At 41.7% G+C, this 140,828-nt stretch overlaps 4 protein-coding genes and 1 long non-coding RNA gene across 9 annotated transcripts in view; 1 reads left to right on the top strand and 4 right to left on the bottom strand.

Annotated features, from left to right (window-relative positions):
• paqr5b (progestin and adipoQ receptor family member Vb) overlaps positions 1–5,302 on the bottom strand; it is a 16,152-nt gene extending 10,850 nt beyond the window's left edge. For 2 of the 3 annotated variants that reach the window (XM_058382313.1, XM_058382314.1), the window contains exons 1-2: positions 5,147–5,302; positions 3,318–3,445 (exon numbers count right to left, since the gene is read on the bottom strand). In XM_058382313.1, the coding sequence (XP_058238296.1) occupies positions 3,318–3,445; positions 5,147–5,200 (182 nt within the window). In that variant the 5' untranslated portion in view covers positions 5,201–5,302. The remainder of the gene's footprint in view (positions 1–3,317; positions 3,446–5,146) is intronic. The other variant, XM_058382315.1, reaches the window with a different exon arrangement.
• A 14,050-nt stretch (positions 5,303–19,352) lies between these two features.
• On the bottom strand, positions 19,353–103,336 carry glceb (glucuronic acid epimerase b). Its single transcript, XM_058381910.1, has 5 exons — positions 103,089–103,336; positions 47,283–47,398; positions 33,949–34,460; positions 25,219–25,458; positions 19,353–23,672 (listed from the first exon to the last, which is right to left on the bottom strand). The coding sequence occupies exons 3-5, from the start codon at positions 34,442–34,444 to the stop codon at positions 22,648–22,650; spliced, it is 1,761 nt and encodes a 586-aa protein (XP_058237893.1). The 5' UTR covers positions 34,445–34,460; positions 47,283–47,398; positions 103,089–103,336; the 3' UTR covers positions 19,353–22,647.
• A 24,239-nt stretch (positions 103,337–127,575) lies between these two features.
• Positions 127,576–130,942, bottom strand: LOC131347469 (uncharacterized). Its single transcript, XR_009203773.1, has 3 exons — positions 129,008–130,942; positions 128,468–128,677; positions 127,576–128,379 (listed from the first exon to the last, which is right to left on the bottom strand). It is a non-coding gene; the product is annotated as an uncharacterized LOC131347469 (long non-coding RNA).
• A 140-nt stretch (positions 130,943–131,082) lies between these two features.
• Positions 131,083–136,653, top strand: anp32a (acidic (leucine-rich) nuclear phosphoprotein 32 family, member A). Its single transcript, XM_058381530.1, has 7 exons — positions 131,083–131,240; positions 133,634–133,783; positions 133,885–134,007; positions 134,532–134,730; positions 134,840–134,958; positions 135,085–135,139; positions 135,629–136,653. Exons 1-7 carry the CDS (start codon positions 131,187–131,189, stop codon positions 135,691–135,693), a joined length of 765 nt encoding a protein of 254 aa, XP_058237513.1. The 5' UTR covers positions 131,083–131,186; the 3' UTR covers positions 135,694–136,653.
• A 234-nt stretch (positions 136,654–136,887) lies between these two features.
• Positions 136,888–140,828, bottom strand: part of coro2ba (coronin, actin binding protein, 2Ba) — a 52,154-nt gene continuing 48,213 nt past the window's right edge. For all 3 annotated transcript variants that reach the window (XM_058381527.1, XM_058381529.1, XM_058381528.1), the window contains exon 12: positions 136,888–140,828. This exon is cut by the window's right edge and continues 35 nt beyond it. In XM_058381527.1, coding sequence (XP_058237510.1) covers positions 140,693–140,828 — 136 coding nt within the window. In that variant the 3' untranslated portion in view covers positions 136,888–140,692.

Below are 140,828 nucleotides of genomic sequence, written 5' to 3'. Positions count from 1 at the left end.
AAAAAGTGATGTTTGGGACACGTGACCTTCTCTTACATTTTTGTTTCATATCTAGTGTGTGACTTTAGAGCTTGTTCATTTGAGTACTTTAAAAAAAATCTAGACCTATACAGCATTATACTGCTATTACAGCATTAGAGCAGTGTATACAGCTAGCATTACAGTTACAGTCTCCTCCTCATTCTCTACAGTTATTCCTACTAACGTTTGGCTTGTAGCTAATTTACACATCACATAAGCACTGAATTAAGAAAGAGAGTATTTCCTTACACTTCAGTATTATGGACACAGGAAATTTTCCCACTAATACAACAGTAACAAATAGGATTAATTCCACTTGCCAGGTTATGTCTTCAATATCAACTAATAATAACTAATATTATCTTTATTTATTTTTTGTTTCATCAAAATGACATGTCACATCATCCACAGTGTGATTTAAACTAGATTAAAATCTCATGACATGAAAATAGATGGAGGGCGGAGTAGGGGTGGGGTAGCGAAACTATTTTGGCTAATTAAGTCACATCTTTTAACGCTTCTCATGACTTTAAATGGGAGGAAATGTGTCTTTTATATAGAGAGAACAATATACCGTAGTATACTATAATAACACGTAGTGTAATATCAAATAAATCTGAAAATATTTGTCATTTCACTTAGCATCATTTCGGCTGTCTCTGAAATGTACTAGCTATCTTTATTATCTGACTGAATCAGTAATTAACTAATAGTATAATAACATAATAACCGCTGCCATGAGCCAGGTTGTTTAGCGGGTAAAAAATCATACTTAAAGCTAATTAAAGTTATTAATTTATTGCACGTTCGCCTCACACCTCCAGCGTCCTGGGTTCCAGTCTCGCTCCCGCTCACTGTGTGTGTGAAGTTTGCATGTTCTCCCCATGCTTGGTGGGTTTCCTCCGGGTGCTCTGGTTTCCTCCCACAGTCCAAAAACATGCTACTAGGCTGATTGGAGTCTCTAAATTGCCCGTAGTGTGTGATTGCGTGAGTGAATGAGTGTGTGTGTGTGCCCAGCGATGGGTTGCATAATAAAAACTGTTTCTGAACTAATCATCAGCTGCCAAAAATGGTGGACCAGTTTGACCAGTTCGGTCTCTGTTTTGGGCACTGGCCAGCTCAAGCAGGTCAAACTAGCACAGTATCTCTGGATTTTTCTGAAATGTATCAACGTTGTAACGTCTGAAATGTATCTGGCTAACGTTACTCTAACTTCTTTCAAGAAATAATAATAAAAATCATATTCATACTCATAGGTTTACGGCAGGCTAACAATTATTTTGTGTAAACAAGTAGCTTAGTTTGCTAGCAAAGTTAGTTAATATTAGAAATGGTTTGAATTAATGAATTAATTCTTTATGTTGCTGCTAGGTGCACATAAGCCCTAAGAAATATTCGGTATTCTGTTTTGTTGACTATGTGAAATGCACCTAAATAAAACTATAATGCTAATCTTTTTCATCTCTTGAACATAGGGCTTTGTTTAATCATCATTCAGTGATGACATAAAAATGTCACATAAAAGTCAAAATTGGGTGATGTGATCTTACAGGAACGTCATGTTTGAAACAGAATGTTTTGGTATGTTAGCGTGCCTCTAGTGTTAGATAGATAGATACGAGGAAGTAAAAAGAACACTTTCTTGCTTCGCTTAGCACTTGCGATTTTTCTGTTTGATTATGTTAAACTGAATTAAAGTTTAACAGGACGTTTAAAATGTTGTAACCGAGCTAGTACATACTCTATACTGTATATACATATTACAGTTTTTATTTTTGAATTAAATATGATGCACACTTTGTGTTAGAGTCAGTGAGTTTAGATTTATCAAGACAATATATCTGTATATTGATTGGAAAGCAGCATTAGCTTAAGTTAGAAAAGAGTTGTGTCATGGCATGTGAAAAGACATGGTGCTGTTACTGTCGCTCATTTACATTTTCTATTCAAATAAAGAAATAATAATGTTGCACAATAAGCATGTTCATTTGGTTTAAATTTAATGATGAAAAAAGAAGCAAATTGTAATTGAGAACCATCCATCCATCCATCGGTCCATCCATTTGACCATTCATTTTGTCCATCCACCTGTCCATCTAGCCATTCACCTAACCATTTGTCTATCCGTCCACCCATCTATTTGTCCACCTATCCAAAATCCCACCCACCCATCCATCCATCCATCCTTTTATCCATCCACCCATTTATCCTTTTATCCATCCATCCTTCCATCCATCCGTCCATCCACCCACCTGTCTGTCCATCCATTCAACCATCCATTTGTCCATCCACCTGTCCATCTAGCCACACACCTAACCATTTGTCTATCCATCCACCCACCCATCCATCCATTCATCCGACCATTCACTGTGGCGCTTACCCTATAAAGGGTCACATGCAACCTGGCGTCTATCCCAGAGGACTTGGGGCAGAAGGCAGGGGACAACCTGGCCAGGGTGCCAATCCATCTCAGGGTACAATCACAGACACACCATGGATAAATTAGAATGGAGGGGTTGGGGGGTGGGGGTGGAGTGGACTGAAGTCTTGCATGTACAAGGACAACATGCAAACTGTGTGCAAGGGTGAAGGCAGGAATCAAATTCTCCAAAGCCACTCTAACCCCAATTATTACTTATATACAATTAACCAGTCAATCAATCAATCACTTTATACAGACTGTAAACCTGCATTCAAGCTCAGTTACATTAACATCATTTACCTCTGTATATATTTGCTAAAGGCCAAGAAACCAAACAATACCCTAATACTTATCCACCGTAAACACTGGCACAGAACAGGGAAGTGAAGCTGGCTGGGCCGTGGTAAAGCTTTATTACTCCCGGACCCTGAAGGATGAGATGCGACAGAAGCCGCTGGCTCTCTGACATGTTTACTGCAGCTGGAAGACCTGGAGGAATGCAATGCTGCGAGCCCATTAGCACACAGGAGACGTGTGCATGTCTTCAGGATGGCTGAGACTCTCAGGAAACTCTCAGAACAAATGAGGCACTACTCCTCTCTCACTGTTTATTCACTGTCTCTTCAAACTTAGTCTCTAGCTAACAAACATGACAACTGTCACTCACACTGATCCGGTCTGTGGGATTAAAGGCGCGCGTGTATGTGTGTGTGGGGCAGAATGCTGATTATTATATAATCAGCTGGATTATAAATGTTAATTAACTATACAGTTTCTTAGACTGATTACAAAGTGGAGAATTATTGAAATGAAAGGATAAGCAAACAATGTCTATTTGTGTGTGTGTGTGTTGTGTGTGTGTTTAGCTTTTTACCAGGTGGGTAAAAAATGTGTCCAGACATTGAGAGTCTCGTTGGTGAGCTGAAACAGGCTGAGGAGGCAGTCAGTAGCAGAGCTGCGAGGGTGACGATACCCAGAGATAATACTGTCCTCCTGGAAAGCCTGCAAAACACACACACACACACAGAGGCTCAGGCCTCACTTTACACTTAACAGCCTCAATTCTTCATGTAATGGAATCGACAAAGTGAAAGATTCCTTTGAGATTCTGGTCCACGTTGACATCACTGCAGATTTTTCAGGTACACTTTCATGGGTCCATGAAATTCATGTTGGGTTCATGGATTGATGCTGGTGGTGCTGCTGCTAAAATCTGACCCTGTCATCAGTTTGCCTCAGCAAACTGCAGTCTTCTGCTGTCCAGTTTGGGTGAGCCTTTTCCCACTGCAGCATCAGCTTTCCGTTCTTGTCTGACAGAAGTAAAACCTGACATGGTCTTCTGCTGCTGTAGCTCATCTGCCTCGAGACTCGATGCGTTTCACGTCCTGAGATGCTCACCACATTTGCACTGAATGTTTATCTGAGTTACTGAAGCCTGTCTATCAGCTCAAACCAGTCCGGCAATTCTCTATCGATCTCTTTCACCAAGAAGGCATTTCTGTCCTCAGAACCGCCGATGTTTTCATCTATTTTTTAATTGCACCATTCTAAAGAAACTCTAGACACTGTTGTGTGTGAAATTCCCAGGGGATCAGCAGATATAGAAATTCTCAATCCAGTCTGTCTGGAACCATCAATCATGCCACAGTTGGATCCCATCACTGAGATCTCAATTTTGATGTCGATGTAAACATTACTCGAGGGTGTTGGCTGTGTATCTGCATGGCTTTACACACTGAGCCGCTGCCACATGATTCGCTGTTTAGATAATGGCATGAATAGGTATAGGTGTGCAGGTGTTCCTAATAAAGTGCCTGTTGGTGTATTTACATTGGACTATTATATTCATTCAATTTACATCCATCATATATACATTTTATATATATATATATATATATATATATATATACACACACTTCTCTTTTTACTTTATTCAATCACAGCTATTCCCTGGTTGGATTTTCAAATTGTCCATCATTTTAGACACTTTTTCTGGACAGTGTATATGCTTCTAGAATAAAGCATTAATATAAATTATTAATTTAGAGGAAATCTTTCCACAATATAATGTGCGGTAGAATATTTCTTCAGACACTGTGACTGAATTTACATTTAAATGAAAATAAATAAATAAAAATCAATAAATCTGAAGATGTATATCTTCAATGTCCATGATCATGCAAATTCAAATAGAAAACATTTTAAATACTTGTTGAGGCTTTTTTATAATATATATATATATATATATATATATATATATATATATATATATATATATATATATATATATATATATATATATATATATATAAAATGACATTTCCTACAAGGAAATCTTGAGGACCCATGGATGAGTCTATGTTTCCTGTGTGATGGGGTACACTGTAACACCTTATGACCTTAGACCTGACCGAGCCTCACTGTAAATCATGCACACGGCTACAGTGACCTAAACCTTAACAGAGTTAATGTTAAACACTTCAATCTGAAATCTTCATCGTTCTCAGGTCTATGTTTAAACAGTCACTCACATCTAAACCGAAGGTTAGTTTTCTGCACGGAAAAAAATACACTATACCATTTGTCCATGGAAGGTCACGCAGATTATTTTTTATTACAGTGTACAGATTTATGCGCCAAAATGAAATCTAATATCTCGCTCAGTTTCAGTGTCCACAGTGTTGATATGTGCAATGAACTTACTTTAGGCACTTGGTGTACGTTGAAGACGGGAGGCAGCTTGATCAGACTGAACATGTTCTACAGGTTCCAGACTGCTGGTGTGACTTCCACAGAATACTGAGTAGAAATGTGCACAGGAAACCCAGGACTGGAAAGCCAAGTACAGCCAAGGCCTGCCTTCTAACCCCGCCCATGTGACAGTACACACCTTTCCACACACACACACACACACACACACACACTCATTCAGTAAACTATCTTGTAATCAGACTTGGCAGGTAAAGCTGTCTAATTAGTGTGCACACACACACACAGAAAAATAACAGATACAAACACATGCCTTGGGTCATCTACAGTAATGCTGTTCCTGTATTAATAATCGTATAGGTTTTGTGATCTGTTGATACTGATACTGATATTTTTATGCTGACACAAGCCACCATCATACCTCAGATGGTTTTCATAACTTTTCCACAGAAACCTGACTGGTTTCTTCCAGAAGTTGAATGCAGGCTGTGAGGATATACTGTAGATAGGATAAATATCACATGCTGTCTGATAGAGCTCTGATATTGTTGCTGTGAGGATGTATATAGGATAAATATGGTGTGATGGCTGATACTTGCAGCTCTGATATAGCTACTGTATTGAAACTAATACAGTGCTGTGGCATGACTATCGATCAGAGTACAAATCCTAAGCACTGCCACTGCAGGGCCCCGGAGCAAGGCCTTTAACCTTAACTACTCAGCTGTATATATAACTAAAAGAAATAAATGCATCTTATTTATGACCAAATGCCCTAAATACAGTAATAAAGAAATCTCCATTTTTGCTGTTATAGGAAGTGCACTGTAAGTACTTACCACTTATATTTTTGTACATATAAAATAACAACCTTAAAACTCTAATAAATCTAGGCACCAAATCTTATTGTATTGCTAAAAAGAAATGGGTCATAGGACTAAGAATAAAGTTGCAGGAGCTTGTGGTTTTCCTCTCACTGGGGCATTAGAACAGGATGAAACTAACGGGACAATTAAAGCTCACTTTCATTAACATACAAATGTAGTGAGTGCTTGTGTGGTGGGAAATGCGTACCTTCTCAGTATCTGCTTTCTCCTTGTCAGGGTTACTGCTTATATTTTAGAAAATATAGAAACTAAAAAATAGAAAATATAGAAACTAGAAAAAAGTGGTATTTAAAAAACTTATTTTATATATATATTTAATAAATATATATATATTTATTTAAGTTTTTTAAATACCACTTTTTTATATATAAATTAAAAATTTAAATTAAAATAAAAATAAAAATCTGATTTTTCTATAAATAAACACAAAATAAATGGCCATGAGCAATCTTGTGAAATATTTTTTAAATCTTATGTTATGTGGATTCTGTTTTCATTTTTTCTCCCCATCACTGTGATGCATCTAGTGGCTTGCCCTTAAACATTCCTTAATTTTCAGTAATTGCTTTATTCTGGTCTGGATCCGGAGCTCATTTTAGGACACCATGCGCGCACACACACACACACACACACACACACACACACACACACACACACACACACACCCTCACTCACACCTAGAGTACCACATCCCAGCATGTTTTAGAGGGCTGTGGCCTTATCAGTTTCACTCAACCCACAGAGAGTGACGAATGAATAGAGGGTGTGAATATGTAGGAAATGAATGACAGTTAAAAAGTAAACAAATCTTTTTCTCTTCTAATCACACTCTCTCTCCCTCTCTCTCTCTCTCACTCACACACACACACTCATTTCATATGGCATGTGCACACTGATTTGCACCCCGGGACCGCAACACATGTATCATGTTGCTATAGAGATGTGTTATCTTGTGCATACTCTAGGTCCTTGAAAGCAAACCATGTTAACGTGTAACTCACAAAAGCTTTTGTTCATGAAAAGTTCTTGTTTGTTGCAACTTATTCTCTATCCTAATACACAACACATCTAGTACACTGAGATGAAAATGTAAAATGTGTGGCAAAGTACCGATAGCGCTAGAGCACTTTGTTACATAAGAACAGAGTAACAATATTAAGGTGTTAAATGGAGTCTCGACTAAATCCAAAATCACAAGATTTTTTTTTACCCTAAAGAGACCGAGATATTTGCTTATATTATGCCTATTTGTAATAAATTCAATTTATACACCTTGTTTCGTAACAAGTGTACAGCATCACACTTTTAAGTGCGCCTTTTTATTATTCATAGTCCTGTGCTATTTTTTCTCTTCAACTTTCTTTTTCTCTGCTCTGATTTCTTAGCGCCTCATTTGCACTTCTTTGCCTGACAAAACAACCAGTGCATCTAAGTAAAAAAAACAAACAAACTGTGAATATAATTTGGTCGTAGACAATGAAATAAAAACCTCTTACAGATAAACAAACACCTGGATGCGGCTTCAGTGATAAAGTGGTGTAAATGTACAGTGGATGCAAACAGGTGGAGGAGAACAGGTGGAAGAACAGGTGCAGATTCCTCCTGTAACAAGCAAAGCATCCACACGATGGCAGTGTTCACAAACTCAACCCTCTATTACGACATACCGTGTCTAATCTCGGCATTGGGTTTCTTTCTGCTCTGTTCTGTCATGGATCTGTAATATCAAGGAGTAACCTTTACTCACTCACATACCTTTAGTTTACCAAAGTGCTATAGATGATGTTTTTATCAGCTTTCTCGGAGCTTCCTCTCATTATGCCGTCCTGCCCTGTTTCAGTACAGAAGGGCAGTAAGATATGCTGTCAGTGTCCACTTGCAATAGACTTAACTGTCACGATTCATTTCATTTCAATATACTACTCAATTTTGTTCATTCGTTTGACCCCGAGAGAGAGAGAGAGAGATTATTAGTTATGCTTATTATCATGTAATGGTTGAAATGTTAAGGAGACTGTAGATTGTGTGCAGAGTGCAAGCAGGGACACCAGGAAGACTTCCTATGACAGCATCACTAAAATGAAGAACCAGAAGGTGACTCAGACATGAAGGATTCCTGGGACATAAAGCAATGGATTGAGAGATGGTGGTTAGGTTGTATAACTGAGGGCAACATCACCAAACCTTCCAGTTCAACAAAAACACTCTATGCCTATGAACCCTCCAGATCTCCTCCTTTAACTACAAAGAAAAAAAAAGACTAAGTTAAACAAATATGACATTATATATGACCTGACATGACATATAATATATGACATGACATGACATATGACATGATATATGACATGATATGACGTGAATTGACATATGACATGATATGACACATTATATATGATGACACGACACATGAAATGACATGACATGGCATGGCATGACATATGACATGATATGATATATATATGACATGACATGACATGGTATGATATGACATGACGACATGAGACATGACGTGACATATTATATGACATACATGACATGACACATGACATGATATATGACATGACATGACATGATGTATGACATGACATGAGACATGATATATGACATGAGACATGATATATGACATGACATGATATATGACATGAGACATGATATATGACATGAGACATGATATATGACATAATATATGACATGACATGATAAAACTAGAACTCTGTAGTATTCTGCTGTTGTAATCCATCCACTTTAAATTTCAATGTTTTGTGCACACTGAGATGCTTTTCTGTTCACCAAAGCTGTAAAGCGTGATTATATAAATTAATATATCTTTCCTGGCAGCTCGAATCAATCTGGCCATTTTCCTCTGTACTTAATGCACACAAATGTGAATGCATCCTGATTTCACACCAGAATGTTCAAGTATACATGGTTATTTAAACATTTAAAACAATTATTCATACTTATTTAGTGTACTTATTGTTTAGTTTGTGTATGCAGTAACACTATCCTATTGTAGATCAAATGAAATTAATCTCTTAGAACAGAAATCTATATACACTATATTGCCAAAAGTATTCGCTCACCCATCCAAATAATCAGAATCAGGTGTTCCAATCACTTCCATGGCCACAGGTGTATAAAATCAAGCACCTAGGCATGCAGACTGTTTTTACAAACATTTGTGAAAGAATGGGTCGCTCTCAGGAGCTCAGTGAATTCCAGTGTGGAACTGTGATAGGATGCCACCTGTGCAACAAATCCAGTCGTGAAATTTCCTCGCTCCTAAATATTCCACAGTCAACTGTCAGCTGTATTATAAGAACGTGGAAGTGTTTGGGAACGACAGCAACTCAGCCACGAAGTGGTAGGCCACGTAAACTGACGGAGCGGGGTCAGAGGATGCTGAGGCGCATAGTGCGAAGAGGTCGCCAACTTTCTGCAGAGTCAATCGCTACAGACCTCCAAACTTCATGTGGCCTTCAGATTAGCTCAAGAACAGTGCGCAGAGAGCTTCATGGAATGGGTTTCCATGGCCGAGCAGCTGCATCCAAGCCATACATCACCAAGTGCAATGCAAAGTGTCGGATGCAGTGGTGTAAAGCACGCCGCCACTGGACTCTAGAGCAGTGGAGACGCGTTCTCTGGAGTGACGAATCACGCTTCTCCATCTGGCAATCTGATGGACGAGTCTGGGTTTGGCGGTTGCCAGGAGAACGGTACTTGTCTGACTGCATTGTGCCAAGTGTAAAGTTTGGTGGAGGGGGGATTATGGTGTGGGGTTGTTTTTCAGGAGCTGGGCTTGGCCCCTTAGTTCCAGTGAAAGGAACTCTGAATGCTTCAGCATACCAAAACATTTTGGACAATTCCATGCTCCCAACTTTGTGGGAACAGTTTGGAGCTGGCCCCTTCCTCTTCCAACATGACTGTGCACCAGTGCACAAAGCAAGGTCCATAAAGACATGGATGACAGAGTCTGGTGTGGATGAACTTGACTGGCCTGCACAGAGTCCTGACCTCAACCCGATAGAACACCTTTGGGATGAATTAGAGCGGAGACTGAGAGCCAGGCCTTCTTGTCCAACATCAGTGTCTGACCTCACAAATGCGCTTCTGGAAGAATGGTCAAAAATTCCCATAAACACACTCCTAAACCTTGTGGACAGCCTTCCCAGAAGAGTTGAAGCTGTTATAGCTGCAAAGGGTGGACCGACGTCATATTGAACCTTATGGATTAGGAATGGGATGTCACTTCATGTTCATATGCGAGTCAAGGCAGGTGAGCGAATACTTTTGGCAATATAGTGTATCACATATTCATGATAGCAGATCTGTGATAAATAACACATAAGGTGAATAATCTCTGTTCTTATGTGGTTGGATAGAATTAGTGTTTCCTCATGTCTGAAATCCCAAACAACAGGTTATTTATTCCAAAGAAATTGAATAAACTCATAGTGGGCTTTGCTTGTATTTTGAGTATGCATACTTTTTAAAACATTTTCCAAGTATTACTTGCTTTCAAACTAGTTTTTCTAAAATTTTCATAGTTCAGTTCTGTATGTATGCATATATATATATATATATATATATATATATATATATATATATATATATATATATATATATATATATTTCAGGTGACTTGTATCGCCTCCACATGGCACCTGTTAGTGGCAACAGTTTGTTGTGTATGGGACTGCATAGCCACAGACCAGTCTGGGCGTCCATGCTGAACCCTGTTCATCCCCCGAAAGTGCCAATAATGGGCAGGTGAACATCAGAACTGGACCACGGAGCAATGGAAGAAGGTGGCCTGGTCTGATAAATCAGGTTTTCTTTTACATCACGTGGATGGCCGGGTGCATGTGAGTCACTTACCTTGGGAACACATGGCACCAGGATGCAATATGGGAAGAAAGCAAGCCCTCGGAGGCAGTGTCATGCTTTGGGCAATGTTCTACTGGGAAACCTTGGGTCCTGCCATAAATATGGATGTTACTTTGACACATACCGCCTACCTAAGCAATGTTGCAGACTGTGGCCTCTTTCACCAGGATAATGCGCTATGCCACAAAGCAACAATAGTTCAGGAATGGTTTGATGAGCACAAGAAGTTTAAGGTGTTGACTTAGCCTCCAGATCTTAATCCAATCAAGCATCTGTGGGATGTTCTGGACAAACAAATCCGATCCATGGAGGCCCCACCTCGCAACTTAAAGAATCTGCTGCTTACATCTTGGTGCCAGATACCACAGCACACCTTCAGGGATCTAATGGAGTCCATGCCTCAACGGGTCAGGGCTGATATTACTTAATGACGAAGTATAAGTTGATAGGACAATTGTGGGCAGCAGATTACCTTAATTATCTTCTGTGCTGGTCAAGTTTTTTTAGGGGTTCTGCTGTTGTGGTTTGATCCTGAACTCGGGTTAGTATGAGGGTTTCCTATGGGTTTTCCAGTTTGAACAGTTATCTGTGAATAAACAAGTTAATCTCTCTTTGTTTGCTGTCTGGCTGTTTGGCACAAAGTACCAAAAAGTGGCAGCTTGGTGGTCCTGGGATTTGAGCTTACAGCCTTCTGATCAGTAGTCTACAGTCATAACCACTGAGCTACCTCTGCTCAAACTTTCTATACCTACTTTATTCCTAATTAGTGTCACGGGGATCTGCTGGAGCCTATCATGTTACCACTCCATTATTTATATATACACCGACCAGGCATAACATTATGACCACCTGCCTAATATTGTGTTGGTCCACCTTTTGCTGCCAAAACAGCCCTGACCCGTCATGCACTGTGTATTCTGATACCTTTCAGAACCAGCATTAACGTCTTCAGCAATTTGAGCAACAGTAGCTCGTCTGTTGGATCGGATCACACGGGCCAGCCTTCACTCCCTACGTGCATCAATTAGCCTTGTCCGTCCATGACCCTGTCACCGGTTCACTACTGTTCCTTCCTTGGAACACTTTTGATCGATACTGACCACTGCAGACCGGGAGAGCTGCAGAGAAAACCTCATACAGATTAAAAAATAAAATCATACTAACTTGAAGCCTGCATATTATTTGCATTTCCATTTATTTAATTTTACTTATATGCATACTCTTACATTATTCATACATATTGTTATTTATGTCTCTTCTGCTTTAATCTTTAACTACAGTCTGAGTGAACTGGGCAAACTGGGGCAGTTCATTAATATTTTAATTAAAAATTAATTAGGTAAGTTATTAAAACATTAGCCATATTCAGTCAATGGTCCCACTATGACTATGAGACTGGATTTAGAAAAGAATCCTACAGGACTTTGCTTGTAGATTTATTTATTTTATATTACAGCATGCATGCATTTTTATTATTGTGTATTAACATTTCAAGTATGCATGATTATTTCACATAAGAGTTCATTAGGCTGTGTTTTCTAACAGGACCAGTCCCCTAAAGCTGACCGATATGCGATACAGTGTACTTACCAAGCTGACCACATGATGGCATTGACTTCAAATGAACCACCGTGTCCAAGGCAAGCGTTCAACTTTCTTTTCTTTTATTTCGTCTTTAAAAATAATTTGTGGGATTTTTTTTACCCCTCCAAAACCATTTGCCTAACTTTTTAAACTCAGTCCTACACACACAGACAAAGCAGGCATGATGATTCTCTTTGAGTGTATCTTAAAATAATGACCTTCTAGTTCAAGTGCTCCTTGAGCAAATATTTCAGTGAAAGGTGGGCCTCACTGTAAATCTCTAAAGCCATAAAACAGTCGGAATAATGTGTGTGCAGCAGCCAGAAACTTTCTAACCGGAATAAAGCAGGGAGGAGCGGGGATTCAGAAATAGTTTAATGTCAGTGATACATTGAATTCTCTCTCTCTGTCTCTCTCTCACACACACATGCAGAGAGAGAGAGAGAGAGAGAGAGAGAAAGAGGGAGGGAGGGAGGGAGGGAGGAAGGGAAAGGGACACAAAGACAGACACAGAGATGGAGACAGACACAGACTCAAAGATGGAGACAGACACGGAGACAGAGACAGACACGGAAACAGACGGAGACGAAGACAGACACAGAGACGGAGACGGACTCAGAGATGGAGACAGATACAGAGACAGACACGGAAACAGACGGAGACAGAGATACACAGAGACAGACTCAGAGATGGAGACACAGAGATGGAGAAAGACACAGAGACAGTAAGACAGACACACACACCCCCTCCATGGAGCAGCCTGAACTGAGTGGTGTGGTGTGTTTGGGAAAAGCCAGGTCTGTCCTTCTCACAGATATACATATTATAGTGCTACATAACTGCGGTCATTCAAATCAAACAGACGTGATGTCAAGTAGCTGCCTTACTGCTGCTCTCTCTCCCCACGCAGACAGCAGAAAGATAGACAGATAGTCTATGGACAAAATACAAACAAGTGCTGCGATGAGACACTTACTATCCGAGCATCTATAGAGTTCTGTTACAAGTGTAACCTGCTTCATCTCTGCCATATGTGCGTCTCCTAGTTATGTTTCCTAATTTAAAACTTCTTTCTATAAAACATTTGCCCGAAATACGCAAAAATGGCGTTAACAACAATACAATTTCAAGCTCGAACGCTTAGAAATCTTAGATTTGTTGTCGTAACGCTCCCTGTATCTGAATCGTGGAAGTTAATATTCTTACTCACACCCTCATGCGGGAGGTCAGTTCAGACTCACTCTAGATCCCACTGTTTACCTTAAGATCTACTTGAAAGCCCCTTGAGCACATTTTTGGCTTTTTCAACAAGTTACCATGTGAAAACAAGCAACTCTATAGAGGTTTAAAAAGCAGAAATCGTTCCTCAAATAAAAAAAGATGAGCATGTGAAAGGTCTAACAATTACGCTGCAGGCACATGCTATTGCAGAGAGCAATGAAGTTGAACAAATGTGCCATGAGCCGGAAAAAAGGCTAAAAACCCTGAGCTGTAGTGCGCTGACTTCAAACTGAGAGAGCAAGCAATCCTGCCTCTCTCTCTCTCTCACACACACACACACAAATACTTTGAAGGTAAAGATCAACAATTTTTCAAAATTCCATTAAGTTGTCACTCCAGAATGGAGGCATGAAGTTTATGACTGGGAATTGGAGCTGTAGTGGGAGTCAATCGACTCGTGTCAGATCTATCAGGAAGTCTGCTTAGTGCATTTCCTCCCTCTGCACTCACACTGTGTCCTTGCCTACAGTGTTTAGTCTGCTCTCTGGAGTGTGTGTTTACTGCATATGCTGCAAGGTGAGAACGCTCAGGCTGTGTGAGTGTGATAGCATGCGAGTGTGAGAGTGTGTGTGTGTGTTTGGCTTGGTGAGGTCTCAGCCTGATGCATAATTAAGCAGCAGCAGTTTGGAGGCCAGACGCAGACGAGTCAAAGGCACCGAGTTGTACAGAGGGCACAGCCTGCCTGAAACACACACTCCACACATCACACACACACACATCACATATACAGCCTCTCACGCACAATATGGTACACGTCGCTGCCAGCGCCACCTTTTCCCAATTCCTCAGTCTTGAACAGCTCTGCTTCTAGCATCCAGATTAAGAAGGGGAAAAAAAAGATAATACAGAAGGAGAGAAAAATGAAACAAACAAACTTAACGCTGTTCTGAGAAGAGAGAAAGGAGAGAAATCAGTGAGGAACAGAACAAGAACAACATATGCCCTGAAATCTTTAGATGCAATCTTGGGAAAGGTCTTTGTAGAATTATTGGCATCCTTTAGAAAAAAAAATAAAATTTTATAAAATAAACAAATAGCAAATACTTCTCTTATAGAGAGAAGTATTATATTTTTATATTCAGGTGGAGACAAAAAATAAAAGAAATCTGGACCTGAGAACAGGTCACAAGGGACATAAAATAGATGTATTTTTCCCCCAAAAGATTTGATGGCAAAAGAACACTGGTAAAGAATTGGTAAATAAAATTATTGGGGAAATTAAAGAGAATATAGAATTAAAGAAAATAAGAATAAATGGAAAATAGATCACAACAAAATAGAATATATAGAAATAAAGAAAATAGAATACAAAGAAGGAAACAAAAGCCTGAAATTATTTCCAAAAATATTTTTTTTATATTCCAGAAATATTTTTTTTTAATATATTTAAAATATTTTTCAAAATATTCAAAATAAAAATGCACCCAAAGGCAAAAGATATATATAAAAAAAAATAGTAAAGTAAAAGAAATTATTTGGGAAAAAAACATTTTAAATTTAAATATTTTTCAAAAATTCTTGAAAAAACATTTTTTAATTTTTTAAATTATTTCAAATTTAAAATACTGTTTAAGACTTTATTTTATTTTTTTTTAAAAAATGATTTCCTCTGTGATATACAGTGAGGGATCACTGCTTCATTTTTTTTTTTTTTTTAAATCAATATCTGCTTGCCTTTTCTAAGAGGTTCAAACTTGACCATAGGTGCATCTCCCTGACACTGACCCCAAACATCCGGACTATCAGCCACCCACAAGCATCTACAGCTCTCCAAACCTGCTTCACTACAGATCTCCGAGCCTCTGACTCCGAACCCTGCTGAATTAAATATACAACATCCACAAGAGCAAACTGTAGAATATAAAGGAGTTGGAAATGTTCTTCTCGCTGGATTGAAGAATCCTCTACAAGCATCTCCAAATGTTCTCTTCACTACACGTAGAGGCTCAGCCCTGTTTATTTATTTATTATAAAAAGTTTTTTATAACATTAATGCTAGGAGTCCTGATCCAATTTGAAGCCAAGGCAAGAAAACAAACTTGTGGATATATTTAACAAAAAAAATAATAATAAAATAAAATCTAAAACTAAAAAGCATCCCCAAATGTTTAAAGCACAAGACATGAGAGTTTCCATGTATTATTCATTTCTGCTCATTTCCATGAAGACTTACAAAAATAGTTACAAAACCACGATGAAATGTTAGACTCGGAGCTTTTTCCGTCGTCTAATGCATCTAATGTGCTATCAAACGATCCGTTTAAAGTAAAATGAACTTCAGAACTCTTCGAGAAGCAGCGTGTGGAATGTGGAGGTCAGGATTTTACTGTGTTTTGCCTGAATCTTGTAAAGCGCTGCAGTCCTGACGAAGTGAGGTGTGATAAATCCACTTAGCACGCTACATGCACACAACCTCATCTCCTTGATCCCTCACTGTCTGATGCCTGCTCCCTGCGACTGACGCACACATACACATGCGCACACGCACACACACGATGTTGGGGCTAGGCAGGTGATAATCTGATCAGTAAGTCATTAAGCCGAGTCTCATGGGCTCAGTTCAGCTACAGAGAGAAGAGGAGCGGCGCCATGAACTACACCAACATCCTGAAATAGAAGAAACAGACAGACAGAAGGAAAGTGGGAGATGAGCCCAGAGCTGATCGAGGTGGAGAGCAAAACTGTCATGGATTGATAAAGGAGATGGAGGGCAGAAAGGGAGAAGAGTGAATGTCAGAGAGGCAGACAAAAAGATAGACAGATAGATAGAGAGACAGAGGAAGAGTGCAGTTTAAGATGAGGAGATGAAAGTGAAGAGAGGGGAGGTTATGGCCAAGAGATGGCAGGTTAAGAGGAGGGGAGGGCAGGTTAAGGTGTAGAGACTGCTTTTGAGGTGAGGAGAGGGCAGGATAAAGTGGGGAGAGGGCAGTTTAAGGTGAGGAGAGGACAGGTTAAAATGAGGGGAGGGCAATTTAAGGTAAAGAGGGCCACTGAAGTGAGAAGTGGGCAGGTTAAGGTAAGGTGAGTTTATGGTGACAAGAGGGTCATTGGGGTAAGGAGAGAGGGCAGTTTAAGGTGAGGAGAGGACAGGTTAAGGAGAAGAGAGGGCAGGTGAGGTGAGCAGAGGGCAGGTTAAGATAAAGACAGGGCTATTGAGGTGAGAAGAGGACAGGTTAGGTGAGGAGAGGGCAGGTTAAGGTGAGAAGAGGGCAGGGTAAGGTGAAGACAGGACAGCCGAGGTGAGCAGAGGGCAGGTTAAGATAAAGATAGGGCTGTTGAGGTGAGGAGAGGGCAGGTTAGGTGAGGGGAGGGAAGGTAAGGAGAGGGGGCAGGTTAGGTGAGGGGAGGGAAGGTGAGGGAAGGTAAGGAGAGGGGGCAGGTTAGGTGAGGGGAGGGAAGGTGAGGAGAGGGGGCAGGTTAGGTGAGGGCAGGGAAGGTGAGGAGAGGAGAGGGGTCAGGTTAGGTGAGGGCAGGGAAGGTGAGGAGAGGAGAGGGGGCAGGTTAGGTGAGGGGATGGAAGGTGAGGAGAGGAGAGGGGGCAGGTTAGATGAGGGAAGGGAAGGTGAGGAGAGGAGAGGGGGCAGGTTAGGTGAGGGGATGGAAGGTGAGGAGAGGAGAGGGGGCAGGTTAGATGAGGGAAGGGAAGGTGAGGAGAGGAGAGGGGGCAGGTTAGATGAGGGAAGGGAAGGTGAGGAGAGGAGAGGGGGCAGGTTAGGTGAGGGGAGGGGGCAGGTTAGGTGAGGGGAGGGAAGGTGAGGAGAGAGGGCAGGTTAGGTGAGGGGAGGGAAGGTGAGGAGAGGGGGCAGGTTAGATGAGGGAAGGGAAGGTGAGGAGAGGAGAAGGGGCAGGTTAGGTGAGGGGAGGGTGAGGTGAAGAGAGGGCAGGTTAGGGTGAGGTGAGTTAAAGAGAGGGCAGACCTTCAGTATTAAAGGGTATAAAGTGTGAGGTGTTTAGAGGAAGTTATCGGAGAGTAGAACAGGACGTCTCTGACAGCTAACAGCACAAACAAGAACCCCCACTGTTCACTCCTTCCTCATCTGCTCAACCACCACTAAGCGAGAAAACAGACACGGCACATTTAACATAGGGGAGAACATTTTACCAAAAAAAATGCCTTTATTTTACAACTTTTAAAAAGCAATTTAAAGCACAAAGATTGAACTTTCTTTTTTTTTTTTTAATATAAACTTTTTTTTTTCCTGCATAAAAATGGTGGCGTGTGCACGTTGTGCTTGCATTGCAAACTGTGTCCAGCCTCTCGGGGCTCTCGCCGTCTCGCCTTTTTATTGCATATGTCACACGTGACTGACTCCTCGTTGGGTCTGCTTCCAGTTCAGGGCTGTGCAGAAGAGAAGGAAGAGGAGGAAGAGGAGGAGATGAAGAAACAAAGAGGAGAGGGGAAAAAAAGAAAAGAAAAAGAAAAGACAGAAAACAAAAACAAATGCACGCAGTGAAGACAGTAGCAGCTCTCTGAAGAAGGTCTTGCACATTGTCCAGAGGGGTGGGTGGGTGGGTGGGGGGGGTAACAAAACAACGATAATTATAGAACAAAGCATGATTGGAATAAATTAACAGAGTTGTGCTTTAATGCTGTTTACACCAAAAAAAAAAGCGCTATTCCTAACTAGAAACACAAAGCAACTCAGGATATGAAACAGATTCCTGTGACGGATACGCTGTCCCAGGTTTTAAATTATTTAGCGCATAAATTCTAGCTGAACAGTTGCACACATCCCCATAGACAGCTGTGATTATTATATTGTCTCCTCTGTATCTCTCTCTCTCTCTCTACTCCATAGAATCTACTCTTACAAAACTAAACAGCATTAAAAGGCATTTCCCCCTTATAAAGGAAGGCAGATTCACGCTTCTATTTATATCACCGCCATACATCACACAGCAATTTACAAAGGAAAAAAAAAACAAAAAACCTCAACCATTAAAGACTTTGGTATGAACGAAATAAGATTTTCAGATCCTCCCTAGCAAGATAAGATTATTTCCCCTTTAAAGAACCGAGTCCCGTTATAACGCTAAGTATGAAATGTGCATAGAAATATATTCAAGAGATGAACGCTCATGCCAGGACACTGATAGAAAATTGAGGAGAAGACACTCATTAAAAAAAAAAAAAGAAGATAAATCTGTCATGAGGCGTCTCATCCGCAAAAATCCGCCTAACAAGCAGCGTGTAAAACCATCCAACAGTCTGCTCTGAGCTTCCGTATAACTGATAAACAGTTCAAGTGGTGGTATGTGCTGAGTAACTTGGCCGAAGGCAGAAAACTCTACTGTGTCTTGGCTGAGACTGGGGGACGAGAATGTTCTGCTACTGAGCTCGAGACATCTGTACTTCTGAGGACGGCGAGACGATCGGGTCAATCCCTCGCCCTGGAAAAAGTCTCGATTCTTAAAGCCAGGAGCTATGCCGCACTCACGAAAGGCTTCCGCACACTTTAATTTATTTTATTACACTAGCTTGAGCTAATTATTTATCTATAGATGAGAAATAATTTTAATGATATCTTTCTGATACCAAGACTTAAACTACATTCTCGGCCATTTATTTATTTATTTATTTATTTAAATAATAGTTTTGCTCTTTAAAAAAATAATTGCTCTCATGAATTATTGAAAATATTACATTTTCTCTTAAGAAAAAGACAAAACAAAAAACCTTTGGTAACAATATTTTCCAGTGAACAGGGCTAGATAAAACCTACATAAAGCCTATTAAACAAAAAAAAAAAATTAGACGCATCCTAAAATCTTAAAATAAAAACATCTGTCAGCGACTGCTTCGGATTCATTTCGGTGTCAAGACGACATGGCGATTCGTTCGACTTTTACGGACATGGAGTTGTTCTGAAGATGACTTTTATTCATCATTCATTCGTACCTTGTAGCCCAGAGTACTTCTGCTATGTCAGTGTTATAAAACGCTGTAGTGAAGTCAGGGTAATTATACATAACTGTCAATTATGGTGTTGCAAGATTTATAGCAATCTCATAAATTGTGAAAAAAACTTAAAATAAAATAATAATAATTAAAAAAAAAAAAGAAGAGTCATGTCAGTGCTATGGCATTCCCAGAAGGATGAATAAAAATCTAATAAAAATGTAGAATTGTACTCTGAGCTGCAAAGTCAACGTCAGTGCTTATGAAGATGTAACTTGAACTCAACAAAAATGTGCTACGTGACACTCCACCTGTTTGTTAGATCTTTAAGTAGGTTTATGAAGGCTTTATGTAGGTGTCGATCAGCCCTATATTCACTGCCTTTAAGTAAAGTTACCAAAACTGGAATAGTATAGCTTATGAGAATTCTCCTCTGCTCCAATGAACCGATTCAGTGCAGCCTGCGGTGTGATGTACACACAACATACTTCACATATACATGAAGTATGGAGTCAAGCCAGATGTTCTTGCCAATCTGTATTCCCGAGGGTATTCATTCGGCTCATGTCTTTGAGACAAGCTAATGGTTTAAAGAAAGTGGGCAAAAAAATAAAAATAAAAAGGGAAATGGGTCAAGATTACAATGCTGCAATCAATAATCCATACAATTTGGCATTACACGTCCAATTCAAACCTAGTGTTATGAGAGGGCTGAGCAGAAACTAAATAAATAGTTGAAATTGTTTCAAGACCACAGACACATGTGAAATGCCCAGTTTACACAAAAGGAACATAATGATGCGGTCACTCCTAGGATGCGAGTGTTCAGACTGTTGGGATTTGGATCGGTTTTTATGAAGACGTTTTGTCCTACAGCTTTTAGCGTTTGGTTAGGATGCTGGGGAATGACAGCAAATGGTCGATCATGCTACTGAAATGTTTCTGCAGAACTGCGGAGTCGACAGTAAACTGTTCTCAGTCCCCCCCTGCCCCGGAGGAGCGCTGGGAAATTCATTGGCTCACGTTGCTGCTACATGCGGTTCACAATCAACCAAAACTGTCGTGGATTTAAGACTCAATCAAGTTCAACATTCAGAAGATTATGCCTGGCTAGTACTAAGAAACATATATGGACTTGTTTACAATTTCTAAAAATCATTTTATGTCGTTTTTGTTAGAAGGCCAGCATTAACTATTTCTCTGGCCTAATACATGTTCTCCATTAAGGCTTCATATTGGTTCCTGTCTGCCTTTTGGCAAGCTTCCGAAAAAGGCAGGTTTGATTGTTGTGCACTTCATAATCCATTCTAACTTCTTACCTATGATTTATACTTTATACCAAATACAAAAGATTTCTTGTATTTGGATGACACAGAAAGTAATCTCCGAAATTCGGACACTTCCGTTTCGCTGCCAGACGTAGCGGTCAATGTAGCCTACAAGGAAATAAACATGAACTCTCCTCTTCCTGATGCACACAACTGATATAAAAATATTCTAGTGTTAACGATCAGACAATGTCTTATTAAAGTATTCGTATGAAATTGAATCAAATCCCATCACATTGTCCCTAACTTTTTGTATTTGGCAAAGTTCTCATTAGACAAATATACACTATATGGCCAAAGGTTCATGAACATCTGACCATGACACCCATAGGTGAGTCTTCCCTGAACTGCTACCACAAATTCTGAAGCACATTATTGTATAATTACTATTTCTCTTGACTGGAATGAAGAGGCCAGAACCTGTTCCCCTGAGCACAAAGAACTCAAGTGTCCTGCATGGAGCTCTGACCTCAACTCCACCGAACACCTTTGGGATGAATTGTTACCCTGCACCCCAGACCTTCTCAGCCAGAATCTCAGTGCCTGAGCTCACAAATCCCCACCGCCACGCTCCAAAATATAGTAGGATGTTCAGTAGGCACATACGAGTGTGATAGTTCAGGTGTCCACATACATTTGGCCATATAGCATATCGCAGACTGCATTATTTCGGAAATTCAACTGTTGAGTGTCTTTGTTCAGACAAATCAATACTTTATCATATTACTGGTGCCTTGTCAGCCTAAATAGTATAATAATTCTCAACAGGTTGCATGAGACTAAGAACCCATGAGACTCACTTGGCCTGGCTCTAGGATCAATCCTTGAGTATCTTTATATTACTTGAATAAGCTCTGCCATTCCAAATACACCAACATTTCAGAAGCATTCAGCCCAAACCCAAATTTTTTGAGAACGTAAATGTAGTGACAAGGTTTTCCCCATCTTTACCAAACACCCCAAGAGTAGTGGAACACTCTGGTAGGGTTGGAAGGACACTAATTTAACTGTGGGGCCTGAGGAGGTCTGTTACTGAGCTAAGAACTATGTCTCTTGTCAGAGCTTAGCTCATATCGCAGAGACGACAAACTGTTGGAAGCATTTCCCAGGTTATCTTTCCTTTCGACCAAAAAGACTTTAATTACTTATAGTGAGGATGCCTGATGAGGCATGGAGGTTGTATTTTCCCCAATTATTATTATTATTATTATTATTATTATTATTAAGATTGACGTCTAGACAAGTATCGAGTGAATTTTGGAAGAAAGTTGTGATAATCACCGTGATATCCCCACGTCCACGTGTGTGCGAGCATATCTAATCGTGCTGGATACCTCAACGGCAGATTTAAGTCAAGCAAATCCCCACCCCAATTCAACCATACACGCTTTTGCCATAAACATTGCATTTGTACTTAATTAGAGCCTCCAGCACAGATTAGTTTCAAGCCCCCAAAAAAACCCGAGAGGTTAGCCATGGCTAATGGCTGGAAACTGCAGCAGGATTCAGCTAGACCACTCTGGGCTTTACCCTCAGTTCTTACTCCATGGGCTAACACAGCTTCCCCTCAGGGAGTGAGGTGTTGTATGCCAAGTGACGGCGGGTATTTGTCCTCCATTGCCTGCAGCTCTAGTTGTGCTTAGCTCGTCCTCCTTTCATGTAGCTTTTCCAGCGCTTGGCGACGTCCCTGAAGATCGGTGAATCATCGATGGAAGCCAAGAGCTGCAACTGATTGATGTGCGTAGTGTGGTAGTCCCATCGTGCCAGGTTGGGTGCTGTGCCTAGCATGAAATGGCGTAGATCATAAATGGTGCCCGAACCAGTGTCATAAAGTGGCACCATGGCCTTAAGCGATTCCATGCCCTTGGCATATAGTCTTGCTGCTTCACGTCCGTCCCTTTCACTTGCTGTCTGTGCCAGGTCATAGAGCCCGATTAGAGAGTAGATAAAGCCGTTGAGGACAAATGAACTTGGTGTGGTTGGATACTCTTCGTACCAATCATACTTGTTCATGAAGACGGCTTTGACACCATGTTTCTCGGATGGCACCTTATAAGGACCTGTGGCACGCAGAGCTGCTTTCAGGTATGTCTCATCCTTGGTGAGTAGATACGCCCTTACCAGGGTAGACATGGCCTGGCCTTGTGCCATTGCTGAGTACCAGCCAGGCTCTAAGGGTCGAAAGCCTTCACCCAGCTTGCGGGTGACCATAATAGGCCAGCCGCCGCGTTCATCTTGGTTCTTCACCAGCCAATCACTGGCAGCGAAGAAGGCAGCCATGTGGGCCGTAGTGGAGATAGACACGTTGTCGATGGCACCTCGACCATGCAAAACCATTTTGACCACGCGCCGCGGCATGGTCTTGGTTGCTTTGACGGCCTTGGTGTTGGATAGGCCAATGCCTTTGCGCAGATCGGTGAGGAGGTCCCGAGTCACTGTGGTCCAGGCTGAACGAGGCCCGATGCCATAGGTGATGGTGCGGTCTTTAAAGGCAATGAGCTGACTGGTAGTGATGTAGTGGATCACAAACGGAGGCCCCTTCTCTGTCGTTTCCAGTACGACAGACACGCTGCCATTGGAGGCGAATTTCAGGTCAAAAGAGATGATGAAATCCTTTGTGTTGCCAAGAGACAGAGAGATGCCCTCAGAGTTCTCTGTAGAATCAAAGAGTAAAGCAAAGATGTTAATGAATTCTGCCTTTATTTTAAAGTCAGTTTCTAGCTTATTTTGTGGAAAAAAGGATACAAATAGGTAAATGTGTGCACACACTCCTGCACTTTAATTGTATCGGAATGAAGTGCTGATGGTGCAGGGTTCACATGTGTCATTGCTCCAAGTAGCTAATTAGACAGAGAGGCAGAACCGAGAGTGAAAAAGAAGACTTGGCCAAGATCCTAATATGACAGGGGAAAAAAATTACTCTGCGGGAAAACACTACTGGTACAGGAGATTCTCGTTGGCCAAGCCTCAATCAGTCTGTGCCATCTCTCCTTAACTGGCCTGAAGAATTGCACATTCAAAACTTTGTCCAAAAATTCATCTCTCTCTATTAAGCATGATTTAGACTAAAGCATCTGTTCTTGCCCGCTGTTTCTTTCTCCCGTAACGGGCAATGAATATTTAAAAAGAAAGACGAGGATTAGACTTTCTTGAGATAGGCAGGGGAGCCGATAAGAGACAGAAACAGAGTACGAAAAAATAACCTGGAAAGACCAAGAGAAATAAAACTTCAGGGAGAAACTGGACAATCAGCCTCACAGTGTTTATTTGTGTTGCACTCATATGGCCATTACTTAAGGCAATAAATAGAGTAAATGGATCTGTACCACTCTCGTCTGATTAGCTCCTAGTCAATAATAGATGAGTGGAGACTACAGACAGTGGCAGAGTAAATAAGTGAGGAGAGTGCAGGTGATGTGAGGGACTCAAAAGAAAGTGCAAGAGTCACTAAAACAAACAAAGAGTGAGCAGAAAATAAGTGAAAAAGCAAAGACAAAGGATAAATATCTAATGCTAGGGTGCTAGAGCCAGTGCATCCCAGTAGGCTTTGCACAAATCAATGCTCTAGGTGATGACACCAATTACAGGCCGCCTGCGCAATAGCCTGGCTAATTCTAACGGCTATTGATTGCGCCAGTGCTAAAAAGCCACACTGTATTATTAACAACAAAATACATATTGCTGGCCAGAGGGCTGCTGCCTCCAGAGGTTCTGCCTGGTGGCTAGCTTTGTGTGTGCTTGCCTTAATAGGGTACAGATATTGATTTTGTGGAAAAGACTGTGTGATGCAATGCAAAGCTGCTGATTGGAGAATTAAATGAGGACAAGAATGAAAGAGGATCAGCATGAGGAATTAGAAACAGGAAGAGGAAGATAGGATGATGAGAGGATGAGCACTGAGTTTATGGAAGACTGGAGGCTTGGGCTGGATGATAATGGTTATAATGAAACTCACAATTAGGCTCAAATAAATACGGCATCATGGTATGCAACAAACAGATGGTTTCAAATATGGGGGGGAAAAAAGTATTTTTTTCTTAATTAAGTGAATGCGGAATTCTCCTTCATAATTAGGATAGATGGTTTGTGGAAATGAAAAGGAAACAGAATGAGGAGAATCTGACAAGCATTGTGGTTTTCAGGCAAGAGGAAAGAAAAGGTGGAAATCTAAAGAAAAAGGAAGGTCCCCTGTGTCAGTACCTGGAGCGTTAAACAGGCGGACGGTGGAGGCACGGGTCTTGTCGTAGCTTGTGGTGAGAGTGCAGCCCTTGGGGACGCTCCATGCGTTGGGCTTGCTGTTGTGCTCCTCAGCCGTGTCATACACCTCCACGTGGGGTGCTCGCTCCGTCAGGTTCTTACTGAAGTGACTCAGACCATACTGCGCTATCTGAATGGCATAGAAATAACCCTGAGGTCCCCATTGTGTTGAGAGAGGCACTCCTGGAGAACAGGGAGAGAGAGAGAGAGAGAGAGAACAGGGACAAAGTTATAGATTCCGCTACAACTGCAAAATGCTGTTACAAATGCTGTTATAAGGGTGTTGGTAGCTCAAGGCTCTGGGCTGTTGATTAAGCCCCAGAACCACCAAGCTGCCTTCGTTGGGCCCTTGAGCAAGGCCCTCAACCCCCTTGCTTCAGGGGCACTGCATCATGGCTGACCCTGTGCTCTGGATGCGCTCCAAGGATGGGATATGCGAAGAAAGAATTTCACTCTGCAGTTATGACTTGCTTATTTAAAATAGTACAGACCTACGGGTTTTAATCTTACAACAACTTAGTCACTCCACAGCCACTAACAATGACATGCACAATAGTCACAACATACACTTGTTACCATCAGGTTTTTGGAACAGGTTCCACCCCTGGTCCTGGAGAGACTCTTATTATGCCAATTTTTGTGTTTTCCTGCTACCAACACACCTGATTCGGCTAATCAGCTCTCCCTAAGCTGAAGTGCACATGCAGTTTGAGACTTATCCAAAAATAAATAAATAAATTAAATACTGTAACCTGGTACAAGACACGCACATACACCAATCAGACATAACTTTATGACCACCTGCCTAATATCGTGTTGGTCCCCTTTTTGCTGCCAAAACAGCCCTGACCCATCATGCATGTGTATTCTGACACCTTTCTATTAGAACCAGCATTAACTTCTTCAGCAATTTGAGCAACAGTAGCTCGTCTGTTGGATCGGATCACACGGGCCAGCCTTCGCTCCTCACGTGCATCAATGAGCCTTGGCCGTCCATGACCCTGTCGCTGGTTCACCACTGTTCCTTACTTGGACCACTTTTGATAGACACTGACCACTGACCGGGAACACCCCACAAGAGCTGTAGTTTTGGAGATGCTCTGATCCAGTCGTCTAGCCATCACAATTTGGCCCTTCATTCAAATCCTTACGCTTGCCCATTTTTCCTGCTTCTAACACATCAACTTTGAGGACAAAATGTTCACATGCTGCCTAATATATCCCACACACTAACAGGTGCCATGATGAGGAGATAATCAGTGTTATTCATGTCACCTGCTCATAATGTTATGGCTGATCAGTGGATATATTATATGGCTACACCTTGCTATAACACTATGATGCGCTTTCTGAGAAACTCATTCCAGATTTAATTCTCCACTCCTCTTCTCAACAGATTTTCAAACTTTTCAACACCAAGGTCAGTGCAAATCAAGTTCTTCCACTCTAACCTTGACCTTCCACTCAAACCATGTGTCCATGTACCCTGCTTTTGTGCACAGGGGCATTATGCTTAGATCCCTTAATTCCAGTGGAAGGAAACTAGAGCAGGATACAGAGACTTACAGTCAACATCTGACATTGTGGCAACAGAAGATCCATGTACTGTATGGGCGTACTGGATGGTCAGAGGTCCACAAAGGTCATCTCTTTCATCAATATTTAAAAGCACTTAAGGTGGTTGCAATGTGAACTAACTTTGACTCTATGTTTGTACAGTTTTGTAACTTTTTTTTCTTACCAGGAGAGAAACTGTATTTGAAATTCGACTACAGTCTCTTTTCTAGCGGTATATGCCTTACCACTAAGCGAGGCACAATGATGAGGGTTGAAAGGTCATTGTCAATAACGGATGGATTCTTCTCCTAGCGTTAGAGGTCTGTTCTACAGCCACGGCTGCCAAAATGTGCAGCTCAATAACTAACCAAAGGCAAGACACAGCTGCTTACGCCTCTACAGTATAACTGTTTCAGGCATGTTCACACACACACACACACACACCCCATACTATCTGTGTGAGGACTTTCCATTGACACGGACATTATTAATTAAAACCTGACCTTGCTTTTAACTTTAATAGTTTAAATAAAAGCTCCAGGTTTGTACATGATATCCACCCATAAACTAATATAGTTTCATTCTCCTGTTCTTTTGGAGACATTTGGTTTCCACTAACACGCATGCCTACACACACACACACACACACACACACACACACAGCAGAGGAGAGGGACGGAGATAAATAGATCAAACCACAAGAAAACACAAATGCCCTAATGAGATCCACTGCATTCCTCTAGGCCATTTTCCAAGGAGTGTACACACACACACACACACACACTTGTAAGTGGGACCCGCATTAGGAGTTAAATGGAGGCCTCAGAAACAGTGTCTGGCCTAGATTCTATTCAGAGCCCAGAGTTTGTCTGGAGCAGAGGAGGAGAATCAGAATCTCTCTCATATGCTTTTATACAGTACATCCTGCTTTTCTCTCTCTCTCTCTCTCTCTCTCTCTCTCTCTTTTCCATATTATTCTCATTATCCACCCCTCCTTTCCCTCCATTCGGCTTCTCCTGCTCATTTAGCACAGCCTGGAGTGTGTGTCCTGTCCTGCATCAGCGCTGCAGCACAGGAATACTTGTTATTAGCTCTACATGAAGAAGAGTAACACCCATCATGTAGGAAATAACAGCTGGAACATCTCCATGCAGAGGTCACTGAGACCAATCAACACATGAATGTATACACACACACACAGTCCTTATCCTTTTTTCTCATCTCCCATTTCATACACACCCACGCACACTCCCTGTCTTCTTTTCTCTTGTCTTCTGTTTCATACAAACCCCACTGTATGCACACACACACACACCCCCTGTGTCTCTCAAATTTCAAAAGAAAAACCTGCCCACACCCTGCTCTATTTTTTCCTCGACTTTCTGCTCCCAACTTCCATAAAAGCGTTAGTTAGGCAAAATAAATACTAAACCACTGAATTCCTTCATTTTCTTCGCTTGAATCAGTTGAAGTGAAGTGCCGATGACACGTACCTCCGTTCCTCTTCACATCCAATGCATATGCTCTGAGAACGTACTTCTCTAAACAGTCTCTTCACAGAGGAGAGGAAAATCGTGAGGAACAGTTCGCAACCTTGAACAAGCCCCTCAAGGCCCTCCTCCTGCTCCCCAGTGCAGTAATTAATAAGGCAGAGCTCCTTAAAACTCACAGCAGATCCATGAGGGGTTCCTGGAGCCCACAGCCTCGCCTGTGAGTAATGGACAGGGGCTGGGTGGTACGGGAAAACATGCCGACGTCCTCGCAGAACCGGCCAGGGACGAAATGAGAGCGGTGAAGTAATTCACACTCCATCAGTTTCACCCTGCCGTCGGATTTATCTCCATTTAGAGACGACCCAATTTCTCTATTGAACACAAAAGATTACACTACAGTCCTGCCCCTTCAATATAGCGGTGTGAAGAGGAGAAAGCTTAGCCATTTACCATTCTGAATGCACCAATGGAAATTTGCTGACAGAAATGTGAATGAATAATAGTCGGACGGCTCGAAAATGGTTTCATTGTGAATTGCAGATGAATGACAAAGTGAACGCTGCCAAAAAACGCGCCCCATTTCAGCAATTTTCCCTCCAACACTGCGGTATGAATATCACACCTTCAAGCTATAAGCGGTTTTTATTTGCCTCGTCCACTGGTTCTCCATTCCAGTCTCGGAGTCTCGCTGCCCCGAAGAGGTTCACATCTTCTCTAATCCCAGCACACCTGAAGCTCTAGAACGGTCAGAAATACTAAAATGATTTCACATACAAATGTATTTCAATGCAAATCAGGTTATAAGCAGCCTATAACGAGTCAGCCACAGTTATTACATCGCCAAACTGAATTGTATTAATGTAGATGATCAGATTTTACATTATTACAGAAGTGTTATGCTTCCATCATAACCATATAACAGTCAACAGAATATTTTGTGTTTACATTTACAGCATTTGGCAGACATCTTTATCTAATGAGATCTCATTTTATACAACTGAGCAATTGAGGATTAAGGGCCTTGCTCAAAGGCCCAACAGTGGCAACTCGGTGGACCTCACAACCTTCTGATCCGTAGTCCAACACCTTACATATGTTGGGAAAATAACTATATATTGCCAAAGGTTTTGGGATGTCTGCCTTTACATACACAGGAATGTAATATGGAGTTGGCCCGCCCTTTACAGCTATAACAGCTTCAACAAGCTTTCCACAAGGTTTAGGAGTGTGTTAATGGGAATTTCTGACCATTCCTCTAGAAGCGCATTTGTGAGGTCAGGCACTGATGTTGGACGAGAAGGCCTGGCTCACAGTCTCCGCTCTAATTCATCCAAAAGGTGTTCTATCGGGTTGAGGTCAGGACTCTGTGCAGGCCAGTCAAGTTCCTTCACACCAAACTCACTCATCCATGTCTTTATGGACCTTGCTTTGTGCACTGGTGTGCAGTCATGTTGGAACAGGAAGGGGTCATCCCCAAACTGTTCCCACAAAGATGGGAGCATAAAATTGTCCAAAATGTCTTGGTATGCTGAAGATTTAAGAGTTCATTTCACTGGAACTAAGGGGCCAAGCGCAACCCCTGAATTCAATGATTTGGAGGGGTGTCCCAAAACTTTTGGCAGTATAGTGTAGCTTCTCATTTTTTTTTTATATTAATTTGGAAAACTAACACACACACTTTCGTGATGGACTGTTGTTTGTTCATATGCACATCAATCAGAAATAAAATTTTAACTTCCCCCAAAAGTCCTAAAGACATACTAACTGTAGCGCTAGAGCATCATGGAGTATCTGATTGCAAACAGAACTGATTACGCTGATTGATTCATTACACTGCCACAGCTATGCAAGAACATTATCAAACTGTGTGCCCCCCCAAGACTGGGCATGCCGGTCTAGACGAAATTAAAAATTAAATAAAGACATTTCTACGTATTTCGGTGAAATCTGTTTCTTTAGAGGTGTCACAGGCAGAAAAGTAGAATTTTTCCACTCAAAAAGCTACTGTTGGGTTTGAGTTAGTGTGACTCACTGGAAAGCTGAGCGTATTATTGCCTGATCATTTTTATTTATTTCTTTCCTTGGCAATAAAGCGTGATTAGCTTGTAGCTACAAACGCGAACCTGAATATGATGCCGTTTAATGACAATATTTTAGAGGAATAGCGTACGGCGTGGAGAGACGCCAGCATTAAAGGATAATGGATTAGTTAGCATTTTTGACAGCAACATAAACAGAAAGAGAAATCATTTTGAGTAGCTCTCAAGTAATTACTGTGCCAACAGCTCATCCACAGTAAAACAGGCTTCTGGAAAGCTGTAAATATTACAGCTGGTAGTCTGTGTGCTGCCCTGAAATACGGAAATGGGAGGAACGCAGTCGGGAAGCGGTCCGAACTGTACTCTGGCTTTAGGTTAGCTCTTTCTGCTTTCATCTGTAGGTGCATGTGGGTTGCGTGTACTGGGACTCAAGCTCCTGCAAACTGTAACAGGAAGGAGTAGGAGGCAGATGTGCCAGAGTGAAGGACAAAGCAGGAGTCAAACAGAGCTGCTCCTCCTCTTATTTGGCAACAATTCTGTACCTGTGTAAAAGAGGGAACAGTGTGCATGCAGAGAGAGAGAGAGAGAGAGAGAGAGAGAGAGAGAGAGAGAGAGAGAGAGAGAGAGAGAGAGAGAGAGAGAGAAAGAAAGAAAGAAAGAAAGAAAGAAAGAAAGAAAGAAAGAAAGAAACCCAAGGAAAATGGGAGAGAAAAAGTCTGAAAGCAAGAGAGAGAGACAGAGAGAGGCAGACAGACAGACTGTGAAAGAGAGAAAGTGTGCAAGTGAGAGAGAGAGGCAGACAGACAGATAGTGAAAGAGAAAAAGCATGAAAGAAAGAAAGAAAGAAAGAAAGAAAGAAGGACTAAAAAAGAGAGAAAGGAAACAGTGAGAATGAGAGAGAAAAAGAAAAAGAGTGACAGAGGGAGACAGACAGAGAGAGAAAGAGAGATTGTGAGAGACAGATCAAGAGAGAGAAAGAAAGAAAGAAAGAAAGAAAGAAAGACAAACACAGTGAGAGAACGAGAGACAATGAGAGAGAGACAATGAGAGAGAGACAGAGAGAAAGAGGGAAAAAAGAGAGCGAGAGACAGAGAGAGAGAGAGAGAGAGAGAGAGAGAGAGAGAGAGAGGAAAAGAGAGAAAAAGTGAGAGAGAGGGACAGAGAAAGAGAGAGAAAGAGAGAGATGTCCTAAAGAGTTGGCAGGAGATAAATGGAAGGGGAACTTCACTCTCAGAGCTCATTGACAGTGATGGAGCACAGTGACTGAGATGTCTGATTACACCACAGACGATGCCAAGGAGAAAAATGTGTTTCTTGGACAGAGTGATAGCCATGCCAAAGGACACGACTGAAGCAGCAAAGCAGACCAGCCGCTCTTCCTCTTCCCTCGACCCGACTCACCGCAGTGAAATGGAAGATGCATGTTCGTACAAGCACAAAAAGGTTCTCCATTAAGTTTGGGGTCACCACAATCAACTCCTGTAATCTAGTTGGATCAATCTCAGTTTAATTTGCTTAATGTGAGTCCATTGATGGTCCATTACTCATGAGAGGCTAGGGGTGGATTTACTTAAGCCTGCCTTCCCGGAAAACTCTTACCAAAGCTCTAGGGCTAAATGACTATTTATAGCCCACCAGCAACCTCGGGCCAGCTTTTCTCTTTATCCCTCTATCTCTACTTTTCTCACCTACACACCAGAATTAAGTGACACATCCATGGCTGGGGGAGATCTCATTCGCAGTCTTATACACAGAAACTAACAAACATGCACAAAGGATACGAAACTAAACAGAGGGAAAAGAAAATACAGGATGCTTCCAATGATTCATTTTCTACTCTCTTATAAATATATAAACGGTGCTTAACTTGATTAAACCAGACTGCTCTTGCAATGGCTTGATGTCTTTCATCGCGTTTCCTTGCACTTGCTCTTTTTAAAAGCTGGGCCTCGTGAGAGGAAACTAATACTTTTAGCCAGCAAGCATCTCTGGATCTCAGGTCAAAAACCTTCAATTTGATAGTTTCTTTGTTTCCCCGTCAGGATTTCAGTCACTCACCCACACAACGCTCTGGTTCTGGCTTTGTACGCTCCCTGAGAATATAGTATGAAATATTTTAAACCTTCGTATGTTATCAAACCTGAGTGTTATATTAACCCTCCATCCAAGCGTGTGTTAAAATAAGACGAGACAGAAATGTCCTGTGGAACAAGCTTTGTGATTGGAGGCAGTAGACGCTACAAAAGCTTGAACTAAGAATAGAACCGCCTACTTTACCATGAAAGGTGAGAAATTCTGGCACTGTAAATGTAGATATGGGAAAGACAGCAATTATTTATTACTTCTGTAGTAGAGGTGTGTGGGAGAGTTGTTTTCATTCCTGTAGGAATCCAGCCTAATTCTGTCTGCACCTGCAGTTAGCTTTGTTAGCATCCACTCCTAATATTTTCTAGTTTACATCGATCAGGCATAATATTATGACCATCTACCTAATATTGTGTCGGTCCCCCTTTTGCTGACAAAACCAGCCCTGACCCGTCATGCACTGTGTTCTATCAGAACCAGCATGAACTTCTTTAGCAATTTGAGCAACAGTAGCTCGTCTGTTGGATCGGATCACACGGCCCAGCCTTCGCTCCCCATGTGCATCCATGAGCCTTGGCCACCCATGAACCTGTCACCAGTTCACCACTGTCCCTTCCTTGGACCACTGTTGATAGATACTGACCAATGCAGACCAGGAACACCCCACAAGAGCTGCAGTTTTGGCTCTGATCCAGTCGTCTAGCCACCACAATTTGGCCCTTCATCAAACTCGCTCAAATCCTTACGCTTGGCCATTTTTCCTGCTTCTAACACATCAACTTTGAGGACAAAATGTTCACTTGCTGACTAATATATCCCACCCAGTAACAGGTGCCATGATGAGGAGATAAGTGTTATTCACTTCACCTCTCAGTGCTCATAATGTTATGCCTGATCGTTGTATATTATACAAGATATAAAGAAATAAGTCATTTGAAAGTGAAGCTACCCTAACCAGGATAAAGCAAGACACTGAAGATGAATCACAATATATGCACCCATGTGGTTTTAAGTGACTTCACTCAAGCACCAGATTCTTTTTTTAAAATTTTTTTTTTGGTCTAACTTGATATCCTAGTCTGCACATTTCTAGTTTGTAGTCCATTAGTCTGTTTTCAAGTACATTAGTCCACAAGAAAGGAAAGCAATCAGAGATTGAGTTTCCTGAGGCTTTATTTGAAAGCTCCTCAAAATAATAAGATTACTGCAGAAACTGTTCTCTGGTCTTCGTTTCAGGTGTTAATGGCATAAACCCAGAAGAAAATCTAAGTTAAAATAGTGGAATTAAATAGCTGTTTAAAGCAACACCAATATATTTGACTAACTAGCTGTTGATGAGGACATGGATGATGATCAAACCGCATGTAATATAACATGTTCTTCCTGTTGTTCATTGTGCACAGATCTTGTACTGATAACCTTCAAACTTTCTGCTCAGAGAGCAATGCTTCGGAAAATATGGCAGGCTATTTGAAAAAGCAATTAACACAATAACACACCTTCCACGCCACTGATGCACTTCACTCTGTCACGGACTTCCACATTGTACCCTTCGAAGGACATGAAGACTCCGCTGGGACGGTAAGCCTCCCTCTGGGCGTACACTTTGGAATAGCTGTGCGAGAACTCGAAGCGGTCATAGCCGTCATACTGGACCACTTTGCCGTACACCTCGAAGTATTTCTCCATCCAGCTGAAGGGCATGTAGACCTCGGTGCCCTCGCGCCTCCCTTTAATAGTGACCTCATCGTTGATGAGGCAGTCGATCTCCTCGTATCGGACTCCGCCTCCTACCACTGGCGGAGCCTCAGGGGGCTGGGCCTGCTGTTGAAGTCCGGCCACCCCGGGACTGGGCGGGGCTAAAGGGGGCCGGGGCAAGGAATGCAACACCTTCTCATTGGTGCACCTGTTCCACAGCACCACGGTGACGAGAGTGAGCAGGGCGCAGATCACGATCAGGGTCTTGTAGTGGACCCGGGAGGCCAGAAAACGCATTCTCACTCCTCCTCACCTAAAGAAAAAAAAAACACATACATTAAATAACAGCTAAAATCCATGAAAAGACACGTGATGGGTTTATCATCCGTCTCTTAAACATCTGAAAAGGTCCAGGATGGGTACATGTCAAAATTTGAAACTATAGAATACTCTGTAAGGTGTATTTGACTACAATGTTGGGAAAACATATTTCTTGAAAGTGCCTGGAATGATTGTAAAATGTAGAACCTGAATTTTTAGTGAAATTTGTTCTAAAAACCTTTAACTTCTTGTTCAGCCAGTTAGATAAGCACATTTAAAGTGTTCCAATAAGTGGACATAATTCATTCAATATTATGTAAATCACATTTACATAATATTAATGGTTTCAAACTAAATAAAACCTCCGCATTTGAATGTTTAAAAGGCATGTATTTTTAGTTCAGACTATTGATTTTTATTTCTGGCCAGGCAAATGAAATTCCACCGAGATAAAGGGAGGGAAAAAGCCTCCTTCTGCTGACTGGCACTGCTTGCTTAATCTTTATTGGTGCAAACACAGACTACATCTTTGTTTTACTGAAAAACACCAAAGTAGACCGAGCTCTGTAAACTGGCCATGGCAGTGCCACTCTTGATGTGTACATGTTATTTAAAATGCATTTCAGAATCTTAAAAATAATAATAATAATAATAATAATAATAATAATAATACTAATAAATAGCATGTTTTTAAAATAGTCCAACATCCACACACACTGGCAATCAGGAATTTGGACAGACAATATGATATATATCTACATCATATTAAGCATAGTTTAAAAAGGTCTAATCAATATCAGTCTTTGCTGCATAAATACTCAATGAATGAGCCCTGAGAGGAAAAAAAAAATTCAATATCTGCCCACCATCTTAGCATACGCCTCCAGAGCGCCGAGCTCCCGACAGCATACTGAGCAGTTTACCTTGTCTGAGTGTGGAGCAGCCGCCAGCGATGGGGAGTTATTATTCTGTTTGCTAAAATGTCTTTTGCGAAAGAGCAATCTGTTGCACCAAAAGCAGACTGCAGCATCAGACACTAGTGGCGTCTCACCAGAGACCAAATTATAGTGGCTGGATATACACCAGGTCAAAGTCACCTAAGGGTGTCCTGCAGCTCTCGCACGCGTCACTGAGAGACGGGTCTAAATGGCGAGACAAACAGCACAGCAGATGCAATTCCAGTTGCTCCATATTCATCGGCTTTTTCATGCTGACAGACCGCAGCTCTTGTTCTGATTTGAGCGTGGCCTGTTATTCGAACCAAGCGGCAAACAATGCCAATCAGCAGAGGCGGATTTTCCCGCCCATCATCTCCATGGCATTTCGTTTGCCTGGCTAGGAATAAAAATCAATGGCCTGAACTCCCACCACTGCTAATTACTGAGCTTGCTCCGGCAGAGCAGACACACCGGCAACAAAGGCATGACCGTGAAAATCGTTATGACACTGCACCTGTGTGTGGGCTAAATCAAGCCTAAGGTGAGGAGCCAAGGAACGAGCATCAATCACAAAACCGGCTCGATCCATCTAGCCAAACAACGTGCTCTGTACACACTAAATTAAACTGATTGACCTGGGAGGCTTAGCAAAGGACTGACTGAGGATTAACTGAGTGTAGAACAACAACAAGAAAGCATGGTCAGGGTTCGAGTTGTTGCACAGCACTGAATCTTTTAGAAATTCACAAGGGATTCGTACCCTGCTTCAAAACCACATCCTAAATGCACTCTGAACAGGTCTGTGCTCTACCAGCAGCCTGTCAGAGCTTAAAAACCATAAAATATTGCCTCATAAAAAAGGATCTCTCATATTTGGCAAAAAGACATTGCATATAGGGAAAATGAAAGATCAGTGCAGACAGAGCGATCCTTCACTCTCATTTCCACTCGGATTCTCTCCCCTCTCTCTAACCGCTGCTGAGGCTGCAAAGAAGCAGCCGAGCAAAAGCAAAAAGATAAGCAGCTCGTCTTCTTTCTGAAGAACTATAAATAATTTGATCTTTTCACAGCTTCCTCGGGAAAAGAGACAGAGTTCAGACTCCACCACTTTCACAAGCGGTAGGGGGGAGCCACTGCAAGTCATAGAGCGGCGGTGTGATGTCAGGCCAGGTCTTGATCACGAGGCCCTGTGGATGACATGGTCTCGACCGAATGGACGCAGATGTGCCCGGCGAAGGGAATCATTTGTATTCAGCCCTGCTAATATGCGAGGTATGGCTGAGCCCTGTGTAATCCACAGATCAGAAGCTACAGCGGTGTTACGTAGATGTAATCCCCTATTTGAACAAGCTGCATTGTGGAGAACAAACTAGAAAAGTTTCATACACTGAAACATGGAGTGAAGGGTCTTATTTAGGAATTATAGGTAATTAAAAGAGCGGAAAAGATCAAATAAATAAATAAAAATAAAATGGGTCAATATCTGTACAGTGGAAACAGATTCCTAAAATAGAATCCATTACATTGCAGGAAAGTTAGTAATATTTGGAATAGACCTAAGCTATATGAAAATATGGTCCTTTAATTTAAAAAATGTTATGCAAGGCATTACCTGAGAATCTAAAACCTACTTGTATATGAAGAAGCCATCTGCTATTTTTCCTGTAGTATCTTGACAAATATGTGATTTTACCTCCTTTACTTGTTCCTAACTGTTGCAAACCTATTGACAAAAAGCTCATTGGGTAACGATGTTTAGAAGCAAGTCTTCTTGTCAAGAACTGGTGCAGGATACAGGAAAACACAACCAACCAATCAAATCTCAACAATTTTAAATTAAACTCTTGCACGGTCACGGTTTTAAGATGTACCAGATGCTCCAGGGGTTGTGGGCAGGAGCATTTGAAGCAGAAGCTATAAATTACACAACTATACCTTTACATTGCTGAGGGTGCTGTAGATATTGTTAGAACTCGGAGAACACTGGACCATTATTTTCACAGTGACAAGAAAAGATTTTATCATCTAATAACTTCCACAATTCCTTTTCAACCCCCCTTGATCCCTGGTATATAACGATTAAGAACAGTTAAGTAATTAAACACATCTGTTTATTTTAATGTAGCACTACTGTTATGCCGGAAAATTATTGCCAAACCTCAGCAAAACTAAATATAACCATCATACACATCTTTAAATATGAAGTATAGAGTTCCATTGGAGACTTGAATGCACCCGAATCATTCATTATGCGCTCTCTGAGGCAGCCGCCAGTCCTCTCTTCAACCTCATCCGTCTTGATTCCCGCACTTCTCCTTCGTCTCACGATCCAGGGAGACTCGCATAGCCAGCGGTCCATCACCTTCCTCAAACCCTCTTTACTAATTTAGATCCAAGTCTAACATTTTCACAAGGCGATAAACAACCAATCCGTACCCCGCCACGGCTCCGCCACCCCCAGCTGTGCTCTTATTCTGGCACCCTGGGCTCTGGGAACACTGGGAGGTATTGTGGGCTGATAATGGCTGTCAGTAAGGGGGGATAGTATGAAGCTGGCACACAGGAAGTGGGAGAAGTGAATGCCTAGCTTTCAGTGCGGATGGCACCACCGGCCCCACAGATTTACTCCAGAGACTCCACGCCTGTCCCATCCACTTAAACCAGCAGCGTGCTCTCTATGCACCCAGAAATAATGCAAAGAGGGCTTGAGGCTAGAGCTATGAATACAGGCTTATGAATACTGGAGCTTGTACTGACAGCTCCATTGTTTTCAAGACCCAATCATGTAAAACGAGAGCTCTACGGCAATCAAACCCAATTTTGCTCAAGGGAATAAAAGATCTGGATAAGGACTCTATAATTAAAAAACTTTATAATACAGTGCAAGCTTGTATAAGAGTGGAGGCTGATTACTCATTCGTGATGCAAACGTTCTTCAGAAAAAATTAAGGGCGTTACAATGCTCACCAAGGAGAAACTATATCCAGCCATGCTGAATCCTAATACCACAGGGTGAACAAATTCAGCACTCATTTGTCTCAGGAGGCTGCAACTAGTCTCGAGGTGAAGCCAAGACCAAGATAGTCTAAGAACCTGGACTTTAACCAGAGACTGGCACTTAAAAATTCTCTCCCAGGACCCAGGAGAAAATGTGTCTAGTTTTGTGGCACAATTATTTGCAGCCTGCATGGCGATCTCTCCTGTCAGGACACAGCTCTTTGTCTAGAGGACATGTCCTGGAGTGCTGAGTTAGCATAAAGTTCTGATAGCTCTTACTTTTCCAAACCCTCTCTGGTATGTTAATGGTACAACACAGCTGCTCGCATTCCTGCAAAGGGCTGCAACTGTTGTTACTCTTGGCCTGAAAATAGACTGATTGCAAGCAAGATGGATTTTTATGGGTGGCACCGGATTATTAGCCAATTTCCTCGACTCTGAGGAGCATCGTGATTGGCTATGAACATGACTCTTCATCGCTTACCTGTGGGATGATTCATACTGCCAGTTTCTTGAACGCCTTCAGCTTGTGCCACTTAATAATCCTTTAGCAACATTAGACTCAAATTATATCCTTACTGCAAAGCCGCCGTAGTTGTATGTGGGAATGTCAGCTAGGATAATAACGTAAACATCTGAGAGAAAAGGTTGGGAACGTTACCTGAGAAAGTCAAAATAATATCATGGAGATTTATGCTGCACATATTTCTGGGGCATAGCACTTACAGCAAACGGCAAAATTAAGCCAAGATTAGTATGGGTACAGAGTGGTTACTGCTCCTGCTTTTAGCTTTACTGTGCTCACATTTTAAAAGCCCATTTATGACACTGATGGCACTGCTGCAGCTTCAGCCTAATTAACCAGACGCTAGTATTTTACACAATGCATAGCCATCTAGGACATCTGTTATAACTTTAATGCAATCGTCTCACAACAGTTTGGCTATTCGGCTAATTCCCATCCCTTTTATGCTTGTTTTTATACTAATTTGTCTCCAAAATTTAACATTAGCAGGGCCTTTTTTTTGCCTCAATGAGTTTCACACTACAATGATTTTCAAGTTGCTTGTATGTGAGATCAACATGATAAGGAATTTGGTGAGCTATGCTCTCAAGGTAAACGAATACTTATTACAGACAGTTTAGTCTTTCTAGAAGAAGAAACACCCTTTATTATCGTCACATACAATGATCAGGTATAACATTATGACCACTGAGAGGTGAAGTGAATAAGACTGATGATCTCATCATGGCACCTGTTAGTGAGTGGGATATATTAGGCAGCAAGTGAACATTTTGTCCTCAAAGTTGATGCGTTAGAAGCAGGAAAAAATGGGCAAGCGGAAGGATTTGAGCGAGTCTGATGAAGGGCCAAATTGTGATGGCTAGACGACTGGATCAGCGCATCTCTAAAACTGCAGCTCTTGTGGGGTGTTCCCAGTTTGCAGTGGTCAGTATCTATCAAAAGTGGTCCAAGGAAGGAATAGTGGTGAACCGGCGACAGGGTCATGGGTGACCAAGGCTCACTGATGCACGTGTGGAGTGAAGACGTGTGATCTAACAGATGAGCTACTGTTGCTCAAGTTAATGCTGGTTCACCTTCAAGGCAAGTGGTCATAATGTTACGCCTGACCGGTGTATACCTTACAGCACAGTGAAATTCTTCCTTCGCATATGCAAACTTTTTTTTTTTTTGTCTTGAAGGTCGGGGTCAGAGCACAGGGTCAGTCATTATGCAGCACCCCTGGGGGGCAACAGCTTGGAGGTGCAGGCATTGAACCCTGAGTTTCCAATCAACGACCCAGAGCCTTAACCACTTGAGTCACCACCACCCAACTCTTCATTTCTTCATCAGGATAATAAAGTGGTTAAGCTATTAATAGGAAATATTTTACTATTGGCTATTGAGTTAGATTGGCTTGGTTTGTTTTTACACAGCATGTAATAAAACAAACTACAAAGCAAAAAAAAAAAAATCGTCTGAGGGGAATATAGGGCTGAAAACATATTCATAAAAACCATCACATCATTTCATCTGAAATATCATGCTGTTGGGTGAATCTTATTCTCAATGCAAACGAGGCACACAAACAAAGTGCACTAAAACAGCACACTGGTGCAGGCTCAGTTCAAACAGACTAAACACTACGTATGTGAAACCATCACACACAATGAGTAGGAATGATGTGGCAGACTCCTGCTCCTAATTACATATATCGTCTGTTTTTCCAATATAGCTCTCTCCACTTAGACTGGATGTCTCACTACATTCTTCCTTCTTTTGTTGCCTGCAAGCACAACACGAAAGCTTCAGTCTACTCATGAGAATAAATTGACAGGAGCTTTAAGGCATTCATATTCTAATATTCCACTTGTCAAATATGCCTGGATGGAACACCGGTCACAAGCTGCTCCTGGCAGGCTTTTCACGGGTCATATTTTTTTTTTTTTTAGTCCAGAGCAGCCTGATCAGCCGAGTATGAAAACACACTCCAGCCGTGCTGTATGCCCTCGGAGCCAAATGCAGTCAGAGTGCTGGAGCTCAGGTGTGTCAGCACTAACTAAACCCCTGACATTTTCACTTCTCTTGCTCACCTCAGGAAGTGGATTGAGCCGAGTAAATCAGCTCCTCCGCTGCAGCTCTGAGGCTCGTTATCACTCAAACCAGGCAGAGGCCAGATGAGGCAACGAGTGTCAAGCTAAACGGAGAAAAAGCCAAACACATTACTATTTTGAGAGTATCGGCAGCCTTGTTTATAATAGATCATCTGAGAAAATCGTTCCCATCTCCTGTTTGTTGCCAACCAGAATGACATTACCAGACTCATTAGTGCGACAAATTTAATACTGGCAGTCCTTTGCCAACAAGAAGCTATTGCCGGTTTGTCCACAAAACACAAAACAGACTCTAATACACTCTGACAACACACAGATAATGCTCTTTTCAGTGCCTGTGTGTCAGTGAGAGCAATATTCATTAGAAATGCAGTAAAGATGCACTCCCTTATCAACAGACCCATTTAATTTACACACACACACACACACACACAACTGCAATGCCTACTACTTTCTCTCAGAATAAGAAAGCCAGAGGGAACAGATGTACTACAGCAGACATGCTACAAATAAGGCCTTACAACTGAAACACAAAGATTCCATTTTAAAAAATATATGTAGTAAAAACAATATGGAGTATAGTATCATGTGTATTTTTTACATACACACACACACACACACACACTATATTGCTATATTGTGTGTCTATATATATATATATATATATATATATATATATATATATATATATATATATATATATATATATATATATTTTTTGTACACACACACTATATTGTGTGTATATATATATATATATATATATATATATATATACACACACACATATATATATATAAACACATATACACACACACATATATATATATATATATATAAAATGTGTAGAATGAAACCTCAGCATATGAATTTAATTTATTCTGGAGGAGAGTTCTTAAGATGAAAATTTCTATTGCAAAATGAATATTTCCATAAGAAATAGTAAATGCAGATAATCCATTCCAGCTGCCCAAAAATATGACCAATATTACCAATACGAAGCGTATGTAAATTGTATGGCTGCTTACAAAGAACTGACCCAAGGCAAGCCGTCAAACGTCCTCACAGGAAGTCATGCCACCATGCTTGGGCTAAAAAAAAAAAAATAGAACAGACCACCCATGCCACCAATTTGTGAACAAAAAAAACGCCCAAAGAAATCATGTAGCTTTTGAATGCATGCCGAAGGCAACATTGGTCTCGTGGTTTGATAATTTTGAAACAGTTTTCACTGGCTGAAAAAAATTCATAAACTCACTTCAGTTAGCTTCGCTTGGCTTTCCCACTGACCCAAACAGGTTTTAAACGTCTCCTGGACGTACACGCAACTTAGCTGGCGTTCGGTTCGATCCGTATGCCGATGCAAATTTCTTGCAAAAAAAATAAGAGACCATTGCGAAATAATCAGTTTCTTATGTTTTTTCAGCTCAGCTTTGCTTGATGGTTTGTGACCATCCATCTTCCTCTTGATGACATTCCAGAGGTTTTCAATAGGTTCAAATCTATCTATCAAAATTGGGCAGTGGTCTCTTTTTTTTTTTCCAGAGGTGTTGAAATATATATATATATATATATATATATATATTATATAGGGATCTGAACAAAGTTATCTATTCTTAGTAATCTAAGGATTTTTGTGACCATGGTTGAACAGTGCACATGTTGCTATATAAAGCTACACTTTTGGAATTTTTGCCCTCTCTGGTAGAAAAGTGTTAGTACAAGCGATGTGAGGAAGAACATTCAGAGACACAGTGCTCTTCCTCCACCATGCAGATGAATCTGAAATGCACACCTTTAGACACAATTTCCCAAACCCCACAATACACTCTGACCAGCAGACCTAATCATCAATAACACCAGTGCTGAAGTAAGAAACAATTCAGCAAGTTCCACTTGTGCATTCCTCATGCCTGCTCAAAGTCTCTGTAAAGTTCCGACAATATAATATCTGGATTGTATGCAGATTACATCACATCACACCAGACAAAGGAGAAAAACATCTCTACACGAACCTGTTTATTTAACCACTCCGAGCCTGAGGCCTGGTGTAACTGCGCTCATTATATCTAAACAGCACACGACAAATAGCATTGCTGTAAAACGACAGAACAATACTTTACAACTTTGCGTTACAAACCAAGCTTATGTGTGGCCATTATACAGTTACGAGATGACCTCTTTCCCCCCCCCCAACACGTGGTCGGTGCCGCTTCAGGGAAGCAAACTTTTGTAAGACGAGTCAAGTGTCTGCCAGCTGAGCGCTGAACTGTGTCACAATCAGAAACAACGGTTTCTTCTTAACCCACATTAAAAAGAATACATGGTGATTGTAAAAGCAATCAGCCACGAGAGAGCTTGTGTTCTAGTGCTTTTTATCAAGGATATGGGGGGTTTTAGGCAGTCTGCTTTGCTTCGTGTGTGATAATATCCTTACACGGTGGTCAAATCACTGTAAGGCACACCATCAAGGGGCTTAATCCTGTAATAAAATGGAGATAAAAATAATAATATAAAATCTAATGGTCAATAAATTAAACAATAGACCCTACGGACAGAACGAGGTGTACCGTAATGGTTTGAATGGTTTAAAAGCTGCAGCATTAATGCACAATTCGGTGATTATAACATGATCAAATGTAAAAATTTCTAAACTTTCCATTTTATTTGACGCAGCTTTGCTTGCCTCAAATCAAATTCTTGATCACATGCTTTCAGGATCTCTTCTTCTTCTTCTTTCGGCTTTTCCCTTCAGCGAATCATCTCTCTGCACCTATCCCTATCTTCTGCATCCTCAACACTTGCACCCACCAGCTTCATATCCTCATTTATTACATCCATATACCTCCTCTTTGCCTCCTGCCTGGCAGCTCCATGTCCAACATTCTCCTACCAATATACTCACTCTCCCTCCTCTGAACATGTCCAAACCATCTTAATCTGGCCTCCCTAACTTTGTCCCCCAAACGTCCAACATGACCTGTCCCTCTGATGTACTCGTTCTTAAATCCAATCCAATCCTGTCTCAACATCTCCAGCTCTGCTACCTCCAGCTCTGACTCCTGTCTCTTCCTCAGTGACACTGTCTCTAACCCATACAGCATGGCCGGTCTCACCACTGTCTTGTACAGCTTTCAGGATCTCTATGAACATCAAAATCACCTTTCTTTACATCATCATCATCATCATATAAACTTGGATTAAAATTTTTCCTCCAATATTAACATTTCCACAACTCCATCGTTCACTCTTTCGGCGATGGAAATGATGGCATGTTGCTTGAACTGTTGTCATGGTGACAAAACGGTCCCCGTAGCGCTGACATCACCGGTTCCTCAGCTCCAGAGCAGAAGCTTTTTGATGCTGGAACTAAACTGATTTTGCTGGCAGAGAACTGACTCTTTTGTCACGGAAATTAGCATAAAGTTGCAAAGAAAAAAGAAAAAAAAAAATGCTAAGGAAAACAATCACAAGGTCTCATCGAAAAAAAAAAAAAACCCAACAAAATTATTTAAATTAGTAATGCACAATGAAACAGTGTTAAGTATCTCCTCAAGCAGAGGAAGGACGGAGGAAAATTACTTTGAAGCTAATGCCCCTCATCCAATTCATCAGTAGTCAGGGGATTAGGGCTGTTATTAGCGGAAAGCTTAGAATATTACGGCCTGGGAGGGAGATTAAACTCATTTCTCATCAATTGGAGAAAAGAGAGAGAAACAAACTGCCCAGTGGAGTCATTACCGTCCACGTGGCCAATTTACAAACGTTTTGAACAATTTCGCCGTTTATTTCTGACCTGAGAAATGGATTCCGGCACTAGGATGATTCTTAGCCACTCACAGCCACGTAAAAACACACAGCTAGAGAGGAAGACTTGAGCATGGAGAGCCGATCCATAACAGTTTCCTGTGGATGACATGTTGGAGCTGCAGGGAGCGTAAGGATTATGCTTTAATCAGATCGAGCTGCACTGCACTGTGCGCACACACATATGCGCGCACACACACACACACACCATGAAGCTCTCCTGACAAAGTGCCAAGCTGCACTAATGAACAGTGCTTTTAGCTCTTCTCTCCGATCGCTTTTCCTCTTTTTTCTTTGGGGAAATCTAGCAGAGTCCATAAAGATTAAGAGATATAGAGACTTGAGACTACAAGCAGAAGCCATCCATCTTTCTTCTGTAGGCTAGATCACAAAACCTAAACTGCACAGCTGGAGAACAGACACACCAAGAACAGTGCAGAATGTGTGTGTGTGTGTATGTGTGTGAGAGAGAGAGAGAGATGTATGCATGTGCTTGTGTGTGAGATGTGGTGTAATATACTAATAAAATAGGCTTGCACTGAATTGGTGTATGTGTGTGTGTGTAATATACAAATGAAATAGACTTGCATTGAATTGGGATGTGTGTGTGTATGCATATGATGTGTATTAGGTGTTTGTGTATGTGTGTGATGTGTATGAGGTGTGTGTGTGTGTGTGTGTGTGTGAAGTGTATGAGGTGTGTGTATGAGGTGTGATGTGTATGAGGTGTGTGCATGTGATGTGTATTAGGTGTTTGTGAATCAGGTGTGTGTGTGTGATGTGTATGAGGTGTGTGATGTGTATGAGGTGTGTGTGTGTGTGTGTGAAGTGTATGAGAAGTGTATGAGGTGTGTGCATGTGATGTGTATTAGGTGTTTGTGAATGAGGTGTGTGTGTGTGTGTGTGTGTGTGTGTAGGTGTAGGTGTGTGATGTGTATGAGGTGTGTGTAAGGTGTGTGTCTGTGTGTGTGAGTGAGTGTGAGAGATATGCATGTGCTTGTGTGTGAGATGTGGTGTGTGTATGTGTGTGATGTGTATGAGGTGTGTGTAAGGTGTGTGTGTGTGTGTGTGTGTGTGTGTGTGTGTGTGTGTGTGTGTGTGTGTGAGAGAGAGATATGCATGTGCTTGTGTGTGAGATGTGGTGTGTGGTGTAATATACTAATAAAATAGGCTTGCACTGAATTGGTGTGTGTGCGTGTGTGTGTGTAATATACTAATAAAATAGGCTTGCACTGAATTGGTGTATGTGTGTGTGTGTGTGTGTAATATACAAATGAAATAGACTTGCATTGAATTGGGATGTGTGTGTGTATGCATGTGATGTGTATTAGGTATTTGTGTATGAGGTGTGTGTATGCATGTGATGTGTATTAGGTATTTGTGTATGAGATGTGTGTGTGTATGTGTGATGTGTATGAAATGTGTGTGTATGAGATGTGTGTGATGTGTATTAGGTGTTTGTGTATGAGGTGTGAGTATGAGGTGATGTGTGTGTGATGTGTATGTGTGATGTGTATTAGGTCTTTGAGCATGAGGTGTGTGTGATGTGTATTAGGTGTGTGCATGTGATGTGTATTAGGTGTTTGTGTATGAGGTGTGTGTGTGTGATGTGTATTAGTTTGTGTATGATGTGTGTGTGTGATGTGCAGTAGGTCTTTGTGTATGAGGTGTGTGTGTGTGATGTGTATTAGTTTGTGTATGAGGTGTGTGTGTGTGTGATGTGTATTAGTTTGTGTATGAGGTGTGTGTGTGTGATGTGTATTAGTTTGTGTATGAGGTGTGTGTGTGATGTGCATTAGGTCTTTGTGTATGAGGTGTGAGTATGAGGTGTATGTATGTGATGTGTATTAGGTCTTGGTGTGTGAGGTGTGTGTGTGTGATGTGTATTAGTTTGTGTGTGAGGTGTGTGTGTGTGATGTGTATTAGTTTGTGTGTGAGGTGTGTGTGTGATGTGTATTAGTTTGTGTATGAGGTGTGTGTGTGTGATGTGCATTAGGTCTTTGTGTGTGAGGTGTGCATATTAATTGATTGTGTATGAGGTGTGTGTGTATATATGTATGTGTGTGATGTCTATGAGGTGTGTGTGTATTAAGTGATTGTATATGAGATGTGTGTGTATGAGGTGTGTGTTGTGTATGAGGTGCATGTATGTGGTGTAATATTTAAATAAAATAGATTTGCATTGAATTAGTGTGTGTATATAGGAGATGCATGTACGTGCTTGTGTGTGATGTGTGATGCATTAGGTGTTTGTGTATGGTGTGTGTGTGTGTAATAAGTGTTTGAGTATGAGGTGAATGTGTGTGGTGTAATATACAAATAAATAGATTTGCATTGAATTGGTGTGTGTGGTATGGGTGGTGTGGTGTGTGCGCATGCCATACAAATAAAATAGAATTGAATTTGTGTTTGTTGTGTGTGTGTGTGTGTGTGTGTGTGTATTTCTGGCCTCTTACCCTGCTCCATTCACAAGAGAATGTGTGTGTGAGCTCTCATCTCCAGTGCCCTGTGGTTCAGGCTTGTGTGTTAGTCCATGTGGACGAGTGCTGGAGTGTGCATCCTCCTTTTCCCCCTGCAATGAAGCAAGCGGTGGTTATCACAGTGTACAGAAATGAAACCTGCAGAGATACACATTCAATTTCCCCCCAAGGACTTTTATTTGTGTATTACACAATAGGAAAGTGCAACTTCTCACACATGGCAGGCATTATGCTGACCTCGTACTATAGCTTTACGTTAAGCTTTTATTCTCCAGGTTTTGTTGAGTAGAGAAAGTGTTTCACATTACATTGTACTTTCCTGTTCAGAATCCTGACCGTTTCCTCTTCTTTTGGCTAGCAGAGCTATTCTTCTCCCCTTCCACAATCTAACATACATAACTATGTGACAAAATATAGAATACAGCAGACAGTCTTAACCAATTTTTTTTTTATTTTGCTGTGTTAGCATTTTTCATCTGATTTTAGAGAATCCAGATATTTTTCAATCACTGAAAAAAAATAAATTAAATTAACATAAAAAATAAAATAATATAAATAAATAAAAAAAATAAATAAATAAAATAAATAAATAAATACTACTACTACTAAAAACAATAATATTCACAACATTCCCTGGGTAATGTTTTATATATAGCTTTATATAACATTTTCTCGCTACTACCATGAGATATATAATTGAAACATTCTGCATGTATTTCGACTGTCCAGACTCGATCCCAGGATTGATCCTGAGCTCAGGTTCACATGTTCTCTGCGTCTATGTGGGTTTCCTCTGGGTTCTCTGGTTTCCTCCTGCCTCCCAGAAACATTCCGGTATATAAACATATCTAGATCGGCTATCTACGTGTGTAGGATTGAGAATGTGTGTAGAAGTTTCCATACGTCACTCCAGATCTAATGCGACCCTCACGGGGGATGAAAAGCTTATTAAAGCTAAATGAAAAGAACCCTTCGTGAGCCATTAAGAGAATTCTTATTAATAAAGAAACCATGAATCACGCTGATTCCCAACAACAACAACAACAACAAAAAAAAACCAAGCTTGTTCCTAACTAACTTGGAAATATTCATGAGCCTTCATGACTCATTCAGCCATAATAACAGCACGTGAATTTAACACGAGCTTTCTTTCTGATGCCGAAGGACCCTGAGCAGCACGGACGCACGCTTTTAACTCCAGACGTATTGACTCGGAGGCCTTAAATAGCTCGTAATCTCTGCCGCAGAAACAAATACATATGTGTAATTGTGCCTATGATGAATTTACAGGCTCGCCAACAGCCAGATCATTAATGTGCTGATGATCCATCAATCACAATCTGCCGGGGCCTGGCTGAGCCGCTTCAGCCAGCAATTAATCTCCACCATATAACCTTCAACCGGCACCCGAGGAGAGGGCTGCTTTATGAAAACACTGCCCTAAATCACCAAGCAGAAAGAGGGGCTTTTTTTGCTAAATAAATAAATTGCGTTTATTGACTTTTTGACAGAGCACTTGGGGTAAATCAGGTATTAGAAAATGTACAAGAACTGTGTCAGATACAAGGCATGGCAATTAGAAGAGTGTTAAGCGATATGAAATATGTGAGGGAAGTTTACACACACGGACAAGCAGATGGCTCAGTAGGACTAATGAGTCTGTATCACAAAAAAATATCTATAAACCAAACAGAGCAGCAACATTCCAGAGAAACTAAAGCCTTGCTATTTTTCCTGTGCACTGAAGAAAGGGTGGCATGAAGAGATAACAGACATCATCTCTCGATAGCCGTGTTGTAGCCAACTTTTAAAGCATTAAAATGTATAATTTAGTGCTGGATTACAGAAGCAATGAATCAGAAATGGCATCAGTATAGCAAAGCGCTTTCAAAGGGTACGGAAAAATAAATAAAAATTCACAGAAGCGCTTCCTTGACCTGCGTTGATGATAGACTTAAAGCACCCGCTCTGCTTCCTGTTTTATCACTCAAATTACAGCTGGCCGCTGACGCAAGTACGGTTATTTAGGCGTTCCTGCAGGCTGCACTTAGCTAAGCTCTGGCACTGGGGAAGAGGATGGAGGGGAGGGAGGGAAGTGCTCTTGAGGAGCGTGACATTAAAACAGGCTTCAGCTGTCTTCAGTAGATCACAAAAGCTTAAGCTCAGTTCACCTCTGTCGGGAGGCACGGCGAGTCCCGGGGCTACGGTGTTTAACGTGAAGTTAAGCCGCTGCGCGAAGGTTAGGAAGTGGTCAAGTGGTGTGCAGTGTGCTGATGTGCACTCACCAGTAAGATGCTGTGAAATTGGACAAAGGTCATAGGGAAGTTGAAGAAAGAACTCATCCTATGTTCTCTTAAATGGTGGTTGCATCCAACAAACCGTCAGCTATGCTATATGGACAAAAGTATGTGTACGTTACACATATGTGCTTGCTGGACATTCCAATCCAGGTTCAGTTCAAATTTACCTTCATAATAACATCCTTCTTTTCAATTGCTTGGTGGCTGTGTTCATTAAGCCACAAGAGCATGGATGCTGGATGAAGAGTACTATTGGTGTACCAGTTCATCCAGTGTTCAGTGGGGTTGAGGTCAGGGCTCTGTGCTGGACACTCCAGTTCTTACATTCCAACATTATGCCTTCAGGGTGCTTGTTTGGGCCTGCATGGCTAAAGGTCATGGTTGGTATCTATCAAAAGTGGTCCACAGTGAACTGGAGACGGGGTCATGGGCGGCCAAGGCTCACTGATGCACGTAGGGAGTGAAGGCTGGCCCGTGTGATCTGATCCAACAGACGAGCTACTGTTGCTCAAATTGCTGAAAAAGTTAATGCTGGTTCTGATAGAAAGATCTCAATCCAATCGAGCATCTGTGGGATGTTCTGGACAAACAAGTCAGATCCATGGAGGCCCCACCTTATGACTTAAAGGATCTGGTGCTAATATCTTGGTGCCACAGCACACCTTCAGGGATCTAGTGGAGTCCATGCCTCGACGGGTCAGGGCTGTTTTGGCAGAAAAGGGCGGACCAACACGATATTAGGCAGGTAGTCATAATGTTATGCCTTGTTTACAGGTATTCCTTCACAAGTGCTACTCTTCTGCAAATTGACTATGTGCGCTTGCACAAAAGTGACGTATGGAATTGCACGCTTGATCCACAGCTCGGAAGGAATTCTCTCATGTTGAAGCAAACAAACTCGAGTAAAAGGAGACCCACCATCATTCTGTTCAAAGTGATCAATGATACAAAAATATCCCACTTACGGAGCCAGAGCACTAGTATGTGATCATTTAGGAAGGGAAAAGGAAAAAGACAAAAAAACGCCAGCGAGGTGTAGATACCGTTGGAAAGACTTGACCAGAAATACCAGTGCAAGTAAGAGAATGATACAATAGAGGCAAGTCAGAACAACGACGAGTGTGTGCGAGCTCAGTGGCGGTGCTCGCGTGGCAATCCTCTGAGGAGAGCTAGCTCTGGTATGTACATCTGGAGGAACTGAGGGAGTTGAAATGGTGCTGGAAGGCAAGAGCTCGTGCACTGACAGGACCGAGCATGTCGTAATGATCGAGGCCAGGACACGGGGAGTAAAGGAGCTCGAACAATAACAAGCACAGCAGCCATTTAAGAGGAAAAAACAATAGATACAAACCAATTTCCAAAGCCAAAAATGTATAATGGCACTGGGTAGGGCAGTGTCAAAGATGCTAGTCTGTAGAGACACAATGTGTGTGTGTGTGTGTGTGTGTGTGTGTGTGTGTGTGTGAGAGAGATGTAGGGCATCTGTTTCACAGCTGCAGTCATGTTCCTCACACTATTTGTGCTAACTACGGTAACTTTGTTTCCAGCACTTTGCTAAATCCGGAAAAGGTTTCAACATGGTGCCTTTCCTCAGAGTCAGAGCGCGAGTGTGTTTCCCCCAGAGTCGGCTTTCTCATGTTCACCAGCACAGCATGCACCGCCCGTATGCAACAACACGCCCTAAGGTATTTCACTGCATTAATAGCAAAGCAATTAGCCAGTGCCTAAACTTTTACATTAGCTTTTAATGGTGTGGGGAAAATTCACTGAAGTTATTTCTTGGTATCGATTGTGTCGTGGATTTTTGAGCTCGAACCCTGACTGTCGCACAGCACTAACACTGGAGACTCCTTCCACAAATATTAAACAGACCGCTTCTTTAAAAAAGTCGTCACTGTACACTGTAACTGTACGTGTGTAATATTAAACAGATTAAACAGACGTGTAGTTTACAGAAGACACTAGAGTCTCTGCCACACAAGTGAATGCGTTACTATGGAAACGATAACATTAACGTTCTATAACAGCAGCTCTGAACCAACACCTGATCAGAACCAAATGAGAATTTAACATGTTGCTCATTTAGTAAACAAACATGCATCAAAAGAGAGAAATATATTGTGTGTGTTTGTGCCTGCAATTGGGCATGTCTGTGTCACGAGTATGTTTGTCTGCGAGTGTGTGTGTATATATACACACACACACACACACGTCTGCGAGTGTGTGTATATACACGTCTGCGAGTGTGTGTGTGTATGTGTATGCGAGTGTATGACTGGCAGTGTGTGTGTGTGTGTCTGAGTGCGTCTTCAAGTCTGTTTGCATGTGTGTCTGCATTTGTATGTGCGTTTGCGTGTCTGAGTGTGTGCGTGTGTGTGTCTGAATTTCTGTGGGTATACATGTCTGTGTGTATCTGCGAGTGTGTGCGTGTGTTTGTCTGTTTTTGTGCGCGTGTCTGAATTTCTGTGGGTATACGTCTGTGTGTATCTGCGAGTGTGTGTCTTCATGTGTGTGGCTGTGGGTATACATAAGTGTCTCTGCGAGTGCGTCTCTGAGTGAACATATCTGTGTGTGCCTGCATGTTTGTGTGTGTGTTTTGCGATGGTGGTTTATTTTATTTATTGTTATTTATAGATTTGGCTTGGAGCAGAATGATGGAGCCCCAGGAGAAGGGCTGCTTGTTTTTACAGGTACACATGTTTAAAAACAATATTCATATCAGCTGCGTTACATCGTTCGACACTGTGTTGTATCACAGCCCTCTGTCGGGATTGGCCTGTCAAAGGCAAGCAGACGGAGAGATCGAGAGGAGAGAAACGAGCGTACTTCTTCGCAAACACAAAGGGAGGAAAGAGGAAAAACAGCCGCAATAAAATGTGTTCTCAGGCGGTGTCGATTGAGCTGTTCGGAGCAGGATAAACATCTCATTCCAGCTCCCTGTTGTGCCATCTGGACCGGGTCCAATACACACATCGCAAGCATACCTCCATCCATATGTCTACTCATACGGAGTTTTGGATTAGAGAAAAGAGGAAAAAAAAAAAGAAGAAGAGAATCATATTCAAATAATTTGATTCAGAGTCGATTCTCTTAATAAAACAGAGCACCACGATTCATTAATATTCTCGATGAGCGATGACTGTAGCGTTATCACACTCAGCTGAAACTAAGCTGCAGAAGGAAGAGCGGAGAATCAAACACTAGAAAGCTGTGAATGGATTTAGCACATTTATCCTAAACTAACGTTTACTATTACTGGATTTATGAATGACTCGGGTGACAAAAATGATTCGATTCATGCAAACTGATTCATCTTTTCAATACATATTAGTCTTTACAGAGAATTACAGAATGCATGGTGTCATGTTATTTCAGGGGTCTGATGTAAAGGAATAGAGGGTTATTATTAGCACTTGATCGTCCTGATACCTTGACACAAAGTTTTACGCCAGACACCCTCCCATTTAATCCACGGTTGGGACCGGCACTGAGAGTTAACTCTTCAGTGGCTGGGTTAGCGCTCCGCCCAGGAATCGAACCCAGTGAGAGCGCAGGATCCTGGCAGTGGACCACCAGGAGGTTTAAAAATTTTAGAAAGGTCAGTAGGTAACAAAAACCTACTACATAGCTAACAGGAAAGGATTCGCCTTAATGCCAGGTGATAGTTTGGGGGCATGATGGGACGATGGCAGGCTGTACATGATCTAACAAGCCTGTCTTGTATGAGTACTTTTCTGGTGGAGAATGAGTTAGAGGGGTGGGGGTCAGAGTTGGTGGACAGGAAGCTCATGATAGTCCTCAGTCTATCATGTGATTGGGAAGAGCTAGATGGTGGGTGAGAACTGGCAAGTAACCAAATGAGAAGAAAAATAGTGTAAATAGCCAAGAAAAAGGTCAGCAGTTGAAATGAAATCCTGGAGAGAGGCTGCAGCACTAATAAAACAGCAGTTGGGATTTCTAGCTATCGCATTACCAGCGAGTCTGGATCGAGTCCACACGACGCACTGAAATCGGAAGGACTAGACACGAGGGTTCTCTAAATCCCAAGAAGATTAAAAGACAAGTGTCCTTTGAGTCTACTTGGGAGCTGAGATGTCCTCTGCCTTTCAGATATCTTGCAGTGCAGATAAATACATTCCCAACAAAATCATCTCACACTCACATCATTCAATTTCTGTCTTCCGGAGCTTTAAGAGGTTCATACGGGCGTTTCAAATGCAACCGAGACGAGGATACCGAGAGCTATTTCTGCGGCTGCAAAATAAATAAACAAATAAATAAATAAATAAATAAAACACATCGAGAGACAGAAAGAAAGAGAGAAAGAGAGCAGCTCAATGTTGCTGGAAAACCTGATTAGCTACCAGGCAGAGAATACATGCAGACAGACAGGCGACTATGTAATGCATTCAAGTCTATATGAAGGAATAAAGAACACAAAGAGACAAAGCCGGGTTAAAATAAAATACCTGATCTGAAAAGCACACCATTACTATTACTGCTAAAAAAAAAAGAAAAAAGAAAGAAAGATAAAATGTGGAACGAGAGGAAAAAACGCTGACCTTGTGCTGTCCAACAATACGCAGCATTTCCACTCACTCAATCATGCAACAAATAAAGTCAGGGAGGAAAAGTGTCTCTTTCTCAAGCCTTATTTCCATTTTGCATAAAATACGACCCTGTTAATAATAGATGGTGCGCTTTGAAAGGCAAATGCATTCTGTCTCATTCTTGATTTATAGCTCTGCCAGATAACAGCGCTGTAAGAATGATCAAGCAAAGAACATCTTAATGGATTTTTTTGGCCCATCAACAAATCCTTTCCAAAATGAATATAGGGGCTTCTCGTCTTCTTTTCTTTTCTCCACCTACACCAGTTCTTGCGCAAGATAACCTGAGTGGATACAGCAGGTGGAGGAAAAATAAATAAATAAAAATATTACAGAGCAAAAAAGAAATTGTGATTTTTGCACAAAAAATAAAAAAAAAGGTGATATAAGGCATGTCACAGTTTCTCAGTGGCTGCTTTTGGCTGGAAATTTAAACTCTGTCGCTTTGGAAAATTCACACAACAGCTGACAAAATTACTCACTGCGAAAAACAAGCAGCTATGAAACAATTGTTCAATAGCGCACTGATAAAGTCATCATTAAGTGCTGCTTTCTTCATTAACACTCTAAAAAGTGACAAAAATAATGCACTGATAAAACCCCAGTGACATAGGTGAAAAGGCTCTTTGTTGAATCACAGATGGATGTCCTCGAGGCCCCTTTCTGGCCATAAAAGTGACCTCTGTGATGCATGCTCCCCTCTGACCCTGGAAAAGCTTTCTGTCCAGTCATGGTGAATTATAGGAACAAAAAGTGGGCTGAAAGGGTGTGTGTGTCATGGTCAGGGAGATGCAACGAAGCTTTTTTCTTGCTAAAGTCTCCTACTGGCTATATAGTGCACTACAGACATTAGGGTGGTGGATGTAAGAAGCCACTCGGGATTTGTTCGAACCTCGGGCCGTGATGAAACATGGCATTGTCGGTCTTGTTACGGAAATAAACGTGTGCGGAGTAGCCGGAGCAACCGGTACAGATTTGGCTTGATGGCTCCTTCACATTCGGCGAGATAGCATAACGACGAATCCTTCATTCTGATTGGTCCGTTTATTCTCCAGAGCAGTTGAGCCACGTGCAAATCACAGCTTTAATGCGATACTGAATAGTTTCTACTTATACAGAGTCTTGTATGATGGACACTCGTCACAAACCCGTGGTAAAACATTGTGTGTGCTTGTTGATGTAGTGTAGTGTTGTTTCGAGCACTACTGGAAGGCGTCTCCAGGGAAAATTGACCGAAATGGGAACGCCTTTCTGAAATGTCTCTCGGGTATATGACCATATTTTAGAACTGAGGGTGCGAAGCTTTGTTATCTCCACACATACATTACAGCACAGTGGAATTCCCAGCTGAGGAAGTTGGGGTCAAAGCACAGTGGCACCTATGATTCAGTGCCCCTGGAGCAGAGAGGGTTAAGAGCCTTACTCAGTTGCCCAACAGTGAACACTGGAGGATCAGGGTTCAAGTTCCAGCACCAGTAATCAACAACCCAGAGCCTTAACCACTTGAACCACCACCGCCCACCACTGCCCCTTTCTGTCTGAACTGAAGAAAAAAAGAAAGCCTGGTCAATTGTGAGAAAAAGTACGTTGGTCAGTATCAAAAACACTGCTGCAGTATAACAGGAATAAAACACTAATACGATGTGGTTTGGTAATGGCATCACGCCGCCTGTCACTGATCGTTTTTTTCCAGTTATTCTTTGCAGAACTGCTTGAGAGGTTTATAAAGATGGCTGCCAAGTAGACAGACTTTATTATAGAGACTTTGTTAGGTCTCGTGTCTCCCATGCAATATGCAAATAAGGTAACTAGCAAGACGGTGTGTGGGAGTCAGCCAGCTGTCAGAATGCAGGAATAGGATCACCAGAGATTCTTTCAGTATGAAAGTCATTTGTTTTTTCTTTCCCTCCCCACGAGGTCTTCTGCTATTTGGGGTTCAGAGTTTTACTGGAAGAATTAAAGTCAGTCGTTCCATTCTCTGGGCTTTTACTTTCTGCCTAAAGGCTGTCTGATGTGCTGAATTTTTCCACCTGCCGCATATGCGTCTGACCTACACAAGCGGGAGACCGATCCGGCCATGTTGAGTTCGCAACGCGTGCTATTATAATGTGGACAAAAGCCGTCTGAAGAAAAGAAAAAAAAAAAAAGCATGTTAATGCGAGGTATAAGCAGGGCCTGGAGCTCAGCTGCAAATTTTCTACGCTGCTTCAAAAGGCTTTGCATACATTTGGCCGCTTCATCTCGCTCGTGTTTCTCTCGCTGCACAGAACACGCTAGCAGTTTATTAGGTACTAAATTGTTTTGTTTTTTTTCCCCCTCCACAAATAAACATAGTTAATAGTTTTATTATAAGGTACTAGATGCTAATCTGGGGGTAGCTATTAAAACAGAAAGCGCTGTGTGCATGCATGGTGGATTTTAGCCTGCTGACTCCAGCAGCGCTTTCACCATTCCACGGTATTTTAATGCTCATGATGGCTCTGTGAATTTGTCAATGTGTCATCGCTCTCATCCTCAGCAGGTCAGAGGCATGATACTGCTACATCTGCACAGCACCGCTGCCAAACGGAGCAAAATGCAAAACGCACAAGAAAGCAAACAGGCAAGCCTTCCCTCAGAGCGGAGCCAAAAGCATTATTTCTCAAAGTGGAGCCAAAATGTACAAATAATCAATTCCTGGGTAAAAAAAAAAAGAAAAAAAAAGAAAAGAAACAGGCAGACCTTTTCCACATAGAAGCTATGACTTCGAACCCTATAGAGCATGCTCATACGATGCACCCAAGTCAATGCAAATGAAGTCTTTTGAAAGGATCTGCTAACTAGGCCACCTAAGGAGGACTGCTCTGGGCTATAGAACACGCTCGGCTCTAGGGGCACTCGGAGTGGTTTCAGAGAGAGCGCTGACCTGTCAGAGTCACCCCGGCTTGGATTAAAACCAACACCCTGGAGCGTGCACTCTTTAAAAGGGAAGGAGTTGAAAGCTGGACTTTGCTGCATTTTCTGGTGTACGGATAAAGAAGACGGAGGAAAAAGGGTGCGATTTCAAAGCCCCGTCGATTCCATCAGACGAGAAACCAAACGATCCGTGAGAGCAAACGGTTGCGAGGCTGAAAGCCTGGTGTCTGACTGCGGAGCGCGCGTGTGCGATTATTCATTGATGATAAATGCTTGGCGCACACGGACTAATGCTTCGGTGATGGCATTTGACAAACCCACACAGCATCAGGGAGCCCAGGGAGCGTGTTACTCACTGCAGAGCTCCTGCTGTGAGAACAGAGATACAGCAACACACCATGAGACACGTACAAAAACACAGAACCACTTTCATCATAAAGGTTGGGGGTATTTTTCGGCACCCACACCCCCCCCTTCACGTCGGGGTTGGAGTGTGAAGGCTTGCGCCACCTGTCAGTTAAAGGCCAAGCTTGAACGCTGAGAATCTTGTTGCTTTCTGGACTAGTCTGGAATATTAAGCAGCCTCTTTATTTCACACTTTGGCTTTCAATGTGGAGTGTGTCATGATATCGCATCACCATCTCAGCAAAGCCGATGATAAAATGCAGAAAGGGAGGGGAAAAAAAAAAAGCTGCGGTTGATAAGGACTAGTCTCTGAGGAGGAAAGGGGAAAGATTAGTCACCCGCATCTCAACTGTGCATATGCACGAGATATTACACACTAATCAAAGGCGTCCCTTTCATATCAGGATTATGATTCATGCTCTGCAAGAAGAGACAGAGCAAAGAGAAAAGGAGATGTGCAGAAGCAGAGAGAGAGAGAGAGAGAGAGAGAGAGAGAATCAAGCTTAAAGAGGCAGAAAGAGAGTGATGTGAGAAAGTAGGACAGCAAGAGGCTGTTTCAGGACATCCATCACTCCTCTTCCACATCTGAAGCGCGCTGGATGACAGCGATCTGAGGCAGGCAGGCGGAACTGAGCCTCTCCATCAATCTCCGCTGCAGCGATCCACCCAATAACATGTTACAAATGCATGTTAGCGGCTTTGTATCGGACACGCTGTAAATCAAGCGCGTGGCTGTGTGTTGGGGGGAAAAGTGCCACTCCCACTCTTTCACTTCACTACATCATCCGGCTACAAGCATCGGGATGCTGAAATCGTAATCTGATCGGCTCCACGCTTGAAGCTAACCCTGTGACACGACGTGCTTTTCAGAGGACATGTAGTCGCTGGACTGTGCTCATCATCCCAGGAGGCTTACACACCATTTCCTCATCGTGAACATCCTTTCAACAGACAGGGGATTCTCGGACTTTACTCCTCATCACCTGTATACTGCATATTTATAAACCCGGGGTGTCGGCCAGACAAGGCCCACGTTTTCATGGTTTCCTCATGTCTTTCAGGGAGTTGTATCTCCATGCTGTCGCCTCAGGCTTGCTCATTAGGGATCTGGATTTCTTTAAGCTGCTTTGTGACTAGGGATGTCATGTGTCACGGTGTCATGGTGAGTCACGGTGTATGATCAGATGGGTACTTCACATGGGGCATGAGTAAATTTGACAGTGCTGGTTCAGTGCTTTACTCATCAGAAGGTTGTGAGTTCGAGCCTCAGCTGGGACGTGTGAAGAAAAGAATTTCAGCATACTCGTTATAACCAGTTATAAAATTAAGATTGTAAGAGTCATATAATTGAATTATTGTTTTTGATTCTGAGAATTATGCTCAGCTGTATTTGATTTTTTTAAAGTAGATACCTTTGTGATACATTTTGGTGGTACAGGTGGAGAGTATTGTTGGTGGTGGATAATATTGGTGGGTGGTAGTGAGGGCAAAGGAATTGGACAGGGAGGAGGTGGAGGAGTATTGGTGTTACAGGTAAGGGGTATTGTTGGTGGTGCAGGTGGAGGGGTACGGGTGAAGGAGTACTGGTGGAGGAGTACTGGTGGTGCAGGTGGAGGAGTACTGGTGGAGGAGTACTGGTGGTGCAGGTGGAGGAGGACTGGTGGAGGAGTATTGGTGGTGCAGGTGGAGGGGTACGGGTGAAGGAGTACCGGTGAAGGAGTACTGGTGGTGCAGGTGGAGGAGTACTGTTGAAGGAGTACCGGTGGAGGAGTACTGGTGGAGGAGTACTGGTGGTGCAGGTGGAGGAGTACTGGTGGAGGAGTACCGGTGAAGGAGTACTGGTGGTGCAGATGGAGGAGTACTGGTGGTGCAGGTGGAGGAGTACTGGTGAAGGAGTACTGGTGGTGCAGATGGAGGAGTACTGGTGGAGGAGTACTGGTGGTGCAGGTGGAGGAGTACTGGTGGTGCAGGTGGAGGAGTACTGGTGAAGGAGTACTGGTGACGGAATACTGGTGGTGCAGGTGGAGGAGTACTGGTGACGGAGTACTGGTGGTGCAGGTGGAGGAGTACTGGTGGAGAGGAGTACTGGTGGTGCAGGTGGAGGAGTACTGGTGGAGGAGTACTGGTGGTGCAGGTGGAGGAGTACTGGTGGAGGAGTACTGGTGGTGCAGGTGGAGGAGTACTGGTGGAGGAGTACTGGTGGTGCAGGTGGAGGAGTACTGGTGGAGGAGTACTGGTGGTGCAGGTGGAGGAGTACTGGTGGAGGAGTACTGGTGGTGCAGGTGGAGGAGTACTGGTGGAGGAGTACTGGTGGTGCAGGTGGAGGAGTACTGGTGGAGGAGTACTGGTGGTGCAGGTGGAGGAGTACTGGTGGTGCAGGTGGAGGAGTACTGGTGGTGCAGGTGGAGGAGTACTGGTGGAGGAGTACTGGTGGTGCAGGTGGAGGAGTACTGGTGGAGGAGTACTGGTGGTGCAGGTGGAGGAGTACTGGTGGAGGAGTACTGGTGGTGCAGGTGGAGGAGTACTGGTGGTGCAGGTGGAGGAGTACTGGTGGAGGAGTACTGGTGGTGCAGGTGGAGGAGTACTGGTGGAGGAGTACTGGTGGTGCAGGTGGAGGAGTACTGGTGGAGGAGTACTGGTGGTGCAGGTGGAGGAGTACTGGTGGAGGAGTACTGGTGGTGCAGGTGGAGGAGTACTGGTGGAGGAGTACTGGTGGTGCAGGTGGAGGAGTACTGGTGACGGAGTACTGGTGGTGCAGGTGGAGGAGTACTGGTGAAGGAGTACCGGTGAAGGAGTACCGGTGGTGCAGATGGAGGAGTACTGGTGAAGGAGTACTGGTGGTGCAGATGGAGGAGTACTGGTGACGGAGTACTGGTGAAGGAGTACCGGTGGAGGAGTACTGGTGGAGGAGTACTGGTGAAGGAGTACCGGTGGAGGAGTACTGGTGGAGGAGTACCGGTGGAGGAGTACTGGTGGAGGAGTACTGGTGGTGCAGGTGGAGGAGTACTGGTGGAGGAGTACTGGTGGTGCAGGTGGAGGAGTACTGGTGGAGGAGTACTGGTGGTGCAGGTGGAGGAGTACTGGTGGAGGAGTACTGGTGGTGCAGGTGGAGGAGTACTGGTGGAGGAGTACTGGTGGTGCAGGTGGAGGAGTACTGGTGGAGGAGTACTGGTGGTGCAGGTGGAGGAGTACTGGTGGAGGAGTACTGGTGGTGCAGGTGGAGGAGTACTGGTGGAGGAGTACTGGTGGTGCAGGTGGAGGAGTACTGGTGGAGGAGTACTGGTGGTGCAGGTGGAGGAGTACTGGTGGAGGAGTACTGGTGGTGCAGGTGGAGGAGTACTGGTGGAGGAGTACTGGTGGTGCAGGTGGAGGAGTACTGGTGGAGGAGTACTGGTGGTGCAGGTGGAGGAGTACTGGTGGAGGAGTACTGGTGGTGCAGGTGGAGGAGTACTGGTGGAGGAGTACTGGTGGTGCAGGTGAAGATTTCAAACAAGAACACGTCAACTCTATTACTAAAAAAAATTCCCATAGAACTGAACAGCAAACGTCTTCAGCACACGTTTTTAAAGCAGTTAGAGGCAAGTTCAGTGGCTTCCTTTTTTCAGTCAAGCAATCTCTTCTTGTTAAAATAAGAGTTTCTTGGCCACATGTATTTATAGAAAGTGCCAGACTCTCTCTCCAAAGTTAGACTAGCAAACGGCAAAGGCTGGATCTTCCACGGTTCCTCTTCATATTGCTAAAAGCCATTATTTCACAAATGGGAAACATCCCTACATGAACTGCATGACACACAGGATTCTTTTCCACTGCTCGCTTTCCACAGATGTTCTAGCGTCATAAAGCTTCTGTGTGTTATCATGCCGTACATTAGAAGTGGGTTGCGTTATTAAATGTCTCCTGGAGAGACAGATGCACTTCTACATGTGTAGCATGCGGCTAAAATGTGTCCCAGGGTCTCAGGAAGTGATTAAAGCGATCCGATTTTAATCAGTTTTAAACGCGTCTTGGGAGCAACTCTACCTTTGATTACTCCCTATCTGGATATAATCCTGGAACTGAAGTGTGGGGAAAAAAAAAACCCACAAAAAGACGTGGTGTGGTGCTGAGTCAAACGGATTACAAACTCTCGGGATGCCGGAGACGGAGCGGGATAAAAGTGATCCATTACTGAAAGGGGAAACGAGGAAGACGAAAGCGCTTTAGACTATCCGATTTATAAGTCACTAAACCTGAGACACTGCTTCAATCCACCCTTTAAGTGGCAATTATATGCTTCTCGAGACTCGAACCTGATGCAATCCACTTTAACAACAAACTCAATGATGTCTCGTGCCAATCCTTCTGCCAAGACGATCCGTCTTCCAAACAAGATTTGGAAAGCTCCATTGAACGTGAACGCTGTCATATGAGGCATGAAATACTACAAGATAACAAGAGCATGACACACACACATACACACGAGTCCTAAAGCTGAATCAGGTGACGAATGCAGGACGTGACTCCGAGCCTAAGCACACGCTGACGCCGGGATGTTCATCCAGAACCGAACGTGGTGTCAGTGACTTGGGAAGAAGAGCTAAACACACGGCGCTAACAAGAAGCACGCAAAGCCAAAACCTAAATCTGAATTCTAGTAAACTCTGTGTTTAAAAATTAAAGCTATGACAGAAACAAGGCTGTTGAACATGAAGTACATGACAACAAGACAACACTCCAGTCAGGGCAGAGAGACGGAAACATTTAACTGCAGAACAACCGCAATGAAAACGAGCATCGATTTTAACTTCTGTAAAAATTAAGAAATTAGAAACAAAAAATTCTAAAATAAATAAATAAAAATTATAATACAAAAATAATAAAAGATTAATTACATTATAATACTATTATTTAATTAAATTGTTATTATTATTATAATTATAATTTTTGTTATAAAAATATTTTTTTTTTCTTTCTTTTTGCTTAATTATTTTACCACAAAGTTTGAGATTTTTCTGTGTTAAACATCACACTCATTTTAAACTCAACTCATCCTGGGACGTCACATACAGCTTCGTACCCAACCAACCAATCAGGAGCTCTGCCTTTATCTCCTGTGAAGTTCGGAGGTCATAATGACGTGCCAAAAATAGAAAAATCTCCCAGTTTATGTTAATATGCGAACTATTAATCACGCCGCGGAAATCTCAGACAAAGTCAGGGCTCATAAAATATGATTTTCCAGCACTCGGATACACAGACTCACACACACACCCCCCAGTGCAGGTAAAACACTGTAGGCTTGTCCGAAACAGAAGGCAGCTCGCTTTAAGCCGTGCTGTTTTATGCCATGTAGCAGAACCTTAATACCTCAATAAACAAGTTAAAAACAACTTTGTTGTCCACAAACTGCCTCGTATCCCTTTTTACCGTGGCCATTTCCACAGGCTGGCTGATACACTGGATTATGAGATAAAAAACAATAATAAAACAAAAAATATTAGCCAGATGAAGGCAGCATTCGATGCGAACATTAAACTCGGGCATGACTAAATGTCTTTCTGCCTCTCAGCATGCTGTTTATATTCCAGACACACCCTTTTCTCTCTCTCTCTCTCTTATGCGGTCGTCTCTCTTTTCACATTATTTACTTCCTTTCTTTCATGTCGCACCTTTTCCTTTTGTTTCTCACTTATTTCTTTTCACTAGTTCCCTTTTCTCTCTCTCTCATCTGTCCTATTGTTCTTCCTTCTTTCACACAATGCAAATGGAGGGCTGGATGCATGACAGATGAACATCTTAGACACCGCCGAGAGTCTGGGAATCATATAGGAGTTAACGAATAAATGGGAAAAAGAAGCGATGTACGATACAAAGTGTGATTCCAAAATATTGCAAGTTCATACTGGACAAATACGAGCATGAGCAGAGCAAGGCTGCCAGTCAGACTCCCAAATCCTGACAATGAAACCCAGGCCAAATCTGCTGTGTGTTTAGAAAAATCTACAAAAATCCCTGATACACTCCTGCCATACGCTTCCATCGCTCAGGATTAGGCTTAATTAGTAATAAACAAAAAGCACCCTAATTTTCACTGCTGATTAAAATCCATCTGAAATATGGACAGAAAATAAATCAAGAAGTAGAAAAATAGGCTTCGTGTTATTCCGAGCTGCAGATGCACGGCTGTGAACTTTCCCCGGAAATCGACTACGACGGCCGTGATCTTTAACGCTCACCCAGCGCCGACCTTCTCTGCCTTCTAGCCTTCGCATCAGGGAGAAAAATGCTCTTAAGGGTCATGTGTGAACCTTTGTGCACCCCTTCCGAGAGCACCGAGCCAGGCTTTCTAACACCACATCCTTCCACTGGGAAACAAGACTGGAGGGAAAAACTCCAACTGGACACCTATCTGGAAGTGATTTCTGTTTCTCTGCTTCGATTTCTGCTTGCCATGAAATACGCTCTAAAAAGCTCAATTATCTGTAATATTTATATTTTGTTCACAAATATCCAAAAATTTTTCACTTAGTTTCTCGATGCATCATGATGAGGGGAAAGAAAGCAACATAAAAACGGTTTTGACAAGAAAAGTATAGCAATTAGTAATAGATTTCGGGTTATGTGACAGGAGATTTGTGTGGAAGCAGAAGGTAAGGCAGGACATGGATGTGGAAAATGGAGGCAAGGATGCATAAGTGCTTTCCGACGAGTGTGCTACTCTGTGTGACGCATCTCGGCCCAAATCTGTGGTAAATTTAGAAAAATGGCAAGCTCTCAGAACTGCATTAATGTCTGTGATCGTAAAATCCTGCAGGGTTTTATAGCAATACTGTAACTGTTAGAATTGATATGCCTTGTGAAGCCTTCTGGTGGTCCAGCGCCAGCATCCCACGCTCTCATTGGGCTCGATTCCTGGGCAGGGAGTTAACCTAGCCACTGAAGAGTTAACACTCAGTGCCGGTCCCAAGCCTGGGGAAAATGGGAGGGTTGTGTCAGGAAGTGCATCCGGCGAAAAAACCTGTGCCAAATCGAAACGTGGTCCAAATGATCCGCTGTGGCGATCCCGAACAGCAGCCGAAAGAACGACACCAACACCTTGTACAGCAAATCCCATTATAATGTCCATTTCTGACAAGACAGTCCTAAAAATCATTTCACTGCATGTTCTACTGTGCATCTGAAGGACTCATTAATCGAATCTCTGGTGTCTGGTTTGTCGAGAACATTATAATTATTTCTTAGCTTAGTAACAAAAGCTCAGTCTTTCTAAGTCCTATAATTTTTTTCCTGCCATTAGGAGTTTGGGTTTCGAGCCAGTCTGTGTTTCACGACTCGATTGTAGATATTTTCACAGTGGAGTTTGATGTCTGGTGTTGTGTTGTTGTTGTTGTGTTGGAGTGTTTGATGGTGTGAGTGGGTTTGCATAGTGGATTTTGTTCTTTCTAGTATTACTTTTTGCTGCACGTTAACAACACTCGTGAGTCACAGCATGCGGGCGGACGTGCAGAGATTTCAGAAATATCGTGAGTATTAACCCGGATTGGGCTTTATATTTAGTTTATGTAGTATACTAAATGTTCAAAATAAAATAAAATAAAATAAAATAATTTTTAAAAATCTACTTTTTTTGCCTGCACATTTAATTTTCTGGGGCAATTTCAGTGATATTTCCACAATCAAGCAATATTAAACCCATTGCGCTGTTAACTACATGTACAACACGTGTAATATTACTTATATTACATTCTTACATATATACAACACAACCAGGTTAAAAAAAGCAGCAATATAAGCATTTAATTTCCAATATATTAAAGAATAAACTCGTGAACTTTTGAGGACGCGTAGAATAAAAGATTATCCCGAATAAAAGGGAGCAAAAGTCACACAAACAACACGATTCATCAGAAAGCTTACCTGGAGCCTTTAAAAGGTCAGAACGCTCACAAAACACAAAGACAGTTCGGGTTCATTTGCATTTTGCAGGCTTCTGCAAGATTCCATACAGCAAAGGCCAATACCGCAAAGACGATTAAGTCGCCTAAACTGCAGCCTGGAAGGTAGTCTATACTGCATGATGCAAATGATAGGAATACTAATGAACCCATATGGCTAAAAGCAAAGCTGTACAAACAAAAAAAACCAAACAAACAAACATTGGCTATACAATTGACGGCGGACGACGGTGCAGCTCGAAAGCCTGCGATAAACAACTGAAAGAAAGAAAGAAAACAACTGACCTCCCAAAACATGGCATTAGCATGCTGACTCTACAGAGACCCTTGTTCTCAGAGCTTTCTGTGTGCTCTTTGATGTGAAGTGTTGTAATTGAAAGGAAATGTAGCCGGCTTGCCGGTATTGAGGGAAATAAATAAATAAATAAATAAACAAACTATTTTCAGAGCATGCTCCAAATGAGCAGATGGTTAAGGTGCTGCTCTTCTTCAAACGAGACCAGGCTTGGCTTGCTTGGGTGGTACGAGAGCAGATTCCAGATTGGGAGCTGACAGGAGAAGAGTGCGATACCACCACACACACACACACACACACACGCTTGTTTGTGGTGGCATGCATGTTGTGTGGATGTGTGTGGGCATACAAGCATGTGTGCATCAGCGAGCACAAAGCCATCATTTCCTGGACGCTGTCGATTGGATTTAATAACAGACTGCAGAGAAACAACCTTCCACATCTAGCATGTGTAGATTAGTGTGTGTGTGTATGTATATATTTAAAAAAAATACTGATGCATTTGTTTCCTCAGTAGCCTTCTATGGTGATTTCTCTGATTTGTACTCACACTTTCTTTCTAGCCAGATTTCTGACTAACGAATAAAGAAATCTTGTCAGCTTCACCTGCTCCTCAGCCAAAATGCTTTTTCAGTACGTGTTATTTTAGTCAGTCGTAGTGATGTGCAGCGTGAACTTAAACCGAATGTGGATTTGTGCTCAGGTTTGGCATCCGCAAACCCACCTTCTTTTGGGATTGTTGAATTGACTTCATTTAAAAAAGGTGTACGGCCGATTCCACATGATCGAATTTACTCAGCGCTTTGAAAATACCTGATCAAATCACTTTGGATGTACGGAAACTAACTGCGTTAATGCTCCACAATTCGAACGCCGAGCTCTCGGACGAGCCGAGACTCAAACTCACAAAGTTTGTTATTGCGACAGACAGATTAGCACTGAGCTATTCTACATGCATGTTTCCTTCACACTGATAAACCCATCAAAACTCTCACTGTATATATTCTCGGTACGTTCATATATACATATCAGGCATAACATTATGACCAGTGACAGGTGAGGAGATCATCAGTGTTATCCTCTTCATCATGGCACCTGTTAGTGGGTGGGATATATTAGGCAGCAAGTGAACAGTTTGTCCTCAAAGTTGATGTGTTAGAAGCAGGAAAAATGGGCAAGCGTAAGGATTTGAGCGAGTTTGAATTGCCAAATTGTGATGGCTAGACGACTGGATCAGAGCATCTCCTAAACTGCAGCTCTTGTGGGGTGTTCCCGGTCTGCAGTGGTCAGTATCTATCAAAAGTGGTCCAAGGAAGAAACAGTGATGTACTGGAGACAGGGTCATGGACGGCCAAGGCTCAGTGTAACTGGTTTATGTTAATACCATGTGACCTGATAACGTTTCTCTCTACTGTAGTTTGGTACGTAGTTTAAATGTTATTACGAACATGAGAATGAAAATAATGGAAAATTATGAAAGTGAAAGCCTGCAAAATGCAAATGAACCCGAACTGTTTGTGTTTTTCAGCATTCTGACCTTTTAAAGGCTCCAGGCAAGCTTTCGGATGAATCGTGCTGTTTTTTGCTCACTTTTATTCGGGATAATCTTTTATTCTACGCCACCTCCAAAGTTCCCGAGTTTATTCTTTATTATATTCAAAATTAAATTATTAGATCGCTGCTTGTTGTATATATGTAATACAAACGTATTAAATGGGTTGTAGATGTAATTAAATGTGTACTGGGTTTAATATTGCTTGTAAAGTCTGGAGATTTCATAGAAAATGAACAAACTGTGAAAAAGAACTTAACTACATTAGTTTTAAAAAAAAAAAAAAAAAAAAAAAAAACAGCAGTCACTTTTCTTAAAACATTACAAATTTCTTCTTTAATAAAGATTGATAATATAGAGGAATAGGGGTTGAGAAAATACACAGACAGCCAGACGGACACACAGCCAGCCAGACTGACACACAGCCAGCCAGACGGACAGCCAGATGGACACGCAGACACACACACAGACAGCCAGCCAGACGGACACACAGACAGCCAGACGGACACACAGACACACATAGCCAGCCAGACGGACACACACACACACAGCCAGCCAGACGGACACACACACACACAGCCAGCCAGACGGACACACACACACACAGACAGCCAGACGGACACACACACACACACAGCCAGCCAGACGGACACACACACACACACAGCCAGCCAGACGGACACACACACACACACACAGCCAGCCAGACGGACGCACACACACACATACACAGCCAGCCAGACGGACGCACACACACACATACACAGCCAGCCAGACGGACGCGCACACACACAGACAGCCAGACGGACGCGCACACACACAGACAGCCAGACGGACGCGCACACACACAGACAGCCAGACGGACGCGCACACACACAGACAGCCAGACGGACGCGCACACACACAGACAGCCAGACGGACGCGCACACACACAGACAGCCAGACGGACGCGCACACACACAGACAGCCAGACGGACGCGCACACACACAGACAGCCAGACGGACGCGCACACACACAGACAGCCAGACGGACGCGCACACACACAGACAGCCAGCCGGACGCGCACACACACAGACAGCCAGCCGGACGCGCACACACACAGACAGCCAGCCGGACGCGCACACACACAGACAGCCAGCCAGACGGACACACACACACACACAGACAGCCAGCCAGACGGACACACACACACACAGACAGCCAGCCAGACGGACACACACACACAGACAGCCAGACGGACACACACACACAGACAGACAGACAGCCAGACGGACACACACACACAGACAGCCAGACACACACACACAGACAGCCAGACGGACACACACAGACAGACAGCCAGACGGACGCGCACACACAGACAGCCAGACGGACGGACACACACACACACAGACAGACAGCCAGACGGACACACACACACACAGACAGACAGCCAGACGGACACACACACACACAGACAGACAGCCAGACGGACACACACACACACAGACAGACAGCCAGACGGACACACACACACACAGACAGACAGCCAGACGGACACACACACACAGACAGCCAGACACACACACACAGACAGCCAGACGGACACACACAGACAGACAGCCAGACGGACGCGCACACACAGACAGCCAGACGGACGCGCACACACAGACAGCCAGACGGACACACACACACAGACAGCCAGACGGACACACACACAGCCAGACGGACACACACACAGCCAGACGGACACACACACAGCCAGACGGACACACACACAGCCAGACGGACAGCCAGACGGACACACACACACACACACACAGACAGACGGACACACACACACACACAGCCAGCCAGACGGACACACACACACACAGACAGCCAGCCAGACGGACACACACACAGACAGCCAGACACACACACACACAGACAGCCAGACGGACACACACACACAGACAGCCAGCCGGACGCGCACACACACAGACAGCCAGCCGGACGCACACACACACACAGACAGCCAGCCGGACGCACACACACACACAGACAGCCAGCCGGACGCACACACACACACAGACAGCCAGACGGACACACACACACAGACAGACAGACAGCCAGACGGACACACACACACAGACAGCCAGACACACACACACAGACAGCCAGACGGACACACACAGACAGACAGCCAGACGGACGCGCACACACAGACAGCCAGACGGACGCGCACACACAGCCAGCCAGACGGACACACACACACAGACAGACAGACAGCCAGACGGACACACACACAGACAGCCAGACACACACACACACAGACAGACAGACAGCCAGACGGACACACACACACAGACAGCCAGACACACACACACAGACAGCCAGACGGACACACACAGACAGACAGCCAGACGGACGCGCACACACAGACAGCCAGACGGACGCGCACACACAGACAGCCAGACGGACACACACACACAGACAGCCAGACGGACACACAGACAGCCAGACGGACACACACACAGCCAGACGGACACACACACAGCCAGACGGACACACACACAGCCAGACGGACACACACACAGCCAGACGGACACACACACAGCCAGACGGACAGCCAGACGGACACACACACACACACACACACAGACAGCCGGACACACACACACACACAGCCAGCCAGACGGACACACACACACACAGACAGCCAGCCAGACGGACACACACACAGACAGCCAGCCAGACGGACACACACACACACAGACAGCCAGCCAGACGGACACACACACACACACACACAGACAGCCGGACACACAGACACACAGACAGCCAGCCAGACGGACACACACACAGCCAGACGGACACACACACACACACACACACACAGACAGACAGACAGCCAGACGGACACACACACACAGACAGCCAGACACACACACACAGACAGCCAGACGGACACACACAGACAGACAGCCAGACGGACGCGCACACACAGACAGCCAGACGGACGCGCACACACAGACAGCCAGACGGACGCGCACACACAGACAGCCAGACGGACACACACACACAGACAGCCAGACGGACACACACACAGCCAGACGGACACACACACAGCCAGACGGACACACACACAGCCAGACGGACACACACACAGCCAGACGGACACACACACAGCCAGACGGACACACACACAGCCAGACGGACAGCCAGACGGACACACACACACACACACAGACAGCCGGACACACACACACACAGACAGCCAGACGGACACACACACACACAGACAGCCAGCCAGACGGACACACACACAGACAGCCAGCCAGACGGACACACACACACACAGACAGCCAGCCAGACGGACACACACACACACACACAGACAGCCGGACACACAGACACACAGACAGCCAGCCAGACGGACACACACACAGCCAGACAAACACACACACACACACACAGACAGACAGCCAGACGGACACACACACACACACACAGCCAGCCGGACACACACACACACACAGAGACAGCCAGACGGACACACACACACAGACAGACGGCCAGACGGACACACACACACAGACAGACAGCCAGACGGACACACACACACACACACACACACACACACAGACAGACAGCCAGACGGACACACACACACACAGACAGACAGCCAGACGGACACACACACACACAGACAGACAGCCAGACGGACACACACACACACAGACAGACGGACGCGCACACACAGACAGCCAGACGGACGCGCACACACACACAGCCAGACGGACGCGCACACACACACAGCCAGACGGACGCGCACACACACACACACAGCCAGACGGACACACACACACACACACAGCCAGACGGACACACACACACACAGACAGCCAGCCAGACGGACACACACACACACAGACAGCCAGCCAGACGGACACACACACACACAGCCGGACACACACACACACAGACAGCCAGCCAGACGGACACACACACAGCCAGACGGACACACACACACACACAGACAGCCAGACGGACACACACACACAGACAGCCAGACGGACACACACACACACAGACAGCCAGACGGACACACACACACACACAGACAGCCAGACGGACACACACACACACACAGACAGCCAGACGGACACACACACACAGACAGCCAGACGGACGCGCACACACACACAGCCAGACGGACGCGCACACACACACAGCCAGACGGACGCGCACACACACACAGCCAGACGGACGCGCACACACACACAGCCAGACGGACGCGCACACACACACAGCCAGACGGGCGCGCACACACACACAGCCAGACGGACGGACACACACACACACACACACAGCCAGCCAGACGGACGGACGCACACACAGACAGACAGCCAGCCGGACGCACACACACACAGACAGCCAGCCGGACGCACACACACACACAGACAGCCAGCCGGACGCACACACACACACAGACAGCCAGACACACACACACACACACACACACACACAGCCAGACGGACACACACACACACACACAGCCAGACGGACACACACACACACACACAGCCAGACGGACACACACACACACACACAGCCAGACGGACACACACACACACACACAGCCAGACGGACACACACACACACACACAGCCAGACGGACACACACACACACACACAGCCAGACGGACACACACACACACACACACACACACACACACACAGCCAGACGGACACACACACACACACAGCCAGACGGACACACACACACACACACACAGCCAGACGGACACACACACACACACACACACACAGCCAGACGGACACACACACACACACACAGCCAGACGGACACACACACACACAGCCAGACGGACACAGCCAGACGGACACACACACACACACAGACAGCCAGACGGACACACACACACACACAGACAGCCAGACGGACACACACACACACACACAGACAGCCAGACGGACACACAGACAGACACACACACACAGCCAGACGGACACACACACACAGAGACAGCCAGACGGACACACACACACACAGACAGACAGCCAGACGGACACACACACACACACAGACAGACAGCCAGACGGACACACACACACACACAGACAGACAGCCAGACGGACACACACACACACACACAGACAGACAGCCAGACGGACACACACACACACACAGACAGACAGCCAGACGGACACACACAGACAGCCAGACGGACACACACACACACACACAGCCAGACGGACACACACACACACACACAGCCAGACGGACACACACACACACACACAGCCAGACGGACACACACACACACAGCCAGCCAGACGGACACACACACACACACACACACACACACACAGCCAGCCAGACGGACACACACACACACACACACACACACACAGCCAGCCAGACGGACACACACACACACACACACACACAGCCAGACGGACACACACACACACACACACACACACACACACAGCCAGATGGACACACACAGACAGCCAGACGGACACACACACACACACAGAGACAGCCAGACGGACACACACACACACACACAGCCAGACGGACACACACACACACACACAGCCAGACGGACACACACACACACACACACACACAGCCAGACGGACACACACACACACACACAGCCAGACGGACACACACACACACACACACAGCCAGACGGACACACACACACACAGACACACACACACACACAGCCAGACGGACACACACACACACACACACAGACAGCCAGACGGACACACACACACACACACACACAGACAGCCAGACGGACACACACAGACAGCCAGACGGACACACACAGACAGCTAGATGGACGCACCGAAAGCCAGTCAGACGCAGACACACAGAGACTGACACACAGACAGCCAGACTGACACACAGACAGCCAGACTGACACACAGACAGCCAAAACACCAAACAGTAAAAAAGAAAAGAATTCAACTAAATTAACTTACATTTTTCGTGATTAGACAGAATCAAGCTAACAGGAAGACTACAGTTACTCAATCAATCACTCTTTACATCCGTGAGGAGCAGAAAAGCATCTCAGAAAACACAACCTTGCTGTGGATGAGCTAGAAAACCAGAAAACCAGTGAAGAGCTGGACTCTGAGGCTACAGTGGCTGCAGACGTGACTTCATTCATCGTGCTGCTGCTGCCACATGATCCGATTCTGATCGGGTTCTCTGATCGACGTTTATATGGACTGAATAACACTGTAGAGCATTTTTCAGGAAAATCCTTCAAAATCCAGACATCCATTCAAACCTCAAGGCATGTGGTAGGCAGTACAGAGAAATCTAAATGAATCACTTTGGTATATCCGTCCGTCCGTGTGTGTGTGTGTGTGTGTGTGTGTGAGGAATAAAAAGCAGCGAAAAGAGCAAAAACATCTGAAGACCAACTCGCAGCGGGGAATGAGACTCGCGTCTCCTGACAGTTTTTATTTCTAACCTGTCAACAAGAGACTTGCTTAAACCATGTTTCCTTGACAACTCTTTCCTTTACAATGAAGACAGCGAGGATGATCTGTAAAAATCACCGGCGCTGCACAGACGAGTGTGTTAATCCTGCAATGCAGAACCGCCGTGTATTATCTAGGCTACTGACATGCTGGAAAGAATGTGAGTAGCATAAAGAAAGCATTTAAGGAACGAACGGTTCGATGAATTCGATTTCGGTAGCTAGCCTGAGCGTGACTAGCTCTCTCCAACAAAGATAATATTTACATATACACACCAACCAGGCATAACATTATAACCACCTGTCTAATATCGTGTTGGTCCCCCTTTTGCTGCCAAAACAGCCCTGACCCGTCATGCACTGTGTATTCTAACACCTTTCTATCAGAACCAGCATGAACTTCTTCAGCAATCTGAGCAACAGTAGCTCGTCTGTTGGATCGGATCACATGGGCCAGCCTTCACTCTCCACGGGCATCAATGAGGCTTGACCGCCCATGACCCTGTCACTGATTCACCACTGTTCGTTCCTTGAACCACTTTTGATAGATACTGACCACTGCAGACTGGGAACACCCCACAAGAGCTGCAGTTTTGGAGATGCTCTAGCCATCACAATTTGGCCCTTCATCAGACTCGCCCAAATCCTTACACTTGTCCATTTTTCCTGCTTCTAACACATCAACTTTGAAGACAAAATGTTCACTTGCCTAATATATCCCACCCACTAACGGGTGCCATGATGAGGAGATCATCAGTCACCTGTCAGTAGTCATAATGTTATGCTTGATCGGTGTACATCTATGTATAGTTCCAGTCTGCAGTATGATGGTAGCTATGCAGGAATTCTGAACTACATAAACTACAATGTGTGTTTTTTGGGTCTGTTTAATATAATAAAATTATATTATAATATTTCTAGAATAAAGCTGTCATTTTTTTTTTAAGTTCATAATTCATAATGTTTTGAGAAAAGATTGAAAATATAAAGGAAAAACAAGGCGTATAGTCTGATATTACAAGAAAACAGTCATAATATTGAGAGAATAAAGTTATAATATTTACCAAAAAAAAGGTCACACAAAGAAAGACACAGAACAAAGTCATAACACCGTGACTAAAAAAAGTACAGATAAGAGCAAAGGTCATGCGTTGAGGAAAATATAAATTATACTTTAATCTTGATTTTATAAATGAAGAAATAATTTATCGTCTCTCGGTCAGCACTAGATTATTATTAGTACTGTAATAACATCGGTTTCTGCGTTTTAGGGACGCTGTTTAAAAGCTAAAAATACACGATTGCGAGACAAAGTTCAGTCAACATGCTTGGATGCGATTTATTTCATTTTTATTTCAAGTCTCCTCACCATCCCCGAGCCTAAGAGTCTGCTACGTGATGTAAAAGCTGGTGAGTTACAGCGCAATGAGTGATGAAGTCAAGTACTTCTTATACACATTATTTCGATTTCCTCATAGTCTGCACATCTCACTAGGTGCTGAACCCACTGACCGTTCAACACTGGAGGCACTGCTCCTCCTCGGGCCTCGTATTTATATCATTTACAATCATTTGCAGTGTATTTTATTTATAGTGACATGCGAGTGAGAGAGGATTCTATCACAACAAATATCCTGTGTAAGGATCGGGGGAGAGAATGCTGAACTAGCATCTGACCGATGTAGAGGGATGTAGAAGACACATACACACAAACAGAGGCACAGACAGCAAGAGATGTCCAGAGAGACAGACATAGGCACAGACAGGCAGATGGAGGCACAGACAGCCAGCCAGCGTGAGGCACAGACAGCCAGCCGGCGTGAGGCACAGAGGCTCAGACACAGAGGCTCAGACACAGACACTAGGCATAGATCACTATGCACGGACCATTCAACAGAATATATTCCCGAATTCTATTCATACTACTGACACTCAAACTTCTATTCAGTTTTTCAGTTGCTCAGGAGATTGCATCATGAAGTGGCCTCATGAAGAGATCATGAACAAAACAGCCGCTGCTGCTCTGCTGGCTCACGTCGGCCGCTCTCACTCTCTCTATTAAAGAGAACAGAGTGTTTTTATCAGGTTACGTCTATTGTATGAAGATCTCCTCTTGAAATCCATCCAGATCGATGGTCATTTCGTGTGGCCTGTTCAACAACATGACAACGGACACTACAGGCTTACGTCACGCAGTATCCGGTGACGTTAAGATTTTAAATATGAATATGAGTAAATGAGCACAGTACTGGACCGACACCCGACACTGGTATCAGCATCTGTAATACTGATGCCGTTCTCTGACTGTGGTACAGACGAACAACGCGACGAACAGCCAAAATATTAGTGCTTGAAGAGCAAGGTCAAGTCAAGTCAAGAGGATTTTGTTGTCATTTCCATGACCAAATAGAGCTGATTCGGTACACAGTGAAACGAAACCTGGACCCTGGAGCTACATAAATGCACAGAGCTACAGAAGACAACATACTCCTTCATTCATTCACTCATTCATTCATCCATATACTTATTCATTCATCCATCCATATACTCATTCATCCATCCATATACTCATTCATTCATCCATATACTCATTCATTCACTCATTCATCCATCCATCCATATACTCATTCCTTCATCCATATACTCATTCCTTCATCCATATACTCATTCCTTCATCCATATACTCATTCCTTCATCCATATACTCATTCCTTCATCCATATACTTATTCATTCATCCATCCATATACTCATTCCTTCATCCATATACTTATTCATTCATCCATCCATATACTCATTCATCCATCCATATACTCATTCATTCATCCATATACTCATTCATTCATCCATATACTCATTCATCCATCCATATACTCATTCATCCATCCATATACTCATTCATCCATCCATATACTCATTCATTCATCCATATACTCATTCATTCATCCATATACTCATTCATTCATCCATATACTCATTCCTTCATCCATATACTTATTCATTCATTCATCCATATACTCATTCATCCATCCATATACTCATTCATTCATCCATATACTCATTCATCCATCCATATACTCATTCATCCATCCATATACTCATTCATCCATCCATATACTCATTCATTCATCCATATACTCATTCATTCATCCATATACTCATTCATTCATCCATATACTCATTCCTTCATCCATATACTTATTCATTCATTCATCCATATACTCATTCATTCATCCATATACTCATTCATTCATCCATATACTCATTCATTCATCCATATACTCATTCATTCACTCATTCATCCATCCATATACTCATTCATTCACTCATTCATCCATCCATATACTCATTCATTCATCCATATACTTATTCATTCATCCATATACTTATTCATTCATCCATCCATATACTCATTCATCCATCCATATACTCATTCATTCATCCATATACTCATTCATCCATATACTCATTCATTCATATACTTATTCATTCATCCATATACTCATTCATTCATCCATATTCTTATTCATTCACTCATTCATTCATCCATATACTCATTCATTCATCCATATACTTATTCATTCACTCATTCATCCATCCATATACTCATTCATTCATCCATATAGTTATTCATTCACTCATTCATCCATCCATATACTCATTCATTCATCCATATACTCATTCATTCATCCATATACTCATTCATTCACTCATTCATCCATCCATATACTCATTCATTCATCCATATACTCATTCATTCATCCATATAGTTATTCATTCATCCATACACTCATTCATCCATACACTCATTCATTCATCCATCCATATACTCATTCATCCATCCATATACTCATTCATTCATCCATACACTCATTCATTCATCCATCCATATACTCATTCATTCATCCATATACTTATTCATTCACTCATTCATCCATCCATATACTCATTCATCCATCCATATACTCATTCATCCATCCATATACTCAATCATTCATTTACTCATTCATCCATCCATCCATATACTCATTCATTCATCCATATACTCATTCATTCATATACTTATTCATTCATCCATTTACTCATTAATTTATCCATATACTCATTCATTCATTTACTCATTCATCCATTCATATACTCATTCATCCATATATTCATTCATTCATCCATCCAATCATATACTCATTCATTCATCCATATACTCATTCATTCACTCATTTACTCAATCATTCGTGTATTCAATCACACACATTTACTTATTTACTCATTCACTCATTCATGTATTTATTCATTCATTCATTCCTTCATTTAAGTCTTAAGTTAGGGGTTAGTTGAGTGTGTTCACAAAACTTAAGTGTTTTTTTTAGCTAGTGACTGATTCTGCTTTCTGGGTTTTTTTTGAAGGATTTTCTGAGGGACAGTCAGCTGGAAGGTTCTGGAAAAGGGACCTCATGCCTCGTTGAGTAAAAAATAACCAACGTCTAGAAGTGCCTTATTTAATAATTACATTAAATACCACACTGTAAGACGTTTCAAGATGAAACTTGAAAGATGAAACACACAAGTCAAACTTAGAAATAAAAGACAGACAACGAATTACTTTAAATGGCATTTTTTTAAAAAACTTACAAACCAATTACAAACTGAGTTCAATATCCAAAATGGAGTTGCTTTACAGTGCATGTTCTAGCCTGGTGAAGATTTATGGGTTCAAATTCTACAGTTTTCACCCAGCTAATGAATGAAGGAATAAATAATCTATCCATCCTCGCCTTACACCGATCCAACATTATGACTGTTGTCTGCTCAGCCATCTTAAAATATCCCTCCATACCTTTTCCCTCCCAAGACCCCGTTCTAACACCACACGCTCCACATCATCCCAACTACAAACCCTTTCAAAAAAGTTTGATCACATTCTGTTTGGAATAAACATGAAAAAAAAAGAAGAGGAAAAATAAAGTTTGAGAGCAATCTAGACCTCAGAGACCTTTTGTTGTGTGCGGATTTAATGACAAATGGCGGTCCCCGTGACCTCAAAGTGCTTTATGAGTCTGAAGAGCTGCAGAAACACAAAGGCTGCTGGGAAATGGTCCATTGTGTGGCAGGAGAGACGAGGAATTGAACACAGATGATTGAGCAGCACATGGGGAGGACACACTCCACACTACTTCTGAAGGACACTCACAGGGAAAAAAAAAAATTAAAAACACACCCCATACTTTGATCGAGCAAAAGGACAAAGCTCTCCAGTGTGGGTTTATTCTTCTACTGAGGAGGAAACTGGACGAGAGGATGACAGGGCCTTCACAGATTCTCTGGCCTGATTGTTTAAAACCTGAATATTAGTTAAGAAAACTCTTTAAAAAGTTTAGAGGTCAAGGATTATTTATTCTTTTTTCAGTGAATCACGACACTTGAAGATATTTCTGTGATGAATCTATGCATCAGATTTTTGGAGCACAGAACTCTGCAAACTCCTCTGAATATCCTGAATTTTTTAGACATCATGTGGCACAGCAGAAGCCTCTTTGATTGCATGTGTCTGTGTTTGTGATTTCACCAATTCAAGTAATCTAATGCAAAAAAAAAAAAAAAAAAAAAAAAAAACTCTGAACATATAATAAAATAAAAAATGCAGCAGAAATTACTTTTTTTTAAAGCAACAAAAAAACTAAAATAAATAAATAAACAAAATAAAAATAAAATAAAGACAAACAAATAAAGAAAATAAAGTCATAAAATAAATATAAATAAATACAAAAAATTAAAATAAATAAATAAAATAATTAGTTAAATAAATAAATAAATAAATTTAAATAAAATTAAATAAAATTAAATAAATAAAATAAAAAATAAAATACAAATAAAATAAAATCTCCACAAAATCCTGGAGGGATGGAAAATGGGTCGTGGTGCACAATAGGGTAGAAGAGATAGGACAATGTCATGAAATGATGTACTTTTCTGAGAAACATATATATATATATTTCCAAACTCTGGAAGCAGATGTCTACAGATTTCAGACACGCTGATGGACAGACAAAATTATAGACAGTCATAAACCTTTTGAAAAAAGGTCCTAACAAATGTAGGTGCGAGTTTGCAGGACACACGAAAAGGACGCAATTGAAAAAATGATAAACATTTCAGACATTCGACCTCGTGATCCGATCAGTTCCCCAATCGAATCAATTCAACTCTTGATAAATCTCAAATTAATAACGCCATATAAATCCTACAGTCCCTTGTTCTTGACATCACACTTTGGAGAATCTCGGCTGTTTAACCTGAAAACATGATACTTCTCCTGCTCCGTGGTGGAGATATAAAAATAAACCCTTCAAGTTTTAAATTACATTCCTAAAAATAAATTAAAAAAGTGGGACGTATACATCAGAAAGGGAAACTGTGAGGAGTTTGTAATTATGGTCTCTTCATTCTGGGAGTCAAGGACATTCCGAGCTTCTCCAAGTGCAAAATCTTTAATGGTTCCGTTCACTAAAATCCCACTTTATGATTTATTCAGAGCTTGGCAGTTCTACGTAATGATTCTTCCCGAAATAATGAAATGACATCAGATTTGTCCTCAAACTGTGACTGCTCACACTGCAGACCTCCTCGTTTTTCAACCAGACGTGCCGTTTGCTTTACCGAGATCGATATTGTGATGTCATATCCTCGGGATTTATACGAACTGATCGGCTGAAAAATATTTGTTACATAATAATACTTGGTTCATGCACAGAATACCGTACTTAAAGCTATAGCTGAAGGAATTTCCCATGGTGATGGGAACAGAATTGGAGATAGCTTAACTGTCTGATGATCTCCATCTCCCCCGTGTTTTCCGTCACTAATTTTTTACAGGCTGGCTGACTCACTGGATTCCAGCAGGAGTAGGAGAGCAAAAGGATAAACGCTTCCTGTCTGCAAAAATCATTCGGATAAAGACAGCACAGAAGGCTAGGTTCTGAGCTAACTTTCGATTCGGATGGGACTCGATGCTGCCCTGTCTTAGTGCAACCTTATTAGGCAGTATTTTTCTGCTTTTGAATCAATCGGAGTGTCCAGCTTAAATCAAACAATGAAGAAGAAGAGGAAAACAATGAAGACGTAGAGAAAGTAGCAGAAAAAGAAGAATCAGAAGGCAAAGAAGAGGAAGGTGACTGAACAAGAAGAAAAAAAGGAGGAAGAAGAGAAAAAACACAAGGAAGGAGAGAGAGAAGAAAGAAGAAGAGGGAGAAGTAAGAGGAAAAGGAGGGGGAGAAGGAGAAGAATAGAGAGAAGGAGAAGGAGAAGAAAGAAGGAGGAGAAGGAGAGGGAGAAGGAGAAAGAGAAGGAAAAGTAGAAGCAGGAGGACAAGTAGAGGAAGAAGAAGCAGAAGACGGCTGCTTTACCCTGACCTCCACAATCTCCAGGCCTGAACTGAATAATCTGTGTGAATGAGATTATTTGCGGTTATTAAGAAAAGGAAGTTGAAATTCCTGAAATAGCCGGTCTCTGACTATTCGGCGTCTCTAATGGGAATCTGAAGCGTGACTGATGGTCAGGAAACTGGCGACACAGACAAGAAGTGCAGATGGTGGATCGAGTTAAAAAAAAAAAAAAAAAAAACTTCTAAAGTCAAATATGGAATTATTACACATCCTACTAACACACAAGATTTATGAACAATCAGACAACCTAGATTCAAAATAAATACAAATAAACTGAATTGTGAGCTTATAGACGTGATGGCATGCTCCCTCATGTCAAATCAGAGCCACATGAACCAATCACGGACATCTGTGAGCTCATGTGTGCAAAAAAACAATCCCTTCTGGAGGTTTCTGTGATGTGAAATGTGATGACGTCCCAAATCTGCAGAACTGCAAGGTTTTACGTTCATTTCAGCGAGAGGAGGGACTGAGACGAGGGCAGATACTTTTTACTACTGCACATGAGCAGCAGGTCAAAAAGACGTGCCAAAGAAAGACACTGACCCTCTCCGATTTGTAACTGGAGACCCATTCTGTTCCAGATGTTTTCCGAAAGTCCACACTTATTTTATCAAGCAAACAGACCAGAGTCCCACTTCCTGATCTTCTACTGCTGTCTACCAGCAGCAAACATGAGTCTTTTCCCTCTTGTGTCCTTTCCCCTTCAGTGAATCAGCTTTTCTTCCGGCTGAATTTCATGGACATCTGTTCTAACCGAAAACAGTAAATGCTATGACTAAACTGTAAATATTGGCACCTCCATCATCTCCAAACAGAAGAACTGCACAATATTAGAAACCACTGAAGTCTGTTAATGTGAAAGAAATAACATTTTCACATGTTCATCCAAAGAGATGAGATGGGCTAGAGCTGAGCAGAGGGGTCTTCCTCACCATCCCAGCAGCCCAACACTAGCAGATTCGGACCAGAAGCCCAAGGCTTTACCCACCGAGCTAGCACTGCTCTACATTTAGTATTGATGGCGTGACTTGAGCATCATTAAAGCTTTATATTTTGATGGAACAAGTGAATCTGAAGAAAGAACCGTTCGACTCAAAGCCTCTGATCACAATGGGTGTAGTAAATGAACACATTTAGCCAACACTAAAAAAATAAATAAATAAAATAAATAAAAAAATAAATAAAATAAATAATGGAGCAGTGGGACGTTTCTGGAACCTCATTCATTCAGCTGAAGGAGTGAAAATATGAGATAGAGCAAGAGCTGTAACATCAGACATCAAGATTCAAAGCATGTATCTATTGATCAGGTCGATTTTTTTTTTTGGAGTAATCTGTAAATGCATCTCAGGCATTTAGATAGACAGACAGAAACACACAGACATAATATAAATAAATAGATATAGACAGATAGACAGCATATAGACAGATAGACAGAATGTAGACAGACAGAATATAAATAGATAGATAAATAGACAGACAGATAGGCAGATAGACAGACAGATAAACAGAAAATAGATAGACTGAATATAAACAGACAGATATAATATAGATAAATAGATGTAGATCAAAGACAAATTGACAGAAAGACAGACAGATGTATCAATATTGATAGATACAGATAGAATAATGCAGACAGACATACAGACAGATCAATAGACAGATAGATATAATATTGATCAATAGACAGATAGACAGAATATAGATAGATATAATAATATTGATCAATAGACAGATATAATATAGATAAATAGATGTAGATAAAATATAGGCAGATAGACAGACAGACATTAATATTGATGGATACAGATAGACAGACAGGCAGATAGAATAATGTAGACAGACATACAGAAGTCACAGTACACATGTTCAAGCTGGTAGTATATAATGAAGAACCTTGAGAGTGTAAAATATAATGAGAATATAACGATGGTAATGGTTGTAGTAGTGCAACGTGAAAGTGTCATCACCTGTCTGTCACACATTACGGGTCAAATATTACTGAAAGCATTCAAAAGAATCCAAAATATTTAACAGAGCATTCCTAAAAACCAGCTACAAGTCTACTGATGAGAGAGAGAGAGAGAGAGAATTTGTGCAGTTAGTCACAAAAGTAGCCTGGCCTTCCGAACCTCTTTCTTTATGCAGACAGAAATAAAGTAGGAAAGAACAGATCAGTCCGGTCGCGCCGCTGACTTACGCCCCGAAAGGCTAAATCCCGCCTACATCAGCGAGCGCTCACTTCATCTCAGACGACTGTGAAGCGACACTCAGCAGAGAGCTGGAGGGAGGCTTCTGATGATATCTTCGTAACATGGCTGGGGTTTGTCTCTCGCCAGCGTGTCAGAAATAACAATGAACGATGAATCGGGCGAGTTCAAAGCTTTCCCAGACTACGACTGGGTCCCGTCCTCTGGGCACGACTAGCGCTCGGCAATCAATAAGGATCTGATCGTCATTGCATGGTCCAGAGATTTCTGTATCTGTGGCAGGCAGGAAAGAAAGAAAAGACAGACAGAAAGAAAGAAAGGAGGCGGCGAAGAGGAAGGAAGAAGTGGAAGCTCATTCCCAAATGAAAAGGACAGCATCACATTAGGATCCATTATAAATATTTCCGGTCTATTAACGTGGCAGGGAATGAAGCGTAAAATTAAAAATGATGCCGAACGTGAGCGATCACACTATCATATTTCTCTCTGTCTTGTAGAACGAAATGTTCAGGGGAAAAAAAAAAAACAACACACACTTGTTCAACCCAGGAGCGTAGAAGTGGACGTGTTTCTCTCATCTGTGTGTTCAGAGAGGCGACAAGTGACGTCAGCCTTGAACCTGGTGGAAGATCACGCAAGCAAGAAAGCCCCTCCTTTACGAATTTTTGTCTTAAGAATTGAAATTTTGCAAGAAATTTACGTCGGCATACGAAGCAATGAACCAAACTCCGGTTATGTTGCGCGTATGTCCAGAAGCCGTTCAAAACTTCAGTGGAAAGCCAAGCGAAGTGAGTTCACAAATTTTACGATTGTTTTTCAGTCAGCGAAAGCGGTTTGGAAAGAGTCAACCCACAATATTAACATTGCCTTCATCATGCATTCAAAAGCTAGATGATTTTTCGGGCGTTTTTATTGGCTGACAGATTGGTGGTGTGGGTGGTCTGTTCTATTTTTTAGCCCAGGCACGACTTCCTGTGAGGACCCTTGACATGGAATGCTTGGCTTGGGTCAGTTCTTTGTAAGCAGAAATACAATTTCGCTCCATATTGGTAATATTGTTCATATTTTTGGGTGTCTGCAATACAAACGTTCGCCTTCAGAACGATTGAAATGCCGAGGTTCCGCTGTATAACGAGACAAAATCCTGACCAGACAAATGTTGCTTCTCTCATGATACTTTCTTTTAATAGCTATTTTTCTGACAATACAATGCATTGCTATTACAGTGCTTCAATTTAGTTGTTCTTACAAAATAAATGTATTCTAATTTAATATTTTATTTATTTGTGTTTATAGCATCTTGTGAATTCTGTACTGGAGAACGTCTCGTATCATGGCTTTAGTGCATATAGGGTCATGGTGAATCTGTGGTCTATACTGGGAGCACTGGGGTGATGGTGGGAATGCACCCTAGACTGCATAACTTGGACTCATTCACACACTGTGGCAATTTTTTTTTTATTACTAGCTAGCATGTATTAGGTAGGCAGGGAAAAAACCAGAGAACCCAGAGGAAACCTCCGTAGCCAGTGTGAAATCCTCTCATGTTTGGATGATCTTTGTGACAACAGGAAAACAGACGAGACAAAGCCTTTGTGTTCCGAGCTGAAAAAGCTCACCCAGCGAGACAAAAGGGGGGAACGAGGCTGAAGTCTGGCTGGAGAGGGATTTCAGCTCCCATGAAAGGCGGAGAAGAGTGTTTGAACAATGCGGCCCTGGAAAGACGAAGCATTAGTGTCGATCATGGCGAGAGAGGAACTGCAGCGGGAGGCTTGAAATTCGTGTTGATACACTGCCGCCTCGAATCTGGAGAGGTTTACAGGAGTCTCTGCATTTCATGCTTATTTCATTGCTCGGGTTGCAGGGGAGCATGACGTACTTAAATAAATAAAAAAATGTACAAAAGACGTCATCACGTTCTATAGCCGCGGCACGCTCACGGAGACTTGTACGGTGTGGATGTAACAATTTAACACTTTAACACCTTTTTCAAAAGAATATATATATAATATAACCATGGATATAGGGAGGATGTTTTCAGTAAGGAGAAGTTTATTCAACGTTTATGGAAGGAGTCTCCAGGGTCAGTCAGTCAGTTTTTCTTGAGAAAATGATAAAATAGGGGTTATTTTTGCTTTATTAAATTTACAACAAAAAAAATAAATAAATAATGAGAAAGAGAGAGGCTGTAGAGAGGCTGTAAAGAACTATTACTGGCTGCTATAACACGTGATAAGGGGAATAAGCTTATAAAAATTGATAAATATTATGAGGTAATTTTTTTGTTGTAGGTGTAGAGAAACTGCTGTGGTGTATGTGGAATAAAATATAGGGATGTTGAGTTAAAAGAAAGAAAGTGAGTTCAGGTCCAGTTTCTGTCCTGCTCGAAATAGACTGTTGTTAAAAATCTTATAGAAAACACTTCCATATATTAATGGAATAATGTCTAGGAGACTCCTGAGAAATCCGACTGTGTTTTACGTGGCTGAAAAACGAGCTGGTATCAGGCTCAAACACCGGAGCCGCTATGTCAAAGGCTGAGTATTTTTCTCGAGAAGCTGAGAAGGGTTTAGATAATTGCACCCCCCCAAAAAGCCCAAGCACAGGGTGGGTCAAGGCAAAGGCCGACAGCTGCAGTCATCAATATCGCAGCTTGTCATGTCCACATCTACTAATCCATAATAAGAAAAAAAAAAAATTAAGGTCAAGATCTTATGCTTTCACTGCTATGACAAGGCATTAAATTAAATGCCAACATTAATCTCTTTAAAAGACGACTTAGGGGGGAAAAAAAAATGGAAATATGATTTCGGAAGGTAGAGAAATCATGATATGAGGAAATGATGTCAGAAAAGTGTACTGTAACACAATCCATCATGAGATCAATACCACACGGTCATATCACCCAGCTCTACTGACCACAGGGTTTTAGGGGTTCAGTCCTGATGCTTCTTTCATTTTAAGCCTAAATAATAATAAAAAAGTAGTAGTAGTAATAATAATAATAATAATAATAATAATAATAATAAATTACAAATACATTAATTAATTAATTAATTAAATAAATAAATACATAAATAAATAAAATTAATTAAATAAATAAACAGGCTTCAGGTATTATTCATTGTTTGAGCCAAAAAGAAAAGTCAAGCCTCTTTTTTTTTTTGGTAATAAAATAAGCTTCACTCTATTCATGCTCTAATTAGAGAACTAAAAAATTCTGCTTCACAAAAAAGAAAATTTATAAAATCACTGAAAAACACAACAAAAAATGCAAGCAACAATTTTCATGCAAAAAATCAATTCCTAGAAGAAACCCTAACATCATAAATAAATAATTAAATGAATGAGAAAGGTTTTGAAGATGATCCAAACACTCCCAGACCTGATCTCAGCTGGACACCAGAAGAGAGCAGGTGGGGTGAGACACGTCCAACAGTCATGTCAAAAGCCTGGCAGTTTATTGGGCAGCAGGGAGCGCAGCAGGCTGATGAGAGAAGTGAGAGAAGCCCACCTCTTCCTGAGAACCAAAGTCTGGGAAGTCTAATCACCACCATCGCTCTGGCTGCTTCACAAAGCTGGCACGCAGAGAAAAAGTCTGGCTGGTCACTGCATTGCCAAATATTAACCGAGAGATCAGCGGAGAGAACGGGAGGGGAGGGGAGAAAAATTCCCCCAAAAAACTTCACATCACTGGTTAATATGATCGATTAAGTTGTTAAATCTGAAAATCGCAGCTGTTTGTTTTACGCTCAGGCAAGCGAGAGAGGAAATGATTTTTTTTCGTCCTAGTGTGTTGGGGCATGGCCTTGAGTTAACACGGCGAAAGATTCAACTGGCAGGACAAACAATCCCCCACAGGCTGAGCAGCGAGGAACCCCGTGGACTTCATAACCACGTGTAAGCAAACCATGACACCGATTCTCTCATGAGGGAACGGGGGGGGGGGGGGGGGGGACACACCGAATGAACCAACAAAACACACTCGAAGTGAAGAGGATCTACACAGTGAGAAAGCCGGGCCCTCTTCCTCTAACACCAATCTAGCATTTGCAGCAGGTCGATATTTTTCACCAACGACGACTTCCTGTCCGAGCATCCTCTTAAAGGAGGACCGTCCTGACCCATGTTCTATATGCTTATTCTAGTGCTAACATGCTAAACAGTGCAAGTGCACCAACGATGGGTTTATGAAAAGAGACGGATTTTCATTTCCAGACCCTCACCATTTTCCAGCCAAGAGGAGCACAAATCTGTTTTTATTCATTACCCATTGTGGAAGAAAAGTTCTTGAGAACACTGGACATGATAACATAAAAACTAGTGAGTGATAAAGAGCTTCAGGGAGAGATTTTACACTCAAATTGTGTGATTTCACAGTTGCGGAAAGAAGAAGCAGAAGCTTTTATACATCACAGAGAAATTCTTCACATATCTCAGCTTGTTAGGAGGCTGGGGTCAGAGTACAGGGTCAGTCCTGATATAGAGAGGGTTAAGGGCCTTGCTTAAGGGCCCAACAGTGTCAGTTCAGTGGTGCTGTGGCTTGAACCCTTGACCTTCTGATCGGTAACCAAGAACCTTAACTCTTGTTAAGGCTAGCTGGATCAATCCCACACTGCCATGATGTCCAGTCACATGTACTTCAATTATATAAACAACTGCACAAGTTTGAACTTTAACTCCTGCTTTTTATTACTTAAAATGAAATGAAGCACAAGTTACTCTCGGTTTAGTTTTTTCTTCTTTGTTTTGCACTGACCTTTTCAATCATGTGAGTGACTTCACTACAGACTCATAAGTGCTTTAAATGCAAATGCAATTGTGATTTAAAACCACTCTGAATAATAAAGTGCCATGCAAAATCCAGAACAGCAAAATAGGTTGTAATTACATGAGTGATCACCTAAAATCCACCATCCAGTGGCTCTGCCAACACGCAGTTCCTGACCAATTTCACTCCATCATGAGTCACTTCACCAACTGTACAAAAGTTTGACAGAGCACACAAAAACAGTTCACCACAGTGGACCGACTGATCCGGACAACAGGTTATAAGCCAGATGCCCTTCCTGACGCAACCCTCCCATTTGGGCACTGGCTGGGAATCGAACCTGGACATTCCGCATGGTAGGTGAGAGACCTACCACTGAGCCAGATCTTAAAATGCGTTTAATAGGTATTAAATAAATAGATAAAGCTCTCCCGCACCACCCCTCTGCTTCATTTCATCAGGTGGCTGCATCAGATTCAAAACACTGATACTTGCCTACAGAGCCACGGACAGACCGGCACCCTCTTACCTCAAAGCTCTCATTACTCCTCACACCACACCTCGCTCCCTCAGATCCACTAGCACTGCTCCTACCATCTCTCAGGGTAAGAGGTAGGTATACATCTGGACTCTTCTCTGTTCTGGCACAGAGGTGTTGGAATGGACTTCCCCTAGATGTCCATACGGCCGAGTCACTGACCACCGGATGAAGACCTACCTCTTCCTGAAGCACTTCAACTAGCTCTTATTTTCCCCTGTCTGTTTTATGTATTGTATGTTGATTAATGAAAGAAACGTTTTTAGGCTGATGGTATCCTAAGTCCAGTGAACCAGTGTATTCATTGATAGAGACTTCAAAACACTCTGTACATCACTCTGGATAAAAGCATCTACCAAATGCCAGAAATGTAAATATATTAGATTTATTCATTACTGGTTGCTCTACAGAAACCTCCCACTGCTGTGAGGTCTGAATAGTTTACTAAAAAGCCTAATGACATTCAACATTGTCTCTATATGGCCTTTTAACCATTAATGAACGTTTAATACAAATAGATACTAGAAATCTAGATACTGAGATATTACACCAAAAGTTAAAAGTTTTGGTGACATCTGAAAGTGAGGGTTTTGCATTAAAGCAAAAACTATGCATGGAGAGAAAAAAAAAAAACCTTCAATCTGAAGTATTTAGATCTTGACATTACTCTGAGTTCTTGAGAATCACCCAGGAGCTTTGAGAAAGCAGTGCCCAAGGCCATGGCTCTAAACAGAAAGAGCTCTGTGTTAAGATTCTCAGATCGGCAGCCAGAGCCACCGATACACACTCGAAAAAGGGCATTAAAGTGACATCTGGAAGAGACTGGTGCTGAAGTTTATAGATTTTAGATCATTCATGTAAAGTCACACACCAGAGTTTAAATAAAACACACACACACACACACACACACACACACACACCTCAACCCTTTCCAAACCAGAATTATGTTTTCTTTGCATCTTGACTCCAGTCCAACACACTCACTCAGAGTAAGCCTACTGGAGTGGAGTGAAACAGAGATGAATGAGATGAAATTGCCTAATTTAGCAAAAGAATATGCTAGTAATTGAAATAATAAATAAATAAATAAATAAATAAATAAATATTAAAAAACGAACAAAGTTGGACTCCGCCCAACTCCACAATAAACCAATCCATTTCCAAATCAGACAATTTAGAAAGAAAGAGAGAGAGAGAGAGAGAGAAAGAAAGAAAGAGAGAGAGAGATAGAGAAAGAACAAAAAACAAACAAAAAAAAACAAAAAGTGCAGATCTGACTCCGCCCAACTCCACAATAAACCAATGGAAACGAACCAATCCATTTCCAAATCAGACAAGAAAGACGGAAAGAAAGACAGAAAAAGAGAGAGAGAGAGAGAGAGAGAGAGAGGAAAAAGAGAGAAAAAGAAAGAAAGAGAAAGAGAGACCACAACTCACAACTCCACAATAAACCAACGGAAATGAACCAATCCACACATCCGAATTCTGAATATTAAATGACTCTTCATTGAAGCCCCGCCCCCTTTCAACTATCCTATATTCTATCAACTGTGAAAATCTATCAAATACATACCTGACTTCTTTATCAGACAAGCGAATGTATTATTAACAATCGGCTACAATATTTATATTTTTAGAGATGCTAATGAAAATGGCTCTTCAGAAAAGCAATTATAAATAAATAAATAAATAAATAAATAAATAAATAAATAAATAAATAAGTAAGTTTATACAAAAATCACCAAATCAGAAAATTTACAAATCATGTCAATGGTGATGAAAATCCGAGAGAGATGAAACATTTCCTGCAGGTTTTTTGAAACTGCAGATCAGTGGAAATGTTTTGTTTTTATTTTATCATAATATCTTAAATGAAGAGCAGGGGGAAAAAAATTAAATTAAATTAAAAAAATCAGCCTGGCACGAGGCTACATCAGGAGCCGTACCGATCATCCGGTTACAGTATTGTACTCTGTAATGCTGTACAATTAAGCCTTAATCAAGTTTCTTGTCTAAAGGCTTTGCTGATGATTCTTGTGTACTTCAATAGAGACCAATTAAACCAAGGCTTAGTAAACAAAAGCAATAAACAAAAGCAAGCAGCGGTGTAAATATGACATCCAAGATAAGTGATGGGTCACGTCTGGAGGGCGCTATAAAACAAGAGGATCAGTGTTACACATCGTATAAAAACACACACATACACACACACACCACAGATTGGTGAGGTGAGAAGCAGCAATCAACCGGGAAAAAAAAAAAAAAAAACCCTTACTGGTTCTGTGTTTCCAAAAACCTTCAACACAGCTCGCATATTGATTACAAGGACGCCATAAACCTGCGCTGTCTCCGGGTTTTATTGATCCCCGACGCCTGAAATCCATTAGCGCCCTTTACATTCATAGTACCCTGTGTCCCCGCTAGGATACAGCGGGTTCTCCCTCATGTTTTCTTTAAACACCGCTGTGTCAAGGCGAAAGAGCAGCGGCAGTGGATTAGCGGTGTTGGCCGAGGGCCGGGCGGCGCTGCTCTTTGGCTGGCACGCCGCTCGTCGAGGGCATCCAAGTGCTCCGAATTACCAGAGCGGATTTTGCGTCCAACGGCTCCAGGAAGTGTCCAGCTAAGAGCTGGGGCGAGCCCGGCTTCCCGCATTTGACCATTATTAGTGGCTGCAGGAGGCCTTGGCTTGGAGATACGATGCTGGGAATTGCACACAGCAGCCCTTATATTGAGTCGAGAAGCCAGAGAAGAAACGGGGCAGAAATAGCAACAAACAAGAGCAGTGAAGGACAGCACCAAGACGAATACCGATCCTCACCAACCGACCGCCTGCCGCTGGGTAAAGGTTCCACGTCTGTGCTTGACGGCTCTCCGAATAGCATCACGCATGCAGTCTGTATGAGCAGGCAGAAGATTTCTCATGCCTTGTTATTAGAAACTTGCGTCATAATAAACATAAGATAATGATTACAGCGGTGTATGTGGTGCCTGTGGCATTTCGTTGCAATCAATGGCTGCAGGCCAGTTTAGTCTCCTTCCTGTCTCCTTGCTTCCTGAGCCCAAGTTCTAGACAGATAAAATCAGAAGCTAGAAATCCCCGAGCACCTTGGTCCACAATGAGCACTGCGGAATATCTTTTAAATCAAATTGCTCCGTGGGGCTGTGCAGCAGTAATAAAAGCTGATAAAGGAGGGTGATATTGCCGTATTACGGAAAGGTTTATCTTAGGAGAGTGCACTGTTTAATTACACCTTTAAAAACAAGGACAGCTCGGGATGAGTACAAGTCATTTCTGCAGAGAACGAATGCATTAGATGTAATATAGCTGGACCAGAACTGGCCCGGGGGTACGTCACAGCCGCACGTCTCCCGAGAATTAGATTCCGTCCAGAACTCGGATTACTGTCCGTGAAAAGTTTGTGCGCTGTACGGGTTTCCTCTGGAGTCTCCGGTTTCCTCACAACTCCCAAAAACATGCCAGTGTAGGGCTGGGTGGCGAGATTGTGGGTGGGGGGGGGATGTGGCTCTTTTCCTAACTTTATGAAACATACTTGATGACAATTATCAACAATAATGGAACTATTAAAGTTTGTGTGTGTGTGTGACAAATAGTGCAAACACCTGGACTTTTAAATAAAGAATATTTAAATAAATAAATAAATAAATAAATAGTTTAAAAATAATAAAATATTAAAAAAGGTTTTACTGGTGTGTAAATAATAATAATAATAATAATAATAATAAAATAAAGAAGAAGAAAAAGATTAATGTTTTCATTTAAAAAAAAAACAACAAAAAGTGGCATAGAAACATGGCCAAATTTGTAAAACATGTTAAAATATCAATTTGAACTGGACTAAGTGTGAAAACTGCCCGGCATTATGGCATTGGGTGGATCAGTAACACTAAATTGCTCCTAGGTGTGGATACACACATGCATGCTGCCCTGGACTTCCATCCTGGGTGTATTCCCGTTTCACACATGCTCCTGGGATCGTCTCCAAATTCCATAAAGCTCTTACTGAAGAAGAAATCTGTCTGGATTACGCAACATTTTCTCCATGGCAAACTTCCTCATTACATTATTCTGAACTGCACTAATTCATTCAGAAAAAAAAACTTAAAACTGCAGAAATGTGCTGAAACACTGAAGAGTTTCACTTCTCGTACAAGCAGCAATTAAACCCTGGGCTAAAGGTTCCCGAGTCAAAAACTTCAGATTAGCCAGAAATGACTGGTTTCAGGAAGTTGGGCTGGAGTTTTTTGGGGTTTTTTTAAGCGAGCTGCAGTTTGTTCAGAGATATTTAGAGCTAATTAACCCACAGGCACCTCTACAGAGACTCTAAGAAGCAGGGAAAGAGGATTTTGTCGTCAGCGGCTGAAGAGGAGCAGCCTGCATTGACCATCTGTTTCTGTCGCAAGACAGTAGCGCGAGTGCAGCAACAACCCACACGACAAGCAGCGCTTATTAAAACCCAACCATCGCTTAGGAGACTTCATAAGTATAAAAATACTACAGCTCAGAACCACTACAATTACTGTAAAAGAGACGGGTTAAAAATGATTCCAGATGGCGTCTTTGATTTAGAAAGAAAAAAACAAAAAGCCGGACAAATCTGGGGTTTAACCTGCGACACGTTGCAGGAAATAAAAAAAAAATCTATCGGTCTGAAACAAATTCAGTCGGAGTCAATTTCCTCTGTGAATCATCATCTTTCAGGTTTCAGTAGAAATGTTAAAAATATAACAAAAAGTGAATTGAATACAAAATTGCACACTTAGGCATGTAGTGTGAATGTAGTCTAAGTGTATTACAACAATATATATATACATATATATATATATATATATATATATATATATATATATATATATATATATATATATATATATATATATATATATATATATAAATCCACTATTACACTCGGATTTATTTTCCGGAATTATTTTCAGACATCCGATGGGTTTTACCAGACCACACACACACACACACACACACACACACACACAAACACACACACATACACACACACATACACACACACATACACACACACATACACACACACACACACACATACACAAAGACACATACAGACACATATGCATAGACAGATGCATACAAATACACACACAGACACAGATATACAGACACACAGACACACGCAGGTACAGATGCACACGCATGCACAGGACACACACGACACACACACACACACACCACACACACACAGGACACACATACACAGGACACACACACACACACAGGACACACACACACACAGGACACACACACACACAGGACACACACACACACAGGACACACACACACACACACACACACAGGACACACACACACACACACAGGACACACACACACACACAGGACACACACACACACACAGGACACACACACACACAGGACACACACACACACACAGGACACACACACACACACAGGACACACACACACACACACACACACAGACACACACACACACACAGGACACACACACACACACACACACACAGGACACACACAGGACACACACACACACAGGACACACACACACACAGGACACACACACCACACATACAGACAGACAGCTACACACATACAGCTACACACTTCTTCACACGTCAGATCTGCATATTTCTTAAACACAGACTTCTCAGTTTGATGAATCTGTAACGTACAAACAGAATTAAAAAGCCTTATGGCGTTTTTCGAGGAACATGTGTGTGTGTGTGTGTGTGTGCGCGCACGTGTGCGCATTGATTCAGCCATACACTCTACACAGTGCTAGACTGGAGGCTATAATCTTCCTTTATTTGGAACAGACATTAGCATCTGAGCTTCAGCGCAAAACTAAAAAGACAAACTTCGAACTTCGAGGACTGTAGCAGAGGGCGAGAGGGAAAGTTGGGATTATCAGGCTCAGCATACACGGCTGCGTGATTAAGATTCCACCATGTCCACTCAGTAGCACAGGAATGAGTCAGATGAAGCGCAATCCATTATGCATTGAGAGAAGCGCAGCTGTCAACACGTCACTTATTAAATCGGAGTGTGGGAACCAGTGGTTTCTAGAAATTCAGCTAACACTTCATTATATAACTTCCTGCTTTCTTCCCTCTGCTTTTCATCATTCGATGAAAAGGTGCTGGTTTGGAAGCTTTAGTATTTCAGACTGTTCGGCTTTCGCTTGACTAAAGTTGTCCTTCACGCCACATCGTGATGCACTCTGAGGCTCACGTGATTAAAAATCTTACACAAGGGAGGAATGCTTGCAATCCGGCTCGGAAATTCGACTCGGGTTTGGAAAAAGGACACGAATTTAAAATCATCTGTTTGGAGAAACGCTGAAGATGTTTTTAATGATAAGTCTGGATTATGATAATTATATTTGGGAAGTGCCGGCGGAAATCGATGGTTAAAAAGCTTTAAATGTCTCCGAAAAAAATCAAACACAGAAAAATCAAACAACTCCAGAAGACTGAGCATCTTATTTTTACTTGTTGATGTGTGTCACTCATTAAAAAAACAGTAAATAATAAATAATAATAATTTTATTATATTATTATTATTTTATTATATATATTTAATTATATATATTATTATATATAAAACTATAATAAGTATAATAATAATTATTATTATTGTTATTATATATATATATATATATATATATATATATATATATGTGTATATATATATATATATATATATATATATATATATATGTGTATATATATATATATATATATATGTGTGTATATATATATATATATATATATATATATATACATATATATTTATATATATTTATATATACACACACACACACACACACACACTATATAGCCAAAAGTATTCGCTCACCCATCCAAATAATCAGAATCAGGTGTTCCAATCACTTCCATGGCCACAGGTGTATAAAATCAAGCACCTAGGCATGCAGACTGTTTTTACAAACATTTGTGAAAGAATGGGTCGCTCTCAGGAGCTCAGTGAATTCCAGCGTGGAACTGTGATAGGATGCCACCTGTGCAACAAATCCAGTTGTGAAATTTCCTCGCTCCTAAATATTCCACAGTCAACTGTCAGCTGTATTATAAGAACGTGGAAGTGTTTGGGAACAACAGCAACTCAGCCACGAAGTGGTAGGCCACGTAAACTGACGGAGCGGGGTCAGAGGATGCTGAGGCGCATAGTGCGAAGAGGTCGCCAACTTTCTGCAGAGTCAATCGCTACAGACCTCCAAACTTCATGTGGCCTTCAGATTAGCTCAAGAACAGTGCGCAGAGAGCTTCATGGAATGGGTTTCCATGGCCGAGCAGCTGCATCCAAGCCATACATCACCAAGTGCAATGCAAAGTGTCGGATGCAGTGGTGTAAAGCACGCCGCCACTGGACTCTAGAGCAGTGGAGACGCGTTCTCTGGAGTGATGAATCGCGCCTCTCCATCTGGCAATCTGATGGACGAGTCTGGGTTTGGCGGTTGCCAGGAGAACGGTACTTGTCTGACTGCATCGTGCCAAGTGTAAAGTTTGGTGGAGGGGGGATTATGGTGTGGGGTTGTTTTTCAGGAGCTGGGCTTGGCCCCTTAGTTCCAGTGAAAGGAACTCTGAATGCTTCAGCATACCAAGACATTTTGGACAATTCCATGCTCCCAACTTTGTGGGAACAGTTTGGAGCTGGCCCCTTCCTCTTCCAACATGACTGTGCACCAGTGCACAAAGCAAGGTCCATAAAGACATGGATGACAGAGTCTGGTGTGGAGGAACTTGACTGGCCTGCACAGAGTCCTGACCGCAACCCGATAGAACACCTTTGGGATGAATTAGAGCGGAGACTGAGAGCCAGGCCTTCTCGTCCAACATCAGTGTCTGACCTCACAAATGCGCTTCTGGAAGAATGGTCAAAAATTCCCATAAACACACTCCTAAACCTTGTGGACAGCCTTCCCAGAAGAGTTGAAGCTGTTATAGCTGCAAAGGGTGGACCGACGTCATATTGAACCTTATGGATTAGGAATGGGATGTCACTTAAGTTCATATGTGAGTCAAGGCAGGTGAGCGAATACTTTTGGCAATATAGTGTATATACACACACATACATACATACACACATATACACATACACAATTATTATTATTATTATTATTATTATTATTATTATTATTATTATTATTATTATTATTATTATTATTATTATGCAGCAGCTATAATCAGCATTTCCTTCACCAGCTTCTTCTGAAGTTAATCACGAAGCTCATCATGATACCGAAGACTCTCAAAGTCCAGCGTCCTCAAAACTTCCCCATGGTGGAAAACTTAGTTACAGCTTCAGCTCTGACAATTACAAAGCATTGACTCCTTAAAATGCTACATAAAGCTTTCATCACAAAACAATTCACCCTAAACACACACACACACACACAAATATAGAGCAACATATCTAAAGCATTAACATAAACCTTAGCTGGAACTTCATGCATGAGTTTCTCCTAAAGATTATTGTTTACTGTTATTTTAATGCCCTGCCGGCATGAACGGCTATCTTCGCAGCAGGATCACGGTGAATAAAGCATCTTACGGTGGCAACAACAGCAGCTAGATCACTTCCTTCAATATAATAAAAACCCCAAGATTTTCTTTGGTGAAACATCTTGGAAGACTACGCATAATACGCATTTCTGAGTAAAAGCATTGTCTAGTGTCATTAAGAGCATTAAGAGTCCATGCATATATGTTTAATGGTGCTTCTCTTATAGAAAATTCCAAACTTTCAAACACAAATATCTGTACCAGTGAGCTAGAAGAAATCCAGGGCTGAGACGTGCTGAGATTGACAACACAGCCTCACCTCAACCTCAACACAGCCTCCTCAGCGTAGCCTCAAAACCACTCAACGCAGCCTCAAAACCGCATCCTCTCAACGCAGCCTCAAAACCGCATCCTCTCAACGCAGCCTCAAAAAAGCCTAATCTCAACGCAGCCTCAAAAAAGCCTAATCTCAACGAAGCCTCAAAACCGCATCCTCTCAACGAAGCCTCAAAAAAGCCTAATCTCAACGCAGCCTCAAAACCGCATCCTCTCAACGCAGCCTCAAAACCGCCTAATCTCAACGCAGCCTCAAAACCGCCTAATCTCAACGCAGCCTCAAAACCGCCTAATCTCAACGCAGCCTCAAAACCGCCTAATCTCAACGCAGCCTCAAAACCGCCTAATCTCAACGCAGCCTCAAAACCGCCTAATCTCAACGCAGCCTCAAAACCGCATCCTCTCAACGCAGCCTCAAAAAAGCCTAATCTCAACGCAGCCTCAAAAAAGCCTAATCTCAACGCAGCCTCAAAAAAGCCTAATCTCAACGCAGCCTCAAAAAAGCCTAATCTCAACGCAGCCTCAAAAAAGCCTAATCTCAACGCAGCCTCAAAAAAGCCTAATCTCAACGCAGCCTCAAAAAAGCCTAATCTCAACGAAGCCTCAAAAAAGCCTAATCTCAACGAAGCCTCAAAAAAGCCTAATCTCAACGAAGCCTCAAAACCGCATCCTCTCAACGCAGCCTCAAAAAAGCCTAATCTCAACGCAGCCTCAAAAAAGCCTAATCTCAACGCAGCCTCAAAAAAGCCTAATCTCAACGCAGCCTCAAAAAAGCCTAATCTCAACGCAGCCTCAAAAAAGCCTAATCTCAACGAAGCCTCAAAAAAGCCTAATCTCAACGCAGCCTCAAAAAAGCCTAATCTCAACGCAGCCTCAAAAAAGCCTAATCTCAACGCAGCCTCAAAACCGCATCCTCTCAACGCAGCCTCAAAACCGCCTAATCTCAACGCAGCCTCAAAACCGCCTAATCTCAACGCAGCCTCAAAACCGCCTAATCTCAACGCAGCCTCAAAACCGCCTAATCTCAACGCAGCCTCAAAACCGCCTAATCTCAACGCAGCCTCAAAACCGCCTAATCTCAACGAAGCCTCAAAACCGCATCCTCTCAACGCAGCCTCAAAAAAGCCTAATCTCAACGCAGCCTCAAAAAAGCCTAATCTCAACGCAGCCTCAAAAAAGCCTAATCTCAACGCAGCCTCAAAAAAGCCTAATCTCAACGCAGCCTCAAAAAAGCCTAATCTCAACGCAGCCTCAAAAAAGCCTAATCTCAACGCAGCCTCAAAAAAGCCTAATCTCAACGCAGCCTCAAAAAAGCCTAATCTCAACGCAGCCTCAAAACCGCATCCTCTCAACGCAGCCTCAAAAAAGCCTAATCTCAACGCAGCCTCAAAACCGCATCCTCTCAACGCAGCCTCAAAACCGCATCCTCTCAACGCAGCCTCAAAACCGCCTAATCTCAACGCAGCCTCAAAACCGCCTAATCTCAACGCAGCCTCAAAACCGCCTAATCTCAACGCAGCCTCAAAACCGCCTAATCTCAACGCAGCCTCAAAACCGCCTAATCTCAACGCAGCCTCAAAACCGCCTAATCTCAACGCAGCCTCAAAACCGCCTAATCTCAACGCAGCCTCAAAACCGCCTAATCTCAACGCAGCCTCAAAACCGCCTAATCTCAACGCAGCCTCAAAACCGCCTAATCTCAACGCAGCCTCAAAACCGCATCCTCTCAACGCAGCCTCAAAAAAGCCTAATCTCAACGCAGCCTCAAAACCGCCTAATCTCAACGCAGCCTCAAAACCGCCTAATCTCAACGCAGCCTCAAAACCGCCTAATCTCAACGCAGCCTCAAAACCGCCTAATCTCAACGCAGCCTCAAAACCGCCTAATCTCAACGCAGCCTCAAAACCGCCTAATCTCAACGCAGCCTCAAAACCGCCTAATCTCAACGCAGCCTCAATGCAGCCTCAAAACCACCTCCTCAACGCAGCCTCAAAACCGCCTTCTCGAAGCAGCCTCAAAACCACCTCCTCTCAATACAGCCTCAAAATCGCCTCCTCAACGCAGCCTCAAAACTACCTCCTCAACGCAGCCTCAAAACCACCTCGTCTCAAAACAGCCTCATCTCAATGCAGCCTCAAAACAGCCTCAAAACAGCCTCGCCCAAAACGCAGCCTCAAAACCGACTCCTCAACGCTGCCTCCATACCACCACCTGAAAACAGCCTCAAAATGTGCTTCTCAGCAAGATAAGACTATATCCTTTCTCTCTGTAGTTGCGGATTTCAGTTGCAGTAGAATTTCCGGCACGAAAAATCCTCCCGTTGCTCCTGGACTCACCGGATCATCCGTTTCCAGCTGGTCTGCGGGGTGTAAATGAACCTGGATCGTGTTTATAATCTACAATCATTACAGATCCATTAATGCAACTAAAGCAGGTCTTTAAATCCCTTTAAACCTAAAACCGTCTGACGTTTGGCACATCGGTGTTTTTATTTTGTTGATCTTTTTCTTTTTTAAGTGGATCTGGAAGGCAAGGACACTGTCAATAATTCATTGGCTGAGATGACAATGTGCCAAAGTCTATGTGAAATGGTCTGATCACTATGCAGGGCAGGTTACGTTACAGCTGGAGAAAGGACGGGTTCTTGCTGCCGATTTGCCGCCGGGGGGTTCTGAGTAAAGGCTCTTGTTTTTTCTTTTCTCTTCTTTTCTTTTTCCTAATAAGGGCGTGGCATTTATATAATCTGCGGCTTGTGTGAAGAGAACCGGATCGACCTTAATTCCATCATTCAGGACAAAAATCGGCTCAGCGGAAATTCTCCGAATGAAAAGATAGCAAGTTTACGTTTTCTTGTGCCGTATCATCACGTCTACATTATTTCGAAGTATTCATACTTATTCAGAAATATTTAATATAGTATACTTTAAAAAAAAATCTAAAAGTAATTGCCTATAAAAAAAGAAAAATAATACACCATAGTGGTAAAAGATATGCACGAAATGTATAAAAAGACATCAGAGACAATTCTCATCAGAGAGCGTCCTTTATAGTTTCTAGATGATATCCAAGGGCTACATTATGACATACTGGTGAATGTGAAGAGCTTTATTAATATCCCTTTCTTTTTTTAAAGGAAGCATTTCATCAAAGTGCCACAAGTTACGGCACCTTTACGCCACGATGAGGTAAAAAAATCAACACATTACTACGATGTCAGATTTAGTCCTCATGTAAGACCAGACCATTACCTCACCACTGACTTCTTTAAAACAAAACAAACAAACAAAACAATACTAATTAAAATGAATTTCTTTCTTTCTTTTCTTTATCCGCGTATGAGTCAGAGTGCCTCTGTTCCTCATAGCCGTGCTCCAATTCATCTCATAATGACAAAGTGACAGATACTGAAAAGAGATTTTGTGGAAACGTCATTCTCAAATGATTCAGTCATATCCAGGAGGAAGAGAGGATTTACACTTTTTCTTATTCGGTATAAAGGACAGTCCGGAAAGAGTGCTCTCTCTCTCTCTCAGAGCTCTCTCTCGGAGCTCTCTCGCTCTCTCTCTCGGAGCTCTCGCTCTCTCTCTCTGAGCTCTCTCTCTCTCTCTCTGAGCTCTCTCTCTCTCTCTGAGCTCTCTCTCTCTCTCTCTCTGAGCTCTCTCTCTCTCTCTCTCTGAGCTCTCTCTCTCTCTCTCTCTCTGAGCTCTCTCTCTCTCTCTCTCTCTGAGCTCTCTCTCTCTCTCTCTCTCTGAGCTCTCTCTCTCTCTCTCTCTCTCTCTCTCTGAGCTCTCTCTCTCTCTCTCTCTCTCTCTCTCTCTCTGAGCGCTCTCTCTCTCTCTGAGCTCTCTCTCTCTCTCTCTGAGCTCTCTCTCTCTCTCTCTCTGAGCTCTGCTCCAGGGGTGCCGTATCATGGCTGACCCTGCGCTCTGACCCCAACCTCCAAGGATGGGATATGCGAAGAAAGAATTTCACTTTGCTGTAATGTATATGTGACAAATAAAGGCTGTTTCATTTCATTTCTCTCTCTCTCTCTCTCTCTCTGAGCTCTCTCGCTCTTTCTCTCTATCATAGCACTGAAAATAAAAACAATACCAAGCACTGACTGAATTTATAATGCAGAATAATAAGACGGAGAAAAAACAGATGCTGATTAAAGATATTAGAGAAGCGACACTTTACCAGGAGGGTTAGATAAGCTGTTGAGTTTTGCGCACAGGTACGGAGCGCATGCATGTTATGGTCATGTGACCTACCAATGATCAAAATGCGACGTCATCATCCATACATCCATCACTTTTCTGTTCTTCTTATCCTACACAGGGTCACAGGGAACCTGGAGTCTACCCCAGGGGACTCGGGGCACAAGGTGGGGGACATGGTGGACAGGGTGCCAACCCATTACAGAACTCTCTCTCTCACACACACACACACACACACACACACTCACACACACACACTTGTTTCCTCCCTCTCTCTCACACACACACACACACACACACACACACACTTTAGTACCAGAAGACAACCACGCACATGCAAACTCCATGCGAAGAGCAGAGGAAGGAATCGAACCCTCAACCATGAAGATGCGAGGCAAACACTAACACTTTCCACTAAGCCACCCTGAGTCATGGTATCTGGTACTCTACTGTATTACACCCTACATATGTAGTACGCATGGATTTCAACTATGAGGACAACCTCCTTTCTGTCGTTTACACACAACTCACTCATCAAATCCCGCATGAGAACCGATCATTATTACTACAGAAGTCTTCACGCATATATATACACATATATATACATATACACACACACACACATACATATATATACATATATCATCACAGAAAGCAAAAAAAATAAATAAATAAATACTAGATACTATCCAAGAATGTGTTCTCAGAAATATACTTTATGCAAAACCATAATTATTCCCGTTAATCGTCACCAAAGGCTTGTCTCGTAATATCGTGAAACCGTGATATTTTTAAACCGTGAAAAATCGTCATATCGTATCGCACCGGTCGCAGATGACAGAAATCCTAGTTGATGGACAGAAATCCTAGTTGATGGACAGAAAGTAAAAGGGGGGAATTGAATGTGTGTGTCATTTAGAGACGGGGTCTGTCGTTAAGAGTTTGCGAGCAAACAGAGAAGTTTATCCCACGACACTAAGGGCAACTTCTATTGCCTCTTGATCGGTGCACAAGGACAGATCCCTCTGTTATTCATACACAGAAATATAGGAAATAAAATAAACCATCTCCATATTGCATTTAAACGTCAACGCTTGCATTTGGATAACGAGCACAGCGCGATCAGATCCCAGAGCAACACACTGCCGACATGTTAGCATTCCTCTCCATACTAAACACTCCAAACCCCTCTCTCTCTCTCTCCCTCTCTCCCTCTCTCTCTCCACTCCGCCCTGCGTTCACTCACCTTCCCGGTTTATGAGTGCGGCTTCCCACACCAGCGTCACGGCTACAGACAGATGAATGCAGGTCATAAACCAGCAGGCAGGCGTCACTAGGAGGGAGAGAGAGGGAGAGAGCGCGAGAGAGAGAGAGAGAGAGGGAGAGAGAGAGAGAGAGAGGGAGAGAGGGAGAGGGAGAGAGAGAGAGACGCGACGTCCGTTCTGCTTCAGCCAACAACACCGGAATGAACACACAGCCTGCTGTAGCGTTGCAAAGAAGCGGAACACACTGACAAGCACCGCGAGAAAGTACGAGACACACCGGGGCTTGATCGTCCAATCAGACGGCGAGATTTTTTTAACCAATTCAACTCCGGACGGAGGATAGTTCTGTGCTAGGATTGGACACTTTCGGTGTGATTGACACCGGAGACAGCCAATCAGCGTCTGCTACTGTAAATATTTACTAGAAGAACGCACACTTGCACACTATAGAAGCAAATACATGTAAATAACTAAAATAAAATAATAATGATGATAATAAAGAAAGAAAATAAATAAATTAAAAAAAAACAAAATGAAATAAAATGATATAAAATAAAATAAAATAAAATAAAATAAAATAAAATAAAATAAAATAAAATAAAATAAAAGGAATATATTAATCACTTGAACAACAGCTAAAGAAATTTATATATGTGTTTTTTGTTTTGTTTTTTCTTTTGTGTGTGTGTGTGTGTGTGTGTGTGTTTTGATTTAAACACAAAATAATATTCGATAACCTTTCTGGTCATGATCAAATCTCTTTCACTCAAATTCTTTGATGAAATCTAAACTTAACAGTTTAAAAAAAAGAAAAGAAAAAAAGAAAATGCCAAAAATGAACGATTTTCCAGAATGACCAAATTTGGTCATTCTAATCCATCATCATTTCTATAGTAATAAATGATTCACTGGCAGACGGTCCAAATAAATAAATAAGTAAATAAATAAATAATATTGCATTTTGTTGTCATTTCTATAATCATAAATAATTCACTGGCAGACCGTCCAAATAAATAAATAAATAAAATACATAAAAATATTGCATTTTTTGTCATTTCTATAGTCATTAATGATTCACTGGCAGATATTCCAAATAAATAAATAAATAAATAAATAAGAAATATTGCATTTTGTTGGCAAATTGATGTTGTATAAGAGGAATATAACAATTCAAGGTGTGCTGTATATATTCCAATTTATTAAATTTGGCCTCTTTTCTACAAGTGAGCATGGTATGCAAATGTTTCAGACAATGCACAAAAAAAATAATAAAATTAATAAATAAGAAAATTTAGTTATCGCATATTACAGAAGGAGAAATGCTATGGGAAGCCAGTCATAGATGAGGAAACCAGCCAGACCTTACATTTTACAGTCCAAATAAATAAATAAATGAATAAATAAATAAATAATATTGCATTTTGTTGACTAAGTGATGTCATAAAAGAGAAATATAAAAAAATTCAAGGTGTGCAGTATATATTCTTACTTATTAATGTGGCCTCTTCTACATAAGTGAGTGTGACCATTTCAGACAATGCAATAAATAAATAAAATTAATAAATATATAATATCTAGCCATCATATATTAAAGAAGAAGAAATGCTTTGGGAAGCCAGTCATAGATGAGGAGACCAATCAGACCTTCCATTTAAGAGAAAATTATAATGTGTTTGCTCTTTTGAAATTGTAAAAGGAACAGGATGTCAGAATATGTGAGAAATGGAGAATAATATTCAGCTTTGTTGGTTTCTAACAATGACACATTGCAGGCAAGATTCACAGTGAAGTTTAAACATGAAAAATGAGTTGTGTTTCAGTTCTCCTGGGCCAGCATAATAGCAAGAATTGTCTTGCAATGTTTGTTTTTTAATACAAAAAAGAAAAAAAATCACACACACACACTCTTCTTTCTGGTTTCTTTGCTGTGAAGTTGTATTTAGTAACTCACCATCTACATCTATATCACCATATACACCAACCAGCCATAACATTATGAGCACCGACAGGTAAAGTGAATAACACTGATTATCTCCTCATCATGGCACCTGTGAACATTTGGCAGCCAAGGCTCACTGATGCACGTGGCGAGCGAAGGCTGGCCCGTGTGATCCGATCCAACAGACAAGCTACTGTTGCTCAAATTGCTGAAGAAGTTCATGCTGGTTCTGATAGAACAGCATCAGAATACGCAGTGCATCACAGTTTGTTGCGTATGGGGCTGCATCGCCGCAGACCAGTCAGGGTGCCCATGCTGACTCCTGTGCACTAACGGGTCACTATGGGAAGAAGGTATACCGGTGGAGGCAGTGTCCTGCTTTGGGCAATGTTCTGCTGGGAAACCTTGGGTCCTGCCATCCATGTGGATGTTACTTTGACACATACCACCTACCTAAGCATTGTTACAGACCATGTACACCCTTTCATGGAAACAGTATTCCCTGATGGCTGTGGCCTCTTTCAGCAGGATAATGCGCCGTACCACAAAGCAAAAATGGATCAGGAATGGTTTGATGATTTGGCCTCCAAATTCCCCAGATCTCAATCCAATCGAGCATCTGTATAATGTGCTGGAACAAACAAGGAGGCCCCACCTCGCAACTTACAGGACTTAAAGGATCTGCTGCTAACATCTTGGTGCCAGATACCACAGCACACCTTCAGGGATCTAGTGGAGACCATGCCTCGCCCGGTCAGGGCTGTTTTGGCAGCTAAAGGGAGGACCAACACAATATACGAGCTGGTGGTCATAATGTTATGCCTGGTCTGTGTATATCTATCTATAAAACAGAACTGATACTGTAACTAAAAATAATAGCTGCCATTTTGAATTTTTTATACTTTTTTTTGTTAAGTATCTTTTATTACATTACTTTTAAAGTGTCTTTAAGTTGTCGAGGTAGCCCTGAAAGACTCATGTTGAATTTCACTTGACTTGAATTTCACTCGAAATAATTCTCCATTTTATTTTAGACAGTGTGACAACAACAATGATTTTGCAAAGATTTCACACACACACAGCAGAACGGACAGCTGTGGCTCTGCAAGAATTAGTCAATGTGAAGACCGACCTGAAGTAATGACAGACCATCCCAAAAATGATAAATTACTCAGATATGACAAATGTGTCTAAAAGTTAGCATCAATGGATGACTTGACAAATTTTGCCAGATAGGAAAGAAATGTTTAACGGTAAAACGTCATATAAAACTAGATTATTATTGCAGTAAACAGTGTAGTGTAATAGCTGATTTGGTGGTCAGGTATATCATGCCCTAGACTTTGTGTTAGACTATACTGGTTACATATCTTTTTTACATTTCTGGCATTACTTACAACAAGCAACTTACAATTTATCTCATTTTTTTTAATACAGTTGAGCAATTGAGGGTTAAGGGCCTTGCTCAAGGGTCCAGCAGTGGCAGGTGGTCTTGGGATTCAATCCTACAACCTTCCAAGCATCAGCCCAACACCTTAACCACTAAGCTACCATATCCCTATGCTAATTTTAAAGCTATGTGTAGGAAGAAGTAGAAGAGTCTCTTTAAAGCTGATGGAAGGAGAAAGTGAAGGTCAATTGCAGCCTTCACTGATTTCCCGTTCCAGAAGAACAGGTTCAAATGAATTTGTAGCTAGTAGTAAAAATCTTTGCCCTTATTCATTCCTTTTTTTATTAGATCTACATTAACCCATACATTATAAAAATTGTCAAGGTCTTTAAGAATTCTCAAAGGTATTTTGATTTTAATGATCTTTGCAGGGGTCATGGTGGCCCATGGGTCAGAACGCTTGGCTCGTATCTCTGGGGATGGGGGTTCGATTTCTGGCCATGCATGTTTCCTCTGGGTTTTTCTGGCTTCTTCCCCTAGTCCAGAGAACAAGACATAAGCTCTAAATTGTCCATAGTGTATGAGTCTATGATAGATTGCCACCCAGGATGCCCGAACTTTGTCCCCTGCGATTCTTCCAGAGCTCTGTGTAGTAAAAGCGGAACAGGAAATCTTTTTCCTTCTATCAGAAGACAGTGAGTTACATATGAACTGTTCGGGTTGTTTACAACCATGAACAGATGGACGAACTATTTATAAACAGTTCCGAATATCCCTAATCTTTGACAAAAAAGACCGGCATGTGTAGAATTAACAGAACAAAATGTCATTCAGCAAAAAAAAATTGCCAAATAAATGAATGTAATCAAACTGGGAAACTACGTCCAAGATTAATTCAGTGAAGTAAAACAGCATTTGAACACAGCCAGCAGCTCTTTTAGGGCCTAGAAGATGGAAAATGAATGCCAGGAAATAAAAAGCAGGGGAATTGAGTTAATGCCACATGTACTAATTAAGCCAAGGATAGAGATGAACACTCGAAGGAGAGACCAAATCTTTTATGTTTTTGTTTTTTTTTATTCTCTGTGCCTGATGAAAGAATTAAATCATGCATAATCATGCTGACTTTTCTGAATAAAGAGTTATTTTAATCTTTACCAAGCAAATTAATATCAAGTTAGTTATGGCTAATTCAGTAAACCGTGAACTATTGCCCTCCTTTATACAAATGACTTAAAAAAGAATTCATGCAACAAGTCATTCTTTGAGCTCGAACATACACCGATCAGGCATAACATTATGACCACTGAGAGGTGCCGTGAATAACACTGATTATCTCCTCATCATGGCACCTGTTAGTGGGTGGGATATATTAGGAAGCAAGTCCTCAAAGTTGATGTGTTAGAAGCAGGAAAAATGGACAAGCGTAAGGATTTGAGCCAGTTTAAGAAGGGCCAAATTGTGATGGCTAGACCACTGGATCAGAGTATCTCCAAAACTACAGCTCTTTAGGAGGTGTTCCCGGTCTGCAGTGGTCAATATCTATCAAAAGTATCCTTTAAGTCCTGTCAGTGCTTACCTGTAACATGCAAGTTACAGGACATAATGAATCTGCTGCTAACATCTTGATGCCAGATACCACAGCACATCTTCATGCCTCGACAGGTCAGCAAAAAGGAGGACCAACACAATATTAGGCAGGTGGTCATAATGTTATGCATATATATATATATATATATATTTTTTTTTAATTAATCTTTGCTCTGGAAAGGGTGTATTGTTTTGTCTAACAAGAATAAAGACACTTCACATCTCCTCCATGATCTTTCTGATCTTCTTGTTATGAAATATCTCTAAAGTGATCTACTAAAGTCCCGAAATTTTACACGGGAACTTTCTGTGGTGTGTCACTTTATTAGGAACACCTGTATGATGGAAGAGTCACGCACTTATCTAATCATGTGGCAGCCGTGCGATGAAAAAATGTCAAGAAGACAAGCAAATCAAGTGGGTTTTTAGTGTCACTGTATAGCTTGTAATTTAGCCAGGACCATGGGGCAAAACATAACAGTATGCAAGACTATGTGACTTGCAAATACACAACGGTGTGAGAAGAGTGCAGGACATAATAACCTGCACAGGACGACAAACCATGCAGGCGAAGAGGTTCAGGTCTTGTCTTGCCCTAAATAATCATATTTCATAATTTGTTTTGCATTTTTGGAGTAAATTCTGTCCCTTATATTCATCCTACTTCCGTTTCGAAGAAAAGCAAACTGTTGAATATTTAACTCCCTCTCGGCACTGCCCGCTCTTGAAGGGTGCCAATATTTTTGGTGGCACTAAAACGCCTCTAGCTTACTCCGAGGTGTCTGCTCTCTGAGATTTTGACACCAGCCATGCATTATAGCCGTCTCATTAGCACATGTCTCCGTGATAAAGATAACACCGACCACCCTGCGACCCTCATCGCTTTTACAGCAACACCACGTCAACCTGCTCCAATTGAAAAATGGCTGTGATTATGATCCCACTCTTTCTTTCTTTCTTTCTTTTTTATTTTAAATTGTCTGGCTCTTGTTGGAAGAGAAAAAGAGACAAAAGCGGGGGGGGGGGGGAACCCATGCTGTGAGAAAGAAGAGAATCTAATCCCATGTCCTGGCAGTCGTCTTCTTCTAGAGTCATCGCTAGAAAACACGGTGTCCTCATTAGGCAAGGGAGTCTTTTTATCACTGTCCAGCTTCTGCTGCCTGACAGCACACTTCTACTCAAGCAGTCAGGAGATATTCCATGTGGCATCGTGGCTAAAAATACACCTGCATCTACACACAAAAAAGAAATAAAATAATAATACATATGATTTGCAGCTTATAGGGTTTTAAATGAACCGTTCTAACTGGTTGCTAATGATTTACTGTCGTCTTTGCATGACTTCCTTACGTCCCACTCACCCCTTTACCATAATTAAGATTTTTAAGAGTCTAAACACAGTCCTTGCTCGAAATCAGACAGAATATGGAAACTAGTCTATTCAGGACTAATCCCCTAAAGACATCTCAGCCTGCAGTCTCTCTCCTCTCTACCACTGCAGCGGAATTACAAGAAAGAAGAGTTTGGAAACACTCAGTGTGAGATGGCTGATGCTATCTCTCTGGCAGTCTGTGTGTGTGTGTGTGTGTGGGTCTCCTGCGTCTCCTGCTCTTTGTAGTTTGACTGATTCAAGGGAGACTGACTGTGAGAGATAACATGCCCAGTTCATTTCTTCCTGCCTATTTGTATGCCGCTGCGGTTCCTCAATCTCTCGCCGCTGAGATGGAGCCGGACGCCTCTTTAATGCACCACTGTCCATATCTTGATATCCAACTCTGCGCAAGAGAAGAAAAAAAAAAAAAAAGGGAGAGGGAGAGGGAGTCAAAAAATAATAATAAATAAATAAATAAAGAGCGAAGGTGGTCTCGCCCTGGATAGAGATATTTAAGGGTAAACATCTGTGTAGCGCTGATAACTTCTGACATTTTGTCACAAAAACAAAATTGCGGGGCCTTGTGAAATAGCGTGAGTGTGAATATGAGAAAGGGCTTGTTCTTAGTGCTAAACTCACATGACATTAAATCAATAACAAAAGAGCTCCGCGTATTTAAAAATGATTACCGATGATTATTATCCGTTAGCTCATTTTTTTTTTACACTTTAATTCGATGTGCGTTACCTGATTTCTTTTTAATTAGCATCACGTTATATTGCCATCCATGAAGCAACAAGTAGCATCGCCGCCTCGCAGCTAGGAGGCTTGGGTTCGATCCTGACTTCACGTTACTGTGGAGCTTCAATCCAATTCAGAATTGTAGATTTCTATACATAATAAGCAGCAAACTAGAGGCAAGGTAAAACCTCCTGAGACTTCATGACTAGGAACCAGACTCAAAATCAACGATGCCGTAATTCTTCTGCATGAAACCGGAGAGTTTATTACAAATCATTACAGCATACAGGATTAGAAATGTAAAGACAAACAAGAAATAAGTGCATCGAAGGATACTGTGAATAAGAATCCCAGTATGAGCACAGGGTGGTCTTTATCATTCATTGTGTTGAAAACAATATATAAAAGTAATCGCTCATTTAACAGAATGTCAAGTAATCGTATTCCATTTCCTTTAACGTCACGGTGTAGAGCCGGGTTTAGTTCACATTGCGTATTTAGAAGGTCTTTACCAGTGATGGCTGTCTGCTTTGGACTGCAGAACTGCAGAGAGAGAGAGAGAGAGAGAGAGAGAGAGAGCGCAGGAGGAGACCCACGGCTGATTGATTTCCGAGTTACAGTGTGTGTTTGCTGCAACCCTTTTGTTGTCTTTCATTCTCTCTGACCACTGGGCTTATAAAAGATTCATGCTCTCTCCTTACAGTGGTTGTTAATGCATCCTAAGCACAGCCTCACTGAACCGGGTAGAACCTTCCTTCCGTTTATACATATTTACAAGCCCTGGATTTCACAATTCTTCCCCGTCTCACAGATCATTCTCATTCAGTATGTCACGAGACATATAAGATACAAGACGAAGAGGTTGCAATTAATGTTTTATAGGAACAGATACGGCCACAAGCAAATGTGTGCGTGCGTTACAAAGAAATCTAAATGATTTGAAAGACGTGGATGCACAAGAAAGTTTATTTTTTTTACAGCGTGTGTGTGTGGTTTTATTGCTGAAGGTGAGAATGTGTTTGTATCCACTGCATGTAAAGCAGTCCTGCACTTGGCGCCTGGCTGGCATGTTGACTCGGGGGCTGCAGAGAGAAAAAGATACTTGGAGAGAGAACGGAGACAACAACATCAGGACCAGCGGGAGTAAATTGCACCAGAGAAATATCTACTAAAAAAAATACCTCCTGCTCTCTCTCTCTCTCTCTCTCTCTCTCTCTCTCTTCTTTTCTCTCAGAGGATTGTCTCCTACTCATAGCAAGTAGTACTAAGGGGGTAAAAAAATAAAAAAATGCCCTGCGCATCTAAAGTATGCAAATGCAGTCCCCTGAGACAGAGGTGTGAGGCATAAGGTGTGTCACCGGGATCTTTGGCTGGGAGGTAAAAACATCTGTGTGTCAGCGAGGACACGAGGAAGAGCCTTGTTATCCAGTGAGATCATGTAACAATGCACTTGTTAAGATTTGCCCTGATGGTCCTGTTAATAATGCAAGCTTGTTAGTCAGTGAAAAGCCAGTGAGCTCGCTGTATTCATAAAACAACACCCAACTATTGGAAAATTTCCTTACATGAGGAAATTCATGACAACTTATTTGTGCTAGACTCGAATATAGTGCTGATCTTAATGCTTGTATGAAGAGTATATGCAAACATAGTGAGTGTAGCGGTTTAATCATCATAATAATCACTAGAACCTATCTAGGAGGAACTTTCACTTTATAACCCATTATAACAGAACATTACACTATAAATACACCAGGGAAATCTAATCATTACAATTATTGTTGTCTGTATTAATGTTTGCATCTGTTCAACATCTCATGCTTGAAACATCCTTTTGCAAAATACCGGTACCTTTTCATGTCCTAAAACATTCACTCAACCCCATCAAGGCGTCTATTGGGAAAACATCACATGAAGTCGACTAAATCTAAAAGATTCACGTGAAGAAGAATTTCTCAAATTATTTTTCCTTTCAATTTATTTCTTCCAAATCTCGTAGAGTTTATTTCGTCGTCGCTGTATTCGGAAATATGACTCTTCGTCTGTCACTTTTAAACACATGCTGCGGTTTCGTATGAAAAATTTATAAATATGAATCATTTATATCCTGAATTGCTATATTTATGTAAAGCTTTGTCACAATAAAAGCGCTGTACAAATAAAATAGAACAGAACTGATCTTATTTATTGATTTTTATGTATATGTAATGTGAACCGTTTCTTAAAAGATCTATATTTGGCAATAGATAGAGTAGCACTTGTTTACTTTCCAGTACAATATGCTGTTATTACAGTGTTTATATATATACAAACAAAAGCTGTAAATATTAATTACAATAACTTCTCGGCTGCCAAGGTGCTATTAAATAACTTTACAGTCTCCTATAATAGGTCTAAGTGCTATATTCATGAATCATAGCGTTATTGTGTAGCTTTTGTGCTATGCATGAACACCTTACAGTAAAAATTAAATACTGTAATCCGTCATACATTCGATTTATTCATTTCTAGTAATTGCTGGTTTTGGTCAAGGCTGTAAGGGACAAGGAGGATGGGAAACCAGACAATCACATGGAGTCCCACTTACTCACACACACACACACACACACATACACACAATTAATTTGGAGTGTCCAGGCCACCTGAGAGCCTCAGAAAGACCACAAAGTCATGTGGAGTGGTCGTGTGAACTTTTGATCCCATCATCACATGTTACATAAGGCAGAGGTTTTCAAACTGAAGCCTAGCTAGAGTGCTTGTGATTTTATTTTTAATATATATATTTTTTTATTATTATGTTGTTACAGTCATACAAATCACAACTCCCTATTGTCAAATCTTGAGCTCTTAAAGTCGTTATCCAATTTCATTGGTCACTTAAACTCAATGAGTTTAATCCAAAAATCCAAACCTAATGCATTCTGCTGTTGGGAAGACAATAAATTTGGAGCTCTAGCTTTTGAAGCTCCGATAAATACCGAAAAACGATTGTACATATTTACAAGTTTTACACGAATAGTTCAAGAAATAAATCTGTACTTGAATGAATTTCACAGTTAAAGTGGTCCCTGGCTGAGAACCTTTGAGAACCTCTGACATAAGAGCTGTAACAACACGATCCAATAAATCTGTACTGACAACAGATGTTGGAAAAGATGCTACAAACCGGGTCTAAACTCACAAGCCTGGGAGTTTAATGCTTACACGACACTTGATGTATTTTCCTGACATTCAACCCCAAATGAAGAGACAAAAGCTTGAAGAGAAAAAGTTAAATGTATCAGAAGACATGTTTCATTTATCAATAAGAGCAACATGCCCTTTTCCCTTTTTATTCTCACTCTTTTATACAAATGGAACACGGGTCAGTTTGCTTGCCTGATTTTTGCCTAGGTGTCGCCCTTACTGTGTGGTATTGTCTTTAGAAAAATAGGGTAACGGTTCTCAATGGAGAATAGGCCTACATTCTCAGCCTTGACGATCTGTCATGGAGTATATGTCTAAAAATAGAACACTTGCAATTAAATCTTTTTTTTTTGTGTTAACAGGGTAAACGAAGGCAGCAGCGCGAAGCCAGGATCATACACATATTTACTTTATATCTCGTATCTGCGCACACCATGCAAGTGGCGCTCACATTAACATAACACCTGGAATGATACATGATACTCTTGCGCTTTGAGAAATATATCACGCCGGTTATGAATCAGGCTGCGTGTAAAAGTGAATCACACCATCGTGATAGCACTTAATAGTAAAGCCGGGAGAGAGAGCCGAGCCCAGCCAGAGCCAGCAGTAAAGCTGTGAGGTAAGGAGCGCAAACGCTTCATGACTCATCACACGGGGATCTTTTCTGCCCTCACGTAGGGGAGCAAGCCGATTTATTACCTTATGGAGTAGTCTTGGAGTCTTGGCAGGAGTTGGAGAGGAAGCAAGAAGTGCTTCAGTCGAAATCCGCTTGACGTTAACGTAGTCAGTCTTTAACATGCTTCCTCTTTAACAACGACTGTCAGGGAAGATTCCTGGGCTGAAACAAGCAGCCATTAAACAAATAAAAACCAGCCTGTTTATCAATGTAGATTGCACCTGCATGGGTGAATTACTGGAAATGCAATGAAAATAGCCATAAATGCGTTTCTCCCTGGCATCTTTCCAGAGAATATGAATCTGAGCCTTACAGAAAGCCTGCTCAGTTTCCCACTGGCTCCAGCGTGCCACATCAGACAGTAAATATGTAATTATGAATCCTCTGCTGTGTTGCAATGTGATTAGCTGCAGACTGGGAGAAACAAAGAACAAAAGCAATGGGATGGAAAAGTAGAGCCCAGTGAGGTGAGAAAACAAATGGAGCAGCCAACGAGGCCATAAAGCATTGATACGGCAGCCCCGTCACCATGCAACTCAATCATTTATCACTGATTGTTGACAAAACCGGACTGGATGAAGCACTCAGTCGGTCAGGAAGAAGGGTTTTTTTTTGTTTTAAATAGCCACTTTTTGTCCGGAGTGAATTTCTAAGTGGCACAGCAGCAGAAGCAGAATATCAATGACTCTGTTGCGTGCGGGAAAACTGTGACACGATTGCACTGTGATTGCATTGTCAGTCAGAGTCGGTTGCTTTGGGCTGCACTGGCGTCCATAATCTCACCTAGACACTGTAAAGGTATACCTCTTCTTATCCCACAGGACTCGCAATCACAATATCCTCATATTAAACATCCATTTATCATACTGACACGTTAGCCTTCACTCTTCTACACCTGAACACTAATCTCACTCAGTAGAGGTTCCTTTCGAGGCCTAGGTTTCTTCCTCACATCATCTCAGGGAGTTTTACCTTTGCCACTCTTACCTCATTTGGGATCTCCATCCATATTTCTAAAAAAGCAGCGTTAAGTCAATATCTTGCTAAAAATGCTACGCATAAAAGATGTAATTGAATCTCGACGCAGACGGTAACCTGAGCTCGGGATCGAACCCCCGGACCCTGGAGGCTGTAACATGGCAATGCTGCCTGCTGTGTAAAAAATAAATCCCAATTAAATTAAATAACACTACATCTATCCCCAAACCTCAAACCTTTCGAAATTGAATGGGATATACCACGTGTACTCATATTAACTTATATTAAAGGTGCAGGAGTCCATTTTTACTTGTACAAATACCCTGTACAAGCTTCTTTACATGGAAAATAAAATAATAAAAAGAAAACAACGGCCTAAGTCACTGAGGAAACCAGACTATGATCGAATGCATCTCCTGTCAATCATTTTAGAGAAACTTTATGTAGATCCCGGAGGCGGAGCTTCGTGAAGATAAACGTGTACCTCATTGTTAGAGACATAATCGTGAAATTAAGCTAATCATACATAATGCAACCATAAAATTTTAAGCACAGCTGCTTTTAAATATGTATGTGTTTCTTATATTTCTTGCATGAGTATGTATTTTTTAATAGCACCAGGTGGTACATGTCACAAAAAAATGTAAAAACCTTTTCAACAAATTCTGTAGTATGTTCTGCTCTGTTACACCCGTGCTTCCTAACGTTGTAGGTAACAATAGCCTAAACGCACATGTACTTTTCTCATGGAGACGCATATTCAACCCTATCGGAATGACCCGTTCCTATTGATGAGTGACATGCCAAGGTTGCACGCTTGGTCAAGTGGCTCTGAGTGCCCACTGCTGGAGATAATCCAAGGTAATGGACATAGTCTTCAATGGAGGGCATCGGAATGACAATGTGTTTCCTGGGAACTGCTGTGGCATACAAATTGAGGATACGCGCACAATGACTTTTTAATACTGACTACGGTGAATCAAATGAGAAGGCACAGCATGACACTGTACATCCACCCACACGATCTTTGTGTTTCCACAAAAATACAAACTCTGTGCTTTGCATTTCTATTTCTTTATTATTTTCTTTTTTTTTTATTGTCTTCTTTCGTGCGTTTATTGTTTATGCGCATAAGTTTACCTTCTGAAAAAAAAAAAAAAATTTTAATTACTTGTCAGAGCCATCGTAAGTTTCAGGTTTTTATTTGTTGAAGCTTAAAATATTCCTTTATGAACTTTTATTATTTATTATTTCTCTTTGAGTCGCTGAGACTACTTTTTTAGATAACACTGTTAAAGTTTTGAAATTCCTTTCCCATCTGTAAAGATAATTATATTTGTCATTGAAATTCTATTCTTTGTACACCGATCAGGTATAACATTATGACCGCCTGCCTAATATTGATGTTGGCCCCCTGACACCTTTCTATCAGAACCTGGATTAACTTCTTCAGCAATTTGAGCAACAGTAGCTTATCTGGATCGGATCACACGGGCCAGCCTTCGCTCTCCACGTGCATCAATGAGCCTTGGTCGTCCATGAGCCTGTCGCCGATTCAACACTGTTCCTTCCTTGGACCACTTTTGATAAGATACTGACCACTGCAGACCGGGAACACCCCTCAAGAGCTGCAGTTTTGGCGATTCTCTGATCCAGTGGTCTAGCCATCACAATTTGGCCCTTCATCAAACTCGCTCAAATCCTTACGCTTGTCCATTTTTCCTGCTTCTAACACATCAACTTTGAGGACAAAATGTTCACTTGCTGCTGAATATATCCCACCCGCTAACAGGTGCCATGATGAGGAGATCATCAGTGTTATTCACTTCATCTGTCAGTGCTCATAATGTTATGCCTGGTCGGTGTGTATCGTATATTTTTATTCTTACTGTGTAAGGTTGTGTATGTGACAAATAAAATTTGAATATTAATTTTTTTTTATTATTTACACTATTAGATTCAGTAGGTTGATGTTAACATAGTAATTATCACTAGTTTATTTTTTAAATAATATGCTTTATAAGAAACGCATTACATTTATAAGTAAATAAACATTAAATACATTAATAAGTAAATTAATGAGTAAGTATACACTAATTGTGGTTATTAATTGTCAAAATTCATGTGCTGTATGCTGTAAGATATTTGTATGTAATTTATGTAGATTTCCATCACCTATAATTTCTGTTAAAACTGTATTATTGATTGTAATAAATTGTATTTACGCCAGGTCCCTAGTAGCTATTTTTTAAAGATTTTCTTTATAACTTTTTAGATATCACAAAAAAATAACATTCATAATACATATGTATATTGGGTGCAATATTTTCTATAGCAGGATGCCAACTGTGACCAAAATGATTCTGATTCTAAAGACTATTTCAGTCTAATCTACTCAGTATAATTATGGCAGGGAGTTTATTTTCACATTTTTTGAAAGCTGGCAAACGATATCAGCATTAGCAGACCAGGTGCATTACAATTATAATCACACTCCTGCACTTAGCAAACGTAGACAAGCTGCGTTTTTTTGTTTAATCACCACCTCGGATTTAATTACTCATGGGTAAATAAGAGAACCGAGACTCAATAATGATGTTTACTGCATTGTATTAAAATCTTAATATGTTTTAATTGTTATAACCCACAGATTTTAATGATTTAGTATGGTGGGAGTCTCTTGAAGTGGCAGAAAAAACTGGACCACATAGTAACTTTAAACCTGTGATATGTTTAATAAACCACACTAACCATTATTTTTTCTGCAACGCTAGGTGTAGGGTCACTTCTCTCAAACTCACTAATATTCACAAAACTCACCGTGGATGAGAGAAGCAAACGTAGAGTTTATCAGTCAATTCATCAGGATGTCCCAGAATGATCTGAATTATTCCCCCAAAATTCTATTCACTGATGCTCCTCCCATATTTTTTCTTTGCTTAATTTTTTTCCCCATTATGTTCAGGTTTCAACTGGCGACCTGTCCAGGGTGGACCCCTGCCTTTCGCCCAATGTGTGCTGGGATAGGCTCCAGCAGATCCCCATGACCCTAATTAGGAATAAAGCGGGTATAGAAAATGGATGGATGGATGTTCAAGTTTCAGCTTTTTTAATTTCCCATTGTTTATGGCTTTCTCGTATTTTCACCTTCACCTCTTTACTACAGCGTTCATTCTAGTCACCCCCAGCCGGCGCCTAGCCACCTACCATTTCATTAAACTGCACTTTTCACCAGATTCTGTGTTGAACGTGTTTATTTCCAATTTTTTTAATTCCCATATTAACATAATCTTTAATGTAGTGTTACTTCATTTTGTACGCTGATCTGGACGAGTCCATCTGCCCAAAGCTAAAAGCGAATGTATCTATCAAACGCTGTACAGAATTATGAGAGGAGAAAAGAACAGAGGAGAGATACAACAGAGATGGAGAAGCCTGACTTGATGAACTTGTTGAAGCAGACAGGGCGAGTCGTCACTAATGTTTGATTACAGATGGCGGCGCTGAGCATTGCCATTAGTCATATAGAACACGACCTTGCAGCCACTATCATCCCTCCTACATGTCTTTTTCATCCCCGTCTTTCTCTCACTGACTGTTTATTTCCTCCTCTTGTGTGTCCCATTTTGGCCATCTGGCTCCTCACCATGTGGTGCTATAAAGGATGAGGCCAAGGACCACAGCAACAGAGATCAGCGCACTGCTTATGAATTAAAACGCTGGAGGAGTGTGGCATACTTGGCAGAAGAGGAATAGTGTCCATTTACAGGCTGTCAGTTTGGATGCTCTGAAGCCGAGTAACAAACCCAGCCTGAAGAATCAGACACGAATGAAGATCTCTGATTTAAACGTTCAGAACGGACCGTACATCAGCAGATGCTGCCTTTTGTAACGTATTCAGCATCTGACTTATAAATATAAATATATATTAAAAATATTTCAACACTCGGGTTTGCTGTGAGCCGAAATGAAGTAAACTTCGACCCCTTGAGCTTATTATACAGCAATCCATTATTTATTCGTGACTGTGAATTATTCAGTAACGACAGTGTGACTATATGTAAAGACAAGAGCGAGTATTTTATCTGTCGCTGTTAGTTTAAGGGGTTGCTTGCAGTGGGTTAACTGCAGAACTACTGAAAATAAGAGGAGTGCTACTGTTTGTATGAAGGTTTGCAAGTTCTCCTGGTCTTCAGTAGAGGTTTCTCAGGGTTCTCTGGTTTCTTTCCTCTTTCCAAACACATGCAGTTGGTAGAATGGTAAGTATAAATTGCCCCTTGTTAGGAATATGGGAAACCCACATAGGGATGTGGTAGCTTAGTGGTTAAGGTGTTGGATTACTGATCAGAAGGTTGTGAGATAGAATCCCAGGTCCACCAGGTTGACATTCCTAGGCCCCTGAGCAAGGCCCTTAACTTTCAATTGCTCAGATGTATAACAAGGGTGTCTGCCAGATATGTAAAATATCTTCAGTGTGTGTTTAACATGGACACTTCCAATTTAGCTAAAATAACCAAAAGTTTCAAACAAATCAAAGCAATCGTTGAACTCTAAATAGACAATAAACGTTTTAGGACCTGAAGAGCTGTTCTCATGTCATTTTAGGCAACTTTAACAACATTACACAGTAGAAACACAATAATTCTGATGACTAAATCTGGATACTCTACTTGCGGATGTGAAAGTTTTGCGAAATCTATCGTCATCTACTGCTGCTGTAATCATACACACTGTCCTTTGTTTGGTCCAGGACTCTGACGCACTATAGACCATATTCAGGTTTGGTCCAAATTTTAATCAATTATGTTATTTGTCAATTATGTTATGCTACACATATTCAGAGTTGGGTTGCTCAGCTGTTTTAGTCAAATATTCAGACAAGCAGCGATTAATTCATGCCTCTCATTATAGAAGCATCAGAATGTGGCCCTGTGATGGACTGGTGACCTGTCCAGGGTGTACCCCAGCCTTTCGCCCAATGTGTGCTGGGATAGACTCCAGCAGATCCCCGTGACCCTGATTAGGAATAAAGCGGGTATAGAAAATGGATGGATGGATGGATGGATGGATAGAAGCATCGGAAATTACATTTGTTGCAAAACTGTCCTGACGGCCATCTTTAAACAGCCTAAACAAAGTCGGGGATAGAAAATACAGACTGCTGATTAGCCAATAACGGTTGTAATAATTGTAATGCACACTTAATAGTTATCTAATACATGTATTAGTCATACATAATACAGTTGAATGTAAAAACACTCTGGTACATGAACGAGAAGCTCAAGCACTGATATAACCATCTAACAGTATCTAGCACAGTTATCTCTCCGACTACATGGCACCGTGCGGTGCAAGATTTAATTTACAATTACAATTTTACTGACGTGAAGTGGATTCTTCAAAGTGTTATATGTTGTGCATAAAAGTTTAGTAGTCCAACAAACGGGCCTCAGACTTTTATTATTTAATTATAAGTTAGATTTACGGTAGCAGTTAGTCAGTTCCTTTCCCTGTACGAAGGAACGCATCTGAATGATTTCGATTGCTCTACAGAAGCGATAGATAGAGATTAATTGGAAAAATCCTGGAGTATTCCTTCAATAAAGTTCAAATGTATTAAATAACGTGACCAGTTTAAAGTGAGACCGGGTTTACATGGAAGTCAGAAGCTAAAGTGTGTTTAAGGTTTAAAGAAATCCTCCCGGGTTTAATATCCTTTCAGTGCTGGGACATATTGGGGGTGAGCTTAAAATATCCTCAAAGGCATATTTGTCATAGAATGCATTACTGCTATAGGGATTATGTTTAAGCTCTTAAATCTTAATCTTTAAGTTCCGACCGTGTGCGGAGCTTCATAGTGACGTGATAGTGACAGTTCATATGTAAAAGAGAGCAAGATTATTATAAAACACGATTGGTATTTGATCCATGCTGGTAGTTTGATGTGTGTGTGTGTGAGTGCTGGACATATCGTGTATCATAAGCATTCCCTACAAGCAATACTGACCACTTATAAACTGCAAATAAGGATTTACTTAAGAAGTGTTAGGCAATGTATTGATATGTTTCAAGAAAAACTGCCTCTTTGAGATCAACACAATCTTTTGCTCAGTAAGGCTTTTTTTTTTTTTTACCCCCGATTCTTATTGCTTTTCCTCCAGATGGCTATCAAATTCCGCTCTGCCGCCCTGAGCACTGACTGTCCCAATCAACATTAATAATGAATGCTTCAGTTCATTCCTCTATCTGACAATCAACTCCGGCCCTATCCTCCTGCTCTGTGTGTTACTTTATACCCCGGTATTAAAGGAGCAGTCATTCAGAGCTGGATTTGAGGAACTGGATTAACAGCGAAAGTGTCTGTGCATATGTGCAGGTTCTCGGTTTCACTGGATAATCATTGTGCCTGTCGTTGTCTCTCTCTCTCTCACACACACACACACACACACACATATTCATTCAGCACTTTAAAATGATACACACCGTCAACAGCCTGAGGGAAGAGAAGGTGTCAGTGTGAGTGTGGAGTTATTAAATGTGGAGAGAGAGAGAGAGAGAGAGAGAGAGAGGGAGAGTGAGTGAAAGACAGAGACAGAGTTAGATATGATCTGATGCTCCATACAGTGGTCATCTTTCATAACTCTGTACAGCTCTGGCAATTGTCTTCATCATTTTTCTCACTGTTTTCAATTTAATTGATTTATTTGTAGTAAATGTACCTAAAAATATATATACATTGGGAGTGGAAATAATGATCAATACGCATCACATATAGAATATTTCTGTATTCACAATTATTATAATAAACAGCATCGACTCCATGATCTACTGGTGAGAAAACAGAGCTCTTTCAGTAGAAGCGAAAAACTCTTGTACCCTGATCCAGTCTTTTACCACCATCCAATATTCACATCCATACACACTGCCACTTTACTTCCATTGTCCCCTTTCTTTCCTTTTTTCCCTCCTATTCACTACAATAACAGTACACGAATAATCATGCACTAATATACTGACTCACACTGTATATGAGCTAATAATGAGTTAAGGAATGTACTAATCACCAACTATGGAAGGGCAAGCCGTAACTATAACGTCAGTCGTATGAATTCATAATAACATACTTAATAGTGACCACCTTTGTTACTGTGGTAATTAACATGTAGAATGAAACTATTATGTGCATCAATTTTAAATTGTTTGTATGCTTCATTATCTACACCGATCAGGCATAACATTATGACCCCTGACAGGTGACGTGAATAACACTGATTATCTCCTCATCATGGCACCTGTTAGTGGGTGGGATATATTAGGCAGCAAGTGAACATTTTGTCCTCATAGTTGATGTGTTAGAAGCAGGAAAAATGGACAAGTGTAAGGATTTGAGCGAGTTTGATGAAGGGCCAAATTGTGATGGCTAGACGACTGGATCAGAGCATCTCCAAAACTGCAGCTCTTGTGGGGTGTTCCCGGTCTGCAGCGGTCAGTATCTATCAAAAGTGGTCCAAGGAAGGAACAGTGGTGAACCGGTGACAGGGTCATCGATGCACTTAGGGAGCGAAGGCTGGCCCGTGTGATCCGATCCAACAGACGAGCTACTGTTGCTCAAATTGCTAAAAAAGTTAATGCTGGTTCTGATAGAAAGGTGTCAGAATACACAGTTTGTAGCAAATGAGGCTGCATAGCCTCAGACCAGTCAGGGTGCCCATGATGGCCTGCTCTGATGAATCACATTTTCTTTTACATCACACTGGATGGCCGGGTGCGGGTGTGTGCGTCGCTTACCTTGGAAACACATGCAACCAGGATGCACTATGTAAAGATGGCAAGCTGGCAGGGGCAGTGTCATACTTTGGGCAGTGTTCTGCTGGATTCATTTACACTGATCCTCCTTTTCAGAAGACACATTAATCATAAACACCAATAATCTCTCCGTTCATTTCTCTTTCAGTCCTGCCGTAGTACTAGAGTGTGCTCTGGGCGGCTCGGGTCCGAGGCTCTGCTCATTCACTCGAATTTAGCAGACACTTTCATCTATTAAGATTTAAAACCATGTTATAAAAGACTATTTTCCGGTATTTTAGTCTCAGATTGAGCATGTCTGATTTAGTTTAACCCTTATGTGGTAATTAATACATTAACTAACACGTATGTACTAATATTTACTTAAGGTGACGTCGTAGTTAAAGTTAGCTCTTCGTTAGTGCGTGATTAGTACATGTCTTAACTCATCATTAGTTCATATTTATCCTTTTCTATCAGTACTATGGTGTTCCATTATTCCCGGTGGAATGGAAATCAACTTATCAGACATTTTCAATCAGTATGAACAAATGAATAAATGTCTTGTTGCAAGTCTGATATAAAATTAGTCAAAACACTTTTGCCTTTCAGTGTGAGATGTTTTTTACCTCGTTTAATCATATTCCTTGAGCCCGTGGCCTGTGACTCTTATTTCACACCGCCATCTAGTGGTCGATTTGCTGTACTGCTGCTTTGCTGCACTGCCAGAAATAAAAAGCACATGTTTAGCCCATGTGATTGATGTGACCATGTGTGAAAACCCGTTTGAAGACTGCACATGTGAACGCATGTGACATGACTTGAGATAAATAAAACCTCCTGTTCTCATGTGCAATTTTCTAGCAAGCTCTTCATCGCCTTTGTTAGATTTTTCAGGGGGAAGCAATTTATAATGCACCGAGAATGTTATATTGAATGTTACGCTCACAAAATATATTCTGTCATGTTTTTATAACAACTAACCAAAATGCACCACAGACTCTTTCCAAAGGTTATGCTGTCTTTATTTGTCACATACACATTACTGAACAGTGAAATTCTTTCTTCGCATATCCCATATCCTTGGGGGTTGGGGTCAGAGCGCAGGGTCAGCCATGAGGGCCCACCTCTGCTCAAAGATTCTTGTGAACTTTTACCGCTGTATCATTGAGAGCATCATCACCAACTGCATCTCAGTCTGGTATAGCAACTGCACAGCTACAGACCGTAAAAAAGCCCTTCGGTGTGTGGTGAAAAGCACCCAACGTATCACTGGCACTTAGCTAACCACCATCAAGAGCATTTACAATAAACAGGGGGCGAGAGGTATTATCAAAGACGCCTCTCACCCGAATCATGGACTATTTACCCTTCTCCCATCCTGTTTCCTCACTGAACAGCTGATCACACTGTAATATCTGTGTACATTTACTTTACCTTACTGTTATCCACCTGGTATCTATGTACTATAGACATTATAAAACTGTACATTTTTATCCTGTACATAACTACTATTTAAACATGTATATAAGAAATACTCTTTATTTGTCACATATACATTACAGCACAGTGAAATTCTTTCTTTGCATATCCCAGCCTTGGAGGTTGGGGGTCAGAGGGCAGGGTCAGCCATGATACAGCGGCCCTGGAGCAGAGAGGGTTCAAGGCCCAATGTTAGAGGAATGTTCCAGAGAGTTTCAACTATTTTAAAGATGATGAGAACATGATGAATTATTGGACTATTATTTAAGATTTCTGAGACGATGAAATAATCAAAAAGTTATGGAAAAGTTCTTGGAAACATAATCCACAACAAAACGGGAATTTTCAGAAAGAAAACTTTCATGGAAAACCAAACAGAATAAAAAAAAAAAAAAAAGATCTATTCTGGACCCGATAATTGTTAGCTGTGTTGCTTCTTGGAAAAACTGACAAGAACGTTTCACCAAATGTTCCTTTCTAATACAATTTTTTAAAATAACAACAAACAAAATGAATGTTCCTGTAATGTTTTTGTTCTCATCCCAAAACACAAGAAGCTTCCTAAACACAAAAGCACTTCCTGCTGTCGGTATTTGGTTCTCCTTTGGTCATTTCTATTGGGAACCATTTCATAAAGTTCTCTTTTGTTGTGCATTTTAGCTTAGTATTGGGAAAATCATCAGTAAACAGTGCAAGATTTTTTGAGAGGTACAAATAATTTAAAGGTCACCAGAGTACCGAAGGGAAACACTGTCAGAATCATCGGGGATTACCGCAAGTTTCCTGAGAATCATCTAAACTTTGAGAAAGTTAGGGGGAACCTTTCTCTCAACCTAACATTAGCATTTGTTTCCTCTTTGGCTAATTGTTTTGGAGACTATTTCATATCATTCTATTCTGGTTAACCACAAACTAACATTCTGGGGCTGTTTCTCTAACGTTCTCGCACTTACGATGCATACCGGAGCTTGCTTTTAGGTTAATGTTAGGGGAACGTTTGTGCTACGTTTCTGAGGGGTTAAATGATTAGAGCATTAGAGGAAAAATGTTCAGTCCATTAGTGATTTCAATCTTCAGTTCTATTTCTGTCAAGAAAATTCTGGAAATCCAAATACAACAACAAAACATCTGTTCCCAGACTGTTTCAGAAAAACCAAAGCCAAATATCCCCTGAATGTTCTCAGGAATCTATAATTGGTGCTATTTTTCGTAACGTTCTGGAAACGTTCATTCATGCTCTGGTCCAAGCAACCTCAGAACCTTTCTCTAACATTAGAATATAGATCCCTAATTCCCAATTTTTCCCCCTTTTCCCCAGAAATGGTCTATTTGGATATAAAAAAATGTTTGATGAACTATAAAACACAAACTTATATGGCACCTGACCAGAACAATCACCAAAGATTGTGTTTATGTATGTTTGTAACCACAAACTAATGTTTTGGGAACGTTCCTGTAAAATTCATTTACAGTCTCATCTTCGGAAACAGAAAATGTTTCCCCAAAAACGTTTCCCTAACTTTTATACCTCTGCTGAAACTGTTCACAACCCCAGAACTGCCTCAAAAACACAAATCTAAATTAAAAATAAATTATTTTCCTCCAAGACATGAGAAACCAAGCCAGGGGCATCTTTTGGCAGCGTAACACTCCTAACATGGAGCCACTCCTCTTCATCATGGATGAGCTCACAGACTCCCCTGATTGGCTAAGGTGACCGTGATTGACAGCAGAGAGAGAGAGAGAGAGAGAGAGAGAGAGAGAGAGAGAGAGTATTTCATCCCTCCCACCCAGAGAGCATGGCCTAACAACAAATCATGTACATGTTGATCTTGTACAAATTTAAATTGTTAGCACTGCTGTGGTAAAAGAAAAAGAAAACATTTCAGGACACGTAGTTATCGGAAATAAACTTTCAGGCTGCTTCACATCACAACACGGTTGATTGTTTTCAGTGTGGCCCACAATGTTTAATTCTTTCAACCATTCAACAGGAAGAAATAGTTTGAATTCCAGCGTCACAATCTAAAATTCCATCTAAAACAATCTATTTGCAATCAGCTGTAACTTTAAACTGCGGGACTGAATCACGAATGAATCAGAGATTAAAGATCATGTCTACATTCTGTGTAGAGCAAAATGTGTGTGTCAAGAAAAAGCCCCTTTACAACGTAAACTCATTCTGACTCCAATGTATTTGTGTTTCTAGTTGAATTTGTGTTTTTCTAGTTGCTTCATGCAAAGTTAACCTTTGAGAAGCATTTGTCACAAGCATGAAACTACGAAATGCAAGCATGACATGTTTCGGTTTTCATCCTGCTGCCTGTTACTGATTAAACATTTCGTTTCAAGCAGCCTCTTTGTTAGCTGTCCAGAATAAAATACTCCGTCTAGTACGAAGGTAAATTGAGACTAAAAGCTCAACTTTATTTCTTTTGGATAAATAAGCCTGCGGAGCTGCAGCATGACCTTCCTCTGTTGGTCATTACATTTCCATAAAAGGGTGTGTCTGTTCTAGACTTTGTTGGAGTTTTTGGTCACAAACCTTTTAAAATATTTTGTGAGACAAAAATGACCAATTAGCGATTATAGCGATCATTATTAGAGAAAATGAAGTCAAATAGTAAACCATTCTGTTTTTATTACAGTAAACATGAATGGTGTGAAGAAATTCGGATGGAACTGAGTCGACTGTAATTGCAGAGAAGATATTTATTATAACAATGCTAAAACATTTGTTTCCCAACGTTTGTCTGTTTTCGCTGTGTCTGTACAACTCCAGTCTAGCAGTCTAGTTCATTACCTTGAGACTACACTTACTACAAGCTGTCAGTCAATCTAAGTGTTGCCATGGCAACATGCTACACTCTACCCAGATGTGGCTTCTTTGGAAAATCTTTTCATTGACGGAGCAAAAATAAACAAAATACTTGGGCATATTGTGACAGAAATGTCAGCTACTCGATAATAATTTCTGGTTTACATGAGTCACACCCGTGTTGACATTCAGCACTCTAACATTGACATCGGTCTTACATGTTGAGTATAACTTATTGTCATATATACACAGTGAAATTCTTTCTTTGCATATCCCATCCTTTGGGGTTGGGGTCAGAGCGCAGGGTCAGCGCCCCGGAGCAGGGTGGGTTGGGGTCCTTGCTCGAGGGCCCAACGGTGGCAACCTGGTGGTGCTAGGGCTTGAACTCCAATCCTCTGGTCAATGACCCAAAGCCTTAACCACTTGACCTACCACTATCCCCACTGTTATCTTCAGTAACTGCTTTATCCTGGTCAGGGTTGCATTGGATCCGGAGACTGTCCTGGGAACAATGGGCATTTTAGCAGACACCCTTATCCAGGGTGACTTACATTTCATCTCATTTTATACAACTGAGCAATTGAGGGTTAAGGGCCTTTCTTAAGGGCTGCTTGGTGGACCTGGGATTTGAACTCCCAACGTTCCTATCAGGAGTCCAACACCTTAACTACCAGATACTAGTCTGTCACACACACACACACAACTCTGAGAGAATATTCTCGACTAAATCTTGAGCTCAGGATCGAATCAGGAATCCTGGAACTGTGAGGCAGCATCACTACCTGCTGTGCCACCATGCGGTCTTCATTATCAAAACAAATAACAGATTGCATGCCAAATAGCATTTATTAAATAGAGCAAGAAAAAAACATCTAAATGATATCAGATCACAGGTTTGCTTTTTCTTTTCTGATGAAAACATTCTAAAATAACATGAAAGCAAACTATTTCCTATTATAACTGTGTAATAACCTGACTGCCCCAGTTATGATACAAACCTGTACCATGCCTTCTTCAAATCAAGTCTGGAAACTAAGAGCTTCATTACAAAACTCTGATTTCTGACTTTTGGTTCTACTTTTTTTCTCGATTTCACCTTGCACGTTGTATTAATGTCATGCAGCCGGAAACGGTGCTGCTTCACCTCAGGTCTGTGGCTCCTGAATTCCTGAGCTGTCTGTGTGACATCTCTATGCATGATCTTGTTGAATTTCCTCTGGTTTCCTTCCAAAAACATCCAGGTAGGTGGATATAGGACTTGTTTCCCATTCTGGGTCAATTCGTGCCTCACTCCCAGTGTTTCTGGCTCCATCTTGAATAAACAAATAAGTGACTGAATGAAAGTTTTGTTGCAGCACATCATTCAACATTTCATTCATATTTCTCTGAATAATTTTTACTTGTAGATGAACTGTAGTCGAAACTGATGTACATTTTCCTTTCTGTCATTCACAGACCATATGAGATGCCCAAGTTTTACACGCAACTGCGTTTCTAGTCAACTCCGGAAATTCTTGAGGTATGAACTAGCGCCATCTAGTGGTTTCACTCAGCAGTACACAGTGGGAGCAAGTGTTGATGAAACTACTAGAAGAAAACAAAATGCCAGCCTACCGCAGGCACATGTATGAATGAGCACGCGCAGTATACACACACACACACACACACACACATACACACACATATATATATATATATATATATATATATATATATATATATATATATATATATATATATATATATATACATTTTCCATGCAAGTTAGAAGAAGCATATATGAATACAAATATAGATTACATCTTATAAATATGCAAACACCCTCCATACATAGCAGAATATAAAGTGCATAGCATAACACAAATCCAGCATTCTATATGCCTGTATAATAGCTATGGTATTATTCTGGTTTCCTAATTTCTTCAAACATCGATTATTACCTTAGATTTCAAAGAAAACACATAAACCAAATGTATTATATAACATAGCAGCAGAGGGTGTTGGTTCTTAGATTGCACTGGGTGAATCACCGTCTTGGTTTATGGTGACACGTCATTAAAATCTCCTTTGCATCACTCTCAGCGCTTTTGCAGATGCACATTTTGCGTAGGTGCACCCTGTGCATCCCGGGGTTGCTTCTCAGAGCAGCCTTTTGCATTCGTAGCTTATGCAAACGGACTAAATGCGCTCGAGTGCTGTTAAACCACAGATGTGCCCTTTGTGACATTCCATAGCCTAACTCGCCCTTCATCATCTGCCTTATCCCACGGCAAAGATGCCGTTTCCTTCATGTCCGTACTCATGTTTGCATAGTTGACCATGTCCGCTCCTGTGACGTTTACGAGCCGTTCACGCACGCGATAGTGGTGCGTGGAGAGTGTCGCGTGCCCAGACCGAGCTTGTGTGTGTGAGAGCTCGCCGTGGCTTTGCGCACCTCGCGCACGCAGTGTGTGTGAACAGCACGCGCGCTGCAGCAAAGGGCGCTCCGAGCACGCGGCAGACACACCCAGAGGAGAAAATGCTCTCCACTAATGCGCAAGTACACTCCAAAGAGCTTGAGATGAGCGTTGCTTGCGCCAGTCGGAATAAGTGGCCAGATCGAGAGAAGAAGATTTTTTTTTTTTTACTTCCTTCAAAGGCAAAACATCCCTGCTATGAACCGAATTCGAAAAAAAAAATCCATGATAAAAGCCGAGAGTCGTCTGTGCAATGCGCTCTCTCGTGCCGGCGCGTTTGTGAAAACAATCACACGCCAGGCAATTGCTCTACTGTTTTTTTTCTTTCTAAGGGGTAGCGGAGCGACACACAGAAATCACCACAATAATAGGTAACGTCTATTATTATATTTTTTGTTCGTTTTAACGGTCAATAAATGGTATTTTCATTATTTGGAATGCGTTGTGTTTTGCGGGCAAGATGGCGCCGAGCACAGTCAGGTGACCTTGTATGTTTTTTTTTGTTTTTTTCTTTACCTCCCTGGCTGATGCGGAAGTGAATCCCCCCCCACCACCCCCCTTTACAGTGCTATTGGCTGGTTTGAACTCTGTAGTGATAAGAATGGGTTCGTGGTTGGAGTATGCCATGTGGCAGTCAAGCGCATGTGACAAAAAGTGTTTTTAAAAACGAAAGGGGGGACGGAAATCTTGTTGAATCTCTAGTGCCACCGAGGGCACCAGCGATAAAAAGCAGTGATCTAAATGAGCATACGATTGCTTGTTAAGTCACAGTGTAAACAGGCGCGTAAAGAGTTTTCAAGGTTATGAAATTTCGATGCGGCCAAGCCGACGCGCGCTCTTTCACAACCTACGCATCGGGATGTTATGTCTATTACTAAACTGGAGCTCATTACTGATGTGTGTTTACATTTCACCCTGTTTTACCAGGACATCTGTTTGGAGTGTAATTGATTATTGTTATTATTTTTTTATTCGAGTTAAACTGGTGGTTTCCATTGTGCACTCCCTCCAGAATCGACTTTCAAAGGGGGAGGGGTCCATTTATCATGACCGTGTGCCATATAACATCCCAAATTGATTGCTGGTAATAAATAATTTACTTCCAAAATACACTCACGGTGAAGCATTAGCAGTTACATTTCTGCCTGGTTCGTCCCAGAGTAATACCATTCATCAACTGTTTCCCTCCACATCATGCTGCGTTGATTCAGTTCACAGAATTTTCATTTATTTATTTATTTTATTCGTTTTCAAACAACAAAATCAGTCTGATCGAGGGCGAGCTTCTCAAACATATCTTCTTTAGTTTAATCTTTGGCGCCTTCGCCACTTTGGGTGATTTTAACGCATAGATGTCACCCGTCACCCTAAAACAGACTTTACTGGATCAACCAAACCCTCCCCCCTGTAAACCCCACCCGATTTCAGGTCGCGCGCCCATTGGCCGCGCGTCGTGTGCTAGGGCCGCTCAGACTGGATCGCGCGTCTCTGACTGGTCCGCGGTGACGACAATCCCACACCCAACTCCCGCCTCCTGCAGGCGTCAAGTTTGGCAGACTGGCAAGCTCTAGTTTGTAAAGGGGCTATAGCTGAATGTGCAGGCGAAGACTCCCAAGTCTTAACTGCGCTCTTTTATTAAATCCGTCACTCAGAGACCCTCAGGATGGATATGAAGAAGAGGATTCATCTGGAATTGCGTAACCGAACGCCGTCGGACGTAAGCTGCTTTACGATTTTAGCGACTCGGGGTGATTTTTTTTTTTTGAGAACTAAAATCGCTGCTAGAATAACCTCTGTGCTGTAAGGTAGATGGACAGCGCGAGATGTGCACGCCGTCAACTTGATGGTGTTGAATGAAAAGTTTGAGGTGACTTTGTTAACGCGGGGCCGCGGTCATAGTTCTGAATAACTCGACGTGTTTACACATGGACCCGGGGCTTTCGCAGTTTGCTCGGTTTCCTCAACTTTTGAAGGCTTCTGATCGATCGGTTTGCTGTGAAACTGTAACAGTAACGCGCATTGTGTAGCCAGCGTATAAACAAGGGAAGCGGCATGAGGAGCCATATTTGTAACTTTGTAGCCCCGATCGCGCCCTTTTCCTTTGCATCCCCGAGGCTGCAAAAAAAATTCAGCCTTACCATTCAGACCTTTTATTTATTTTTTTGCTGTTCTTTCCCCAAATTAATACCAGTCGTCTGTGTTCACCTGGCGAGTTCAGCAACTTGTGGGACAAATTTTTAAATCGCTGTGCAGCCGATTGCCTGCTAGCGATCTGACCAGTCTACTATTTTAGTCGAACTGTTGTCATTATTTTTAGGACGTATACGGCTCTAATTGGTCAACCAGACAGATCTGCACCAAAGCTGGACGTTAGAAAAAAAATAATCCCACGGTATTGGTGTGTGTGTGTGTGTGTGCATGTATGTGTGCGCGCGCGACTACATGCTGTGTGGAGCACAACCACGCGATTGCTGTGTTGAATTTTCGGTGTCATCTTTACATCGAGTTGCGTAAAGGCGCGCGAAACCCCATTAAAACTGCATTATGTAGGTGCTGGAGATGTAACGAGAGAACAAGCACTTGTAATAACCCCCCGACGTGCTCGGTAAATTACACACGAGCTGTCGGTGTTTTCCCGAAGTGTGAGCTGCGTTTGGCTACAGATTAGTCCAATGCAACATAACCGAAGTCTCCATAAAGCAGTCCCTGACGTTTCTTTATATACGTGTGTATATGCGTCCAAATACCGCGTTTACGCGTCTGGTAAACGCAGTTAAGACTCTCCTTTCCGAGCCTGCCCGATCTCCTGTGGTAACTAATGTGCTGGGGATGTTTTGAGGCGCATGGCTGCGCTCGGTATTTATATGTTTGTGCGAGGAGCGCTACGCAACTCGGAGCGGCGCTGCTCCAGTTCCGACATCTAGGACAAGCCGCCATTTTAACCAGCAACAAAGGCACACGGCGTTTAATCGACTAAACGTACCGTTCCTGCAGTCCGAGCGGTCGGTTACTACAGTCCATCGTCGAATAAACCATCAAATCTATTCCTCTTTTCGAAATTCGCTTTAAGTTGGTCGAAATCGAATCAAATTGGTGGGTTTTACGCACGGACCTGGTAGCATTTCGGCTATGTCGTGTTACCTGCCCCTCCTACTCCTGAATTCTTTAGCCCGTGTCTGGACTCCTGGGACAATTTAAGGCGATTTGACTAACTCTTCAAAACCTGGCCTGCTCGGCGCCATATTCTAGCTTTTGTCTGTCCTTTTGGGGGAAAAAGAAACAGGCGTCAGGAAAGCGCTGGAAAGCGAATAGACGCGGCTCGTTGCGGAGACAGCCATTTTGTTTGTGTGAGGGGGAAAAACCGCGGCGAGTCAAAAGCAACGAGCAGAGCTGATACGAATAATCGGTCACTGCTGTAGACTGCTGATTACTGTAATCGACACGATGTAATGGCTCCACCGAGCCAACAGAGTCCTATTTCTTCACCCAGCGTATGAATGTTATATGCTGAGCCTGAATATTTACCGTAATTAATCGAATGGTTTAGAGATATTCACAGAATAAAGGTGCACCTCAAGTAGCTACAATAAAGAAAAGGCGGTTGTTTCTGCCACCATACAAGACTCTTTCACAGGGGAAATGTTCATTAACCCTTCATTACTAATGATATTCTCAACCTCCACATGTTGAATAATGATATTTCATGTGAAAACATCTGAATATAAATACACGGTTTTTTTTTTTGTTTTTTTTAAATAAGCTTTGAGGAGGCTCAGCATGGTCAAAAATGATACAGCTCCAATGCCAATTGCATAAAAGGTCTATTAATAATGCCTGAGTTATACGAAGACGTGACTTGTTCATTAGGAATTGTAAGAGAAAACATCCCATGTAATCTAAGCAAGCTACACTCTGAGTCAAAAGCTGGCAACGGCAGTGAGCTGACTCAATTTAAGCTTGCAACATGAACCAGAGACCAGTTCAACACCAAGCACTCCTGACTGATGGGAGACGTGCAGAGTTGGAGACTTGTACACATCCTGAATTTTTGGTTTTATTTCCAGTTTGCCACTTTTATTCCCGTGTTAACATCCGTTGTTCTTTTGTTAGGTGAAAGAACTTGTGCTCGACAACTGTCGGTCAAATGAAGGCAAAATCGAAGGCCTTACAGACGAGTTTGAGGAGCTGGAGTTTCTAAGCACAATCAACGTCGGCTTAACCTCGGTCGCCAACTTGCCCAAGCTTAACAAACTCAAAAAGGTACAAATATGGTGTTCCTATTGCTAAACAAATAACTTTTTTCATTATGGATAACCTTGTATTTGCATCATTAATAAAGGTTGTGTTTTTGTTCGTAATAGCTCGAGCTTAGCGATAACAGAATCTCGGGAGGTTTGGAGGTACTGGCAGAGAAATGTCCCAATCTCACCCATCTCAACCTCAGCGGCAACAAGATCAAAGATCTCAGCACCATCGAACCCCTGGTGAGTTTTAAGGCTACAGAGGCCATACACCTTTATTGAATTAAAGGAGAATGCTTTAGTGACCTTCCGAGTTGTAATAAGCGTCTGTACTGCACCATAGAATAAACAGACCTGCAGGTTTGTGTGTACTTGCTTATTTGTATTTTGTCATTAAACTACTGTGGTAATGAAGTCATATAAAATCAAAGTTCAAACTAGTTTTACATTTACAAAGGTGCTAATGCCCTTCTTCTTTTATTTTAAATATATTTTTAATGGTTTAACACAAGGTTGATGTTATCTGATACACTGTAGAAGCTTGGTGGTTAAAATGGTATTAGTAAAATACCCAAAGTCTACAATTTACCTTGTTAGTATTATATAACAAGTTGGGCATTAAATATATGCATAATGTCTGTTGTAATGTGACTTTGAGTCACAGAAATTTTGGATTAAAGTGCTTTGGTCAATTATGAAGATATTTTGTAAAAATATTTTTATGGGTAGAATTTAACAGAAGTATAAAAAATCTCCTGTTTCAACAGAAAAAATTGGAAAGCCTCAAAAGTTTAGACCTGTTCAACTGCGAGGTGACAAACTTAAATGACTACAGAGAAAACGTCTTTAAGCTGCTGCCTCAGTTGACGTATCTCGATGGCTATGACAAAGAGGATAAGGAGGCACCTGACTCTGACACAGAGGCCTACGTCGAGGGATTGGATGACGAAGAAGATGAAGATGATGGTATTGCTCGTTTCTTCCTGTTTGAGTCGCTGTGTTCACATGCATATATATATACTACATATTTAAAAAGGGAAAGGTTTACCGAGGAAACTTTTTCCTCATTTTGCAGAAGTAGACGAGGAGGAGTACGATGAAGATGCGGCTCCAGGAGACGAAGACGAGGAAGAAGGAGACGAGGAAGATGAAGAGGAAGGCGAGGAAGAGGAGGAGGAAGATGTCAGCGGAGAGGTGAATGCTGCAGCGCTTTATATATTTAGTCTTTACTCCTTTGCCGTAAAATGATGTCTTTTCCACGGAAGGAGGTGTTATTTGTTGAATCCAAAGAATTTATTTATTTTTTTTGACATTTGTTAGGAGGAAGAGGAAGAAGACTTAAATGATGGGGAAGTTGATGACGAGGATGACTACGGTAAGCAAATGAGCCGTGTTTATTTAGCCGTTTGGATACATAGAGCGAACATAAATTTTAAGGATCAGTGCGCAGCTTAAATATACCTCAGAGCATATCAGAATTGCGGTATGATATATTAAAGCCGAATTCTACCTGAGAGAAGTTTTCGCATTCAAATTGTTAATCAGGAAAAACGTCGTACTGTTCTCATTTCCTTATATTGTCGAGTGTAGAGAGAAGTATGTTGGTATTTGCTTTTACTACTGAAGGTCATATAACAGCGAAATTACTGCAGGTTCTTTTAATTTTGTTTCCCAAACCAGATATTAACACTTGGTTTTTAAAAGAACCTTGCTTACACACACACACAGAAAATATGTTAATAATGGTGGAGTTCTCCTTTTAGATGCCAATAAAAAAAATACATGCAGTTTTTCTTTTAAAATAAATAAATACACGGTTCAAGTTTCAGTGGAATAAAATGTGCTCTTTATTTATTTGTTGCAGAGGAGGACAGGGGAAAGAAGAGGAAAAGGGAGGTGGAAGAAGAAGGAGAGGAGGATGATGACTGAACATGCACTCTCGGATTCCCTTCGTGATCTGACTGTTTTAACCCTCTGTTTCTATGTCCTAATGTAATTTTGCGGTGGTTTGGGGGAGGTATGCAAATGGTAGGGGTGGGTTAGTAGATATACGAGGACACAGTTTAAATATTAGGTTTATTTTTTTTTCCTTTTTGTTTTTGGATTATTATTATTATTATTATTATTTTTTTTTTTTAAAACTTTGTTTGCCCCCTTTCTTTTCTTTTCTTTCTTTTTTTCCCCCCCTCTTAAACACGGCTGGCAACACAGTAGTGGAAATTTCCTATTGTCCGAAACGAAACCGAGTTTGTTCTTTGTAATTTTTTATTTTGATTTATTTTATTTTATTTTTTTCTCTCTTTACTGTTGATTGCCTATACAGATTGCTTATACAGATTGCTGGGTATGACTTATGTATTTAAATGACAAAAAAATACCAAAAACCTTTTAAAAACAGCATGTCTGGCTCTATTTTAAATTTGACTACTGGATTTCAAGAGGGTTTTCTTACCCACCTTTTTTTAAAAATCACACCTTTTTTTGTTTTTTCCCTTTTCCGTTTGTGTACATCGCGTCTCTTTTCCTGTTTTTCGTCATCATGTGGACGTGCTGTTCAGGCACGGAGGAGGCATCGGATCCTGCACAGTACAACCTCTCAATGTGATTTATTTTTATTTTATTATTATTATTATTATTATTATTATTATTATTTTCTTCTTCTTCTTCTTCTTCTTCTTCTTTTTTTAAATGTTTAGATCTGAATGTCTGCCCTTGTCAAATGACTCCTAGAACCCCTTTCTCCTCCTTGCGTGGATAGTTCAGAGGTCCCGTGTTCTTTGTAAATAATGACCAAATATATTTTTTTCTATTCCCCTTTGATAACGGCAGACATTTTTTCACCATTAATCTCAGTTGTAACAGTTAACTGTAATAAAACGAATGAAAACACGTGCAGCTGTAAAGTAATTTGGTGATCCCGGCAGAATGTACCGAGCTCATGATCACAGTGAAAACCATCCAGGTCATTAAGTCACTACCATTTACTGTATGAAACTTGCACAGCTGTGGTTTGGTCTCACTACATACAAGTGTTGGCACGTTCCATTCAAATCAGCCTCTCGACGAAATTGTAACTGTAAAGCTCAGGGAAAGGATATTAGCTTGTATTTTTTTTTGTGTGTGTGTGTGTGTGTGTGTGTGTGTGTGTTCTTTTTGTCTGGATATTTGTGTAAATATTCAGAGATACTTTTTTGGGGGTTATTTAAAAGCGAAGGAATTCTGAGCTGTTTTCTCATTTTGTTTCCTCAGTCTGGATATTTTGTAAATATTCCGAGATGATACTGAAATTTATTTAAGGCAAAGGCATTCTGACGTGTATTTGGTGGCTCTAAATTCTACCCTTTTTTTTTTTGGTTTTGTTTTGTTTTTATTATTAAAATGGAGAAGAAAATTAGACACGATTGAGAAAGAAGTCAGCCTTCTTGTTGATGAATTGGATTTGTTTCTGAAAGGGTGGGGTGGGGATCGATTCAGGTTAAGTCACGGTGATCATTCCACGATGACATTTCTATTTTTAAAGCAGTTAAATGTGAGGTTTTTTAGACAATTCGCATGATAAAATGTCAAAGATCACAGAAGGGCAAGGTCCCCCCCCCCCGGTGTTATTTTGTCTGCGGCGTGGGACAGACGGACTCTGTCCGACATTGGCCTGGCTCGTGCTGATGTCACCTAGTGGAGAAAATGGGTACTGCACATGGATGACTTCAAGGGCCCTGAGCAGATGGGGCCCCAAGAGGTGTTACACATGAGAAATTTTCATCCAGCAACATAATAAACACTCTTTTAAACTGGTGACAACTAAAACCATTCACTATAACGATTAGTAAGGCTGTGTTATTGTATGAAATACCCCCCTCTTGAAAGGGATACTACACATTTCATTCGAAACAAATAGAAATGCTATTAATTAAGCAACACACTTAATGGTTATCTTCAACTGCCTTTTGTGTAAAATTACTATGGCAGTTACGTAAAGAATAAAACAATGGCGAACGCCAGGCTGATTATTTTCCAATAACAGCATGTGCTAAAGTTTGTACCAAAAGAACAGTTACTATTAATGATGGGGTACTATTCATCTATTATTTTATATGTTTAATGTGGTGGAACATCCCCAAAACAAGCCATACTATCGCTTATGTTTTAGCAGATATAAACATTTCACTCACTTCTGTTATTGCTAATTTTGTTTTATTGTTCGTGTGACATTAATGAGACAGGAAAAATTGTCAGGTTTTCAATCCTGAAGACCGGCAGAAAAGGTAGTGCCTTTGGAGACTCCTTTCATCGATAAACCTATTATAGACAGCTTCACCTTATTAAGGATTGTACATTCATTTTTGTTAAATTCTAGATTTTAACCTTATTATTTGGCTTAGATTATATGGAGCATTATGACGTCTCCATTCATTTAGCTGTTACTATAGAAACCATAGTGTGCACATTAATATAAACTGATGATTTGCAGCTGTTACAGCTGCTGTTCCAGAAAATGACCCCATACTTTCTGACCTATCCAATTTCGAGTTCAACAGGACGTTGGTATAAACAATAATAATACATGCCTCTGGGGTTGTTCAGCACTGCATTTCTCAAGAGGTGGCCCACTGGATCAGGTGTGTTTGGAGAAGGGCGACTTGAGACTCGACAGGATGAAAATGTTTTCATGCTCTCCTGTTTACTATGCATGAAGCAGGAATAAGCCACAAGTTTAAAGGAGGTGAGATTATTTTTATGAGACGATAGTTTCAGCAAAAATCTTTCCTACATGGTTTGTAGTCAAACATCAGCCTGCTTTCTGTCTAGGAGCACTCCAGGGGTTTAAAAGCTGCGGGTGTGGATCTGATTCGGAATGAAATAAGGCCTCATTTCAATCACACATACACAAATCACGGATGATGCGGCATGATGATCAGAAAATATGTTCGTATTTTTATCAGTGAGACAAAGGAGAGGCTGACGTGAATCTAGGATCAGTCTGCTCTCCTCCTATAACAGTGTAACTCCAAATCTATTCTGACGATAATATAAAGGGGTATATAGGTATACTGCTTATGTTCCTGGGTGATTTATGTTAATTGTTCAATTATGAGAGGGTCAGGGTCCTTCAGCCTTTCAAAATAAAACAGATTGGTTAGAAAGTACAAACATTAACCATCTACACACAATGAACACCTCCAGCTGGTATGCTGAATGCCCTACAAGTTACACATTTACTTTCACATACCGTTGCCTGTACTATAAGATTTTAGCCATTCTTACCTACTAATCACTCACTATTTTCTCATTTCTTCACATCAAACAGCGCCTAAATACATGCGTCTCTATCATCGATCCGTTCCTTTACACTCTTGTACTAAACGGTGTCTTTCCTTGTTGCTGGAGTGAAACCTTCAAGGGTACATCTTTTATTCATTAAAAACCTGTAAGCTGTGCTTTATCTGAAAATGTGGATATAGTCGATCTTTAAGGTCGATAATTTGGGCCGTAATTACTGTTTAGCTTTTAGCTTTGAAGGTAAATTAGATGCGCATTTCTAGATAAAAAAAAAAGATAAAGTTCCCCTTGAACGTTTACAGTTTAAACTTGCAGCAGAACATGAACACACTTCTGATGGGTATATTAGTGCCAGTACTTTGACATTAGATTGAATTCTAGCTGTGTATGGTGTTAGGTATTAGATGGTATTGTGTTGTGTTGATCAAATCCGATCCTCTGAGCAATCTAATTAGGGTAAAGATACAATAAGTACAGTTTTGTGTTTCACTAGAATGTGATTAAAAGCTTGTTGCAACCTCAGAATGGCAGCATGGACACTATAGAAGAGAGGTTATCTCAGCGAATACACTCTTTGGATATTAAAGGAGCAGTTTGTAATTTTTAAGTCCCTCTGCAGCCTGCAAAGTGAGATGTGATTAATAGTTTACCACAGCACCAGTTGTGAGCTATGGTTAAATGAATTCTTAGGGAAAGTTGCAGAGCTGGGGAACTCTGTTCTGTTTGGGGGTGGAGCCTAATTCTGGGCCAGAAAAAAAATAAAGAACAGGTCTAAAATGAAGAAAAGTCCAATTGTATTGCAGAGATACGATTCATTTAAACATTACAAACTGCATCGTTCATTCAAAATCCCTTCCCAATTAAATGATACTTATTGAATCTTTAAAATTTTAAGACAAAAAAAAAAAAAAGACAAGTAAAATGACTTCTAGAAGACATATTTGGTTGACCAGCTAATGATCTCTGTCTCTACATCCATGGTTAAAGATGAGATGAGCTGAAATATTCAAAAACAATGCAATAATTGGGGAAAACGTATATATAACAAAATAAATAATTACAATTATAAAGAAAACAAACACACACACACAAAAAAAAAAACAATAATACAGTTAATGGCTTGTATGGAAATAAACTTTCAAAGCCATTCCAATCCAATACTGCAAATCTGGCTGCTCACATATTCACAACAGAGGAGAAACGTGGATAAAAGTGAAAGAGAAAGAAAGAAAGAGAGAGAGAGAGAGAGAGAGAGAGAGAGAGAGAGAATGTGTAAAAATGAGTAAAATACAATTAATAGAGTTAAATAGCAGGAAAGAAATCATGAAGAATGTTTTGTCCCTTTGAACTACTTTTCCTCTGCAAATCTTTGTGTTTGTTTGTGAATGTGAGCCTTAGGTATACCGAGACTGCTGGGAAAGCAGCAGTGAACACAGGCCATAAGGTGTGAGAGGTTTTAGTGATAAAGGGGTCGACTTACACCCCAGTAGAGTCTGACAGCATTAAAGGCATCAACAGTTAGGATCAGAGTGAGACACTGCTTGGTGGGGACAAACGCTTGGTCGTGTGGGATATAAGAGAGAGAGAGAGGGGGTATCCAGGAAGTTGTTCAGCAGTACTGGGAGTTAATTTACAAGGGACTTGACCCTGGTCACATGCTGCTGTCACTACTATTGTTATTGTTGTTGCTGTTGTTGATGTTCGGACTGTTTCTCAGGTTGTTCAGCTCCAGTTCCAGTTGTCGTATTTTAATGTCCTTCTGCGCTAGCTCGTCTTTCAGCCGCCGC

This window comes from Hemibagrus wyckioides, linkage group LG27 (genome assembly GCF_019097595.1).
Source record: "Hemibagrus wyckioides isolate EC202008001 linkage group LG27, SWU_Hwy_1.0, whole genome shotgun sequence".
Lineage (NCBI taxonomy): Eukaryota > Metazoa > Chordata > Actinopteri > Siluriformes > Bagridae > Hemibagrus > Hemibagrus wyckioides.
Note: the sequence above shows the minus strand (reverse complement) of the source record. Positions and strands in the feature narration are given on the sequence as shown.

Coding starts and splice junctions, on each gene's coding strand:
- glceb (XM_058381910.1), bottom strand. CDS start 34,444: ATGCGTTTTCTGGCCTCCCGGGTCCACTACAAGACCCTGATCGTGATC. Junction 25,459..33,948: donor GTGCATCAGTGGCGTGGAAG/GTGTGTTATTGT, acceptor CCTGTTCTCCAG/GAGTGCCTCTCTCAACACAA. Junction 23,673..25,218: donor CCGCCTGTTTAACGCTCCAG/GTACTGACACAG, acceptor TTGATTCTACAG/AGAACTCTGAGGGCATCTCT.
- anp32a (XM_058381530.1), top strand. CDS start 131,187: ATGGATATGAAGAAGAGGATTCATCTGGAATTGCGTAACCGAACGCCG. Junction 134,008..134,531: donor TCAGCACCATCGAACCCCTG/GTGAGTTTTAAG, acceptor CTGTTTCAACAG/AAAAAATTGGAAAGCCTCAA. Junction 134,731..134,839: donor CGAAGAAGATGAAGATGATG/GTATTGCTCGTT, acceptor CTCATTTTGCAG/AAGTAGACGAGGAGGAGTAC.